We start from the raw sequence: 144179 nt of genomic DNA on the forward strand, positions 1-144179 counted from the left end.
ATGCTAGAGACCATGTTCCACATCATGGATCAAGACACGACATATAACGCTATCGTGGGTCGACCATAGATACACCTCATGAGGGCAGTCTCCTCCAGCCTGTACCAAGTGATCAAGTTCCCAACCCTTTAGGGAATTGTCAGCATACCAGGGGAACAACACACATCACGAGAATGTTATCGGATCGCCCTAGACATCACGACAATCTAACGAAAGCAAGAAAAAATAAGGATAGCAATCGGCAGGGTCGAGGTCTCTGCAGGCCCAAACCAAGGACACCATTATGGACCCAAAAACGATCGAAGCTACAGGATCAACTGCAGAGGACCTCGATCCCATCCAGCTAGATCAAAGCGACCCCAGCAAAAAGGCCTACATCGGCTGCAAACTCAAAATCCAGGTAAATTTAGTCAATTTTTAATAGCTAATGCAGAGACGTCCACGAGCACATACTCCACTTCTTGGTAATGGTCAAAAAGTAGAACGAGAAGTGGAGTATGTGCTTAGACTTCACCAATCTAAACAAGGTCTACCTAAAGGATTTATTCCCATTGCCACATATCGATCAACTCATTGATTCTACAACAGGGCATGAGTTACTGAGTTTTCTGGACGCTTACTCGGGCTACAATCAGATACTCATGGAAGAAGAAGACCAGAAAAAAACTACATTCATCACTCACAGGGGAACATACTGCTACAGAGTCATGCCATTCGAGTTGAAGAACGCGGGAGCTACTTATCAAAGTTTGGTCACGAAGATGTTCAAAAACCAGCTCGGCAAAATCATGGAAGTATACATCGATGACATATTGGTTAAATCCTTAAGGGCCAAGGATCACATCGACCATCTGAAAGAAGCATTCGAAATATTGAGGAAATGCGGGATGAAACTGAACCCCGAAAAATACGCATTTGGCGTAACTTCGGGTAAGGTTTTTGGTTTCTTGGTATCACAGCGCGGAATCGAAGTAAACCCAGACCAGATTAAGGCTATCGACGGGATATTGGAACATCTAACCACCAAGAAACAAGTCCAAAGACTGACGGGTCGAATCGCCACACTATCCAGATTTATCTCAAGGTCATCCGACAGGTGCCACAGGTTCTTCAACGTACTCAAAAAGGATATCGGCCTCTAATAATGGATGCCTGAATATATACAAGCACTAAAGGAATTCAAGGAATACCTGTCATCGCCACCCTTGCTCTCAAAACCTAAGCCTGGACAATCTCCTCGTCTACCTCGGTATTTCAGAAGTAGCAGTAACTGCAGTCCTGGTTCGGGAAGACAAAGTTACCCAATCTCTAATTTATTATATCAGTAAAATACTTATTGACGTAGAGACGAGGTATCATCACCTCGAGAAATTGGCCATGCCCTTGTCGTAGCTTCAAGAAAGCTCAGGCCATACTTTCAGTGCCATCCAATCTCGGTCATCACCACATTTCCTTTAAGAAGTATAATGCACAAACCCGAGCTGTCGGGGAGGCTGGCCAAATGTGCAATCGAATTAAGTGAGCACGACATCACTAATCAGCCTCACACAACAATAAAATCACAAGTGCTCGCCGACCTTATTGCGGACTTTAGTGCGAAGGTAATGCTTGAGGATGAGAAAGAAGCCACTCGAGCTCCTCACCCGACGCAGGACCTCTGAGTCCTGCATACTAACGGTGCATCTAATTCATCCGGTTCCTGATTGGGACTCATGCTCGAAGTTCCCACTAGCGAAGTCGTTGGCCAATCTATAAGGTGCCCGGATATGACTAACAATGAGGTCGAGTATGATACCGTAATTGTAGGACTGAGGTTGGCACTCAAATATGGGGCGAGAAGTCTAAAGCTACGCTGCAACTCTCAACTCGTCGTCAACCAAGTTACTGGAACTTCTCTAAATGGGTAGAAGCAGGCGCATTCGCCCAAATTTGCGAGCAAGAGGTAATCACCTTCATATGGAAAAACATCATTTGCCGATTTGGCTTGCCTAAAGAAATAAGCTGTGACAACGGACCCCAGTTCACGGGAAGAAAAACCACTGAGTTTTTCAAAAAATGGCACATTAAAGGGATACTCTCAACCCCTTACCACCCAGCAGGCAACAGGCAATCAGAATCCTCCACCAAGTCAATCTTGAACATCATGAAGAAAATACTCGAATATGCTAAGGGACTGTGACAAGAGATACTCCCAGGAGTAATGTGGGTGCACAGGACGACCCCAAAAACAAGCACATTAGAAACACCTTACTCCTTAGTCTACAGGACTGAAGCGGTCATACCGGTTGAAGTAGGAGAACCCAGCCTAAGATACACCAACGAGAGCGGCAATGACAATGACAAGAATAGAAGACAAGACCTCGATGAGATCAAGGAGCGAAGAGACATGTCGTATATAATAATGGTCGCATAGAAACAACAAGCAGAATGCTACTAAAACAGAAAGGCCAAAGTATGGTCACTCAAGATCGGGGACTTCGTTCTCAAAGCCACCCAAGCAGGAAGAGATCCCTGAGAAGGTAAATTAGGAGCCAAAGACGGACCGTACAAAATCATAGGCAAGGCAGATAAGGGTTCATTCCAACTAGAAACATTGAAAGGACAACTCTTACCAAACAATTGGAACATCAGCCACCTCAAGTAATTCAACTTTTGAGAAACAAGGGATGCCCCGTAAGTCATGCTCTTATCCCTTGCTTGAGTTTTGTCCTAACTGGGTTTTCTAAGGAGGTTTTTAACGAGGTAACAAACGGGACATTTCAAGTTGGAGTACACGAGAACAAACATATTTCATTTCCCGACTCCTCAAGAATCTCCGAGTTGAACAATGAAGGGACTAGATATACTACGACTGGGACTGGAACGCCAGCTAACACCCAAAACTTGTAACTTTCTCCAAAACGCCTCAAGGCGAAATGATGTAATCAATGAAATGTTGTTGAAATAAATGAGATACCTATTCATTGAAATTCATTCTCCTAAGTCTCTCAACAAAAAGGTATGTTCGACCAGCTTGAACAAAACCCTTTGGCCCTTGGCCCGACTTAATAAAAAGGTACGTTCGACCAACTCGAACAAAACCCTTTGGCCCCGTTGGCCAACAAAAAGGTACGTTCGACCAGCTCGAACAAAACCCTTTGGCCCTTGGCCACGACACAACAAAAAGGTATGTTTGACCAGCTCAAACAAAACCCTTTGGCCCTTGGCCACGACTTAACTAAAAGGTATGTTCGATCATCTCGAACAAAACCCTTTGGCCCTTGGCCACAACTTAATTAAAAGGTATGTTCGACCAGCTCGAACAACACCCATTGACCCTTGGCCACAAATTAACTAAAAGGTACGTTCGACCAGCTCGAACAGCACCATCGGCCCTTGGCCACGACTTAACAAAAAGGTGTGTTCGACCATCTTCAACAAAACCCTTTGGCCCTTGGCCACGACTCAACTAAGAGGCATGTCCGACTAGCTAGAGCAAAACCTCCTCGGCTTATGGCCACTCAACCTCACGATTATCGCAACCTAGAGGATAACAACGAAGGAAGGAAGTACAAAAGCAGAACACAGAAGCACAGAAACAAATCATACAAAGGTAAGAAAGGTACGTATATGTCACGTCCCAAAATCCCACCACAGGCGTCGTGATAGCACTTAGTCTATAAAACTAGGTAAGCCAATTACAATTACAATTAAATAATATATTTTTTTAAAAATATATTATTTAATACACGTGTTGATACCAACAGCGAAAATAATTATAACACTATCCCAAGACTGGTAATACTGAGTCACGAACTCTAACTGAATACATGCAATGAATCTCAAAGATCGAATATACAATACTGTTCGAATAAGAGTTGGCAGTACAATAAAATGGAAAAACTCCAAGGGACTGCGACGATCAAGCAGCTTTACCTTGAATCCTTGCGATCAACACACTAACTCTGCCCGAGTCTGATACCTCTAATACCTGGATCTGCACAAAAATATGCAGAAGTGTAGTATGAGTACATCACACTCGGTACCCAGTAAGTATCAAGACTAACGTCGGTGGAGTAGTGACGAGGTACAGTCAAGACACTCACTAGTCAAATAACCTGTGCAATATAGCAGTATACAATAGTACTGAAAAATAACTAGCAATGATAACAACAAAATCGACCAGTGATATAACAACAAGGCAACAAGAACATCATAATTATTGCTCAGACGAATAAGGAACACAAGTACAACCAATTAAACATGTCCTTCAAATATAAATCTTTCACATATAATTCTTTCGAATAAATACCTTCCGAATATAATTCTTTGAAATAATATTTTGAATATAATTCTTTAAAATAAAAGTCACCTTGTGATACCTCATTTCAAAATCATAAACATACGGGTCTCAACCCACTTTCATATTTTCACGGCTCCTCGTGCCTATATTTCTATCACAACTGCACGGACAACTCACGTGCCAATAATATCAATGTATATAAGATCCACATGATTAATTTATTTCACACTAAAGTAAGTTTACAATTTTTAAAATAAGTAAGAAATCAACAAAGAAATGAATTTATTTTAGAAATCATTTGGGTGAATAAAATAACATTTCACTTAATTTAAAGTATCAGATAAACTACTGACTTGGATGTAAGACTATTTAATTTAAAACATAATAATAATATTTTTTATTTAAATCAATTCAATCATCAAAAATCGGTAAGAAAAACTAGAAATATACTTCTTCAAAGTCTCGTGCTAAAAAGCCAAAGCCAATACAATACAACTAGGAGCACAAAATACATAATAATAAAGTCAACTAGTACATCACGAAAGAAGACAAGAATTTACATATTAAATGAAACAAAATCACCCAAGACAAAAACATAAATAAAGAAATATCAACAGGGCACTCCCGAGGTACCGCCTTATAGTCCCAAATCATAAATAAATTCACAATATCTTATTTTCCTTATATCACCGCGGGAGCCTTCACATTTCATTATTTTTTAAAGAAATCATTTTCCTAGAAATAACATCCCGCGTTTTAGCCACCCTTATCACACCACATGACTTCTAGTAGTTCCCCTACTAGCCACGTATTTCAAGCCACCCTTATCTCACCGCATGCGTTTCAATACCCTGACCTTATATCACCGCATGCGTATTAATATTACAATATTTCACAAATCGCACCTCAAGTGCCCAAATATTATAGCATAATACAATTTACACCTCAAGTGCTCACATATCACAACATATCACAAATTGCACATCAAGTGCTCAAATATTACAGCATATCACAAATTGTACATCAAGTACTCAAATATTACAACATATCACAAATTGCACATCAAGTACTCAAATATTACAACATTTCACAAATTGCACATCAAGTGCTCAAATATTACAACTTTTCACAGAAATCAACAATACTTTATTTTTCCACAATAAGGAGCTCACGACTCGATCATAATGTGTACAATGTTTTAACAATATGTTCGGGAGTGAACAACTCAACTGAATAATATTTCACAATTTGGCACTTTGCCTCAACATGATTCACGGCCTTTATAATTCAATTCCAAATTTTCAACAACGTGAACCGAAAAGTAATTCATCCAGAAATAACACCTCTTTTAAATCACAACTTCAAGAAATAAATAGATTTATTCATCTTATTAACTAAAGTTTTTTCCATTTAAATTATCTGTAGGTAAAAATCAATAATGAAAGTGTTTTCCATAAAAATGGCAACTCAAACAAGCACAGAGTTCACATAAAAGTCAAGTGGCAATCACACTAAATTATCATATAAAAACAACCTCGGCAAACAAGGAATGAGGCATGACAAATAAGGGATTTAATAAGTTACAACAATTTTTCAATTTAATACTTAAGAGCGTCTACGAATTTCAACCGATATAATATGCACATATAAACCAAGTACGTACTCGTCATCTCGCGTACATGGTTTCAATTACACAATTTTCACATAAGACTCAATGCCTAAGGGGTAATTTCCCCACTCAAGGTTAGGCAAGACACTTACCTTTTTGAAGTTAGGCCGATATTCCAAAATCTCATTCTTGCTTGAATTGACCTCCGGACAGCTCAAATCTAACCAAATTAATTCAATTCAGTGAATACTAATTATAGGAATTAATTCCATATGAAAATACTAATTTTCCAATAAAATTCGAAATTTAACTCAAAATTCCCACGTCTCGGAATCCGATGAAACTCACAAAATCCGAAAATCCATTAAATTATGAGTCAAACCATAGCAGTTTCACTCAAATCTGACTCCGAATCGACACCGAAATCTCAAAAATTCATTTCTATGAGATTTCTAAAATTTTTCCAAATTTCAATCTCAAAACACTAATTAAATGGTGAAAACAAATGATGTATTAGGGTAATCTAACCATAATTGAGTTAAGAACACTTATCCTGATATTTTATCTGAAAATCTCTCAAAAAGCCTCTCCCCAAGCTCTAATTTGTCAAAAATAAAAAATGGGACGAAGTCCCCTGCTTTATAACTCACAGTTCTGTCAGGCCGCCCTCGGTCCTCGGCGTTCGACCCTGGTCCTCGACCTTCGACCCTGGCCCTCCATCATCGGCCTCGATCCTGGGCCTTCGATCCTCGGCCTCGATCCTCAACTTTTGACCCTGGCCCTCGATCATCGGCCTCGATCCTCGGCCTCGGTCCTGGGCCTCGATCCTTGGCCTTCGACCCTGGCCCTCTATCATCGGCCTCGATCCTCGGCCTCGGTCCTCGGCCTTCGACCCTGCCCCTGAATTTCCGGCAGAATAAAAATTGCAGCAGCTGTTTAAGTCCAACTTTTGATCCGTTAACCATACGAAACTCACCCGAGGTCCTCGGGACCTCAACCAAATACACCAATAAGTCCTAAAACATCATACAAACTTATTTGAAACCTCAAATCAGATAAAATGACGCTAAAACCACGAATCATACACCAATTCAACCTTAATGAAACTAAGAAATTCCAACTTCTACTTTCGACGCCGAAACCTATCAAATCAAGTCTGATTGACCTCAAATTTTGCACACAAGTCATAAATGACATAACGGACCTATGAAAATTTTCAGAACTGGATTCCGACCCCGATATCAAAAAGTCAACTCCCCGGCCATTTCAAACCTAATTTAACTACGGACTTCCAAATAAAATTCCGAACACGCTCCTAAGTCTAAAATCACCATACGGAGCTGTTGGAATCATCAAAATTCCATTACGGATTTTCTCGGCTCCTTCTTCCTAGATTCTCCAAATTTTACAACTATGTCTAACTTGCCTTCTCATGTTAGTGGCAGGGAAGTTTTCGATATGAATAAAGAGATTCAAGCTACTTTGCTAGTTGTTGTGGCTTCCGTTCGCGGAGGAGACGCCATCTATGCCATTAAAGTGGAGGTTCTTCCCTCAGTGGAAGAAATTATTCCCCACAACCCTGACGCGAAACCGGATTTGTAACGGCAGCCGGAGTCGGTGGTTGAGGTTTTCCGATCCTCTCTAACAGCCAAGCGTTTAGCGGAGTTCAAGGCTAAGTACGGCCTTCTTAATCAAGTGGATCTTGTACCTACCAATGACGATGAAGTGTACACTCACCGCCTTGGGTATTGCGCTCTTTTTGCTTATCCCTTCACTATTGGCTATTCATTCCTTCTTCCCCCTTTAGTGGAAGAATTTTGCCATTTTTACCGGGTTTGTCCGGTTGAGCTCGCACCCTTGGTATACAAAGTGATCAAGATGTTATTTAAGTTCGCCGAGCTAGCGGACGTCGAGATCACCCTGCAACATCTAGTGCACATGTTCATGCCCAATTTCTATTGGGGTATGATGTTGAACATTCGACCTTATGGAAGCAAATCCCTGGTTGCCAGGATGGACGACAAGGGTAGTCGACAATTTTGGCTCGACTTCTTTTTTGTCAAGACCGAGGCCGTCGTGGACGATGCCACTGATTTTCCTGAAGCTTGCAACTGCACTCGAAAGTACTCGCACTTACTTTTTCCCTTTCGCATAGTCATGTACTTTTGAGTTTCTGAGTTAATACTTCTCGTTTTGCAGCTACTGTTCAACCTCTTCAATTGGTGGCGCACCTCACCGACTGGGTTAGGCAAGTCCTCTCTTACACTGCGGGGATCCGTGACTGGTCGAGCTTTTGGCAAAAGTACAAGTTGACTCCTCCTCTGAACAGTAACGTCGTTCTTCGAATGGTGTTGTGTTTGTAACCGTTCATTTTATTTTGCCTATCTTTATATTTCTTTCTAGGTCCCGCCAAGAAGGTTGCTAAAAGGAATCTGGCGCCGACGCCTTCTTTTAGGAGAAGGAGGGGAGTTGCTTCCTCTACTCCTACCCCTGTTTCAACCGCTATGCCCGTTCTTCCCTTGGCTCCTCCCCGCATTGAGGATGAGGAAGTTTCTCCACCCGACGCGGACCTGAGGCCCAAGAAGAGGAAAGTCGTAGATGGGGGAGACGGTGTACTAGTGGCAGTTGGTTGAGGGAAGTATAGGAGGTCACATGGGAAATGGAGTGTAACTCTGTAGCTGGCTGAATTGTTAATTTTTGTTAACTTGCCGTAAAAATAGCATGGCTAGCCAGTTTTCGGATTGGTAAATAAAAAATAGCCAGCGTTTGCAAAGTCATAGAAAATTAGCCACTATTTTGCTGCAACACAGTAAGTTCCAGCATAATATACTGGAGATTGGTGCACCTGTGTATGAACTTCCAGCATAATATGCTGGAACTCTAGCACACGGAAAGTTCCAGCATAATATACTGGAGATTTGAGCACTTGTGTATGAACTTCCAGCATATTATGCTGGACCAGTATATTATGCTGGAAGTTCACATGTAAAAAATTCGAACTCCAGTATATTATGCTGGAATATTTTCCAGATTTTGAGCAGTATTTTCGTTCAGATTTATCTTTACATGAAAAATGGCTAAATTTCGATTACTTTTGAAACTGTGGCTATTTTTCAATTACCACTTGTAAATCTGCTATTTTTTAATTTCACCCTAACCTGCCGGGTGGTTGCATTGCACTAGATATAGCCCATTTTCTTGGATATATTTGGTATGAAAAGATAATATTTTTCAATTTTTTATTTGATTGGCTTATATATTTTAAAAAATATTTTTCTTTAGAGCACATTTTCTCCTAATTTCTGAGTCGCGGAGTAATTTTCCAATGCTCTCCCATGCCATAGCCAACTTATGGTTTCCGCTCTCTCAACCCCATGCATTCTCCGCCCAACTCGGCAACTCCCTCCCCCCACCCGCTCCAACCCCACCCCTCCCACTTCATCCACCCCACCCCACCCCACCCCACCCCAACCCAAACCCCCACCAACCTCGCTCCCACCCGCCCAGAGTTAGTTAATTTATCACATTATATTTTCCCTTCACACCAAACACACCCATAATAATCTTTTTTGCATTGTCTGTGGAAAAGGATTCAGAGAGAATTTTATTCTCATCCAAGCTAAAGAAGTATATTCCTCAGTTATTACGTGCATATTCGGTTATATACTAAATATAAACTTGAAAATGAATCAACCAATGAGGGAATGACAGTAGATTTAAGCTTAACCAATTGATTCATTTTACTACTGATGAAAAGTCTTGCTTTTACCCCTTAAATCAATATTCTTGATTAACATGAAAAGTCACATCGCTTCTACATTAATTTTGCACGCAAACTCATATTGTAATCTCTTCAAATGCAGAATTGTTGAATGTCAAATACAGCTCTTTAAATGGTAAAGAAATTAAGAAACGGAAGTACTATATAATTAATGATCTCTTCAAAACTACTCCTATTTAGGTTTCTTGTACAGTTAAAGTTTAACTTCAAGATTATTCCTGCATTTTTGCTTTTAGTTTCAAAATTCATAAAGCCTAAGGAAAATATCCCTTACACCTTTAATGATGAAAAAAACAGAGAGCAGAGTTGTAAATCAAATCTCAACCGTCACATCAAATTAAAAAGATCAAAATCTTCTTTCTCTATATCTAGTCTCTAGTTATAAAATGGAAGAAGATAAACAAAAATGCATGCGATGGGTACAAGTGATGTGATGTGAGAAATTAGAGTTAAAAGTTTAAGAATCTGGCACAGTTAAAGTCTTTCTATTTTCCTCAACTTCTCAATAAATAAGTTTCAGATTGAGTCTAATTAAAGTCTTTTTTCACTTCTCCTCTAGTTGGTTGAGATTAGATAAAATGAGACAGGTTTGTTACTTTTTCTACTGCCTACAAAACGAGCTAACGTCCAACAATTGAACCACTGTTACACTTTAATTTTATGTGACGCCCCGTAATCCAAAACAAATACTCCCTCCGTTTCAAATTAGATGAGATACTTTCCTTTTTAGTTTGTTCCAAAATAAATAACACATTTATAAATTTAGAAATAATTCAACTTTAAACTCTTCATTTTACCAATTTTACCCTTAATGAGAAGCTTTTATAACCACACAAATATCATGGCCCCACAAAACTTTTACCCTTAAGCTTTTAAGATCACAAGTTTCAAAATCTTTTTTTTTTCTTAAACTCCGTGCCGAATCAAACTACATCATCTAAATTGAAACGGAATAGTATGTAGAACATGCCTAAAGCTCGAGATAATGATTGAATGAAAATGGTTAGAAGAAAAACCATAAAATTAAGATTGTTACCAGCAAGGATTAATTAAGCTAGGAGTTAAGGTTTAAGTATGGGTTTTCATTAAACCTAATGATATGGAAATTATGTTAATCTCTCTTGTTTTCCACTAGATTACTCACACAAGTGATATAGTTGATTGAGCAGAAATAAGTTCCAAGAAGCAATCATGTTAATCCCTCTCCAAACGGCTTCTCTACATAATTTCTGTGGCATAGTAGATCATAAAACCAAGTTTGGAAAGCTCTAATACCAAATGATCACTTGTCACAAATGGAAGGAAAAAGCTTCAAGAGATGGCTAAAGTTTATGTTTTATTCATTGCGAAAATATAAATTGCACATCAGTGTCCCTTTTAATCATTTTTTGGCACCAACCAACAATCAACCCCATAACTGCCTGCTAACTGACTTGCTACCACTAGTTCCAACTATTTCCCAACAAACAAATCCCTTACTACTGTAATCAAAATCGCCGCAAATACTCTCCTTTTTTTGATATACTTTCATTTTGTTCAAAAATATCTTAGTTTTCAAACTAGCAGAGTACACTCTTTTTAAGATAAAATACGTTAATTTGAATTTAAAGTGACAAATATATTACATTTAAGAAAGAAAAACAAATATTATATAAGTAAAACCAGTTCTTTTAATGGGAAAGGGTAAAAGGAGTAAAAGACAATTGTTGGGTAGCAAGTAGCCCGTTTTCCTGCCTAACAAAAATGCTGCACATGGGCATTAAAAGAAAAAAAGGGAAAACACAATAGATTTGTGAAACCGTAAGAAATAAATAAGAGGGCCATTAGAAAGATCTACCTTTTACATTTCAGCAAGTCCATCCCTATTTTCTAGTGAATTTCCAATAATGCATGAAATGGAAGCTATGCCCTCTTGATATGCAAGAATTGGATTGTTATTAACTCCCAATTAGCAAATATACATATATAGCACTAAGAGGTAGATAAGACGTAAAATGCTATATAAGATAAGTTGTACGCGTTAGTGCAAGAATGACAATTCATTGATTACCAATTATGACTTTTCCCCGTCGTTCAAGCTCATACAGCATGAGAAGTGCAGCCGAATCTTGTGAACTTTTCTTATCAGCTCTTTCATCCCCAGTAAGCTCTATCAAACCATAGTCGGGTATGGTCAACGAGATTTGAGATGCAAAAGTGTTGTAAACCTTCCTTTTATCAGAGCCTTCACCGCATTCAATCAGTGACCTGTGCATACCCGAATTTACACTCAATACGCGAAAAACTAGGAAATAGTTTGATAAAAACAAGAGGGAAAAGAACTGGTTGGCGGATAAGCTGGTTTTACTTACTTGGATTTACGCTCTGTTGACTCTAAACTAGGCATAGGCCACTGCAGTTTTTTGCACAGTTCATAAAGTGATTGGCGTGGTCCACCCTTTTTCATGTTGATTGGCCCAATTTCTGCCAAGTACAGCGGAGAAAAGCATTAATCCAAGGGTTTAAGGAGATGAGCATCAGTAACTGATTTTCTTCAATCATCTAACTTTGAGAAAGATTTTGTCAAACCAAAGGGTGGGGAGCTCGGTTACAATGGTTTATAAAGATACGTGAGTTTTCATGTTAAAAAAGCTACATACTTTGTTAATGTAAAGAGACTGAGTTGAGGAGGCAAAGCAATGTCTGGATAGTCCAGGGTTAAGAGACTCAAAAGCCCCCATTATGTGTTATTGAAACTTACTAAACTATTAGAGCATAAGTTAACCACCAGCTATTTTACTACTTTGACCCATTCTTTAGCTAGTAGTTAGGATTTTGTTAGTCCTTTATTTTCTCAAATAAATCTCCTTATTCAAGGAGTTTGTTTAGCAAGTAGTTTAGTCCTCCTCTTCCAGAGGAGTTAGTTTAGGGAATTGGTTTTTCACTCGTGTATTTAAAGGTTGGCATTGCACACCGCATATGCTAACAAGTCCCAAACCAGAATTTTCAGTCTTCGCGATCGACTTGCGCGATTCACAAAAGACTCCCAACCAGTCACTGAATATTTGTCTTGTCTTGATTAGGCAACACTTCCTGGTGTGACTGATTATTTTATCAAAGAGTGACATAAAACAAAGAAAAGAAGGAAAAAAGAACATTACAAAGAAATGCAAGGGTACCATTAAAACTCAAATCTCTAAGGTAGATAACCATTATTTTCACACGAGAGTAATTTTCAGAAATTCTGGAAAATGCCAAAAGACAAATTTCAATCCAAGTGCTGTAACTTCTGTTGGATTCACAAAGAGACAGGTGCTAATTCACCAAGGAGGCAGGAGGATGCTGGGGCTTTTCACATTGTAATAGAAAGCAATCGATAGAATATGCAGGATATTATCTTTTCAATCAACCAATCTTAATACCTTATAAATAAAAGTAATGCATAGTTAGCAACTTAGCATATTCAGAAAAAGTTACTTTTCAGCATATAATGAGTTAAACCGAAATGTAGCAAATTGTAATAGAAAAAAAAGGAATTTACACTTGACTTCTATCTGCTGAGCTATAAATCTTCAACACTTTAATATATATTCAGTAGTGACACAGAATGGAAAAGAAAGCATAATCACCCTACACAATGCTTTCTCCACTATGCACCTAAAAAGGATTTCCTCTCCTAAATTCTGTTATATCACTTCTTCTGGGAGGGGGTATTGGCCCGTGAATAGTGGAAGGTGTAGGAGCAAGGCGCAACCTTTGGTAGGATTTGAACACAACACCTAAATATGCAGGCAGAGCTGCGACTATTAGGCTGCAACGCCTATACAATGCTACATCATTACTAAATTTCAAATCTGATGGACTTTTCAGGGATATCAATTGAAGTTTGTGAGTATCACCTGGCCACCACAATGCTATTCCCTTTCAAACGGGCATAATAAACTAAGTCTAATTATAGAATATTATGTACATTCCAATCCTAAGAATATTTGACTTAATTATGTACAGCCCTTTCCAAAATGTTTGACCCCTTCTCCTCAAATAGAAGCCTTCAGCTTTTACTTCAATATTTAATCTTAATGAGACTGTTGAGACATACTTCAACTAACAATACTTTTAATATTTGTCTGTTATCTGAAATACTCTCAATCTCGCTCCAGTTAACAATGTACATAATCCTTCTTCTTTAATCTTGCTGAGGAATCAAACAAAGTCATCTCTCTTGAAATAGAGGGATATGTATCTAATTAGACATAAGGTAAAACAATATTTAGTCTGATTGAACTTTAGCTTCTTTATACTACACTACAAAATAGATATGGCCCAGAAAATCAAATGAAGTGATAAGCGTTGGATGGGTATGTTGGTACTGAAGAGGATGGCAAGTTTACCATTTTCATAAAACTGGCATAAGAAGATCAATTGTCCTGAAAAGCTTCCCAAGACTTGGGCTGAATTCAATATTTAAAGGAAGAAATTGCAAGAATATACCAATTGCTTCAGTGTGCATACCTTGGATGTCCTTATTTGAATTACAAGCACTGCTAGGTTGAGCTTTGGCCGTCTCTAAATTCGAAAGTATTGTCTTTTGCTTTTTGCATGGAGCCATAGCAGGACATGTATTATTCGCTTGGCTGCAGATGTCACCATCAGAGCCTAAAGAATGTGGCACATCAACAAGGCTGGTCTCTTGTTTCTTTTTCTTGGATGAAATTCCTTTATACTGTTGTAAGAATATGAGGGTAAAATAATGTCAGAAATAACTTAATCTAGAGCTTGGATAATCGGCAATCCATAACTGAAGAATTTGATTAATCCATCCAGATGGAAACTGTCATCTAGCTCAACATTAATTGCAACAGCAATGCCAGAGAATAATGTCGTCTTATCGAGTAATGTTTTTGTTCCAATTTATTAAACCATGTAATGGTCAGTTTGAAATTGATCTTTATGCAACGTAAATGCATGCAGGCACGTAAAAACTTTATCAACACAATTCTTTAGCATCTTTACAGATTTCATAAACATCAGAAAGTTCTCTTTCCAAATTTGGAAAAGTTGCAAAGCTTGACTCAAATAAGCTAATTCTGATAAAAAATAAACACCTAGTTAACTATGCATTCTCTTTTCAGTTATAGTACTTCGATAGACATGAGGCAACTCGGAAAGCAACCAACTCATTGGTCTCCACTTGAACCCAAGAAACGAAAAAAAATTCAGAAACAAAACAAAAGAACAAGAAGAATGCCTCACTGACAAAAGAGTTAAACATTGCAACATCAGTAGTTGCAATGGTAACTTTCACGAACAAAAGTACAACAAAGCCTAGCATGAGTTTCTTTCTTCTTATCTTTCTTTCCACATTACCTAAGGCTGTTTCTACCATGTGAATAATGGCCCATTAATTAAACGGACCAAACATAGGACAGGAATCATCTTCCTGGCTAAGACATACCTCTAAGTCCTTCAATAATTTCAGAGCTGCTTGCCCCTTTGCATTTTTTCTAGTTTGTCCACATCCCTCAGCAACCAGCAACTCATCTTTCAGCTGTAACCTAAGCTCTGCATGCACGGTATCCCCCTTCACCATGCAATGGTCTTTCAAGAAGTAGCCAAGCGAGTCACACAATTCTATGAGCTCACGCAACGGAGGTAGTTCGAGCTTATCAGGAGTCACGATGGGAGATAATAGTGGCTTGACGATCTTCCAAACTTCATCCAGGTTAAGCTTAGTATCAATAAGTATTGCTCCAGCAATACTCTCCACCAAGTCTCCAAGTACCTATAACAAATTAATATCCCATGAATATAAGCAGCCTGCTATAAATACTTTCATATATAGCAATGGATTAATGTAACATATGCTGAACAATGTTGTATCCTAGGATGACATTCAAGACTACAGTTGGCATTGAGGTTAATAACATATGGTTACAGTGAAATGTCCGTCAAGAAACAGTAATAGAACCTTTGGGGCTTTGTTTCCTTGGAGTGAACAAGAATCAGAGACTGACTTCACAAATGCTGATATTTCACTTTCAAGATATCCAGAGTGATGTTGAAGATGGACATGAAGCTCCCTCTTCACAGCAGCATAAGCAAAATTATCATTATTGACAGAAGCAGCGCGCAAATCTGTCAGTTCCCCAGGATCAATATCCTTATGCTTCTGGTAAAGGTACCAGGTAATGAGAATGTCCAGTACTGAGTCGCCGAGAAATTCAAGTCTCTGCCACATACAAGAAAATAAGTCTAAAGCTAAAAACAGGCAATATCTTAAGAAACAACTGTCTATTGAGATATATAATCAGCATTAATTCATATTTATATCTAAATTAGGGACTATTCTTTAACCAACCTGATAATTGTAACTAACGTCCACTTCTAGCACAGTAGCATGTGTTATAGCTTCTAGTAGCAATCCCTTGACAGAAAATTTATAGGTAAGCTTCAACTCAAGGTCTTCAATATCTTTAGCTTTAGGGGTATAGGAGTAAAGAGATGCAGTTTTGATCGCATCCTCTACTAATGAAGGTTCAAGTTCAGCTTCAACACCAAGCCATTTCATCAATTTCAGGGCAGCAATAAACCCACCACCAACGTAGTATGCACCTATCAGCGCTTCGACACAGTCAGATATTGTTTTTGAGACCATCCATCTATGCCCTCTATCACAGTGCTTCCCAACTACTACTTTGGGATCTTCAGTCAAAAATTTCTTGTCCAAAGGCACTTCTGACGTCTCAACCCCATGGTCACAAGGACAAAGCCGAAGGGAAAGCTGTCCAGGAGCAGTCCATCGGCGTGGATCAAATGCTCCATCCCTTATATAGCCCTGTAATTAGACATGTAAAGCGTGATTAGAAATGGAAGTGAGAGTATAACTAATACAGATGTCAAATATTTGAGGCATACAGGAAAAAAGGGCAATTTAAAATTGCCAGGTGGAAAGGATATAGCATCCACATTTCTTTGAGGATTAACAAAACAAGATGGATTTCAATATGCCATGACGAAAGTGCTTAAAAACCAGAAGACAGCAACCCATGGGGATTGTGAACAGGTTGATATATAAAAACGGCTTAGCCTGTAGCAAGTTCCCACCATCTAGCACCATGTCTGTCTTTTTTAAGTTAAAATGACTAGCAAACTTTTGATGCTATCAGCATCTTTGTTGTGTAAGCAAGTCTACATAAGATCAATTGATACCACTGAATATTTGCCCATGAATTCTCTTAGCACCAAAATAGGATGAAAATTCCTGGTGAGTTCAATAATATTACAACCCCTGACTTAGAACGGTGCTTAGTTAGTTCAAGCTCTTCTACCAACTCCCAAATTTCAGCTTTGCATAATTTCACTACTTAGCTAATCCCAAATTGGCTTCAACTTTGGAGGTTTTCAACAAAAGCAACTACAAACCAAAGAGACACAGACAAAGGATCAAACTGCAAGAGAGTCCCTTTTTGTGATTATTGTGGAATATCCCAATTTCGGTGATTAGATCCTCCAGCAAGGCCTAACTTTTACAATCCTCGCTGAAACCAAGTAATTGGCATATTATTCAAGTAAACACTAAGAAAGTCAAGCTATTTACTGCTTATTTTCTACGATAAGCTTCAAACGGTTCGTAAAAGCTATTAACGACATTTTTGCCTTGATTTATGTGCCATAGACTCTCTTATGAATCCTAATTCATCCATCCCAAGTAATCAATCTCTTATTCATGCTAATAATAAGCAAAATTTGTTATTTACTCCCGATTTTCACTGGCAAACTTTTAATGCTTCGTATTGACTTCTTCAATTGTAGAACATTGGACTCCCCAGGGATGGTTCATTCCCTTTGGAAGAAATCTCCAATGATTGGGAAATTGGAGAATTCTTGATTCTGAAGGGTCTTCTTAACTCTCTACCCCCACTGACTTCTCTTCCAGATTCCTTATCCTGGAAATCCAAAAACAGAACCTTCTCTGTGAAAAGTTATTATACAACCTAGACAAGCAGTACTCCCTCTTAACATAGCCATGGAAGTCTATTTGGAAGAACAAAACACCTTTAAAAATTAAATGTTTTTCTTAGATTGTGGCATATAGAAAATGTCTCACTCTTGATAATCTTCAAAAGAGAGACATTACTCTTTGCAACAGATGTGCTCCTTGTGAAGAGGCGGAAGAAATTAGCCATTCATTCCTCCATTGCAACTCCTCCCAACAGATTTGGCATCTCTTTTTTGCTGTTGCGGGAATCCAATGGTGTATGCCAAATAATACCGTGGAATTTTTGCTATCCTGGCATAGATTGGACCTTCAAAAATCTTCAAAAGAAGCCTGGAAAAGCATTCCTAAGGTGGTATGGTGGGTCATATGGAGAGAAAGAAATGCGAGAGTTTTTGAAGACAAGAGGGACAATGTTATTAATCTTAAGCTCAGGTGTATGTTTGTGCTTAGTCTTTGGTGCACCAAAACTACGACATACGTTTTAGAGCCGGAAGCTATAGTTGACTTTCTTAGTTTACACATATTGTAAGGTTCTCTTTTGGATGCACATTTGCCCCAACATTTCCTTAGTGCTAGTTGTTTATAATCACTAATATTCCTTTATTACTCACAAAAAAAATGCTTCATATTGACTTCTGACTTCGATGGACATAGTTCGGGATCACTGTAATTGATGCAGCTAGGTAAAGGATTGGAAAATGTGGGACCGGCCAAAGGTGGCTCTATATAGTTCTTACGCTTTTACAACTTCTATTTTATTTGGAACACTGAAATCGTTGGCTAAAAGAATTTCGCTCTAGCTCTCTAGTTCTTTTAGCTACCATTACATATTTTTACATGTGGAAAGTGAAAAGACATATGTGTCGGCGTTGTCCCAATCAAGCACTCTCTTTTGATCCAGTTAACGGGTGAAAACACACTCTTTTTTTGATAAAGTAATAAATTCTATTATGGAGACAAAGCTTTACATACCTGCAAATGGCGACTAGTTCCCACTTTATGGAGGGTTGAGTTACAAACAGCCCATGAACGCTGATCAGATAGCTGCCCTTCATGCTTCTTGGGGTATTTAAGAAAGAGGTGACAACTAACAGCATACTTCAGAACTGAGTCTCCAAGCAACTCCAGACGTTCCATGGAGAAACTCTCATTGCATCTTAGACTAGTAAGAGCTTCCAGAATCTGACCAAGAAGGATATTTAGTTAGACAAATGTCTAAGAGTTGTTCAGATAGTTGAGCAAATGATAGGACGAACCAATGAGCTTGATATATGTAAATCGCCTGAATGACTTGTTATCTCTTTCCTCAACTCGCTAGCCAACATCAGGGTCTCCAGACGGTGCATTAATGAGGGTAGCAAGTAGAAGGATTTCAAGATGTCTATCCGAATGTCTATACCCACCAGAAGTTCTGGTGGAATGTGAACATTATTCAGCGGCTTTTGGACCACCATTTTACTATCTTTTGAATTTGTTCCACAGGAAATGCCTGCTCAAAGAATCTCTGAACATCAACTTTATGTAATCTGAAACACTGAGCTCAATGCACCTATTAGGTACAGTGACAAGTTCAATGTATATCAATTCTTTCTAAAGAACCCAGGTAAAACTTTACCAACTTTGAACTACAAAGGTTATCTTCATTGTCAAACTTTACTTCCAATTTAAAATAAAAAAGAGTATGATTGTAGAAATGTTGCCAGAACAAGTTCAGTTTCAATTATGTGCATCTACAGATATGGTGTCAGATCAGATTTTTGTAGCATGTGTTTACAAATTGTTAGAGTAATGTATATAGTAATATACTGGTGTCCCACATTAGAGAGTAGGTATTAGTGTTATGTAATATCTATATATAAATAGGGATCAGTGTAAGACAATATAATATCAATAAAATATTTCTTCTGTGCCGGGAAGAAACAGTCAGTGCAAATATTCCAGTGACTGTTGCGTCAAAACCAATTTTTACCGGTGTTATGCATAAACCAACACCACCACAAGGCCCACCGTAGTCCCGTGACCAAACCCAACGAACCCCACCGGAAAAATCTTCCCCACGCACTTTCATGCGCCGAAAAGGAGATCTGTACATGCGCCGGCGCATGTACCACTTTTCGGCCAGTTTCTTGCAAAGATTCTTCAGGACAGCTTACTCAAGAGGTGATTTCGAGCCTACCTATCCAGATTACACCAAATTCCGACCATTTTTCTATTTTCTGGCGGAGATTTCCATATACCGACGATTGTTCCTATTTTTCTCCTCAAACCGAGCCTACTCACTCAGCTTTTGTCACTTTCAGAAGACAACTTTATTTTTCCGGCAACAGATCTAAGTTCCGGCAGCAACAATGATTTTTCCGGAAGCTTTTCCTTCGCCTGTTTCAGCAAGTTACAGTTGATTATTTCGATATTTAGTGATAATTTACTAAACCTCTCTTCAATCCAAAGATCTTCGCCTGTTTCAGCAAGTTACAGTTGATTATTTCGATATTTGGTGATAATTTACTAAACCTCTCTTCAATCCAAAGATTTCTTTGGGATTTGATGTTTTTGGTTCTAAAAATACGGGTTCTGGAAGTTCAAGTGGTATCATTACTTCGAAATATGGAAAGCTCAAACTACTTAGCTTGGGCTTCTTCGGTTGAGTTGTGGTGCAAGGGTGAAAGTATTCAAGATCACTTAACCAAAAAGTCTAGAGAGGGAGATGAAAAGGTCAAAGCACTTTTTGAGAAGATCGATGTTCAGGTATGTAGTATCATGTGACGATCTATTGATTCCAAGTTGATGCTCTTGTTTCGTCCATTCCAAAAATGTCATTTAGTTTAGGAAAAGACTCGCACTTTATACACTAGTGACATATCTCGCTTCTATGATGTGATATCGTATTATCGTGGATGACAAACTTGAAAAAACAAGAATGTCTACTTACTTGAGACAAGTACAGGCAAGTAGGCAGTCATGAACGAATTTGAGAAGTTGATGTCAGTTTCTACTAGTGTTGAAAAGCAACAGAAGATGTTTCTAGTTCTTAAACTCGCTGAACTTTCTAATGACCTTGATTAAGTACGCGACCAGATTTTGACTAGTCCGACTGTCCCTACAATTGATGAATTATTCTCTCGATTACTTCGCCTTGCTGCAGTGCCCAATCACACAGTGATCTCATCACAAACAACTGACTTCTCTGTTGTCGCATCCACAGAAAATTGAGCATCTCCGACTACAGAGAATAGACGAGTAGGAGGTCGCTTTGGAAGGTCTCAACCCAAGTGGTTCTTATTGTACTAAGCTTGGACACACCACTGAGGTATGTTACTCTTTGCATGGTCGACCACCTAAAACTGCTCATGTTGCTCAAAACCGAGACTGCAAGTAACTAGGGGTTTTCTTTATCTGAAGGGGAATAGAATGAGTTCCTTCAGTATCGAGCAAGTAAGCAGACACCTCCACAAGTAGCCTCTGTAGCTCAGATAGATACTCATGTTGCTGGTAATTTCTTTGCTTGTGTTTTCCAGTCTAGTACTCTAGGACTGGGTCATGGACTCAGGCGCCTCTGATCATATTTCTGGTAATAGGTTACTTTTGTCAAATATTGCTTATCCACAGTCTCTTCCTAATGTTACTTTAGCTCATGGAATCCAAACAAAAGCAAAAGAAATTGGACAAACTAATCCCTTATACTTTCACTTTAGATTTTGTTCTTTATGTCCCTGGCTGTCCTTTTAATCTTGCATCTGTTAGTCGGTTGACTCGTGCACTCCATTGTAGTATATATTTTATGGATGATTCTTTTGTTATGCAGGACCGCAGTACGAGAAAGACGATTTGCACAGGGCGTGAATCACAAGACCTTTACTACCTTGACTCACTCAATTCCTCCATAGCATGTCCAGTTACAAATCCTCCGGGCCTAATTCACAGACGTTTAGGACATCCGAGTTTATCCAAGTTTCAAAAGATGGTGCCTAGTTTGTCTATATTAGACTGTGAGTCGTGTCAACTTGGGAAACATGCCCGAGCCACTTTTTCGCGTAGTGTTGAGAGTCGTGCAAAGTCTATTTTTTCTTCAGTTCATTCTGATATATGGGTTCCAAGTAGAGTCGTTATTTTGTTAGTTTCATTGATGATTACTCAAGATATACTTGGATTTTTCTAATGAAAGATCGTTCTGAGTTGTTTTCTGTATTCCAAAGTTTTTGTGCTGAAATAAAAAATCAGTTAGGCGTCTCTATCGCATCTTTCGCAATGATAATGCCTTAGAAAAATCATCCTCCAATTTCAGCAGTTTATGACTTCTCAGGAAATTATTCATCAAACATCTTGTCTGTATACCCCTCAGCAGAATGAGGTAACAAAATAGGAACTTCATTGAGACTGCTAGCACATTTCCCAAGAGTTCCATGTTCCGCTGCGTTTTTGGGGCGATGCAATTCTCACGACTTGTTATTTGATTAATCGGATGCCTTTATCTTCCATCCAGAGATAAGATTCTACATTCAGTATTGTTTCCTCAGTCACTCTTATACTCTCTCCCCCCTCGTGTTTTTGGGAACACATGCTTTGTTCATAACTTAGCTCCAAAAAAAAGAAGATAAGTTAGCTCCTCGTGCTCTCAAGTGTGTCTTCCTTGGTTATTCTCGAGTTCAAAAGGTATATCGTTGCTACTCACCTGATCTTCGTAGGTACCTTATACCCTATATCAGTTGATGTCATTTTTTGTGAGTCTCGGCCTTACTTTACCTCTTCTAACCACCTTGATATATCTGAGGTCTTACATATACCGACTCTTGAGGAGTTTACTATAGCTCCTCCTACATCCCCGGCCACAGAAGTCTAACCCATACCGATATTTAAGGAATCTAGTGTTACTCCTCCTAGATCTCCAACCACAGGAACACCACTCTTGACTTATCGTCGTCATCCGCGTCCAGCATCAGACCTAGTTGATTCACTAACTGCACCTGGCCCTGTTCCTACTGCGGACTTGTCTCCTTCTAGTCCACCGATTGCACTTCGCAAAGGTATGTAGTCCACGCTTAATCCTAATCCATATTATGTCAGTTTAAGTTATCATTGTCTGTCATCACCCTATTATGCTTTTGTATCTTCTTTGTCTTCTGTTTCCATCCCTAAGCCCACAGGTGAAACATTGTCTCATCCAGGATGGCGATAGGCTATGACTGACGAGATGTATGTTTTACAAGCGAGTGGTACCTGGGAACTTGTTCCTCTTCCTTCGGGTAAATTTATTGTCGGTTGTTGTTGAGTTTATGCAGCCAAAGTTGGTCCAGATGACCAGATTGATCAGCTTAAGGCTCGGTTATTGCCATAAGGTATACTCAGATATTAGGACTTGATAATAGTGATACTTTCTCTCCCGTGGCTAAAATAGCATCAGTCCATCTCTTTCTATCCATGGATGTTGTTCGCCATTGTCCTCTCTCTATCAGTTCGACATTAAGAATGTTTTTCTTCATGGTGATCAAGAGGATGAAGTTTATATGGAGCAACCACTTGATTTTGTTGCTCATGGGGAGTCTAGTGGCCTTGTATGTCAATTGCATCGGTCACTCTATGGTATAAAACAATCTCCTCGAGCCTGGTTTTGTAATTCAGTACAATTATTCAGGAGTTTGGCATGACTCGTAGTAAAGCTAATCACTGTATTTTACCGGCATTCTGCTTCAAATCTGTATATTTATTTGGTAGTTTATGTTGATAATACCATTATTACGGGCAATGATCAGGATAGTATCATTAGTTTGAAGCAACACCTCTTTCAGCACTTCCAGACTAAGGATCTGGGCAGATTGAAGTATTTTCTAGGTATTGAGGTCGCTCAGTCTAGCTCGAGTATTGTTATTTCACAGCGGAAATATGCCTTAGACATTTTTGAGGAGACAGAAATGACGGATTGTAGACCCATTGACACTTCTATGGATCCAAATGCCAAACTTCTGCCAGGACAGGTGGCCAGTTGGTAAGTGGAATTACCTCACAGTGACTAGACCTGATATTTTCTTTCTTGCGAGTGTTGTAAGTCTGTTTATGGACTGTCCTTATGATAGTCATTGAGATGCAGTTGTCCAAATTCTTTGTTATACAAAATCAGCCCTATGCAAGGGACTGTTGTTCGAGGATCGAGGCTATCTGCAGATTGTTGGATACACATATGCTGATTGGGCAGGATCACTTTCTGATAGACCTTTCTACGTCTAAATATTGCGTTTTAGTATGAGGTAATTTGGTGTCTTGGAAGAGGAAGAAACAGAATGTGATTGCCCGCTCTAGTGCAGAAGTAGAGTATCGAGCAATGGTTGTGGCAACGTAAAAGCTAATTTGGGTCAAACAAGTTGCTTAGAGAACTTAAGTTTGGAGAGATTAGTCAGATGGAACTTGTGTGTGACAATCAAGTTGCCATTCATATGGCATCAAATCTGGTGTTCAATGGAGAGGACTAAAGACATTGAGGTTGACTGTCACTTCGTCAGAGAAAAGATACTCTCAGGAGATGTTACAAGTTCATGAAGTCAAATGATCAGCTTGCAGATATTTTTACCAAGCGTCACTGGTCCTCGTATTAATTACATCTGTAACAAACTCGGTACATATGACTCATATGCACCAGCTTAAGGCGGAATGTTAGATAGTAATATATTAGTGTCCCACGTTGGAGAATAAGTATTAGTGTTATGTAATGTCTGTATATAGATAGGGCTCGGTGTAAGACAATATAATATCAATAAAATATTTCTCCAGTGCCTTTATTTCTCATACAAATTACTAATCACACAGCACTTTCCAGAAGAAAGTCCACAGCCGCCTAAAATAACTTCAGTTGGATATACTACAAGAACTATCTTAATTCAAGCAATTAAAACTTTACTTATGTCAATGGATAAAAAATAGAAATAGCTAATACATTTTAAAGAGGTTATGAAGGGCGCATGCTAATGTCTTTCTGCAATTGCTGACATAAATTAGCCTATTTACCAAAAAAAAATATTTAGCCTATTTACAGATTAAGTGCGCATGGGGTTTAATGTGAACCAAAGGCCATGCTATGATCTATAATCGGGAGAAGGCAAACTGCTATTGGATTCAGTTAAGAGAACACAACTACTTTGGCGCTTGCATTTCTCAAAACAATATCATCCATCTCCAACGAAGTTCACACAATCTCTGCACATGGTTTGTCACTGGTAATAAGTAGAACCACCTCCCACAAATTTCCATGCTCTGCGACCTATAGCAAACATGTTTAGAACCTAACTAGGGGTAAAGATGTGGATCACTCCATTAATGGGGATGTACCGAGAATATATTTTAAGAAAACCATTGTTAGAAATTAAATTAGAACTAAAAATCTATCAAAAAGAAAAACTTAAATGGCACAAAGCTAATATATTTAAATCTGTTTGCTACTTTCTTTCCTTGTTTACAAGAAGGAAACTCCTAGGCACGCTGTAATAGAAATGTTCAACACATGCTAGTGTGTCTCACTGTCTTGTACTTCTAAAAATGATGTAAATTCCAAAAGAGATGGCCTACTTATAATAACCAAGAATCAGCAAAAACTTGACAAACCTTCTTTTTGAAAATCCACAAGAAGATTGTATGCATTATGGCTTTGCTTTAGCAGCAACAAAGGCTGTCCAGGATACACTAAAACAATTCCATACCTAATAAACAGAAAAAGAAAAAAGAACATTGCTAATTTAACATACTCAGGTCTTTTCAAACAGTAAATAAGAAATAGTAATTTAGGTAGAAGTTTCCTACTTTTTATGGAAGTAGTCAGCAAATGATGAAAAGGGTGACTGGGTAGCTTCTGAATTTACTTCGAAGGGGCTCTCTGCAGAAGTATTGGCAACAGCAACCAGAACAGAATAGATTCTTCCGGTATGAATGGCCACAACAACCATGTCCGTAAGGTTGCTTCTACAGACTGACATATTGGCGAAGTGAATCAAATCTGTCTGATCGAGATCTACCATAAACGATGCAGTCCTATCAACTAAGGAATTCTTCCGGGTAGTTTCAGATTGTTCAGCATTTAACCAAGCATTTCTTTTCAAAAATTTCACAACTGACACAGATGATTCAATTCCTCCCCAATCTATTCTACAAGGTACACAACTTGAATCTAAAGGATCCAGTGGTAGTAGCAAGTACATGTTCGATGGCTCCCATAAAGACTCATCTGTCTCAAGTAGAAATTTCCTTCCACCCGATGATTTAACAAACAATTTACCAAACACCCCATTAAAGAATAGTTCTTGGAAGAGTTTTGCTTTTGCCACCTGACAATGAAATTGTTTAATGCTTGTTAGATATGAAACGCCAACATGATAGAATTATATAAACTCAAATTCTGTGGCTTGGTTCCAACCTGTTGGGCATCCAAATGGAGTTTCCCACAATGCGACACAGATGATTGGACAAACTTGGAGACTAAGAAAAGTTCAACTTCCACATTTCCCACATCATCATCTAGTTCTGATTGAAGCAAAAGGACAAAGCTGGAATAATTCACTTCCGGTATGTTGCAAGAGAAGTTCATTTTATACGCCTGAAATACTTCTCCATTAGGGTCATATCCCCACGTCCCGGATAATGCACTAATATGAGCTGTGCCGTGTAATTCTTTCAACTTTGTTGTTCCTAAAAACATATTAATGAGAATATAAACCTTCAATCACAATAAGCAAATAAACAAGGTTGAGCATCTACCAGGCATGAAAACAGGTGCAGCTTAACTGTGGTCTAGATTTTAGAGTCACCTTAAGAATAAAAACTTACTTTCTTGTTCTTAGATTCTTCCATGAATTGCTATTTATTCAGAAAGAAGAATAGATCAAATATTTTCACCGGGAATTCATAAGAGTCTCCAATGATATGTGAACTTTAATCGGTAGAGGGCATGAAAGTGGCTGGATGAATTTTCTAGAGCAACATTTGTGTTGACTTCACATCAACAGAAACTTTCATAACACCCTTGAGATTCATGGAGTTGAAAGTTTATTTATCATAGAAGCTTCCAGTTGATAATTACACTGAGTTTCTTGGCTGCAAAAGCTTCGAAGGATTTATCATATTAATATATTTACCTATAGCACATGCAACCTAAACATAAGCAGTTGGTTATTTGAAAGATTTTTGCTCTGTTCAACTGCACAAAAAAAATTGAAACTGTCTCTTCCACCATATTGACTTCCTCCTTTTCCTTTATTTTGTTTTACTTTTTTACTTAGAGTTCTTCTCTACTGTCTTGACATGTGTTATTTGATGTACAACGAGCTAATTCTACATCCTGACGACATGCATTAAATATTGTAATAATACTAGATGGTAATAGTGTTGATTGACTTAATTATTAGGAAAGATTTGATTCTGTTGATTGGCTTAATTATTAGGAAAGAATTGATTCTGATTGAGATTTTATTTCATTCTGATTGATGTAATTGATTACAAATTGATTGTAATTTATTTCCCTTCCTAAAATAGTCATAGGACCTGGTGTATAAATACATTTGCTTCGGGATGTAAGAAACACACAGAAATACAAGAAGCCTTTTATTCTTCTCAAAATCTACATGGTATCAGAGTCACTGCTGCCTTTTATAGGTGAGTTATCTCCCTCGCAGCACTAGAGTTCCGTTTTTATCAAAGAGGCCAAGAACCACTGCAACATAAACTCTGGTCAGTTTTGTTTTTTTGGAATTTACTTTTTTGTTGGGGTCGCTGGAACATTCCGAGCCTATCCCTACCAGTTTTGATTTTTCCGTTCACCGGAGTTAAGATTCCGTCCAGACAGATTATTTTTGAGCAATTTTCTTTTGATTAGGCAGAAAATATGAAGGCATTCAAGGAAACGGTTTCCGGAGAAATCTTGTCTTCAGATAAAATTCAGCTTCTCTGTCACCTCCTAGCCAAACTTGACTCCGCTAATGTTGCCACATCCAATTATGTGCAATCAGGTATTACCTTTGCAGTTCACCTTAATTCTTGGATTGTTAAATCTGGTGCAAATAAACACATGACAAGCTCTTCTAAAGTCATTCAAAACTATTTTTCGTGTCTCAAATGAGATAATGTTAAAATAGCCAACGGTTCTTTAACACCTATCTCTGGAATAGGTTTTGTCGTTTGTACTCTTAATATTAAACCATCATCCGTATTCCATGTCCCGGAGTTCCCTGTCAATCGTTTATCTGTTAGTGCCATCACCAAAGCTCTAAACTGTAAAATCGAGTTCTTTCCCGAACATTTTATTTTTCAGGATCTTCAAACAGGGAAAAGGATTGGCAATGGTAGATTGCGTGATGACTTTTATATACGACAACAGCATACCTAGTATAATCCCACAAGTGATGTCTGGGAGGATAGAGTATACGCAGTTCTTACCCCTACCTTTAAGAAGGCAGGGAGGTTATTTCCGATAGACACTCGGCTCAGGAAAGATAAATGCAAGGGGCAATAATAAGCAAACCAAATCTGACAACCGAAGCGAAAATACAAAACTAAGTGGTGTATCAAGTAATAACAGAAGATACGAAAATACACAAAGGACACTAAGTGGTGTATCAAAGCTACTGCTACAAACACGGACACCGCTCGGCTACCTAACCCTTTACCTTTATTCTCAACCTCCACACTTTTTTATCCATGGTCATGTCCTCAGTAAGTTAGAGCGACGTCATATCTCGCCTCATCACCTCTCTCCAATACTTATTCGGCCTACCTCTACCTCTTCGTGGCCCTCCAATGCCAGCCTCTCACATTTCCGCACCGGTGCATCTGTGCATCTCCTCTTCACATGGCTGAACCATCTAAGTCTCGCCTCCCGCATCTTGTCCTCCACTTGAGTCACGCCGACCTTGTCCCGAATAACTTCATTTCTAATTCTATCTAACCTGGTATGCCTGCACATCCATCTCAACATCCTCATTTCAGCCACCTTCATCTTTTGGATATGGGGAGTTCTTGATTGGCCAACACTCCACCCCATACAGCATAGTCGGTCTAACCACCGCTCTATAGAACTTTCCTTTTAAGTTTTGATGGCACATTCTTATCACACAGAACACCGGAAGCGAGCCTCAAAACTCTGGTCAAGCCTTTTTTGGGGAAAGTAAGAATGTCAACCAAGAAATAATACGGCGGCATAGACAATTAAGACACCCATCATTCTTTGTTTTGAAGAAGTTATATCCCGATTTCAAGGACTAAATTTGAATCTTTGTTCTGTGATGCGTGTGAATATGCCAAACATACTAGAAACTCTTATTCTGTGAGTGATAATAGAAGCACAACTATGTTTATGACTATTCGTTCTGATGTATGGAGTCCTACTCAAACTGTTTCTTTGTCTGGTAATCGATGGTTTGTTACTTTCATTGATTGCTGCACTAGGATGACTTGGGGCATATTTGTTAAAAGCCAAAACTGAAGTTCTCTAGTTTTCAGTCCGTCCATAAGATGATTTGTACTCAGTTTGATGCCATAATAAAAATCTTGAGAACTGACAATGGCAGCGAATACATGGATAAAAAATTTGGTGCTTATTTGGAGTCCAATGGGATAGTCCATGAGACTAGTTGTCCTTACACTAATGCACAAAATGGAGCCGCTAAAAGAAAAAATAGGCATTTGTTAGAAGAAGCAAGATCTCTTATGTTCACCATGCATCTACCAAAACCTTACTGGGGGATGCTATTCTAGTGGCTTCCTATCTTATTACAGAATGTCACTTAAACCCCTCAATTTTCAAAGTCCTCTGAAAACTTCAAAGGGTAAGATTTTTTTTTTTGATGAAGTAAGGTGTTGTATTGTTTGCATCAAGAAGATGCAATAAGTACAAAAGAAGGGATGTTAGCTCCAGTACATCATGTGCTATTGTAGTCATAGGGAGCTAACCACAAACAAATGGGCCATCGGGCTAGGCCCATGAGCCAATAAAGTCTAGAAAGGGAATAACATTATTTACAGGGGAAGTATTACTCCAACTAAAAAGATACACTAGACATCTAGCTTTCAAAAAGTGAATAGAAGTTGAAATGCCATCAAAACATCTTCGATTCCTTTCTGTCCAAAGACACCAAAATATGCAACCAGGGACCATTTTCCAGATACTTTTGATGGCCTTGCTGACTTTCTAAAAGCTCCAGCTTTCAACTGCTTCCTTAATGTTCTGAGGTATTGTCCAGCTGATACCAAATATTGAGAAGAACATGTGCCAAAGATCAGTAGTCATTGTGCAATGCAAAAATAAGTGATTGGTTGATTCTAAGTTTAGCTTACACATGTGGCATCTATTCACAATCTGGAAGCTCCTCTTACAGAGATTGTCTTGTGTCAAAATAGCACCTTTAAGAGTTGTCCATACAAAACAACTGACCTTTGTAGGCAGTTTGGTTTTCCAAATTAGCTTCCAAGGCCACATGTCAATAACTTCATTCAAAGCACAAAGTTTATTGTAACCTGCCTTCACTGTATATGCCCCTTCCTTAGAAGTGCCCCATCTTAGCTTATCCGTGTGTTGGATACTCGTTGTACAATTTGCTAACCTTCCAAGTAGATCAAGCACTTCTTCTATCTCCCAGTCTTGGGTGTTTCTCCTGAAAAGAACCTCCCAGGTGTTGTTGGATCTATTCTGTGCAACTGTTGAGTTAGGATCAGTAGCTAGGTGGAAAAGAGTGGGGTAGGTTTCTTGAACTGTGAAGTTCCCAAGCCACTTATCCTTCCAAAATTTCACATGTGCTCCATTACCAACTTTGAAGGATACTTCTTGTTTGAAGACTTCCTTTAGACTGTTAATGTGCTCCAAGGGCCCAACCCCATGAGGAGCTCTTGTGGTTCTGGTACTCCAATTATTCTGGCTTTCACTGTTTCCTTCCATAAGCTTGTGCCTTCTTGCCCATATCTCCAATGCCACTTCATTAGCAAACTCTTGTTGTGTTTTGAAAGATCTCTAATGCCCAGACCACCTAGTGACTTTGGTTGAGTTACAGTTGCCCACTTCACCAAATGGAATTTGTTACCTTCACTGTTACCTTCCCATAAAAAGGATCATCTCAATTTGTCCAGCTGCTTTTGGACTTTACTTGGCATAGGGAAGAGGGACATGATGTAGGTTGGTATGCTGTCCAAGACACTGTTGATCAGAGTCACCCTTCCACCCATTGAGAGATATTGCATCTGCCAAGTTACTAACCTTTTCTCCACTTTCTCAATCACACCATTCCACACCTCCACTGACTTATGTTTTGCTCCCAAGGGTAGTCCAAGGTAGGTAGTAGGAAATGAGCCAATGCCACAACTCATTATACTTGCCAGCTCATCTAAGTCAGGTACCACATTGACAAGATATATCATGCTTTTCAGCATGTTTATGTGTAGACCTTAAATAGATTCAAAAATAAGAAGGGTTAGATTAAGGTACTGCAACTGCAGTCTTTCAGCCCCACAGAAGATTAATGAATATATTGTTCTTCCAAAGATGTTTTGGGTGTGTTTGCTTTGTCCATACTAGGAATTCTGAGAAACTTGATCCTAGAGCTATAAAATATTTTTTCATTGGGTATTCTCCGACATTGAAAAGTTACAAATGTTATCATCCTCCCTCTACGAGATCTTTTGTTAGCATAGATGTTACCTTTCGAGAATCTGAGCCCTATTTCAGTATTACCTCATCACCTTTTCAGGGGAGAGCAGTAAGGAGGAAGATGTGATTCTACCTAGTTCCATTACTGGACCTCTTGATGACATTGTCACAGGGGAAAGTGAAATTGGAGAAAGAATTCAGGGGGAGACTATTGGGCGTTTGGATAGGCCTGATTTGAAAACGTACTCAAGGAGAAATAGAGTAGTATAAGCCATCATGTAATCTACCAAAGCTGGACTTTCTTCTACCGGTGAGTTATCTACATTTACTAATGAGTTAGATGTGCCTATCGCTCACAGAAAAGGAGTCAGATCTTGCACCTCCAAACAGCCTTTATCTAATTTTGTCTCCCTCCTATAGAGTCTTTGCCTTGTCTATTTCTTCTGTGTCAATTCCCTAAAACTGGAGGGAAGCTTTTGCAGATCCTAAATGGAAGCAAGCTATGATTGAAGAAATGGAGGCCTTGTCAAAAAATGAAACTTGGGAACTTGTCACTTCACCACCATACTAGAGTTAGTTGGTTGCAAATGGGTCTTCACTGTGAAACGCAAAGTTGATGGCTCGATTGAAAGATTCAAAGCAAGACTGGTGGCCAAGGGATTCCCTCAGACTTATGGAGTGGATTATCAAGAGACATTTGCCCCTTTTGCAAAAATGAACACTATCAGGATTCTTTTGTCTTGTGCGGCTAATCTTGATTGAGACTTACAACAGTTTGATGTGAAGAATGCGTTCCTTCATGGAGACTTAGAAGAAGAGGTGTATAAGGAGATTCCTCCTAGATTTGATACTGAACAAAGTCAAGGAAAGGTGTGCAAACTGAAGAAAGCCCTGTATGGACTGAAGCAATCCCCTAGAGCTTGGTTTGACAGATTCTGCAACGCGATGATCTCCTTTGGCTACCAACAAAGCAATGTTGATCATACCTTCTTCATAAGACATCAAAAAGGTAAACTCACTCTTCTCATAGTTTATGTTGATGACATATTAATGACAGGAGATGAAAAAGAGGAGATGAATCGAATGAAGAAGCTATTGGCACAGGAATTTGAGATCAAGGATCTAGGAAAACTGTAGTACTTCTTGGGAATTGAGGTTGCTAGATCAAAACGAGGAATCTTTATTTCTCAAAGAAATTATATTTTGGATCTCTTGAAAGAAGCTGGTATGACAGGTTGCAAACCAACAGAATCGCCCATTGAAAGTAATCACAAGTTACAAATAGGAGTTGGAGAGCCGGTTGGTAAGGAGAGGTATCAGAGGTTGGTTGGAAGACTCATTTATCTCTCTCGTACTAGACCTGACATAGCCTATTCTGTCAACTTGGTGAGTCGGTTCATGCATGATCCCCGAGATCCTCATATGCAAGCTGACTTTCACATTTTGCAGTATCTGAAATCTGTTCCTGGCAAAGGTTTGTTTTTCTCCAAACATGGTCACCTTCAGGCAGAAGCCTATTCAGATGCGGATTGGGCTGGATCTTTAGATGACAGAAGATCTACATTCGGTTATTGTACACTCATAGGAGGGAATTTGGTTACTTGGAGAAGCAAAAAGCAAAGTGTAATTGCTAGATCAAGTGTGGAAGCAAAATATAGAGTTATGGCCCAGGGTGTCTGTGAACTTCTTTGGTTACTAAAATTACTAGAGGGATTGAGACTCTCTGAAAAGCGAAAACTTTCCCTATATTGTGACAACAAGGCTGCCATCAGCATAGCTCATAATCCAGTCCAGCATGACCAAACAAAGCATGTTGAAATTGATCGACACTTTATCAAAGAAAAAGTTACGAGTGGTGTCTTGAGCTTGTTTCAAGCTAAGTTGCTCGGACACGGGTGCGGATCTAGAGGTCGGATCTTTCAAGATGTAAATTTTAAGATTCAGGGATACGGATACGGGTGCGGGGATCCGACTAAAAATAATTTTTAAAAAAAATCTCTCTAATTTATGAGAAATTTTATGGAATACTTACGTATAGCTTGTAAAGTGTGGATTTCCTTTTTATTCTCAAGTTGTAGATAAGTAAAAGATTGATTTCCTAGATATGTTATTTTCTTCAAATTTACCCTAGTTTTAGTTCTGATTTCGGTAATCAAATTGTATCTCGTCTCGAATTTTTCTGTCTGTCGTGGTCAAAGTACCCAAAATTGTTTGACAAGATCCGGTACAGATCCCATACCCACACCCATACTAGTGTCGTGTCGACACGGGTGTGGCACCTAAACTGCCATGTCGGAGCAACTTAGGTTTCAAGTGTAGTTAGAAAAACAGCTAGTTGATGTGTTTACCAAGGGTCTCAACAAACGGACTTTTCATACACTGGTTTGCAAGTTGGGCATGTGCGACATCTTTGCACCATCTTGAGCGGGAGTGTTGATTGGCTTAATTATTAGGAAATATTTGATTCTGTTGATTTGATTCTAATTGAGATTTTATGTTATTCTGATTGATTGTAATTTATCTACCTTCCTAAAATAGTCATAGGACCTAGTGTATAAATACCTTTGCTTAGGGATGTAAGAAACACACAGAAATAGAAGAAGCCTTTTCTTCTTCTCAAAATCTACAAATAGAACTCTAGAGTATTAAAAAGAAGAGCTAATCTTTAGATAAATATTGCCCCACACTGGAGAAGAGTTATGTGTACTGTGTTTGACACCTATAAGATTTATCATGTATTCCACACCATCATCAAATCATCAATACATCTTTGCTTTTAACGTGGTACCAAAGCTTCAATGGTCTGAGCAAAGTAGGCGGCATTGCCTCCTTGCCAAAGTTTTCTTTCCTTTCACAGTGTTAATATTCTTGTCTCTTACAGAAACCGTCTGATGACACCATTCCTTTTTCTGGTGATCGTTCTAGCTACACCAAGCCTATTTTTTGTTGATCATTCCAGCATCAACACGCCTCTACACGGTAACCACCACTTGTGGTGAACTTCTTTCCAGTGATCATTTCGGTTGCACTTCTTTCTGGCCATTCTTGTCGTTACTTTTCCAACAACTTTTTCATCACAATTTCGATGACCAAAATTTTGCCGGCAAGATTCCATGGACTTTCAAAGGCACCATTTTTCCGATAGTTGCTCCTACAGCACTATCCCGACGACCGTTTACTGCTGCTTTTCTATGTTCAAAGTGAACAAATTCAAGTTGGATTACTCACCTATCAGTTGTCGCGCTTCTTTCCACTAATTGTTTCGATGGCGCCATTTCTTTCTGGCCATTCTTGTCATCACGATTCAGACGATCAAAATTTTCCCCGCAAGATTCTATGGATTTTCAAAGGCATGTTTTCCCATAGTTTGTCCTATAGCACTATTCTGACGACTGCTTACCTCTGGTTTTCTATGTTCAAAGTAAAGAAATTCAAGTTGATTTACTCACCTTGAGTTTGAAGAGACATTTGGAATATTAAGGGGTCGTTTGGTACACGGACTAAATTATCCCGGGATTGTAATCCCAGGACTAATTTATACCATATGAGAGATGGGATAAAATAATCCCACATTTGATGGGATAAAATGGGATATCCTGGATTAAGTCTGGGATTAAATTTATACCTTGTTTGGTTGGAGGTATAAATTTATCCCAGGATTAAGTCCAAGATAAATTTATACCGCCAACCAAACAGAGTACAAATTTAATCCTACATCTTATCCCACCTTATACCTCATACCAAACGACCCCAAGTGTTAGTGCTATAAAGTTAGAGTTAGAATAATAGAAGAGTTCATTCTCAACAAATAAATATATATCATTTTTGCTAATAAAAAAGATAATATAGAAATATTAAGTTCTTGTTTCAAATATTATCCCACAATTGGGGAAATATCATGGCCATTGTTTTTGACACCTAAAAAAAGGCATGTCTTGTATTATTTTATCATCAAGTCATCAATACATCTTACCTTTTTACAAATATTATAAGAACCCAAGAGCTGTCATCATCGAAAATATTGTTCTATGATAATAGGTCTCCCAACAAATTGGGAGCAACTTCGCACACATTTCAACAAGGAATGGATTTGTCATTTATGTTTAACTACTTGATAAAGGAAGGATTAATAAAAGAATCATGTCAAGTGCATCTTAAGATAGCCCATGGTCCCATTAAATGTTGCTAGAGTGTAATTTGATGAACTCAAAAGCAGAGAAGACAGAGGTCAAAAGTTAAAAGCTTATTCCTGTTTACCTGCCCCTACATGTTTGTCCTGCACATGCAAATCACTTTTGGAAGGCTTTTCATTGAGAGGAAGAAGATGACCATTCAGAGCACCTATCTGATGCAGCTTCTTACATGCATCCAAGCAGACGAGCTGTCTTGACAATTGAATATTCCTGCATTCTGGACCAACCATTGTTTGGAAAGCTGCATTTGTAGGTAATGTCAATTTACACTGGTACAAGTCCCCAGACAAGATGTACTCAAAATTGGGCTTTGGAGAGAAGAACCTGTGAGAAAAAATTTTATCATATTTTTAGACAATAAACAGATAGGATTCCATCTTTTTGTTCTATGTATACTCTTAATCTGGAATATGAGAGTTAAATCGGGACGTATCGAAAAGCATCAAATTTGTTAAATGTAAGAGGAGAACTTAAAGCCAAGAGCAACATTTTCATACAGAACGGAAAATTTAAAACTGATAACTCCCATGACATAATAATTTATTGAAAGCAAGAATTGCCCCTTGCACATTCAAATGTGAAACATATTTGTGGTGTATGCAGAACTTGTTGAAGAAGTGAGCCACCCATCACTTGAAAATATAACACCTCGTTGTTGAAGAAGTGTCTACATAATGTACACCAAAAAGTTTCTTTGGAGAGGATCCAGTAATTGAAGTTTGAAGTGGTAAGGGGGGAAAATCAGCACAATGGAGAGGAGACGACACTGGAAGCTAGATTCACTGGACTTGTGTTGCATTTTGTATACGGATGACTCAAGGTGTCTGATTCACCTTGACCCGTAAGTTCAGGAAATGTATACACCACAAAAAGGTAGGGACAAGTAACAAAAATCTGATAAATAGTTTAGCATATCAAATATGAGGATCAAAATTTATTGTGATTGAACATAAGTGGTAGTACGTCATCAGTGCACAGTGGTCTTAGGCTACAACCCGAAAGAAACTTATCATTTCTCTTCTTTCAACCACCACGGACTTTAAAAAGCCTAATGGTTGTAGAGAATGAAGAGAAGGAAAAGTGTGTTTTGCACAAAAGCTGTCTTTTTCAGTATCACTTAGCCACTGATTTACTGTTACATTTTCTTTTTTCTTTTTAGTTTCCCATTTCTTTTCTTTTTTTTTTTGTTTTTGGATTAGTAGTAGGCATCTTAAAGAAGCCTAATGGTTGTAGATTATGAAGAGCAGAAAACGTGCTTTTTGCACACAAGCTGTCTTTCATTTGTGCAACAGCCAAGACTTACGCTATTTTCTTTGTCTCTTTTCCTCCAGTTATTTTCTTGTTCCATTCTTTTTTTCTTGTCTTTTTGGATTAGTACCTTGAATTTCGGAAGTCTTGTAACAAATGAAAACACTAATATCGATGATGGTCCAATATGAGATGTAAATAGACTGTATCCCACTTAAAGTCCCATACACAAACCTCCTATACTCTCATGCAAGTACACTGGCTAAGTTAAAAGGATTTTGCATACCACAGGCCTATCCATAAGTTACTGAGCTTAGGGTTCATGCATGAGGCAGAGAGCAGTGGGCCAGTTATTGGAAGCCAACAGGTGTCAACTACAAAATTTTGAAGCAAACAATAGAATGAGGAAATTGAAGGTTTGATAGTAATTGATGATAGTAGTGTTCCAGTCTAGATCCTTCTTGTGCTCAAGTATATCGAAACAATAACATCATGTAACCAACTGTTTCAAGATTTCTATATCCTTCCAAGAAAAAGTTACGCGTTCCCAAGCGGCTCTAAGCAGGAAACACATCAAAACTCGTTATAATCTAATCTGGGGTCCTGGATTCTGGTTTTAACCATAAATTTGTGTGCGCTTATAAATAAAAATTCATTATTTGAGTTGAAGATATGAGAATCCATACTTATCTCCGGGCAGCATTTCACAGTATTTATTCAAGAGACTGACACTAGAATCTGCAGTTACTGAAGCTCCAGTTGCCTCCACATAATATACATTAGTTTCCTTCACTAGACAAGGTTTCACAACACAAACATCAGGGTCTCTTTTTATAGCTGTATCTGTCACAGAATATTCACTCCTAATGATATCAAACATCTGTTCTCTGTGCTTCATGTTTCCCCTGAAATCAAAATCAAGGTTAGACACTTGAAATCAATAGATTTATGAAAGCCAAAAGCGGGTCAGGTATGCAGTTCCTTCACCTCTCAAGCATTAGTATATACAGAGATTCAGTCTGACGAGCTCGTCCCCTAGACTGGACATAACTTCGAACTGTTTTTGGTAAATCAAACCGTATCACAGAAGAACAGTGCGGAACATCAATTCCCTCCTCAACCACATCAGTGGCAAATAATAAATTGACCTGTAATGATAAAAAGAATAGGGAAAATATAAGATAAGAACAAACTAGTTAAAGGGACTCACCAGAAAGTATTTATTTCAAATCTAATGGGATGTATACATGTAAGTACCTTTCCAGAGCGAAAACATTCCAAGGTTTCTTTTTGCACTTTTGGTGTCAGTGCATCAACTGATGTGTTTGTTCCAGTCAAATATGCTATTGTGAAATCTGAAAACCAGGTCATTTTCTTCATAACTCTTTCAATTACTTTAGCTGTGATAATTCTTTCAACAAAAACGAGACAGCGTACTTGTGTAGCTTTCCTGCATGCACGGATTGGAGCTTTAAGCTTGTGCATCTAAAGATAGTAATATGTTTGGTAACAGAACCAGATGTCGAGTTCATTACCTAAGGGATTTAAAAATTTCAAGAAGCACATGCAGTTTTGAAGATATATGGCCCATTGACAGTGTTGCTGACGAGTCATATCCAACATCTAGAAGACTCTCACAGTCTGGGGAATTGAAATAAATCAAAACTTGCCAAGAACTCAAAACTCAAAATCTGGAATTTTTAAAGTGTTAATATGGTAAAAGCCAAATCAGCAGGATTACGGGAAAATTCAATTATTATCTACTGCAGAACAGACAAGAACCAAAAAGATGGAGCAGAAGCTATCTAGCAGTGTTTACACTAATTGACCCATAAAAAACATAACCAATCAGCAGAAAACAACTCTTTACAGGAAACAAACCAAGTTACAATTTTGTCAAAGCTCAGAAGAAATTGTAACACAATGATACTTTTTTTTATAAGGGAAAAAAACAAGAACAAAAGGATATAGAAAGAATGAATGTGATATATATAGCTGTCCTGGTTGATGGATTAGTTGACATGGGAGAAGGTTCTATGGAAAAATATAATGATCTTGATTCAATAATGTCCACAGGTCTAGAAAACAAGTAGCATGTAGTGAAAAAAGATATGCATGTAAATGAAAGGATCATGCCTAATTTATGACATAGTAAAATAGAGTGAGCAAGAAATGATCTCCGAAAAGGTGGTTTTATTTGAAAAAAAAGGGAGAAAGAAAAAGAGATCAATTACAATACAATCAATAAAAAAACCTTTTTTGATAAGGACAGTCAATAGAAGAACCTTATGAGCTCCTGGTACACTAAAAGTAATGTGTAACATTTGCAAAGAAACTGAGGAAGCAACAAGGAGCTGAATGAATACTCCCACTGTTTCAGATCAAAAGAAAAACAGATTCTTAACAAGAAATCTATGTCAGAAATGCTGGAACTATGGCAAACCCTCCACCGGAAAGAATCATAAGTCAAGTTCCGTTACCAGGATGATAGAATATACTTGTTTGCAATCGAAGAAGAACCCAAAAAAGAACCCTAAAAATAATAGTGATAACGTTGACAACAAAGAGGTCTGCAAACATATCTGCATAAACAATAGATAGAACAAACTCAATTACCTTGTGGCATTGATTCCTGAATAATTGACAATGCCTCTTCCAAGAAGTATCTCTGTTGGAGAGAACTTTTCCTAAGAATCTCATTTTCCTCTTTGTCATCAGGGACATTTTCCAAACAGACCGTAACAGCCTACAATATGAGAGATGAAAAAACTATCAGAGCCAGATTTAAGAAATTCCAAAACAATAGTAGATAGATTTGAAAGGAATGTCAGACAAGGGATGCAGAACTCTTGAAGAAAACATAGAAGCTGGTAGAGATAGCCAGAGTTTAGAAAAAAGTCCTGATAGTCCAGTATAGACCCAAGCTTCTACCAACTAAATGTGTCTTCTTCCCACTATAGTGAAGGATCTTCCATCTCACCATGGCAGGAACCTCGCTAACCTTCTCGGCCAGTAAGTCTAACCACAGGGATCAAAGGGCGAGCAGCCTCCAGGTTTAATGATTTGATGGGATCTACAGATGTGTAGTGGCTGGTAAACCGATTCTTCTTCTTGCATGAAGATTCAGACAATACCGAGCCATAGGCAGCCACAAAATGCAGGGATGCTGAGTTCATCAATTGGATAGAGGCCAAGAAAGCACATTGAAGCAACAGAGAAAAAAGAATTCAAGTACACTAGTCAGAGGAAAAGAACACCTTTCATAAGGTCACTGTTGACCACATTACAATTCATTCAGTGAGGACTCAATTCTTTTAAGTTTTCCTAATTCTTACTTTGATTTGCTATATTGGAAGATGAGACGTCCAATAGATTTCCTCATTTCTTTTGGAACGAGAGAAATAGGAGGGCTTTGAATGGGATAGAGAAGGACTTTGTACACTTGAGGAATAGCCTCTTATCCCTCATTTCATTTTGATGCACCCACGAGGTTCCTATTTGTATAGAAGATTGGTTGTTGTTCGTTAAAAAGAAAGACACATCTTTTTGTAAGGTTTTCTACTCTTTGGTATACTACTTGTCTACGGATGCTTGTTCGCCCTTCATTAATAAACTTTTATTATCCTATTAAAAAAGTCCAACAGGTTTCCTTAACTTTCTAGGAAAAGAACTCCACTTTTTGCTTTTGGACAGAAGAAGATATTTTGTTAGTAATAGATGATTAATGAGAGAACAAGGATACTCATTGATACAAGCCGATGAATAAATCAAAACCACCAGCTTTTTTAAAAAAAATAGTACATCAAAAGCAGTTTTATATGAGCTTAGATTCCATGAAGTAACTCTTTGCAGCAACCATATCCCATAGACCTTCAGGAATAAAGTGATCTTCACGCAAACAAGACAAGCATTCAAGAAGGGCAAGCAAGCACAATCCGGAAGAACAAAAAGTATTTCCTTAATTTGGATAAGTAAATTTTAGTCATAAATGAGCATTAAGCTAGTGCCGCATAGATGTACAACTGGCAATAGCTCCAAGGACCTCAAAAAAATTATACGAAGCTACCTGAAACAAAAGGTTACGTCAACTAACCTAATCCATGGTGCGTATGAAAACCTTCGTCTTTAAGGGATCTCTTAGATTACACCGGACAGAAATCTTTTTTTGGCTCGTTGCCTGATTTTATTAGGTAAAACACCCTTATTTACGTCTTGTTTAGCTTGACTAAGAACTAAAGGAAAATTGTGCAGAAACTTTTGGAAGCCGACTTGAATAAAAAGAGAATCCTGCACTTTTACATTTTCTTTTTAAAAAATATATAATTTTCATTAGTATTTACTCCAATAGATCTTACATATCACGCATGCAATGGTATTGGAATATGTAAAATGGCATCTGCAGTCCTTGTAATGACTTCTTTTTTTGCTTCTTTTTCTTTACTTTTGTGTGTGTGGGTGTGGGAGTTTGGGGGGGGGGGCCTCCATTTTGTTCCTGCCATATGCACCAATAAAGGCATTCAGGAAAGAATTCTGAAAACTCTTATGAAGCTGCCCACACAGAATCCATGGCAAGAGGACTTCTAACAGAAGTTAGCAGAGCCATGGAATACCTCCAATGACATAGATTAGTGTGCAACAAGAGCAGCCATTCACAATGCATGGAACATGATTGACTGTTTGTTCAACTTTCATACAGAAATACATCCATTAACAAGGACTTATTTTCCCTTTTTTTCCCAGGCTATCCCCTGTTAAGGGAGTCTAGAAACCAGAATTTTAACACAGAAGAGAAGGTTTTCTAAGACCTTTGCTTTGCCGAATAATTCTCCAAGTTTAAGAATAAAAAGATGTCATATAACGCATGCTCCAGCTATAAACATAGATTCTATTGAGTTGTGTAAATTGCCTCATTTAAAAGCTTAAATAATTAGAGAGGTGGCAAATTTCTTTATTTTAAGTCTATATTGTGTCCCCCATATGCTGGCCTTTTACATGAGCCAAATTCTTTCATGGCCAAACACGCGGAATTGTGTGACCGCTTCCTCTAAAGTTTAAGCTAGTAGAAGATGTGATATATGTCAGTATGTATGAATGAATGTGTATGCTTCCTTAAACAGAAAGAGAAGATGAAAGTTAGTTCCATCATTGGAGTAGCTAGATGCATGCATGCCCTTCAATTAGTGTGTATATTACCAAGAAATGAAAGCAAATAACAGAACGTAAAACTACAATCATACCTCATACGCACATATGATGCCTAGATTTTCAAGGCAACACAATATCTTTGCATAAAAATTGGATAATCTCTTCCAAAGATTCATATAGTTGTCATCTGTATCTTTGTACTGACTTGATACTGACAGCTGCAAGTCAACTAATGCAGCATCAAACTGTTCATGAAAATTAGGAGAATTAAGTATAAGGGACTTGAGCTTTGAAAAAAAGTTAGCTCCTTAGATTCCCAAGAAGCATATTATTCATTCGGGGAAATGTGTCAACAAGCACTTCATAATCAACATCCAGAAAAGCACCAAGGATTACTGAATAAACAATGTATCTTTCCCAATATCTAAGTACACAAGCAAGCGCACGGCTACATCCACTTCCCTACCCACTCCAGAAAACGGGTAGAGGAAGAGTTAGGGCAAAATTTGAAGGTTATGGATGAGCTTAACATTCCTGGAGTTCAGCAGAACATTAATCATTTAAGTTTTTGGAAACACCACCATTGAAACCTATTGAAAGTGTAGATTGAACTGTGCCCTTTCATAGGAAAACATCAAGACAGTGAGGATCCTTATAGATCAGTAAAACTCACACACCCAAAACCATCTAGTAGGTCTGCAATAAGACCACATAAGGGGAAGTAAAGATAAAACCTACAGGCACCCTCTTAAAGTTTTAACCCAACTCACAAAAACTTTATGTTCTTTTTTCTTTTTCTTTCCTTGTAAGTAGTCATTGTCTGACCAATCGTCTCGGACACCAGAGTGCCCGTCCCCGCCCATTTTGTCTCGCCCTAAATGGAATGGCTCTCTTAGTTACGCTGCGCCCCGACCCGAGTCCCCACGTCACTCAACAATTTCTGCTTCTCCCAATGGGAGCCTTTATTAGTAAGGGCGCGTGGAACAGGGGAGGCGGATCACAACAGTCCCTACTGTTTATTATCTCTACTAATTTAGTTTCTGTTAGATAGTTGCTTAGATATGTAAATATATCATAATGCATATACCGAAGTCTAACATCAGTCAAATGTACAATATACATTGTAAAGTAGTCTAATAAAAGCCTAGGTGCAAGACGATTGTATTCACATATATTCTCAATCTTTTCTCTCGTATCTCTTAATTCTCATGGTATGTTGTATATTTACAAGTGATATCCTGAGGAGGAAACATGGTCGTCATAGATTTGCCAGTGATACTGGATGTAAACATTGTAAAATGTGCTTATAAATGCTATAGGGCGGTTGTCTTTATGCTCTCTCTCAATTATCTTTTCCCTTTCTCTTATTTCTCACAATTCTAAACGTTCATTTATTTATTTTTAAATATCGTTAATGAACAATGGTCAGAGATCACCCTTGATTTCAAAATCTAAAGATTGCAGACACGAAAGAAAAGAAAATAAACATAAAGAACTAAATGGATATAGATTACAATGTACGGACCATATCATTTATTTAATATGGTATAGTCATTTGGGCGTTTACCTTTGACCATGAAGCTTCCAATTTTGCCTTTATTTCTAAAGTCGAAGACACTATTGGATCATAGAATTTACAAGTCTCCTTTGCAGAAGGAACAAATTCGTCCAGCCCCACCCTCTCCTCTGTTGCATATATCTATACAAGACGAAACCATATATTCATGCATTAGAAACCATTACACTGGCTACGATTAACAAAACCATTCACAAGCTGCAACAAGGTGACAGGATTTGCCAGAAGATTACCTGGGAATCAAGAAGACTTTCAAGTTCTGATATTTGCTCCTCGCAGTCTGTTGAAGATGAAACACCTGATCGAGAGGGTATGTTAAGTAAATCCACGAAAGATCTAAAACCATATATATCAAATTCATATTGGCTAAGACAGCTGCAAATAAAAAGTATTAGCATATATCCAAAATAAAAGTTGGAAGGAAGATTGACCAACTGCAAAGGAAAGGAAAGTGTAAGCCTAGTCCAGTTGAAAAGATAGTATAGCAGAAAAACTATGTCGAGGAAGAAAAAGGTCAATAAAAGAAACTCTTAAACCCATTAAATGAAAATGGGTCCCAGATAGCCTTTCAAAATCATTTTGTTACTCTATCTATTTCTGTTCCAATTAAACTAACTTTGGACCAAGGAGTATAGATATTTGTCACTATCAGTCATCATGTGACACATTGATAAACAAGCAAACAGTGAATTTAAAAGGTCTCATTCACAGGAAAGAAGAAAATATTTGGGGGTGGGGGTTACTATTCCCTTTCGTCATAAGCGATGCTAGAGTTTCCTCTTTTGCCTGAAAAATCCCTTTTCTATGTTTCATTTATTTATTTATTTATTTATTGATGAGAGGGATGATTTGGGCAACGAGAAGCAGGCAGAGCACGAGGAGCACGAGAAACTGAGGAAGATCAAAAGTTACCTTTTCTAGTCACAGGGGTAGCAGTCATCCCAAAAACCTTTGATGTTCTTGTGGATTGATGATAGAACTCCTTTGTTGGTTATAGAGGATGCACAGGAGCATGTCCAACAGGATAACGAGAAGACGAGAAAAGTTTAAGAAGGGAATTAAGAAAAAGTCACATGAAAGAAGTGAGGCTTACCGTCATAATCATTTTATAGGGATGTTTACCACTGGCACGATGGCACTCGTCTAGTATCAGAAAGCACACTCTACCAAATTTTATGTAACCCTTTCTCAATGCATCCAAGAAAATTTGGGGTGTCATAACCAAAACCTGTGAGATCAAAAGTAATTGCAGTTATATCAAGTAATATTTAAAGCACATTCATAAATGGAGAATTTAAATGATTTATATATATTAAACTCTTTAGAAAAGTTATTTAAAAGAACATGTGGTAGCATTACTCAGCAAGAAGTCAATATAAAGAAATCAAAACCGCAAAAGTTTCAAGTCAAAATAGTATGACCGAGTCCAATGTGGGATCTGATAGACTCAACGAACTTTTTTTTTTTTGATAAGGTAAATTGTATTAATCAAAAGGGAGAAAAAACTCCCGCATACAGGAAGTATACAAAAAGTAGAGAATTTACGTCAGAACATGATTCTCTACAAATGATGCCCAATCTTCTACACAAGTAGGGGCTACATGTGTGCACCAAAAAGCGATCAAAGATAAAAGACTATTTTTAAGGTGTGGAAACGGAGACTCAATCCCCTCAAAAACTCTCTTATTTCTCTCTCCCCAGACTAACCACATGAGAGCTAACGGGGCGAACTTCCACGCCTTTTGCTTGCTTCTTCTACGGAAACCGGCCCAGCTATATAGCATTTCCTTTACAGTGTTTGGCATCACCCATTGAACACCAAAAAGATTCAGAATTGCCCTCCATAAACCCCAGGACACAGGGCAATGCAGCATAAGATGATCAACTTCTTCCCCTGAGCTTTTACACATGTAGCACCAACTAACATGTGTAATTCCTCTCTTCAAAATCACTCCCCTCGCTGCTAGCCATGCAAAGAAGCACACCTTCGTGGGCGCCTTAGGAATCCAGATCGATGAGTATGGGAAAGTAGTCTCCTGTCTCACCAACATACGCTGGTAGAAGGACTTTACGGTGAACAAACCATCGCCACGCAACCCCCATCTCCAAGAATCATAAGATGGATGGGGCATATCTTGCCCGTATAGCAGTGCCAACAAATTTTGGAGCTCCGCAATCTCCCAATCTTGCATGTTCCTTCTAAAAGAGAGGTCCCATACTATCCCCCTTCATGCTTCTTGCGAATTTGTTGGACCATCAATTCCTTCTGGTTTGAAACTCTGAAGACGTGGGGGAAAGAGACCCTCAGAGTAGCCTCTCCACACCACCTGTGATTCCAAAAGCTGATTCTCCTTCCATCTCCCACCTTGTAAGTGATGTTGCCATAAAAAGCTTCCCAGTTCTTCATGATGTTCCTCCGCATGCCACACCCGAACGGTGCTGTGATTGCCTTGGTCCTCCAACCCCCTCCCGTGGAATCGTACTTTTCTACTATGACCTCCCTCCATAGAGCATGCTCTTCTACCCCGAATCTCCACAGCCACTTCCCCAGCAAAGCTCTGTTGAATACCCTGAGATCTTTTACTCCAAGTCCACCCCACTGCTTTGGCACTTAAAGCCCTAATAGACCTGGAGCACTTTCTAAAGGTTTTCGCCTTTGACAACACTGGCGTGGATTGATTTTCCATCGGACTAAGATCACAATTAGCATGCACAGAATATTAAGTGCGGCACTATCTTTGCAATGCTTGGAAGACGAATCATATATATTAGGATCAACAACCAGAAAGCGACATGCTTGGCACAGAGCCTACGAGTTTAAAATATATTCAACTAGAAATTAAGCACTACAACAACAACATACCCAATATATTCCCACAGTGTGGGGTCTGGTAAGGGTAATGTGTATGCAGACCTTACTCTTATCTTGTGGAGGTAGAGACATTAAGCACTACAATCATAAAATCAAAAGGTTGATGATTTGAATTTTTTTTTTCTTTCAAAATGTTTGTGCAGTGTCCATATCCTCAGCAGGGCAATCAAATAACTTTACATACAAATCTGCTAGTCAATGATATGAAGCTTTGTGCATGGTGGGACTTGACCTGTTTAAGAGTTTTACTTCAGTGAACAAGGAATGCTCTTTGATTATTACATATGACTATCTATCAAATAATAATATCTTGACTACAGAACCACAAAGCTAGTCGTGTCTTGAGATAGGAAAAGTAACCTTCACCTTGGCACAGATTGTGTTACCTTAGATATCAGCTTCATCGATTATCATACAATTATTTCAGCACAAACACACTTTAGCGCAGAAAACCAAGAAAGGGAACAACTTACGTCATTATCATCAGTTTCGGTTTTCCATTTTTCTACATTCCAGTCATCAACTCCTTTGGCCCCATAGTATTCTTGAACCGCAAGCTGCGTATGATGTCGTATAACCTCGTATTGCTGCAACAATGTTGTAAATAAACAAGGATTAGTATCATCAAAATTGAGCACATTCCAAAGTACCAAATTTGATAAAAGCTCAAACTCAAACTTTTCAGTTGATTGCAAATCCTTATCAAAAAAATTAAGTTGATTGCAGATAATTTAATGCTCAAAGCCCCTCTATAGTCATAATTTTGGAATGAAACATGCGTTCAGGACTTCTAATGAATAGAGCACAGTGGAAGCTCTAAAAGTTTGAGTGGCATTGTTTGAAAATCAAGTACTTCCCCTTGGAAGACAAATTTGATTTCTATTTTTCTTTTTCTTTTTCTTTTTGGTCCTTTCATTTAGAGATTTCTATTGTATAAGTCTGTCAGAGTACATCTATCCCACTGCTTCATGCTTGGGCTTGTGACCTCAATAAATTTCTGAGAAGAATATAGCTCTCCTCTTCAGTAATCACTCTTCCCTCTTTTAGTCAAGTATCATACTCCAATACAATGGGCATGGTTTAATTAAGTCATTTTGACAGCAGAGGGACGGGCACCATTATCCACCGAGCTTTGAACCGTGAGTCACTAGCCCTCGAGGATTTCTCAGTTATCAAACATCAATAAATAATAATAAAAATAAAGAGATAAAGACAGTGAACTTCAGTTATATGTAGATACTAGCATGCTTTCTACAGAAAGAGATAGTTTCATAAAACAACAAAATGCCACTTTTTTGCAAAAACTTTATATTGGAAGAGTGATACTTAAACTAATATTTGTCATTCAAACTCATAAAACAAAAGTAATTGTATATTCGGAAATGTATCATTCAAAGATTTCACAATGACTAAGGAAAACAAAATCATCAAAGTGCAAAATAACAAACATACTAAACAAATAAACAAGAATATAATCTTGGTACTCCATACAAAAATCACAAACAATTCCAATAGATATTCACATTATCTTCACCACAAGTCACATAATTCCAAATCAAACATTTAATACTCATTAGTTGCATAAGTGAGTAGAAAAAGACTGAAACTTCCAAAGAAGCCCACAGGCCTAAGTAATGCTGTGAAAGGCAAATTCTCTGAAAACATAAGATACTTAAATACTAAATAAAAGTATAAGAACATATATTGTAAGCAACTTATCAGCAAAAGAAAGAAAAATGCATACAATCAGTAATTCTTTTTTTGGATTTATTTCACGATCCGAGTTTGAACCAAAAACCAAAAGAAAAAAATTAAACTCTTCATCCGAAACCAAACCAAAAAACCAAAAAATTTTCTTAACCAAAGACAAAAAAAGAAAAAAAAAAAAGGAAAAAAATTCAAAACCATCAAGATGAAGAAAGTATATCATTTACCAGATGAATAGTAAATTGGTCAAGTTTTATGGGAAGGGAACATAGCAATATCAAGTGCAATAACAAAACAGAAAAAAAGGGACCTAAAAAAGAGGACCATAGTTTTTTTGTGATAACCATGTTAGCCGGGTCAGCTTGCACATACCTCCACTAATTACAGGGGTACCTGCTACCAACGAATGGGAAGAAATCACCCAATATTTCTGCCTAAGATTTGAACCTCAAACCTAAAAAAAAGATCATAATTGGACTTTTCTTTCACCATTTTTTTCCAACAGTGGTGCTGGTTATACTTAGTCCAAAACCTTAACTTTACCCAGCATAATCAAGACTTTCTAAACCACATTCTCTTACTCAACCAAAATTCTGGCCAAAAAAAAGGAACAAGTATGAAAAAGATAAAGAAAAAAAAAGGAGACATGCCTGATGAACAAGATGAACAGTGGGTGCCAAGAATACAATAAACTTCTTCTCATCACCAGTCCTCAATGTTTTACTAATTTCTCTGATCATCATCACTGCTATATATGTCTTGCCAGCCCCAGTTTCCAATACACATATAGTGTTCCTCCTCATTGCCACTTCATATACCTCCAACTGGTAACTGAAAAGTAAAAAGCCCCAAACATGCAATTTCATCAAATTTCAACAACTTGTTTTAAAAATATATATATACGAACCCAAAAAATCTTGCATACTCTCTTGGAATAAAATCTTCCTTCTGCTTCTTCTCTACAGCCATTTGTTCAGCTTCATTACATAAGTCTTCAAAGTTTCTCTTCAATGGATTTTCTTTCTTCTTCTCCATTGTTTCCCTTTTGAGTTTTCTCCTCAAATAGAAACTGGAAAGTTACCAATGCCAAGGGCGTGAAGAATCAAGGAGTGAAATTTGTACTCATATTCTGCATTAGAGGAGACTCGGCCCAATAAAACAATTTTTTAAGTTTTTTTGGTTTAAAACTTTTTGAGTTGAGTAAATATGAGTCAATTAATTTATATTCTATATTTTGGAAAAATATACCCTATACTTTACATTATTTAAATTAGTGGCTGGCTGATAATTTAACTTGAACAATTAATATTCTCAAAAATTATAGTACTACTTTTTTTGTTTCATCTTATAAATGATTGTATTTTATAATGCAATATCGAAATATCTTAGTACAATAATAACAATTTAACTGAAAAATGCTAGTATATCATTACTTTTTTACTAAATAAATAAACTTGAATTTTAAAACTGGTATAATTTTATGTAAAATATTTACTACTACTATTAGAATATTGGCTTCTTCTTCTTCTTTTTTTTTTTGTCTAGAATATTGGGGTTAAATATTTGGATCGTTCCGAGTTGCAAAGAATTATAAATTGGGGTAAAGTACACGTGCTTATCATGCTCCAAGCTTTGAAGAAAGGGACCCTTTGGGCTTTGGGAATAATGTGACAGTGTTAAACAATTCCAGTCAAGAGTCAAAACGTGGAAACCACGGACCAATAGAAAATTGCTAGGTAAAGTGAGAGACTCTTTTTCTTTTTTTTCTTTTTTTTTGGGTACTAATATATTGACGTGTAACGGAAAAAAGTAGTTTCTCTCTCGAAGCAAAAGCAGAAGCAGTTTTAACTTTTTTTCTTGTAAAAAATATCCTTAGTAAAATATAATATATAGTAAAATAACCTTACTTATTTTAAACCTAATACTTACAATTAGACATTATATTATTGAACTCTCCTAATGTATTAATATTTCTTTTTATTTTAGGATAGTTTTTTAATATATAGTGACATTTGGGATGAATGTTTTTATATTTTTTAAATAATTTTTTTGATATATTTAAATCATCTTAAAATAATTAAAGTACTTTTTAATTTTATTTTCATGTTTTACTTAAATAAAATAAAAAAATTTAATTATTATCTTTAATAATAAATATTTGAGATTATTTATTTATTCATATAATATTAACTATTAAGTAAATTTTTTCATGTTCTTATTCGTAATTTGATACTTAAAAGTACTTTTTGAAAAACTTGATCAAACATAAATTATTGATAAAAAGTGCTCAGATTGAAAAAGAACTTTTGGAAAAAGATTTTTTCACCTTGGCCAACAGGCTATTTGTTTTGAAGTACAGTACATAGTGAAAAGTGAACAGTTTGAGATTTTTCCGTTTGGTTTTAAATAGTACGAAAATCCTTCTACTTCTCTGTTACTATAGAAATACCCTCATTCTGTTTGAAATTTACACCCTACTCCTTCTTATCTTTTGTGTTAGGGACATGGAGTATATAGGGGAAATATAGGTAAAGACAAATATAATCGTGTTTATATGAAATTTTGCTTAAATTTTAAATTCAAAACATAAAATTATTGGTTAATTGAGTTTAATTCATTTTTAACCATAATACAAGTCTGAAATCTTCTTTATGATTAAAGTCAAGGAACTTAATTTTCTCTATTATCTATTCCCCTAATCAAAAAGATGATAATCCCTCTTCCCTCCAACTGAAAAGACAAAAGCTCTCATTGCTAAATCGTCTCTAGCTTTTATTCTAGGCAATTCTATTATTTGACATAAATATATATATATATATATATATATATATATATATATATATAAAAGGATGGAAAAAGAGTGCTGACTTAGCACTTTGGCCAAAAAAGCTAATTATTTTCTCCTTTTTTTGACTTTTTTCCCTTTATTTCTCCATTTACCTCATCTCATTTTTAATAGCCAAAAGTGGTAGGAGTAACTATTAAAAATGAAACGACACATTTCCAATTCTTATAATGCAATCTTTCTGTTTTCCTTTAAAGCAGTAATTGTTACATGTACCGTTTCATCTACTAATGTGCTACTTTAAAAGAAGAAAAAAACTTAAAAGGACATTTTTTATTATTATGATAACACTTTTTCCTGCTAAATACCTTTCCCTCGGCCCAGCAAATATTTAACGGCAAGATAACTTACTATGACAAGCACCAAATTCACTTATCTTCTCTATCTTTTTGGAGGATTAGGATTATACCAGTTAGCCTAAGATGGTGATCTAGGTGTATCTTTCTTTCAAATGTTGCTCGTAAATCTGTGAAATTCTTCATTATGGTCAGATTTTAATTTCTGGATACGGAATGAACTTTTCTAGCATCTTTTTTTTTCACTTTTTATATGAGTTTATTTTTGGTTGATAAGTTTTGTACTCAATTAATTTCTAAGTCCCTCTGATCGGGTGGGCGCCGGCCGATTTTTCGACCAGATCCCCTAAAAGGAGAACTCTTGAATAGGAAAGAGGGGGAAAACAAGTCCGAGCACTCTTCTCGAATTTTTGGATGTCGTCCCCTATCTTCTAAAGGGGCCCGTCACTTCGTTCGTACCTTCTTGGCTTAGGCTTCCGAAACCGATCGATCTAGCCATGAGCAGGTTGAGCAAGCTCTTAGCTTTCATCATGAGTGAGAGAGGAATTCATGAATAAATCACCCGCCGGAAAGGAATAACCGGAATAACCCTGAACAAATAGGAGGCGTGGGCCAAGTTTCATTCTTTTAGTAGTATGTTATTTCTTTTTCCATTAAATCGCCATCCATCTTTATCTATTGGCAATTGTAATTGATGACTTGCGCTAAAATATGTTCACCTGTAGTAGTTGGAGTCTTGGAAGAAAGGAGAACCGTTAATCATCTTTAAATTGGAAGACAATCAGTATTCAACAAGGAAATTAGTGACGAAGAAGATGATGCATACAAGAAACCATAAAAAGGGTTATTTTTAGACTGTTGAATTCAAGGTAATCCTCTTCATGTCTGTGTAGCAGGACCGTAAGAGTATGTTTTATGAGAGGTCACGTACTTAGAATAAGTAATTGTCTTTTTTGTTTTCTTTTTTCTTTTATTTTCATTTTATTTTATGAGAAATTTCCTTTTTGTTTGGTTACTTATCTTTGTCTGTGGGTTTGCAAAATTCTGACTACTCCATTGAGTAGATAATTTGTTTGGTTCTATGAATCTATTTGGGGGAGGGGTGGCGGTAATTTTTTTATTTTCTTCCTCAAGTAGGTTTTCTAAAAAATATATACTTTTCTTAACTAGGTTTAATTTAATTTTGTTTCGTTCACTTTTATTAGAGAAGAAAATGGAAATGATTACTTATTTTTGCCTAAAATGATTTTTATTTTAATTTTAGTGTGTTTAAGCAAATCTATTAGATTGGTGAAGTACTTGTGAAGAAAATGGACATGAGAAAATATTCCCAAGTTTAGTGAGGTTAAATTATTTACCATTTTTTAAAATTTCTTCTCTTTTCTTCAATTCTTTTTGCTTTTTGGGTTGAAATGAAATGGGAATTGTGTTTGGGAATTAGTTAATATAAAAACATCAAATTATTTTGTCATCTTAGAAATCAAGAAATGAGGTGGAGTTACATATATAGTTTTGAGATGAAATTTAAAGTAATTTGAGAATAATTTTTTTCCCTGGATAGTTCATCTTCGAAAAATGAAAAATATCTCGACAGATTTTGCTGAATATAAGGTACCTTAATTTAGATGGAAATTAAGTTTGCTTCATACTGACTGTTTATATGCCCTTGGCTTTGGTTCCTTCTTCGTCCATTCTCTTAGACGAGAATTAATTTGATTGGTGGTTAGTGGGAATATAATAAGTTATCAAAGATAGAAATGATAAAGAATATTGCCTCAATAGTATAGAAATTAGTTGATTATTACTTCATTTCCATTATTTCACTAACATCTACATAAGAGAAGGTTTGTTTATAGTTTTTGAGAAATAACGTCATTATGTCCGTATATATATTTGGTCGAGACATAATCACTTTAGAGGGAAAAAATTAAACCTTAATAGTTTGGCTTGTGTTAGAGGTGAAATTCGCAAATACTAATATGGATATAGTTTTCTAAAATGGTTTTAGAGAACTTAATTTGTAATAAATGGTTATAGAAATTAAAATTAACTAAGAATGCGGCTAATGATAACAAGGACAAAATTATTCCAAGACATATGCTAATAACTATGAAAAAGAGTGATGAACCGAAAAAGCTTTTTGCTATTATATTGTTACGGTTGCATATCGTACTATTCATCCAAATATCAATCCCATTTGATGCCCAAGAAGACTTTCTTGTGACAATCAAAATATTAGTAATATTTATTATGAATGAATTAACCGAAATGTAGGCTGCTTACAAGTATTTTGTTTTTCAATATCAAAGATACTGGATTGCTTATCATTTCATAGATTGATATTTTTTTACAATCGCGCGAAGTGCATACATATTCACTAGTTGGGGGATAATCTTAGTTTAGAGATGATGACCAAGCTTAAATCAAAAGTTTGCTTGATTCATTTGATATCAATAGAGTGCATACTACATTTCAATTTAATTTACTTTTCAACAATAAATAAGAAAAATAAAATTTAAATTGGACTTGCCATGAATTTGCGTTCATTACATTGACCTTCGAGAGAATTAGAAAATTACCATTTAAACTGAATCACAAGGGATGTGATTCTCCTATTGACAAGAGTGTTAGCCTGCGGAGTTGGTAGTTTGCTAGTGTTGGTGATAAAATGGCATGTGTTTTCTTTTCAAATAATGATAAACAGAATAAATAAATTATTACAAATAACATAAAATAACGGAGGTAAAATTAATATCGTAAATCACGTAAAAAGTTAGTGTTACGAAGTAACTCTAAAATTATCCCTAGAATAAAATAATAGGCATGAACATTAAACATTTGCATCCCACAAAACTTGAACAGCTTAGTAGAGTTGGGACACCATACGTTTCGCAACAGAGAGAATTTGCACCAATTTCAACCATCCATATGGAACTATCTCCGTTGTTGTAAAAGGCAAAGTTTCAACACAAGCTTCCAAGAACATTGAATGTGAAAAGCAACGAATCAGGGGCATTCATTGGCACAATATGCCGTAATAGTGATGCAATATCTCTGTACTTGCACATTTCATAAAACTAACTTTTCTTGGAACATGGGATTATGAAAGAATGGCCATTGAAAGCTCAATTTATGAAGCAGTGAAAAAGGGTCGTTGCATCTTGTTAGTCTTTGGCCAAATTCATGTACAGTTTGATGATCGACGGAGATCTTTTCCTCTAAAGCATAACTACAATCTGCACATAAACCAAAGATGACTCTAGCTAACGAGTATTGACTTTCCATACTAAAGTGCCAAACAAATGAATGCCCGCATAGCATGATATACGATCTTTAATTTTGAGGTTCTAATGTCATTGTTCCACCGCGCAACACATGCTTTTGTAAAGTATAGTCTTAGACATTAAAACTTGCGGCTAATGAAATATAATTTCATACTAGTAAGCAATATTGGAAAACATTTCATCGGTGGTCATTTTAGTGAAAGATCATTGCATAAAGGTCACTTAAAAATCATTTCACTTTTGCCCGATTAACTGAAGAATAGAACTAGCCGAAAGGTAACTTTTCTCTCACCTAAAAGCTTGCCGAGTCAAATGTAAATTAACCTATTTTAAAAAACGGGTCACAAGGTCAGGTCTATAATATGGATATGAAATAGGTTAATTACATTAGAGTTGTTTTATTAAACATATTACGTGATTTGGAGAGTCACACCAGCTTTTAGGTGAAGAAAAGTTACCTTCCAATCAACTTTATTTTTAACTACGTGACGGAAAATAGAAAAGTCTCTTTTGTGCAAATTTGCATCTGAATAACCACTTCCCCAACAAAATTAATAATTTTGTAAGCACGGATAGGCAGAAGGCAAATCTCTTCCTAATCACCTCATCCACTAGAATTTTTCTATGCTACAGTTTCCATCACTAGGTAGGAGTTTACCTTTCCATGAACTAGTACGTGTTCGAATTTTTTCGGTCGTATCATACACAATGAGTTCTCTTCTTCCATGGTAGATTAGATAACTTATTAATTGAAAGGTAAACCTTCAACCTCATTGCAATATAAACTTTATGATGAATGTATTTTGGTTCTTTCATTACAATTCACTAAGTGACTCGAAGCTAATTCATAGGAGTGACTCAAGGCGACTCAATATAATTGTGTCATAAGCATAGGCAAAGTTCGTATTATAAAAGGGCGTCTTTTAAATGTAGACTTTCACATATTTCTTATCAGCACCCTCTTTGTAATGCTCGTGAAAGGGACTCCGACACCTTTCTCTTACGCATTGTGACACTCTCTCTCCAGATGGTATCACAATATGGAAGATCAGAAGAACTTTATCTTCTCTCTAGCATCATTTGGATGTTCATTCTGGTCTACTTTCTCTCAAGTCATACATATTCCCCTTCTACACTCCATAAAATACTTCAACATATAGAAGGTATTTTGAGGCTATCCGATCCACTCCCACAACTCTCCAAGCTCTTCTTCAGGCTTTCAGCACCTATCTTCACAATAATGGTGCCTTTCATCTATGGTAACCCTACAATTACTACTGCTAAGTTATTTATCTGGGTTCAGGATAAATCTCTGCACGCCAATGGTGTCAAATGATTTTATCATGTTGATGAGGTGATAAGTCTGAAGATCTCAACTTTCAACATGGCTCAAAGTCTTATGACGTATTTAATATCTGATATCCTACTATATTGCTAATCCTGTAGAACAATCTGTACAAAGAGAGAAGATCTTACACAACATAAGAAAAGTTGGAAAAGGTTCTTACCCTAGACAATCTCTTCAGGACGCTTCTTTAGATCTCTATCTCCCGATCAGTGATTGTGGACATCTAGTTCAACACCCCCGAGTAATCATTTAGCCTTAGCCTTTTCGGCCTCGCAAACGGGCCAACAAAATCATGGTAATCTTCCAACAATCATACTCAAAAGTGTTGGTACACTCTAACTGGTATAGCATGGCCATCTAGCGCTAATGTTACTCAACCACCATCAACAACAAAAATGTGCCTCAATCTGATATTGGAGGATAGTGACGATACACTTGCCCAGAAATTTGAGGCGTTTCTAATATTGCAATCGGAAAGCCACCACATCCATGATATCTTCACTGCCTTTATATGATTATATCACAATCAATGTCCACATGGGTGTTCCATTAGAAATTTAGAATGCTTCTCATGGTGCATGAATGAAGCTGTAAAAAAGCATGTATGAGGTGGTCGAACACGGATTTGCCAGCTGCCTGTGATAGGAAAAAGAAAACTTAATTAGATAGCTCTTGCAAAGCAACTCCCACTAGATTAAGAAAACTTTTCTCCTTTTGATCTAGTTGTCTTACTCGTGGGCCCTGTAAATGGAAGGGAACCTCCTGGATTCAATAGGAAAGGCAAAAAGCATCGGAGGCAAACTCATCATGCATAAGGATAGTCCTTATCAGGTAACTCTGAACTCTTCTGTTGCCCCCATTTTGATCTCTAAGAGCATTGGGAGGTATTATGCTTTTTTTTGTAGAGCAAGGAGATAAATGTCCAATACTCATGATGGGGAAGGGTTATTCCCAACAAAAATAAATAAATAAAATTGTCTTTTCTTGTATAACAACTGAAGAGCAACACCTAGGTGTTACACTAACTTCCAGCTATGCTATTGTCTCTCAGTTTTTTCAGTTAAGCACGGAATATAGATGATTTTCTTTTCTCTAGTTTCAGTCAAACGAAATTGTTTAGCTAATGTTCCTTGTTCTTAAAACCAAGCATACTCTTTCGGAATTGAAGAAAACCGCAAACTCTCGATTAACCTACATAGTACAAGGTAGAACGTCGTATTCATCTCAGCTTATTTTTCCTTCTGTTAGCACACTTCTCTTCCAATTAATACGATGACTTTCAAATCGTCAATTCATGCTGACAGCAAGAGTTTTGGTTCCAAATACATGAAGTTACAAAATTATCCTGTTGATACATGCTTTAACCAATAGACCCCGGAATCGTTGTTCGATCTAGTGAACAATTCTGTATCAAGAGCTAAAGTCTACTCTTATAAGTAGCTGCAAGGAGGCAAATAATCACTCACCAAGGGCATATTTACGTAAAATACTGGTTCTTAGCAACAATATTGAAGAGGATCTTCAATATCAGAGCTTTCAAGAGCAGTGATGTGTTTCCTAAATGAATAAGCTGCTTCTTCCTTGTGGTCCAGCTTCCCCAGCTTGTCATATACAATGGCCATCAAGTAAAAAGCTTCTGCTGCCAATTTGTGATACTGCATAAGAAAATTCATTGTCATGTCAGAAATTTATCTTTGCTTTTATTGGGGGGCAGTGGAGGGACAGGCTTGCTGAAATTGTGAGCCAAGCGAAGGCATGTCCCCCTTTACCAGAAAACAGAAACAGTTCAGTGCTCACAAGTGGGAATTGAATTCATTGTGGAGATAGTTATGTTCCTCTATTATGGTAGTCTTTTTTTTTAATTGAAAGCCATCAGCCAGGGAAAGGATCCGGAGGTGTTGGGGGTTTGGCTTGACCCCTACCATGTATATAGAAGGTAAAGATGACAAAAGAGAAGGGGGCCCATATACCTGACCTTCCATATGCACTGGACTGCAGCTGAAACAGCCTTCAAAAAACTCATGAAAGAGCTAATCATATGCAGCTTCTCTTCCATGAGGAAAGAAAATACATTAACTTACAAAAAAGTGGCTTTGTCAAATCTACTTCTTATGCTAGGCAACTGTCATTTATCCACGTGAAAAGGACCCTTAGCTTCTCTAGGCAATTGCTGGAATGTGTAGTAGTATGAGGCTATGAGCTATTGCCACTGTTTGCAGCTTTTTTGGCAAGAAGATCAGCCACCTGATTGGCTTCTCTATAGTAATGAGTAATTTGAACTTCTGCCTGGTCTAGAATCTATTATGGTAGCCAATCAAACTTAAGTATGCCGAGAACTAGATTCTTCAAGCACTAAAGTAGGCTGGGAACTAGTTCTTCAAGCATGATTTACAATTCTGACCTGACGTGTTGACCTTAAAATGATAAAATTAAAAAAAAATGTTGCAACGTCACCTATTTGAATCACAAAGAAAGTTCAGTTGAGCTGATCATGTGCCAATTCCAAATTGTTTTCGCTATTTCTCAAAAAATCAAGTCAAAGCTAAGATGAATAGGTTAAAAAAATATGTAAAACATGCTCAAAAACATTGCTCTACAAGATTGCCTTCGGGCGAGCATGAAGTTAGGAGCTCACCACAACAAAGCTTTTAACCTAATCTTTCTTTTATTGTTAGGCGAGGCTGATCATATTCAAATATGATAGCAGAAAAGCCAAGGAACTCCTATTGTTTACTATCTGGTGAGAATTAACAGTACAGAAATCCAGAATATAGCCAAGACAAATATGCCCAAATGACGCACTAGTTCATCTAGACTGGCAATACCTATTAAGGCAAAAAAATTAGAACCTGGCGCGGCATTAAAACTGGAAGCAATCACGTGATTAGCAATCTCGTAGCACTCATCATTTCAGCCACCTATTTTAATTCTATGTATTACAAAATTAAGCTTGGATATCTCAACTGTATACATTTAGGCACAATAATCACCTCTAATTCCGTTTCACCCTCATCTTTCTCATGTAACTACACTGGTAGTGCTTATACTATGTCTTACTTCTACTTATCTTAAAATCTTTTATTCTCTAGAGTATCTCTCCATGGTTCCTACTTCTGGTTGACGCCTAGAGAATTAATGGAAGAAAATATGATAATTTACAATGGAACTGGATGCAAAATGCCAAATCTAGTGCTACACAAACAACATTAGCTACTCTACGTTCACGAGAATTGATGAAATAAGAGTAAATTTTGCAGATTAAACATCTCCGGAGACCATTATTTTATCGAATTCAGCTAACAAATAGAAGCTGGAGTCCGAAAAGTATTCTGCAAGGCCCAGAATGGAACACGGATATTACTTTTCTAAGATTTGGAACAACAAAACAAGTATGATGGAAAAGAAAATAAGGTGGATCGGGGAGGGAAAAACTTAGTATACAACAACAAAAAACCCAGTAGTTTCCCACAAGTGGGGTTTGGGAAGGGTAAGATGTACGCAGCCTTACCCCTATCCCTGGAAGGGCAGAGAGGCTGTTTCCAATAGACCCTCGGCTAGAGAACGACTGAAAAAGAAAAGATAATTGCAAGAAGTAGGAATAATAGCAAGATGAAATAAGATCGAATCCAAGAATGCAGTCAAACTCTAGGTAGTAATAGCCATCTATGAATAAAAGATATCATACTAACACTAATGCTAGCGAACTGAGTAAGACAAAGAGAAACAATCGACTACCTACGAACCTTCTACCCTAATCTTTGACCTCCACACCCTCCTGTCTAGGGACATGTCCTCAGTCAGCTCCAACTGCGCCATGTCCCGCCTAATAACCTCCCCCCAAGACTTCTTAGGCCTACCTCTACCCCTCCTGCTGCCCACCGAGGCTAACCGCTCACACCTTCTAACTGGGGCTTCTATACTTCTCCTCTTAACATGCCTGAACCATCTCAATCTCGCCTCCCGCATCTTATCCTCCACAGGGGCCACTCCTACCTTTTCCCGAATAACTTCATTTCTAATCTTATCCAACCGGGTATGCCCACACATCCACCTCAACATCCTCATCTCAGCTACTTTTAGCTTCTGGGTATGAGAGTTCTTGACCGGCCAACACTCTGCTCCATACAACATAGTCGGTCTAACTATAACCTTGTAGAACTTACCTTTAAGTCTCAGCGGCACATTCTTATCATACAAGACACCGGATGCAAGCCTCCACTTCATCCATCCTGCTCCGAAACGATTTGTGACATCTTCATTAATCTCCATGTTACCTTGTATTATAGATCCGAGATACTTGAAACTACCTCTCTTGGGGATGACTTGCGTATCAAGCTTCACTTCCATATCTCTTTCCTGGGTACCGTTGCTAAACTTGCACTCCATGTATTCCGTCTCGGTCCTGCTCAACTTGAAACCCTTAGAGTCTAAAGTCTGCCTCCAAATCTCCAGCCTCTTGTTAACACCACCCCGCGTCTCGTCAATTAAAACTATGTCATCAGCAAATAACATACACCATGGCACCTCACCTTGAATGTGTCTCGTCAATGCGTCCATCGCCAAGGAAAATAAGAATGGACTAAGAGCTGATCCCTGGTGCAACCCCATCATAATCGGAAAGTGTTCCGAGTCTCCTCACGCTGCTCTAACCCGAGGCTTAGCTTTATTATACATGTCTTTAATCACCCTAATGTAGGCTACTGGGACCCTTTTAGCCTCCAAGCATCACCAGAGCACCTCTCTCGGGACTTTGTCATATGCTTTCTCTAGGTCAATGAACATCATGTGCAAGTCCTTCTTCATCTCCCTATACCGCTCCACCAATCTCCTCACAATGTGAATGGCTTCCATAGTCGAACGCCTCGGCATGAAACCGAACTGGTTCTCAGAAATGGACACACTGGTCCTCACCCTCACTTCAACCACCCTCTCCCAAACTTTCATAGTATGGCTTAGCAGCTTAATCCCCCTATAATTATTGCAACTTTGGATATCGCCCTTGTTTTTATACAGAGGAATCATCGTACTCCACCTCCATTCATCGGGTCTTTTTCGTCCTAAAAATGACGTTGAACAGCCTAGTGAGCCATTCCAAACCTGCCCTACCCGCATTCTTCCAAAATTCCACAGGTATTTCATCTGGCCCGGTAGCTCTACCCCTGTGCATCTTACGCATAGCCCCCTCAACCTCCTCTACTCTTATGCGCCTATAATACCCGAAATCCCGGCGCATCTCGGAGTGCTCCAAGTCGCCCAGCACAATGTCCCTGTCACCCTCTTCGTTCAGGAGTTTATGGAAATATGCCTGCCATTTTCGTCTAATCTGAGCCTCTTCCATCAAAACTCTACCTTCCTCATCTTTGATACACTTAACTTGATCCAGATCACGGGCCTTCCTCTCTCTCACCTTGGCTAGCCTGTATAGCTTCTTGTCCCCACCTTTGGCCTCAAGCTCTTCATACAAACGCCCAAACGCCGCCGTTTTAGCCGCAGGGAAAAACTCAGTATATTTTAAGGAAAATACTTTCTTTGAAGAGTGTCGGGAAAATGGAGAAAGTTAATTCACATACTTTAATCTTTTTCTCTTTTACTTCACCTGACTCAATTGGTTCTCAATTCTGAAGAGCATTTAGTTCACCTAATTGAACCCTAATCTTATAGAATTGCTTCTTTTCGGCCTCAACCCTTTCATTTCTTTCCATTAATCTCACGTAATTGGTAATTACAGTTTACAGAATTGTACCTTTCTTTACTTTCCCTTTTTAATTCTCCTTCACCTCACTCAAATGATAATTTTAGATAGTTATGCCTTCGTGTTTCTCATTTACATTCTACTTTTAACATGTTTTTATTTCGTATAGCAGGCTTACACCTATTTGTCCATATATACGAACACAAAAAAACCTCACCCACACACACTTGCTTAGAGTTAAGGCTTTTTGACAGGGTAAAGAGGAAGAACATAGAATTTAAGAAAGAAAGATGAATTTCATGGAATACAACTTTTGTATTTTCTAGATATTATTTCACTTAGCTATTGATGTATATCATTTCCCACAACGTAATCCAATGTACTTTTAGCATATTAATACACAATGAAGAATTTCAAATTTCTTGGAACTAAAACTGAAGTCTTTTAACTAGAGTATAAATGTCATTGATTTGAATACTAAATTGTCCATATTGACTAACCTCTAGAAGTTCCAGGTCTTCGGAAGCCTGCCTCAACGGTTCAAGTACCATCTCTGGTTCTTCAGATACTGAGAACAATAAGTAACACTAAGCACAGGTTGAAAGCTCAAGAATTTAAGAAGACAGCGCAACAAGAAAATTCAGCAGTTAGTTAATTTTCAATTTCTAAATGACTTGTATGTCTCTGTGTGTGCATTAATGGGAGGTAGAGTCTCAAGTGAGGTACAGGGCAGGATGATGTAAATCTTGCAAGGAAGGCCACATAAGACTTCATAAGACTTTATTGATACACTTATACCAGCTAAATCCCAAAAGATATTATTTTCAATTTAGGTTATAATTGTTCTCAAGTGGAACTAGTTTGTCCTTGTCATTTATATTTGACTCAAATATGGTAAATCATACTCAAAGAGCGACAAATTAATCATAAAAAATCTCAAGGTCAAAGGATATATGAACCATGGGAGGTGGGAATGGAGGGCAGCTTGATTGGGAAAGGTAGATGGCAAGTCATGGCTGGAGATGAGGCGAACTATTGGAGTGATGGGCAGGTTCTCCAGTTCCATTTTGATTCATAAAATCGTAGGCATTCACAAGAGCTATAAGCCTATAATAGCTAAAAAAGAGTCCTTACGCAAAAAAACTGCCCAAATTTCTCTTAATCCTCTGATTCTCACTTATGATGGACCATGTAATCCATTGCTTAAAAACGTAGTTTGCAAAATGTGGAGGCATTTGCATCATTTGGGTGACATGGACAAGAATTATATATGAGGTTGAAAACACAGGATGTAGTTAAAACTCAAAAATGAGATCTGATTAGAGCACAAGCTAATGAAAAATCATGTTTACAGTAAGTATAGCAAACAGGTGGAGCATTAAAATTCCGATAAGGCACCTGAAAAGCTCGAGTCAGCAAGATAGCATTTTGCTTCAGTGATAAAGGCCCGAGCACGAAGCTCCAAACCACCGTGACCAAGAAGTACAGGAAATGCCCCATGTATGAGAGCCAAAGCTCTTTTTGCATGACTTGATCCAAGTGAGAGCCAAAGCTCCGCCAGCGTCAGCGTAGCAGATGCTTTGAGAAGGTCTAAGTTGAATGATTTACAAAAGGAAAGGCTTGCCAACGCGTACGGAATACCTAAAACAGCATTTCCTGATCTCTGAAATGGATGAACATAGTTATATTACATCTTGATCATGTCAGAGAAAGAAAAGAGTGTGGGGCTCAGTAGTTCAAATTTTAGAAATCCAATGGTGAAGATGTATAAGCGGTAAAAGAAGTTCCATTTCTTCTGACGAGGTGATATTTTTTATAAGAAAGTACTTGCCTGTGAGCAAAAATATCGATTAACATTAAATCAATACCTTGTGTATCTCTGCAAGTAAAAGAAGAACAGTGGCATTCTCGACTTGTAAACTGAATTTGTAGCACATACAGAAGAGAGAGTGTGCGATAGCTGCTGCCTGGAAGAATCATATGCACAAGAATGGAAATTAAGAAATTCTTTAGATGCTTATTGCTTTTGGCCTCTGTCACTGTTCAAACTAGAGCAAATTATTGCCTATAGCTTAGAAAATCAGAAAAGGATGAAAAATACTTTAGCACCACAGCACAATATCAAGTTATCAGATGTAAGAGAAACAAAATTTGTGAGAACTTGGGGAAAAGAGATTCAGAGTGGTAAACAAATTTGATATTCAAATATTTTCTTTTTGGTAGGTGATATTCCAATATCTTAAGGTAACAGCTCATTCAGAATAGTCTTGCAGAATGATCATTATCACCACATTGGCTGCAAGACCAAAGAGTAGAGTCGATGTGGTTAAAATCCTCGGCATCACAAGCACAGGCAAACCTGTAAGTGAACTATTCATACTCAGTTTGCAAGTATGCTTTGCACAGAATCAAGCATGATCAAATATTACTAGACTTTAGAACCAGGACCAGACTTGCTGGTGCTGCCACTTTGAACCAGACCATAGCCTCGTGATTTTCATGTCCATTATCATGAGAAAAAACTGCTCATTCCAGAAAACCATGCAAGTTTTCGAGAAAATTGAAGGCCTTGAGGACAATGAAAATGATCTATCAGTACTAATACAAGCAATGAACTAAAGAAAAAACATGATCATCAGCACAACAGTATAATGATTCACTTAGAAGAACAGCCAAAGCCTTAAAAGTGAATATATTTATGCAAATAGAAGAGGGAAAAGCAGAAAGAAAAACAAGAAAACTTAAATCTTTTCCTGACCAAAGAGCAAGCAACAAAGGTATCCAATTTTCTATCACAAGTGTATTTGAAAATCACCAGTTTAGGATGTAATTGACCATATTCCTTTCCATTATTCATTCACCTTTTCTTGGGAGCAAGTGGGCACATTCTTCTTTTGATTAGAAATGATAGTACATGAGCAAAAAAATAATCAATTACATTCTTGCATCATATCATTTGTTCAAAGTTCAAAAAGAGAAGTAGAAACTATTAAGTTAGCAGGTCATGTAGTTATAAGCACAAGTTCACCACCCAACATATACCTTACTGAATCAACTCGAAAGAGATCTAACTAAAGGAAAGCAGACTACCTGGCTAAATTGGTTCGCTGCAATTAGTATTCGTGCATGGCGGAGGCTAGCTTCAACTTTTATCTCTATATCTACACCAGTTACTGAAGAGGCTAAAACACCTAGCTCATCACACAACTGTTGAGCAAGTTTTAAATTTCCCCTGAGAGGCAACTAATATCCAATCAGACAAGCAAAGGGAAGTTTAAAACCAAGTAAGAATAATTTTATGCAACTTGATTAGGATTAGAGAAGTCTCCTTACGTATGTAAAGCATGATCATGGAGCAACTGTAGTTTTACAAGCTGAATTTGTGACTTTGAAACAGATAAAAACTTCTCCTCCGCAAGTTTCATTGCAGCAAAAGCTTCTGAAGGCGCACAAAAGAAGCCATTATTGAGTATAAGCAAAAAACAAAAATAAATTAAAACTATAATATCAAGTCACTTTTCCACTTTGCTTTCCTTGTATTTTCTGAGGGACGTAGGGGAAGAGAATAAGTTTTTTTTAACAGAGAAAGGAAAGAAATAGATCTGCCTTCCTAAGAAATAGATCTGCCCTCCTACTCTCACATATGTATAAATGAAGTATGAAGGATTATATACTAATTTGGGCACGGTAAACTAAAACCTGGCATAAGACTGAAGACAATTATGGATCCCTACCAACTGATGAGATTGTCTAGAATTTACCGGCAAACACTTTGGCCATAACTCAGTAGCCTATCATGATCTATTCAAGTTCATCTGTTTCTACCTTCTCCCGACCGGATTGCACAGCAATGTTCTTCTCTACAAGAAAAGGCTAATTAGTTCTGAAGCTTTTTCCCGCACTACTGCCAAAATGCTTATTGTAACATGAACTGGTATGAGGTAGCCTAGTATTTACCGGAGACCACTTTGGCCACAACTCATTAGCCTATCACAATCATATTTCCATTTGACCTACTTCTATCTTTCTTTTTTTGAAAAAGAAAGATTAACCTACTTCTATCTTTCTTCCGACTAAATTACACGTAAATGTTATTCATCTCTAGAAGAGAAGGCTAATCAGTTCTGCACTTTCCTGCATTTCTGCCAAAACACCATTTTTTAGTTTTTTACTTGAACAGACATGTTTGTCAGAAGGCTGTGTTCAGTTCTTACCAAGTCCTCCGGTAAGTCTTCAAAGATTTGTGTCCCACATTGGTTGAGGGAATAGGCTCAAGGCCCACAGTCATTACCATGTCTCCTTGTATGATTTTAGGCAGTCTTCACCACATGAGCTAACTTTTGGGATTGAGTTAGGCCCAAGGTCCATTTTCTTAACATGGTATCATATTCAAGCTCATACCTATTCTAGGTTTACCCAATGTTGGGCTCCTATTATATGCTTGTTCACAGTACACATGTCTAGTTGTAGTCGTGTTGGGGGAGGGATTGTTAGAGTGTCCAAAATTGGTTGAGGGAATGGTTTGCTATGTTACTCGGACTCTTCAAAAATGTTGTTGGGTGCGTGTCGGATCCTCCAAATTTAGTGCATTTTTGGAGGATCCGACACGGGTGCGGCAACACTTTTGGAGAGTCCGAGCAACATAGATGGTTTGTGGTCTTCTTATATGGTCTTGGGTCTAATGAGCTAGCTTTTGGAGTTAAGTTAGGCCTGGTCCATTTTCTTGACAGCTACTTTAGGACCAAAGAAAAATCTCCGGGGCACACAGAAAAATTGCACAGGGTCAAAAGTCAAAACACAGTAGTGATACCAAATGGAAATTATGTCTAAAAGCAAGCAACATTTCAATCAGTATGGGTTTACCTTATGGGTGATCAAGAAAAGAATGTAATTCCATTGAATAAGCAAAAGAAATCAAGTAAACAATGCATCAGCAAATAACTTAAGTATAGCATCGCTCTACTACTATCATCTATGCACCATAATGACATGAGCCAACAGATACATGCACAACTACTGTGTAGCTATGCCAATTCAAGAATACTTATGAAGTACTAAAATATTTTGAGCAAACCTTTGTATCCTTTAAATACTGCTAGATGCTGGATAAGTTTTCCATATGCTAATGCCACATCATCCAAACTGCATGCAGAAAAGAAAGCAAATTTCAGTCGACAAATATTGAGGCACAGTTTCAAACAGCTCAACTACTTAAAAATTCATACAAGTATTACCTCAATGAGTCAGCAAAGCATGTCGCATAAAGCAGCGCATTCATTCGAGCAAGAGGTGCACTAAATTAGCATACAAAAAGAGAAGAAAATCAGTAATGATATCTGAACTAGAATTGAGTGCTTTGCGATGTACATATTATATATGTGAGAAAGCACGGGAGAAAATATATTATTGATGTTAGTTTATAGATATGTATAGTGTAGTCTTGTCCCACATTGGAAGAGGAGTAATATCTCCTTGTAGTGTATAGCTATAAATAGGGACCTCTTGTATTGTATTTATCATCCAATATCAATAACATATTTTCTCCCGTGCCTTCTCACATGGTATCAGAGAATTAGTGAGAAAAGATCGTTGTGCGTCATTCCAGCGTTAACCGGGAAGAAAGAACTTAGTCATCGTGTAATTTTTCCGGTGACCTAAGGCTACGTGCACTTTCTGTCGGTGTTGTGCTAAAACCAACACCACCATGAGGTAGATCACCCTCCGATGACCAACCCCTGAAAATTTATCTAGCAGAAAAGCTGCCACGCGCCGGCAACAACTTTTCTGGCGAGGGTTCCAGCAACTTTCCGGCCATTTTTTCGCGAAGCTTCTTCAGGACAGTCAGCTCTCCTCACAATTCCGAGCCTACCCATCTAATTCAAATCAAATTCCGACCACTTTTATATTTTTCCGCTGTGAACAGTGACCTTCCGGTCATTTTTTTAAGTTAACCCTACTACTACAAATTGTAGCGACATGGGAACCGATGCTTTGAATAGTCGGATGGTTTCTTTAGCAGAGTATATTGAGTTCCTTTAGTATAAAGCATGTAAGCAGACATCTTCTGAGATAGCTTCTGTTGTTCAAACAGGTAATAGCGTGACTTGTTTCTCCCAATCTTCATCCTCTGAGTCTTGGGTCATTGATTCAGGTGCATCAGATCATATTTCTGGTAACAAATCTCTTTTCACTACTATTTCGTATTCTCAATCTCTTCCAAAAGTCACAATGGCCAATGGGTCTCAAACCATGGCAACTGCAATAGGTCGAGCAAGCCCACTTTCTTCCTTACCTTTAGATTCAGTCTTTTATGTTCCCAATAGTCCTTTTAATCTCATAGTTGTTAGTCCCTTAACCAAATCACATAAATGCGCTGTTTTATTTCTTGATGACCATGTTTTTATACAGGAACGCAGTACGGGGGGGATCATTGGTACCGGGCGTGAATCAAACGGACTTTATTACCTTATCCTTGCTAAATCACATGAGCTCACATCTTGTCTTCCTTCTACAACTTGTCCTGTTACTGATTCACCAGATTTATTACATAAACGGTTGGGACATCCTAGTTTGTCAAAACTTCAGAAAATGGTATCTGGTTTATCTCACTTGTCAGCTCTAGAGTGTGAGTCATGTCAGCTCGGTAAGCATACCCGCTCCCATTTCCCTCGGCGTCTTGATAATCGAGCAGAGTCACCTTTTACTTTAGTCCATTCAGATGTTTGGGGTCCTAGTCGGGTCAGTTCTACCTTAGGATTCCGCTACTTTGTCAGTTTCATTGATGATTATTCCAGGTGCGCTTGGATAAATTTGATAAAAAAATCGATCTGAGCTGTTTTCTATTTTCCAGACCTTCCACGCTGAAATTCAAAATCAATTTGGGGTTTCTATTCGCACATTTCGTAGTGATAATGCCCGAGAGTATTTGTCTTCACCATTTCAGCAGTTTATGAAATCTCATGAGATTATTCATCAAACATATTGTCCGTACACATCTCAACAAAATGGGGTAGCTGAAAGAAAGAATAGACATCTTATTGAAACTGCTCGTACCGTACTCATACAATCTCATGCTCCGTTGCGTTTTTGGGGGATGCCGTTCTTACATCTTGCTATCTTATTAATCGTATGCCATCTTCAGCTATCCAGAACTAAGTTCCATTCTCTGTCATGTTTCCCCACTTACCTTTGTTCTCTCTTCCACCCCGTATCTTTGGAAGCACTTGTTTTGTCCATAACCTTATTCCAGGAACAGATAAGTTAGCTCCTCGTGCGTATTTCTGGGTTTCTCGAGAACACAAAAGGGGTATCGATGCTACTCTCCTGACCTCCAGCGGTACCTTATGTCCGCTGATGTTACCTTCTTTGAAACCCAATCATACTTCACAGGTTCAGGTCATCACTTAGATATTTCTGAGGTACTACCAGTTTCATCTTTTGGAGATTCAGTCACTATCTCCCTTTCATCTTCCTTTACATCTCCAGCTCCACCACCTATAGCTCCAGTTCCACCACCTACAACTCCAGTTGTAGCTCCACCACCTATAGCTCCAGTTGTAGCTCGCCGGAAAATTGTAAAGTTGTCGGAATTTGTCGTAACCAGGATGGATAGATACGGTATTCCCTTGCGAGCAAGCTGTAGTGAAGAAATGTTTTCAAAAAAAAAAAAAATGACCGGAAGGTCACTGTTCACAGCGGAAAAATATAAAAGTGGTCGGAATTTGATTTGAATTAGATGGGTAGGCTCGGAATTGTGAGGAGAGCTGACTGTCCTGAAGAAGCTTCGCGAAAAAATGGCCGGAAAGTTGCTGGAACCCTCGCCAGAAAAGTTGTTGCCGGCGCGTGGCAGCTTTTCTGCTAGATAAATTTTCAGGGGTTGGTCATCGGAGGGTGATCTACCTCATGGTGGTGTTGGTTTTAGCACAACACCGACAGAAAGTGCACGTAGCCTTAGGTCACCGGAAAAATTGCACGATTACTAAGTTCTTTCTTCCCGGTTAACGCTGGAATGACGCACAACGATCTTTTCTCACTAATGCTCTGATACCATGTGAGAAAGCACGGGAGAAAATATATTATTGATATTAGATACTCAATATAACACAAGAGGTCCAATTTATAGCTATGGTCTACAAAGTACATATTACTCCCATTCCAACGTGGGACTACACATAACTAACAATATACATACCTGACAGGTGACAATAAAACACCTAAAAATGTGAACTGCATTGGAAGTTCTATCTAGCTTTCTTTGAACTGACAATGCAGCATATGATCTACAAGCTTATAAGGCAAAACCATCCCTTTACGAGTTGGTGTTCATAATCTCCAACTGGCTTCATACTTTTGTTACTCTGGGTTACGCAAATTGGACACTGCTTTCCTATTTCCTTTGCAAATCCAAAACTTTTAAGAGAGCGAGTTAGTCCTTTTATAATAAATTAAGGTTGTGAAGAAACCATAAATACCATTGTCATTCGGCAAGTCCTAAAACTACAGAAGAGCACACTCCCCTAATTAGGTGCTGTGTTTTATGCTGTTTAGTACATGGAACTAATGATAAACTATTAAGCTTTCTGTTTAGTACTGGAGCTAACTGTGATGATCATCTTCGGCACTGCACAGGAAAACAGCAGCCATCATCCTCTTCTATAGCTTACATAGCTCTATAGCTGATATAGCTCACCTTGGTAACTCTGCCTATGTGACATAGTATTCATCCTTTGGATTCCGACCGCATCTCTGGTCTGTTTCTAACCTCAAATCTCCTTTAGTCTCTTCTACTGTCGTTTTAACTAAAGGATCTAAAACTATAGATAAAGGGACAAGAAAAGCTTACAATCTTCCTTTATGAGCTTTAGTTTCAGTTCATTTTGCAACTAAACGTCCATAAAATATGTTATTTAATAGTAAACTGACCAAAAACTTCAATTTTTTTAAATGTCCTGTTTTGTTCTTGTGCAGGACTGAAATATAGGGCAGATATAGCATCATTAACTGCTCACACTAAGGATTTACTTGTCTGCCTAAATTAAATGCCCTAAATTCCATTTTGGTTACCCAAAGGACTGTCCATTTCTCGAGAAGATAAGCTTTTCCCTTACTTAAATACTTTTCCGATATTCTCCTATCAAGAGAGCACCATGCCCATGGTGCCACATTTTGTACTTAAGTTCTTCAAATTATTCAGAAGTCAAATTCAATTTTCAAAATCTAAAAGACTTGAACTATTAAGGCCTTATTACCTGCCCAGACAAGGTGAAACCCTTAAATCGGGAAGCGAGGGAGTAATACTTATTATTTGCATTTGAAAGTAATGACACTTGGGGATCTTTCTAATTCTGCAGCGAAGCAGATTTGTTGCTCCTTCTTAATAACCCTTTCCCAAACATTTATCATAAGTAATGGCATAGACTGACTAACCATGCATTTAGCAAATTTTAAAATTGGCAGTGGTCACCTAGGCAGAATATTTTCATGCTTCTGAAACATCAATTAATCGTTAATTGCACAAGGAACATATCTCACATAGATAACAATACCGTACTGTATGCAGAACAAGCATGAGAACAAAGATCATCACGTCACCTGCCGTAGATCTCCCAAGCAGTAGCGCGGAACAAATACGAAGAGCCTAAAAGTTGCAGCACAGATCCAGGGATGGAACATGGCTGCCCACAGAACTGGAGAGCATAAGTATTACTCCTACATTCATTCTCCTGGGAAAAGATAACGGAACCTTTTGGCTTCTTTAAGTTCTTAATCCATTGAGTACAAAATGCCCCGTCTGAGATCATTAGTGAAGCCTCATCACCATAATCATTAATCAGATGAGAACTCAACCTCAGTTCCTGCAAAAATGAATACAATCAGGACAAAGAAATCGACAACACAAAAAGAAACTTTATACTTTTAAGATTAAGCAACGTCTATGAGTGAATATAACCTTGCAGACATTAATTGGGCATGTTGCAAGTTTCATGGAAGCCTTTGGACCAAATGAAAGCAAAGGTCTTTGCACTTGCTGCACATTAAATGTCACAAGTTAAGTTTCCTTATAAAGTACACATATACATCAACCATATGAAGAAAGTGAAAAGCCCTCTAACAATACAATGTTCAGCAATGACTCTCCATGATGAGAGGAATTAATGTTCCTTGAGTTAATTAACAATAAATACAGAGAAAATATCTGGCTCAATATCCCAGATGAAACTAAGCATCTACAGCTGGCAAAAGGAACTATATATGTGCAGAGCATTGCAAGCGAACTTATAAGAATGTAGCAGATGACATTTAAGCCCATCTCTGGCCAGGCCTTCCGATGGTAAGTGAAGTAGTGACACTTCAACCTGCTTCAAATGCATTTCACAGAATTACTTAATCCCAAGAAAGCAGTAAATGGAAGAGAAATATTATCTCAGCTATCCACTCTCACTTTGTTTTTATAAAATTAAACAGAAGTTTGATTTGTGGTGATCTGGAAACTCTTGTTTCAGGACAAAATTCCGTTCCTGGTATTAAGCCAGTCTTGCTCATGTGAAGTTCAAAGCAATCTCCTAGTACAACTCTGTTCACAGTGGTTGTGTAAAGGTGACTTTCGTGTTTGAACTGAAGGGAAGTGCAAGAATAAGCTGAGAAATGAACACATTCATAAGGACCAAACCATGAACAAATTTTGGCTCTTGGAAGATGTTGACTTCTTAAAAATTAAGCATGAGCCAGGCATAAGTTCAATCACTTACAGACCTAAAATGTGAAACACGGGCAATATGACCCTGGTAGTTTGACCATACTGGGATAGCTTACATTTTCATTTAGAAAAATTGACCTTTTCAAAGATGAATTGGAAGAACTGCATACTATGCCTACAGTTTATATATGTCATTAAAAACAATAAAATAATAATCTATATATAATTTCAATTCCTTTTGGTCATTTGGGTTGTGTTATATGCATGATTAGAATAAGTACGAAAATGGATGGTCATATTTTTCCTTTATTTTCAAAATTAGAAGACATACTCACAGGAGTTTAAGAAAAAATGATGATACCACAAAAAATTAATACATACAGTTTATTGTTTCTATTATGGTACCGATTTTTCATACACCTGCAGTTCAACTATAGAACCCAACAGTTGATCTGAAATTCGCTACTTGATCAAATTACTCGCCATGTCAGGTTCATAAACTATGAAAAGAATTTTTTACTCGTAAGTATTTGTTTTAGAAATGGAAATAATTTGCCTTTTCTGATAAGATTATTATATGAAGAATCCAACTAAAATAACTGTGAGAAAGCACGGGAGAAAATATAATATTGATATTAGATACTAAATATAATACAAGAGGTCCTATTTATAGCTATAGTCTACAAAGTACATATTACTCTCATTCCAATGTGGGACTACACATAACTAACACTCCCCCTCAAGCCGGTGCATACACATCATATGTACCGAACTTGTTACACATGTAACTAATACGAGAACCAGTAAGAGACTTAGTGAAAATATCTGCTAGTTGATCATTCGACTTTACAAACTTTGTAACAATATCTCCTGAAAGTATTTTTTCTCTGTCGATCTCAATGTGTTTAGTCCTCTCATGGAACACCGGAAATGATGCAATATGAAGAGCAGCTTGGTTATCACACACCAGTTCCATCTTGCTGATTTCTCCGAACTTTAACTCCTTGAGCAATTGCTTGACCCAAACTAACTCACACGTTACCATAGCCATGGCACGATATTCGGTTTCAGCGCTAGATCGAGCAACTACATTCTGTTTCTTGCTCTTCCACGAGACCAAATTACCTCCTGCTAGAACACAATATCCAGACGTAAACGTCTATCAAAAGGTGATCCTGCCCAATCAGCATCTGTGTACCCAACAATCTGCTCATGGCCTCGATCCTCGAATAGTAATCCTTTGCCTGGAGCTGACTTTATATACGGAAGAATGCGAACAACTGCATCTCAGTGACTATCACAGGGAGAATCCATAAACTGACTTACAACACTCACCGGAAAAGAAATACCAGGTCTAGTCACTGTGAGGTAATTCAATTTGCCAATCAACCTCTTATATCTCGCAGGGTCTCTAAGAGGCTTCCCCTGTCCAGGCAGAAGCTTAGCATTCGGATCCATAGGAGACTAGGAGAGTCAATAGGTCTACAACTCATCATTCCAGTCTCCTCAAGAATGTCTAAGGCATACTTCGGCTGTGAAATAACAATACCTGAGCTAGACTGAGCGACCTCAATACCTAGAAAATAATTCAATCTGCCCAGATCCTTAGTCTGGAAGTGCTGAAAGAGATGCTGCTTCATATTAAAACACAGAGTGATCAACCTCACTACGAGTCATGCCGAACTCCTGAATAATTATGCTGAACTTACCAAACCAAACTCGAGGGGACTGTTTCAAACCATATAGTGACCTGCGCAATCTACACACACAACCATTAAACTCCCCCTGAGGAACAAAACCAGGTGGTTGCTCCATATAAACTTATTCCTCAAGATCACCGTGAAAAAAAGCATTCTTAATGTCTAACTGATAAAGAGGCCAATGACGTACAGCAGCCATGGACAAAAAGAGACGAACAGATGCTACTTTAGTCACGGGAGAGAAAGTATCACTATAATCAAGCCTAAAAATCTGAGTATATCCTTTTGCAACAAGACGAGCCTTAAGCCGATCAACCTGGCCATCCGGGCCGACTTTGACTGCATAAACCCAACGACAACCCACAGTAGACTTACCTGCAAGAAGAGGAACAAGCTTCCAAGTGCCACTCGCATGTAAAGCAGACATCTCGTCAATCATAGCCTGTCGCCATCCTGGATGAGATAGTGCCTCACCTGTAGACTTAGGGATAGAAACAGTGGACAAAGAAGATATAAAAGCATAAGGAGGTGACAACAGACAATGATAACTTAAACCGACATAGTGGGGATTAGGATTAAGTGTGGATCGTACACCTTTGCGGAGTGCAATTGGTTGATTAAGAGGAGACAAGTCTGCAGTAGGTGCAAAATCTGATACAGAGCGTGAATCACCTGGGCCTGATGTTGGATGGGGACGACGATGATAAGTCAAGAGTAGTGGAGCTGCAGAAGGTTGAACTGGATTACGTGGAGGAGCTGGAGCTATAGGTGGTGGGGCTACAACTGGAGTTGTAGGTGGTGGAGCTGGAGATGTAGAGGAAGATGAATGGGAGATAGTGACTGAATCTCCAAAAGATGAAACTGGTAGTACCTCAGAAATATCTAAGAGATGACCTGAACCTGTGAAGTATGATTGGGTTTCAAAAAAGGTAACATCAGCGGACATAAGGTACCGCTGGAGGTCAGAAAAGTAGCATCGATACCCCTTTTGTGTTCTCGAGAAACCTAGAAATACGCACGAGTAGCTAACTTATCTGTTCCTGGAATAAGGTTATGGACAAAACAAGTGCTTCCAAAGATACGGGGTGGAAGAGAGAACAAAGGTAAGTGGGGAAACATGACAGAGAATGGAACTTGGTTCTGGATAGTTGAAGATGGCATACGATTAATAATATAGCAAGATGTAAGAACTGCATCCCCCAAAAATGCAACGGAGCATGAGATTGTATGAGTAGGGTACGAGCAGTTTCAATAAGATGTCTATTCTTTCCTTCAGCTACCCCATTTTGTTGAGATGTGTACGGACAAGATGTTTGATGAATAATATCATGAGATTTCATAAACTGCTGAAATGGGGAAGACAAATACTCTCGGGCATTATCACTACGAAATGTGCGAATAGAAACCACAAATTGATTTTGAATTTCAGCGTGGAAGGTCTGGAAAATAGAAAACAGCTCAGATCGATTTTTTATCAAAAATATCCAAGTACACCTGGAATAATCATCAATGAAACTGACAAAGTAGCGGAATCCCAAGGCGGAACTGACCCGACTAGGACCCCAAACATCTGAATGGACTAAAGTAAAAGGTGACTGCTCGATTATCAAGGCGCCGAGGGAAATGGGAGCGAGTATGCTTACCGAGCTGACATGACTCACACTCTACAGCCGACAAGTTTGATAAACCAGATACAATTTTCTGAAGTTTTGACAAACTAGGATATCCCAACCGTTTATGTAATAAATCTGGTGAATCAGTAACATGACAAGTTGTTGAAGGAAGACAAGATGTGAGTCCATGTGATTTAGCAAGGATAAGGTAATAAAGTCCGTTTAATTCACGCCCGGTACCAATGATCCGCCCCGTACTACGTTCCTGTATAAAAACATGGTTATCAAGAAATAAAACAGCGCATTTAAGTGATTTGACTAAGCGACTAACAGCTATGAGATTAAAAGGACTATTGGAAACATAAAGGACTGAATCTAAAGGTAAGGAAAGAAGTGGGCTTGCTTGACCTATTGCAGTTGCCATGGTTTGAGACCCATTGGCCATTGTGACTCTTGGAAGAGATTGAGAATACGAAATAGTAGTGAAAAGAGATTTGTCACCAGAAATATGATATGATGCACCTGAATCAATGACCCAAAACTCAGAGGATGAAGATTGGGAGAAACAAGTCACGCTATTACATGTTTGAACAACAGAAGCTATCTCAGAAGATGTCTGCTTACATCCTTTGTACTAGGAACTCAATATAATCTACTAAAGAAACCATCCGACTATTCAAAGTATCGGTTCCCATTTCGCTACAATTTGTAGTAGTAGGGTTAACTTGAAATAGTGGAAATAAGTAACTCCTGTGGGAAAACTGAAGAAATAGATGGGAAAACACTACTTACAACAGAAAATAGAAAACTATTTTACGTCGGAAACACTGTACACGCCGGAAACACTGTAGCTCGCCGGAAAATTGTAAAGTTGTCGGAATTTGTCGTAACCAGGATGGATAGAATCGGAATTCCCTTGCGAGCAAGCTGTCCTGAAGAAATGTTTTCAAAAAAATGGCCAAAAAGGTCACTGTTCAGGCCGGAAAAATATAAAAGTTGTCGGAATTTGATTTGAATTAGATGGGTAGGCTCGGAATTGTGAGGAGAGCAGACTGTCTTGAAAAAGCTTCGCGAAAAAATGGCCGGAAAGTGGTCGGAACCCTCGCCGGAAAAGTTGTTGCTGGCGCGTGAAGGCGCGTGGCAGCTTTTCTGCCAGATAAATTTTCAGGGGTTGGTCGTCGGAGGGTGATCTACCTCGTGGTGGTGTTGGTTTTAGCACAACACCGACAGAAAGTGACTTTCACATAGACAGGCCTTGGGTCACCGGAAAAATTGTACGATGACTAAGTTCTTTCTTCCCGATTAACGCTGGAATGACGCACAACGATCTTTTCTCACTAATGTGAAAAAGCACGGGAGAAAATATATTATTGATATTAGATACTCAATATAATACAAGAGGTCCTATTTATAGCTATAGTCTACAAAGTACATATTACTCCCATTCCAATGTGGGACTACACATAACTAACGGTAACAAAGGCTAGTTTTATCCTAAAAGTTCTAATAATTCTATGTGCATTTGCTGCAGCGTTGAAGCACTCCAAGTAAAAGTTCAATAAGCATCAAATAGAAATCAAAAGTCGGGCTAATCGTCAGCTAAGGGTCTGATACTGATCTTAAGTTTAAGGGCTCTACAGTGGCTGTTTTAAACCTATAACAGGGATAATGGGACAGGTTGAGAACTAGTTTATGGAGACATATAGTTCATTTGCTCTAAGAAATTAGTGGTTATAGCTTTTCCTTGAAGTTTTGCTTTCCCAACTATGCTTTCCTTTCTGTTTCTCTGGCGCATCACAGCACAGGGGGCTATTAATGGCTTCTAAGATACAACAAGTGGACCTAAGGATGTGGTCGATGACTCCCTGGTTGTTTACCGTGATACTTTAGTTGTGATGCTAATCAAGCCAACTAAGCACGTAATAGGAGTTTTGTTGTGCTCCCAATCAATGTCAGAACTTAAGATCAATTTAAGGATGATTCCAATAGTAATATCACGAACCTAGAAAAGTCGAATCAGGTTTATAGGTGTAAAATCAGCAATCCTTATGTATTTGTGGTTGCCTTTAGTTGCTAATCACAATTCATATCAGATCGAGCTCGGAGGAGAGAAGAAACAATACCTCTCTAAGGGGTGTAAGTTGGAGCAGGTAGTATATCAACCTGTCTACTTACGACCTGTCTCTCGTAGAAATGCCTGGAGCAAGGACTAAGAAAATTGAGCAGCTGTATAGGTATTTTTTCTCAGATGAAAATGGAAGTAAGAAAAAAATTTCACCTACTGACAGGGGTAACATCAATTTTCCTATTAAGGATGGTCTGTTGGGGATGAGGGATGTAACAGTAATAGAGCTTTGCTTGGAAATGGTTATGAAGGATTGATGAGGAAGCACAAAAAAGCGACATGGTCCATAGGACTTGAAGCGAAAAGCGAGAAGTGAAGCGCACGCTTCTTTGAAGTTGAGCGCACAATTCATGACATTAAAAAGATCCATATATATATATATATATATATATATATATATATATATATATATGAATTTAGTACTTATAATGAACAAATTGCAATTAAAAATAACTAATTTAATTGTTCAATGTACAATAATGTCAATAATCCAACTCCTCAAAGTTAAGATTCACCGGCTGCTTGTTGTTGAGCTCACTTTGCGCACCATAGTTTGAAGCGCACACTTCTATAAAGTGCATGGCTTCATCCATGAAACAATAACTTCTCGCTTCGGATCGCTAAGCGAGGAAACAATGGATTTTAATAACATCGCTTAGGGATAAGTACTTGGAGTGTAAGTTTAGTGTTGAGGCTCATGAAGCAGAAGTGGACGTGTAGCTGGATACACAAGTCATCCCCAGGAGAGATAGTTTCAAATGTCTTGGGTCTGTGGTACAGGGTAACGGGGAGATCGACGAGGATGTCGCACATCGTATTTGAGCGGGATGGATGAAATGGAGGCTCGCTTCTGGTGTTTTGTGTGACAAGAATGTGCCACCTAGACTTAAGGGCAAGTTCTATAAAGTGTTAGTTAGACCGGCCATGTTGTATGGAGCCGAGTGCTGGCCATAAGAAATCTCATGTCCAGAAGTTGAAAGTAGCGGAAATGAGGATGTTGAGATGGATGTGTGGGCATACCAGGAAAGATAAGATTAGGAACGAGCATATTAGGGACATGGTGGGTGTGGCTCCTGTAGAAGATAAGTTGCGGAAATTGAGACTGAGATGATTCGGATATGTGAAGAGAAGAGACCCTGATGCCCCGGTTAGGAGGTGTGAGAGGTTGAACATGGAGGATCAAAGGAGGGGTAGAGGGAGGCCTAAGAAGTACTAGAGTGAGGTGATTAGGCAGGACATGGTGCTACTTCAGCTCACCGAGGACATGACCCTCGATAGGAGGGTGTGGAGGTCAAAGATTAGGGTTGTAGGTTGGCAGGCGGTCTAGAGTTTCGTCTAGGCTTCCCAGTAGTATTACTGTATTAATACTAGTCCTGTATTTTCCTATTCCTAACCCCTTGCTATTTCACATTGTGTCATTATTTCCAGCGAGATTGACTCTATTCTTATAGTGTCGTATTCTTAGATCTCTGTTATTGCACGTATCTCCATTTGTGCCTATGTCTAATTACCTTGTTGTTGCTATTGTCTGTTTATTGCTTCATTTTCACTTCTGTTGAGCCGAGGGTCTTTCGGAAACAGTCTCTCTACTGTCATAAAGTAGGGGCAAGGTCTACGTACACTTTACCCTCCCAAACCCCACTTGTTGGATTTCACTGGGTTTGTTGTTGTTGTTGTTGCTGCTTAGGGATAAGTACGGGGAGTACAGAGGGGAATGGAGCACGCCAGAATTATCAAGCCCATAGATAAAAGGCTTGTGGATGTGAATGTGAATGTTAAGCAACTGGGAAGAATTTGCTATACTATATTGTAGCATTTCGTAAGCCCCAATAATTTGGGATTGGAATTTAGTTGATTGATTGATGGATTGAGTAGCATTTCTGCAAAAACATTTAATTCAAGGAAAAACACATACAACAGTTTAGATTCCACTTAGTTTATAGATTTGAACCTTTTTTCCAACTGACGTGAAATGAATTTTATTTTTTTAATAATAATAAATCCACTAATTCCAGCTCTGAAATTCCAAGGTCAATGGGTTTGCCCCTCTATTCTAACCTGAGGCATAATGTATCTAACACCTTTAAGATATCTCAAATAGGAGACAGATAAATGGAATGATGAAATTAAAAGTATCCACAGTCTGATTAAATAAAGTAAGAAATGCTAATATTACATTAAGTTCATGAATAATACCTCGCACTGGCTATTTCACATACTCTCCAAATCTCAAAAGTTCACCAAATCTCAAAAGATGTTATGTTAGACTTTAATTGTCTTATCTGAGTGAATGAACAGTGAACACCCAAAAGCAACAAATTCAATTGAGTAATTCGTGCGACATATTCAAGGACACAAAATGAGTAACACCTTGCAACATGAATGAGCGAGAATGGGTACTGCTTCTGTTTCTTACTGCCTTTACATTTTTTCACTTTACACATACACATTTTTTTCTTTAAAAGAAGGTGCCCTTACATAAACACACTTTACTCATGCAAATGGGTCTACCTTGGTGTATGCTATGATTAAAAATCACCATTAATTATTTGGTCACTGCAATGCATAAACAAGAGAGTGATTAAAGTGCTTACAGTCAGGTCGAATTTAGCCATGGCAAGATGATTAGATGCAACCAGTCGTTTCAGCTTTAGACTTTCCGCTCGCTTTAAGGATCTTCTCAAGAGAACATATAAGAGTTGTTGAGTGGATAATGAAGTTCCTATACTGGTTACAGGTGAATAGGATGATCCGATAAGCCCCCTCATATTTGAGACTCCAAATTCAGACAATAGCTTGCAAATTGCTGCTAACGTGTAAGCAAGACAACTATCATTATTTTGCTGCATATGAAGAGAGGAGAAATATTAGATCTCCTAGTAAGGGATGTTATAAATTAAATAAAGAGGCAACTCTACAGGGAAAAAGTTATTACAGGCACATCAAGCCTGTTTATGGTTGAAACAAACTGATATCTGGGAGGACCGGATAACCATATTTATTGCTGTCTTCTGGAAAAGAAGTTAAAAACTTTCTACCAGAGTTTTGATTAATACAATGAAAGATAGGCCGTAGACATTGACACTTCAACCGAGTTCCACTTGTGCCTTTTCATCAGCGGGATTCACATTTTTAGCATTTAAAAACAATTCTGAATGGATTCAGCTGATAGTGAAGAGAGGTCTCCATTTTCTTGGAGCTCCTTCGCCACTTACTGTTAATGCATTGGTCACAAGGGTATAATGTAACAGAGATGGATGCCGTTTTGGAGATTTGTAATTTCAGTATCTTTTCAATTTTCTCTATTCAGAGTTTGCACGTTTGGCCGTCAGCTAAGCATGTTATGCAATTTGATAAAAAATGTTAAAGCTCCTCCCCAGATGGAGCCTTTTGTTCTGATTTAGATGATTGTTCAAACAACGGTTGAAGTTTGTAGTTTATACATTGGGAAAAACGCAACTGCTAAAAGTTATTTTCAGATATTTAAGAAAATAAAAATGAGGAGTTGCATTGGAAAGTGTAGAGACAGGATCTATGTAACTTTTGTTACAATATAAGATGTGATGGAAATTTCTAGGATACTGAAATAAGTTGCAGAGAGGCCAAGGATGAAAATAGACGTAGTATTTTTTATGTATAGTATATGTAGATCTTGATTTTTTATTTTGGCAAACAATAATTGCGCTAATTTCCCCGGTATCCAATTATGAAAAGGTTCAATGGGCATCAATTAAATAGCAGTGTTCATTCATCATCTTGTGCAGACACCCCAGGCAAGGAAATATTGCAAAACCAATCATTTGCCAACTAGTTGGTGACAAGAAAAAGTATTTGCTCATAATCCTATAACACAATATAATGAAAAACGCCTAAAGAAGGAATGCAGGAAATTCAATGGTCTCCAAACTACTCATCAAAAGATTGCAAGATAATTGGGACTGCTATGATGATATACTTCTTTAACATAGGAAAGGTGGTATACATCAATTGCATTTTTAACTCCTTGTTAGGATAAACTCTTTGAGACAAAATAGACAATACAACTAAACTAGACCAAGATTAGGGACTTGCTTTAACTGAGTTAACTTCAAGTTCATCTGCCACTAAGTCAGGTCACTCAATATCATGTTTCCTTACAGCAGGAAATGCCCTACCCAGCAATTGTACAAGCCTTCACTTTTGACTTCACTTTTGACTTGCTAAGTATTGGTCAATCAATCATAAAATGCCACTATAAGTGATCAACAAAGCAATGTTTTTAAGCATTTTATCAACATTAGCTGTATCATCGTAAATGCATATGTTGATGGCCATTAAGATCCCGTGGTTTTAATCTTGGTTGCCTTTCATCTGAAAATTTTCTCAATATGACACATTTGTATCAACGCAAGTGAACAAACAATATTATATGCCACTTTAGTGCACAAAGGAATAAAAAATAATATATAAGAGAAGGGAAGCCATAGTCGAAAAAAGGGAAGGAACAAATATGGCCACCTGTTGAGACACACGAACAGCTTCTGTCAACACCTGAAAATATCAAGCAAATAGTTGTTATGCCAAAGTGCAACAGCAAAGATCCTAAGACCACTCCTACGCCCACCCTCACCTTCAGCACACCAATAAGGGGGGCATGGCCTACATCAAAATCAATGAAGTATGAAAAACAGAACATGGACAATGAAGGTAGGAAATGACGTTGAATATGCCTACCTCCAAAGCTTGCTTTGGGTGCCCAAAATGAAAATGCATCATTCCCAAGCATAATAAAGCAACTTCATATCTCCCAAAGCTACTGCAACCGGTTGAAGAAGAAGGTATAAAATCACATCCTTCCGTCCCTGCACTTTGGTAAAAATATTTCTCAGATATATTTACAAAGTGTTAGAGTCAAGTGAATATGTGTCTAGATTTATATCTGTCTGAATTCATCGTACTTGAGTAAGGATAATCTTATAATATTGTAGTGTATTATGTATTTTATTAAGGAATATTTACTTATCTTACTAGTATGGAGATCGATTATTTACCATATTGTACGTAGCATAAGACTCCTTTATTAGGAGCACTTCTTTGCAAACTGTTTTAGAAAATCGAGTTAATGAGAAGTTTTTCTTATTTTCACATAGTACCATAGCCTCTACAATCTTGGTAGAGATTCAAATAACTTAAGCTACTGGCGGGCTGCGCTGGACAATATGTGTTGCCCCCCGGCCATTGTTCTTCTTCTCTTCTTCCTTGTATCCAACACCACCCCTCTCTTCGACAACCGGCACTGTTACTCTCCGGATGACCGTCCAGGCAATGCTCTTCTCTATGACAACTATTGAGGTGATGCTCCTCTCTTTAGGATCATTCATGGCGATCATTCTGATGGCATGAACGATCACACCGATAGATGCTACTAACTTCTATGCTATCAGTGGCTCAGTGCCCTCCTATAAACCTTGAATTATTTGTCATTGTTCTGCAATTTAAGTTAAGGTTGATAATGTCTTGGAAATTTACAACACCATATCCTTTTTACATGATTGAGAATAAATTCCTATTTCTGTGGCGGGTGGATTCACTGCGTACTCTCAAACTCTTCAATTACATAGTAGTGCAAGAAGCACTTTCTTTCATTATGTACTTACCAATGACTTTTCGGAGGAAAGGACTCTAGCACCGCTTGTGATTGTGCACTATCCCAGCGAGATTTCAACGTCAAATTTCTATTATTCCAATATAAGCAAACTCAAGTTGGTCTCTCCACTTTGACTTTGAGTTTAAGGCGGTCCTTTAGAAACTTAGAATGTCAAGTCTAAATTCATACATGTCCTCATTGTGCTTGAACAAAGAAAATCTTATAGAATACCGTAGGATAATCTTTATTTTGATTACGGAATATTTACTTACCTTATTAGCATAGAGAAGTATGTAGCCTAAGACTCCGATATAAGGAACATCTCTTGTAAATTGTTAAAAACATTTAAGTTAATTTCACACTAGTAATAATGATCATGACACATTTAACCCACCCCCACGCCCCGCAATTCTCTCTCTATTCCTTTATTTTTTTGAAACCATGGTTTCCGGGCTAGCTTATGCGCACCTCGACTAATTTCATGGAATACCTGCCACCTCCCACCAACAACAGGTACCAGATAACTCTATCCACCAAGGCTTGGACAAATGGGAAAATATCACATCGGTTTTTTCTCCTTTGCTGGGATTTGAACCTGAGACCTCATGGTTCTCACCCACTTCACTGATCACTAGGCCAACCGTCCTTAAATTAGCATTGCTTCAATGAGCTATGGGACAATTCTTATTTTTCAATAGATTTAGGACACAACAACATCTACAAAAACCTTCTAGAATTTTATGCATTGCTTAATTATACCTCAAACTTTATGTTTGTCAACATAACTTCTAGTCATTGCTTTTACAAAAAACTTATTGATCCTAGGAATCGACCATTTAACTTGAAGATAGAACCAAATCCTCATTGCCCCAAGGCCTAATTAGTCCAGGTTCATAAGCACGATAAGATCATCATAGATGATAAGATTGTCAAGTAGAAATTAGCTTGCTGGTCATAGTCTAATCAAAGGGATGCCCATAGAATTGCAAGGGTAAGCCCCAAGCTCACATTATGGTTGCCTAGAATAAGTAAACAGAATATCATTCTTCAAACATCTAGTATTTCCTGGCAGATTGCTGGTGTCTTTGAGTAAACTTTTACCGGCTAACTACTGCTAGTATACTACACTGAGCATCATCCAAAGATTCTGCGAGTTGTTATTAATGCACACATGAAGGACATTTGAAATGTTGATACAACATAATAGACGACATAAGTATACCTGTAATCAAAATACCGGTGGATATTTTCTAGAGCAGTATGATAGTCCTGATGATAAAGGCTATTCAAGTAACGCAAGAAGTGAACCTTCATAAAATGCAGAAAAAGTTACTTTAGAGACAGATAATACAAATTCAACTCAAATCCCCAAAACACATCACTCCATAGTATCTTACGCGATGTAACTCTGGAGCTAATTTAAGAAGGTCCTTCAATACAGACTCAAAAGCATTGAGAGTGAAGGAGCTTCCCTGCCTGAAAGAGAAGATAAATTATTTACTTAAGAATCTAGACAAACATGATATGCTGACACAAGTATTCGATAAAACTTCAGTCACCTTTCAATTGTATCAGCTTGCTCCAAGAGATATCCTTGTATTTGCCAATTTGTACGTAAGAACGCTCCAGTCTGAGAATCAACACAATCCGATGCATCACAAGAAGAAGATGCGCATGTGCTAACTTCTCTTGGCTTAGTGATTCTTTTAATTTGTGGCCCGGGAGAAGAATAACGACCTGCAACCCATGGCTAACTAACATTAAGCACTAAAAAAGCATAAGTATCATTTATATTGGCTTATTCATTTCCAAGTATTTCAGTAAGCAAGAACCAAAGACAGTTCAAAGCTGAATAAGATACCCGGATTACGGAGCAGACATCAACACATCACATCTTAGGAAGGTAAATAAGACCACTACAGCAATCAGTAAAGGTCGGTATAGTCGCTACAGCTTCTGTTAATTTTACTTTCTGGAATTTCCTTAATATTTTCTACTGCATAAGAGGAAAATGCCCGTATATCCTTTATACTTCTATTGATAGTCTTCAAAATAAGTTATTCGTCTACAAAATCATCATGTCTTAGGCAGGTAAGCAAGTCTACTACAGCAATCAGTAAGGGTCTATAATAGCTGCTGCAGCTTTTGTTCGTGTTATTTTTCAGAATTTCCCTTAATGGGAAACTCCCGTAAATTTGTATGCCTACTGACCAAGCTTCTGAATAAGTTACTCATCTACACAGAAAAAGTACGAGATCCCATGAAGCTTTGTATCCAACTGGATCTGGATTTCATAGAATGTGAACTAAATTCAACATGAGAATACCATCTGAAATTAGAATCCTGGTTTTGTTCATCGTTCACACAGTAAATCTGAATAGTGCTTAAAGTTGCGTACTACCTATATGATGCACTAAAATCCTTGTTAATGTTGGAATAACTACAAGGAATGATTATCCTTGCTACAAATAGCTAGAAAATACTGTTGGAAGAAGCATAACTCTACTCTTTCTTTTGGAACACAAAGCCCTTTTTCATGAAGTGATAATAGCAGTATCCTCAACTGAATGATTGCACGTAAATTTTGCACCATAAAGGAATCAATCTTTCCCAATGCATACAGATATGATTTTACTTCTACAAATATACCAAAGAAAAATACCTTCAATTGATCTAACTAGAGCTTTAGGTGCATGATTGTGGAAGGAAAGCTTTTCATCAACCACATTTCTCGCTTCGATTTCTTTGTTGACTTTCTCAACAACAAAATTCTCCAAATCCATGTTCTCATAGTGCTTTGGTGCTTCAGTATAGCTATCAGAATCGTTAAAATGTGATAACTCATAAGGAGGATAAGCCGAGAGAGATTCCTTGCAATATGTTGCTACATTTGTCAAAAGATGACAGACAGCCTACACAGCAAACAATCCAGAGATATATGTTTATCAACCTTTTATTGAGTGGATTTACCCTATGCATGATCCAAGCAAAAATAAATCGCAATAGCAAGTCAAATTGGAAAAGTAAAATCAAAATTCAAATTGTTCATAAATAGCAATGACTGCACAAGAAGAATAACACTTAAGACGCATGCATTGAACTTTATGCTTCATTGTGCCATTGTCTTGACAGAGCCAAGTCCTTCTAACAAGATAATGAATAGTTCAATAGTACCTCAAAGGACAACAGATTAAACGCAAGTAAGCAACGACGAACAAAGACTCCAAGATTGCTGCTAGGATCCAAAATGATTTGATCGTCATCCATGGCATTTGAATCAGAACCCCCAAGTATGCCTATTCATAATAATAACATAAATGATAAAACTTCGTAAATAAAAAGCTAAGCAGGTTAAAAACTCAGATTAATAATAAGTCCCATTACCTCGCAAGTCATTAAAAAAGTTAAACAAATCGTCTGGTGAGGCTAAAGATGATAGCTTTCCAGCTAAATGGTCGCTCAACCAATGCTTCAGTACGCCTCCAATTTCATTCAGCTGTGAGATGAGTTCATCCAGCTTTGGCTCAAAAATATCCTCAGAAGACTGTTCCAAGAAAAAAGACAAATTTACTCTGTTCAAACAGCATTCTCTACACTGCGCTTGGAGATTTTGACCGCCAACCATTTTACCCACAAAATCATTGATATATAGTCCTAAATGACTAATAAAATACAAATCAGCATAATGCATACCAAACACCATGGTGAAAGTTTCAGGTACCCTTTTTTTTCTAGAAATGAAGAAAATTAAGTTCAAATCAGAAATGCTAACCCTATCAACATACATCTAGTTCTAATACAATAAAAAGCAGCAAAAAACGCTGACCTCTAGAGGCTGTTTGATTTGGTTCTTTTATCTGATTAAATCACTAACTCGATAAAATCAGTTTTCATTAATGAAAATCAGCGTTTAATTATCATATAAACAAAACCACTTTTTTCATATACATTTAAACTGCTTGCTGCTAAATAATTATTAAACATGATATATTATCTAAAGTAGTAAGAAATAACTAAATATTTATTATTTCAGAAGCTCCTTTTACCGGATATAACCAGCGTCAATTTTCACCGAAGCAGTTTCAAAGTCAAAAGTGCTTAGTGTTGTACAGAAAAAAAATCATTTTCATAAAAAAATTAACTACGATTGAAACTGAAAAATTTCTAATCGACTATCTGATAATCACTGGGAATTTGAAAGCTAGGGAGAGATAAAAGAAAAAATTACCTTAGTGAGAGATAATAAGAAGGAGGCAAGGAGATTGTGTTGAGAGACGGAAGAGAAAGGGAAAGGGACAGAGGTTTGGGAGGGAGGAGCATAGACTTGAATGAGAATGCAAATTGAGAGCTTGTGTGGTGTTATCGTGAATGCTCCCGGCGCCGCCTTCGATATCCCTGCCATTGCGGTTGCGGCGGACGTGGTGTGAGCGCGCCGATGGAGGGCTATTCTGATTCTAATTTTGAAATTTGAACTTTTGGTGGTTCTTCAAACAAACAAAAAAGAAGAAAGATGTACGCTCGTTATAATGTGTATTGTACATGATTGTACGTTCATTATCGCAATCTTAGCAAGAGGGAATTTTGTAGTTTCTCACTAATTTTTGATTCATAACATTCTCACATTATATAACTCTAACAATCGCATAAAACAAATAGCTGTTATTTGATAGTTTAGTAATCATCACGAGATGAACTCATTTTATCTTTGTATTAGTTGAATGATAGTATGCTTACTAATTGTGACTATAGTAGTCAGATCGAAAACTTTGAATATGGTTCTACTTCGATTATCGAATTTTTGTTCTAGTGTTAGACGCATGCGATGAAGATACATGATTTGAAGAATTTTACCATAAAATTCAGCGAAAATATGCACTTTAATAAGTATGTCAATTGATTATGACGTACATTTTACACAAGTCTAACACATCGCGAGGTAAAATATTTGGCTGATGAACCTTTTATTTTAAAATAATACTATAGTTACTCGTTTAAATTCCTTTAACTCATAGAGTCATACATTAAGGAGTTATATATGTAGACTATGTGTTTGCTAATAAGTTAATGTAAAACTAAATTTTAGGACGTCATTCCAATAAATCTTTCATAAATACATTTGAAAACTCTCTTACTATCAAAATAATCTCCATAGGTGGCGTTCGGTGGTTGAGGAGGTCATTCGAGTGCAATTTCACATCTTATCCAGCTTACAAATATGTGACATTTTAAATTTGAGAATAGAAGTAGAAGAGAAATGTAATACCCCTTAATTTGCTGGGGTTTTCTTCTATTTTATCCATTTTCATAACACCTTTTTCTTGTTTTTCACCCATTTCAATTACCCCCCACCCCCACCCACCCACACTAATGAGCTACAAGATCCACTATGGATTTGAGAAAATAAATAATATTAAACCCTTATTAATACACACTATAACTTGTTTTTCATTCATTTGATACTTAAAGTAAAAATCAGAGGAAGATTTGACATGCTTGCTTGAAATCTTAAGATTGTTTTATGAAAAGCTAATCTTCTTCCTTGACTAAAGGGTGAAAGTTTGAGTTTTGAAAATGATGTTGCCTTTGGTATGAAGCATTTTATTTTCAAAGTGAAACTTTATGGTGCGAATCCAGATTAGTCGAGCCAAAAAACAGATACCGTATATTGACAGAAAAAAATAAACATAACTCTATTGTGCTTCCGAAATATATTTTTAAAGTTTCTACCTTGGGGTAGTTTGAAATTTGAAGAGAAAATGAAACATTAAACCGTGTTATCAATAAATTGAGTCAAAAGACTATAAAAGTGTAATTCAATAAAATTCTCTTTGTTCTCTCTCCTCATAGTTCTTCTCCTATCAAGAATATTTTTCCCCACTCCTTACGCCTAATTCAATCCTGTCATGTCTAATCAATCATCAACCACTAACCCCCATCCCTCAATCCCCCTCCTGACTTTATTTTGATGTAAATAGATAGCAACACTCCAAGTCCAAGAATCCCTTTTTCCTGCATGAGCTAATAAACCGTGCACATATATCCACTAAAACTTCAATAACGCCTACTAACAAAGATTCACTAGACCTCAGTGATGAAATCCATGCAAACGCAGACACTGGCCCCTTTATTCCCCTCACATCTACCGAGAAAAGCTGATTATATTCTCCTTGGAAATACTCAACTATTATTAAAGTATTTGGTCGCAAAGTTGGACACCAACTGCTGCGGCAAAAGATCTTTTCACAATGGAAACCAACTGAAGAGCTTCCACTAATAGACCTGGGAGATGACTTTTTCCTCAATAAATTTCAACAGGAAGAAAATATGAAAAAAGCTCTTCATGACAGCACATGGTTCATCCTAAACCATTTCCTATATGTTCGCAGTTGAGAACCAAAGTTTATCGCCTCTAAGACACAACTTAACATACCCAGCAATATAGATTCGACTACCCGAACTACCCACAATATTTTATGATCTAGATATTCTTCAACGCGTGGGTAGCAAGATTGAAAAATTACTTAAAGTTGACACATGCACATCGACCACCTCTCGTGGCAAATACGCCAAAATTTGCATAGAAGTACCCCTAGAACAATCTCTACGAACCCATATCTACATCGGAACAAACAAACAAGTTATCCACTATGAGTAATTGCATTTATTCTACCTTTATTGTGGCAGACTTGGTCACAACACTCAAAGCTACACTCATCTCATTAGTACCATTAAACATACATCCTCATAATCAACAACTGACCCCACAAATCCATCCTCTACTCCTCAAATCACACATCACCCACAAGAACTCAATGAATGGAAGACAATAATCTTGCATAGGAGAAAACCTCAAAAATATTTGCACCAAATACATGCTCCTGGCAACCAAATAGTATGCCCTTCTACACAATGTTTAGCAATGAGAGAGGCATCCACGTCACCTACAGATAAGTTCACTAACCTAAATCCACCAAAGGTGTAAACCATTGGTTTTACAGGTAATGCAAAAGTGGCTTCTCATAAATTCTTTAATGACTCAATTTTATCGCATTTAATCGATAATGACTTGTCAGACAATAATGTAAATTCTCCTAATCCGGTCGCACATGCGTCAAGTTCCCCCCTAAGCGGGCCAGTCCACTAAAAAGATACATCAAAAATCCTAGAAAGTCCCTTAGACCAACCCAACAATGCAGACTCAGGTTTATACTTCACTGACAATGTTATGCCATGAAACGTGCCCCTCTCTCACACGTGGCACACTATGCCACTGAGCAACTACCCTCTTCTTCCACCATTGTTGAGTCATTCATAGAGACATAAATTTAGGCCTATTTTCACAAACCTATAACCCATCATTATACTACCGACCAGCCCACCTTAAAACACTTTAATACCACCGCCTCAATTTCATTGGGCCTTACTTCTTCTACATGTCCACCACCACAGCCCACATCCTCTCTTCCTCATAAGCAGACCCCAACTTTTTCTCCTCTACTTATACGGACACACAGATACAACTTCCCACTACCCCTATTACCTAGGACTCTCCTCCTATATCTCATGCTTCATCACTTTTGATCCATCGCTCTCCCACAGTCACACCTCTTCCCTACCAAAACACCCATCATCATCTGATGAATAATATTGTCCCAAATATGAACCCTTGCCAACGTATATTCACTGCCCAAATATCACATGAAATCACAGAGGTTATGATCCTGCTACACAAACCCTCTGACCTCGCTCAAATAGTAACAGATGGGATGAGGTTGGTGATGGACCTCTATGGCCAAAACCATTAGTCTACGACATTGGCCCACACCACCTCTTCTCCCCATCCAGAACCACTCACCAGACCCACCATATTAACCTTCACACTCTAGACGAACCAGGGGAGCCTAACCCCCAGGAAATCATGGCGATCATGCAACATTACCGGGAAACCAAAACATAGGTGATATATCTAAAAGAAAAGGAATACAATCATATGTCCTCAAAGAACAATACACAAAAAAAATTATTTCTCATATTCCCCCCGAATCCACTTTGTTTCTCAATCATCCTCCGCCCAACTACCAACCTAGAAATGGGGAAATATGCAGTGGTGTTCAACTCTACATTGTATGCAGAGGAACCTCCACACCCCATTCCCCCTAGCATGAACTTCATCATCTAGAATTGTAGATGCTCTCAATCCCCTGACTTCCGCCGTAACTTTCGATATCTCTTGGACTATCACCGCCCAACACTTGTAGTTCTGATAGAAACATACCTAATATATCACCTTATACTTAGGGACGATTTCCAATTCACAAATATTGCACAAGTGTCTGCTGAGGGCAACTCAGGAGGTGTAGTTGTGCTTTGGAATATTGGCCTACTCACCGTGGAGGAAGTAGCTATGACACGTCAGGAAATACACTATATGATTCAGGTATTACCCCTTTCATACTAAATGGATTATTTCAACTATATACGCTAGCAATACTTATAAGAATAGATGTATCATGTGAAATAATCTTAAATGTATCTTGGACAATTATAAGGGACCTTGGATAGTAGGGGTGATTTTAATAAAATTCTACGAACAAATGAGAAATTTGGTGGCAACGGGGTCAACTTAACGCTTGCAAATACCTTCCTCAATTGCATAAACTATTGTAACCTCTCTGACCTAAGCTTCTGTCATGACCCAAAATCACATATGTCGTGATGGCGCCTATCGCGATACTAGGCAAGCCGACAACTCACAAATAACATGCATCTTTAATTTAAAACATACAAAAATAGGATTAATGATCACGTCCAACTATGCCTACTAAGAGATCTAGCGGTCGTTGCAAATATAATCCGATTTACAAGTCTGGAGTCGAATCTCACAGGGAATTAACCTACTAATCACAACCACTAATTTCGCAAAAATTCAAGTAATCAACCTTCAGAAATATTGAATAATGAGTTGATTGTTACTAACTAAAAATAAAGTATTTAAAAAGCTATAATTTTAATACTAACAAAGCAAATGTTGTAGACAAGATTGGAAAGGTCTAGGATTACGATTTCTCCTCTCGTCGGAATCCTCCCTGCCACGTCTCATATAAATTCACCTAGATCTTCTCTACCGATCTTGAGTACTTTAGGTGTCGTAACTCTCTTCCGAGCAGATACAATAATTTACTAGATATATTCTTCCGAACTACGCTAGCTGGCACTAGTTTACCGCTCACTAAGATCACACCAAGGTTTCGTTATTCCTAATCCCACCTTTAAACCATCTGTATTGATCCCTCATATACGTTAGGAGTGATGTTATTCAACAACTACCTAAATATGTACTCTTTTCCAAGTAATACACACTAAATAGGTACAGTCAATTGAGGACCCTTCAATCAACCACTATAATCATATAGTTGAACAAGTAGAGAAAAATAAATGACAAATTCATATTAAACGCAATAGAAAAGTCATCCTTCAAGAGGTTCAATAAAACCCTAGATGAGAATTTAGCTACTCATAGGTATTTGCACAAATACAAGATTAGAATTCATAACAATGGAAAATTAGGAAGAAAGAGGAAAAAACGTGAAGTTGAATCCTTCTCCTTGCTCCAAGCGTGTTCTTGCCTATACAAAGTCTTCTCTTCCTTCAAAAAGTGGCTAACTCTCATATTTATATGGTTCAGGGTTGGGTTGGGCCGAAATTCCTTTTCCTAATTTGGATTGGAAAAGTTCTGCCCCGGTCCCGGTCTGGCGAAGTGACCCTCACTTTGCTGTCCGGGACTTCCCTGATTTCTTCTGCTTCGGTCTCGGTCTGGTGAAGTGAACCTCGCTTCATTGTTTGGGACTTTTCTCTTCAGCTCTTTTTAATCAATTTTTTCTTCCATTTGATCCTTTTCCATGCAAGTTTGTTCCCACACATAAGAAACACGTAATGAGTATATTTTCACTTCAAAAGTGATGTGAACTCCCGTAACTCACATGAAATAACACACAAACACACTCAAAATATGCACTTTTCATCCTTTATCACCACCCCACACTTAAACTTTTGCTCGTCCTCGAGCAACTTAAAAGTAAGCACATAAGTAAGAAACACCTTTCAAAGCATACTCAAGCATCATATCAATGACAATATTTTATATCAACACTTAGAACCCAGCATATGAACTCTTCATACCTTTCCTCAAGTTTTAAATTCATGCCAAGATCATTTTAAATATTCATGTGGTCCTTTCTCACATCCTTGCCTCAAAATTTGACTCTAATGTATTCCACACTATGACTCGCTCCTTGTGCCAACTCAAAAATCAAGGTCTCTACCAATCCTTTGCAAATTATGTGCCCTCACTAACAAACCACAGAGAGAAAGTAGTCCACACACTTAATATACGTTCAAGTATAGTTTAAGGACTCAAATATGGAAAGAATTCGCTCACTCTCACAAAGAAACTCTTATGCAACCCACGTTAGTACCATAGGCTTGCCCGTAGTGTAAGTCTCTACTAATTTAAGCTCATAAAGTCTAGGATCAAGTAGGACTTTATAGGTTGTAATGTAGGTTAAGGGACGAGTAGGATATATTTGAGAAAATACTGACTAGCCCTCCTAAGCACTTTAATACACTACAATTCACTTTTAAGTACCTTCTTGTCTTGACCAATTCGATGTCTTGCTATGAAACCATACACATTTAGGCCCTTCTTAATTAAGCACATCAACATATAGATACTTACTAACCCAGACAAAGATATGAGAGGTGTTATTCTTTTATTATCTTTTTCTTTTTTTTACTCTCTTCAATTTGGTATTTCTGGCTAGTAATTTTTTTTAATACACAAGTGCACCTTTTCGGCCCTTTTATGGTTCCACTCAAAATCTACCCACTCTTTTTCTTTACTCTTCTAGCTACTTAAGTGCTTTCGAAGGTAAATGTCCAACAATATTTGATTAAGAATAAAAGGGGTTCGGCTTGTAATGTGGTTGCCATATAAAAGGTCTACATTCTCAAAAGGGTTGACTACAGAATATTAGCACTGGTAGGGAAATAGGCTAAATGTTCAATCAAAGAAAGCCTCTATCACTTCCCAAACTTACAAGATTTAATCATTTCGCTTTGACTCACACACGGGGCAAGTTCTTAGGCTAGCAAGGATGGCACGGAGTACACTAAAGTCTCTCCTCACACAATGCACATGACTCACTTAGGACGGCTCGTACCTGACACTAGAGTTAAAGCAACTAGCATAGTCATCAAAGAATTTTAGCGCACGAATATTAATCACAAGAGTCAAAAATGAGCCTCGGTGTCAAAAGAAAGCCACACATATTGTCAAGGCATGTAATTATAGAGATTATGAAGAAAGTACTTAGTTCAAATGCTCCAGACCTAAGCCTCGATATAAAACGTATCAAAAGCACAAATTACTCAACCTTCTTCTAATTCCATTTTCAGTTCAACCAGAAAATAAAATAAAATGGAAACAAAAAAAATCTTTTTGTATTTTTCTTTAAACTTTAATCCCTCAAGAAAACTGTCTAGGTAATCCATCTTCGGGAAAAGTCCATAATTCTTTACAAAGTTTGAAAAAAAAATAAAAAAATCTACCTGATTCAAGAAAATGGCATCCTCGGGAAAGAACCATGGTTTGAAGAAAACCCGAGATTAAGCCACTACCAAAAAACTACTACAATTATACAATTACAATGGCTATAAGAGTGATCATGCAGTTCAAAATGTATCACTAGAAATTAAGCACGTGCCACAAAAATTAAAGCCTGACACCCCACCCCACACATAAGAATGTGCAGTGTCCTCAGTTGCACAATATCACATAAATACACATAAGCAAGATCAAAAGTAGAGTGGGTGTTAGAAACTCCCTCAAAATCATTCGGGTCGTGGTGAGGACCGGGTGTGGATATCGGTCCCCAGAAGTGCTGGATCCTCTAAGGAGACGCTAGACATATCAACTGTATCAATCATCTCACCCTCCGCCATTGGGGGAACCTCAGTCTCAGCAATCCCCACGCCCGATACAGTCACATGCCAGTTTTGGCTCTTCCGCAATAGTTCTATCAGTAGTACTCAACTCAGCGATGTGGGGGCCCTCTGCATCAGTCTGCACCCCAATAGAATGGGTTAGCAGGATACCTTTAAAGACAGTAATCAAGTGTGCAAAGTGAGACTGCATCCTCTGCTCCCTGGACTCTGCTACATCAGCCAGTGCGCGATCTCGAGCCTCTAACTCCAGTCTCAACTGGTGTATCTCACTCTCTATTGCTGTGAACCATATATCCTTACTGATCATCTGGAGCCGCTCTTCATTTGGGTCCGACACATCACAAATATCATGCAATGCTCCTTCAGTGCCAACTCTAATATCATCTCCAGGTCTGGCTAACTTATATTTGGACAAGAGTGCGGTCAAGGTGTGCACAAAGAAAAGGCTGAGTTGCTGGTTACCTCGTGTTCGGTGCATCCGACTCGGCATCACCTCCCCAAGATTCACGGGTATATTCACCATCAATGCGTATACCAAGAACACACACTCCCAATATATAATCGATTTATGCGTCGCTGGCATTAACCCATTACTCACCCAGTTCAACCAAGTCCTAGTCTCCTTAGTCATGTATCCCTTTCCCAAACTTCTGGTTTTGGTCCACGACGGCTCCATCATTGGATCACACATTAGCTGCAACATGCGGTGCTGGACTAGATTCTTAAATTGCTACAAATACTCATCATTAGATTGGAATGGAATACTGTAATGCTTATTGAATGCGTTGGGAGAGATGTTAACCTTATGACCGCGAACCCAGACGATATCATCACCCTTTTCTGGATCCCAATTAGCATATAATTCCTGTACAAGTGTCACATTTGCCTTACCCTTGGGTCCCTGAGCAAAACGTGTCCAACCGTTCCTTTCAATCTATTGCACAATCGGCAAGAAATCTTTCCTGATAGCCTTAAAATTCAACGGCCTCTCGAACAAAGCTGGGTTGATTTGCTTTCCTTTAAGTGTTTGCCAATGTAGCCATGCCTTCTTGCTAATAAAGTTCTTATTCCACATTGAGTCATCCACTGGTTCACGAGGTTCACCATCACCCTTGGGTAAAGCAACTTCTACATACTCCTCGTCATCGGACTGGTCCTCCTTAGACTCAGGTTCCGTATCGACTACAGCTTTGCCTCGCCCTTGCACATCAACCAACTCGCGCTTCTTAGCCTTGGGTAGCCTCGACGCTCCTTGACGAATTAGGAGTGGTACTTCTCTAGACCTAGACGACCGTATGTGCTGCACTTCCTGTGGTATTGCTTCAGAATTTTCCCGTGCATCCCTATCGTTCCTTGTCTTTGTTCGAAGCTCAGTAGCACGCTTAGCCTGTGCCCCAGTTTTATTGGAAGGCTTTTCTGAGGGTAGCTTACCCTTACCATGGTTACTTGTAGGTGTCTTGGAGGTGGTCATAGTACCTGGAAAGAGCCAAGAAACAACATTAGTTCACTATATGCCTATGTTGGCCGCGGATGACACTTGTCTTAGAAAGAGCACAATTTAGTTCATAGGACACCCAACGGCTACCCCACACTCAGAATTCACGAAACCTCACCAAAACTTTCTTCGGGCAATTCATCGAACACTTTATGTGCACAACTTTTGTTAAGCTTCATTTGTTCAATTTGTCAACCGTGTACCCTCCCAATTAGATTGAGGTGGTGGTAATTGTAGTTTTCCACTATTCCAAAAAAAATCATTAATCATCCTACTACCTAATCAACAACACAACTAGAGAGAGAGAAAGAAACAAAGAAAACAAAAACTAACTAACCTAATGAAAACACTACTGGAATCGTCCGAGAAATAAAAGAAGACAGAAAAAAAAAACGAAAAAAAACAATTGAGAGGAGGGTGGGGCTTACGTGGCGGGGGAATTGCTGGGGAAAACGGGGAAATAGAAAGGTGGGAGGGGTAGGGTGGGCGTTGGTGAAAGGTGTAAAAAGAAAGGGAATGGTTATTTATTTATTAAGACAGAACAAATACAAAATACTAATAATAATTAAAAAAAATACCCGGGGTCGCGCCAGGACCGAGCGACGTGCGACCTCAAGATGCTCCCTTTTACCTGGTTAGTGATGCCTGGTCCCGGTCTCGCGAAGCGATGCACACTTCGCTGCCCCTCTTCTCTTTTGGTCCTAGTCTCGCGAAGCGAGCTTCGCTTCGCTTCGCTGCCCCCCGCTCTCTCTCTCTCTCTATCTCTCTATCTCTCTCTTTTTGTGACTAAATGACAACTAGACAAAAATAAGAAAATTGGGTTGTCTCCCAACAATCACTTGATTTAATGTCGTGACATGACAAATTTTACGATATTACAATGGGTTGCCTCCCACGAAGCGCCTGATTTAACGTCGCGATACGACTCAGCTATCCTTTATCAATGATACTTCAAGTACATGGTTGAGATCACTTTATCTTCCTCAACCATGCTTTGATAATGTTTTAGCCTTTGCCCGTTAAGTTTGAACTTGTAGGAGCCATCTTCTGATGCAATGCTTTAATACGGAATGCTTTAAATCCCATGTTTAAAGATGAATGCTTTAATATGGAATATTAGGTTAGTAAACACAAAAAAAGCCTTTGAAAGGCTTGCCAATATGAACAGGTAACATAGGTTTCAATTTATAGGTTTGATGGAGCCAATGCAAAAGAGGAAAAAATTGGAAAGATATAGGAGGAAACTGGGAACCTTACAAGCTTTTGTTAATGTTTCAAATAAGATATGGGTATTTGTAGATGAGGATCATGAAGTTGAGGTGATTATTGATATGCAGCAGCAACTAACACTAGAGATGACAAACATAGATACCTACAGATCAGTTATGGTGACATTTGTATATGCAAAATGTGATGCAATTGAGAGAATCGAACTTTGGGACTCACTGTATGCGGTATCTAAGGATATGTCTACACCTTGGCTCACAGGGGGAGATTTCAATATTATTTGGGATCAGGAAGAAAAGTTTGGTGGATTGCCTGTGTCATTGAATGAATTCAATGATTTTAGACACTGTGTGAATACTTGCAATGTCACTGATCTTGGTTTCAAGGGGAGTATTTATACTTGGTGGAATGGGAGAGCTGAAGAAGACTGTATATTCAAAACATTAGACAGATGCTTCGCTAATATAGAGTTTCAACAATTTTGGCATGCTTTAGAGATTACACACCTATCTAAGATAGGATCTGATCACAGTCCTATGTTAATATCATGTAATCCTAAATCTACTTCGATCAAGAAGACTTTCTGATTCTTGCACTTCTGGATCAAACATCCAACCTTTAAAGATGTTAAAGAAAACCGGCATGCAGACTTTGAGGCTAATCTATTCATTTTGTTCAACCATAAGTTGAAGAAGTTAAAGAAGGCTCTATCAATCTGGATCAAAGCAACATATGGGGATATCTTCCAAAATATTGCAATCTTAGAGGAGGTGGTGTTAGTGCATGAAGCACAGTTTGAAAAAAATCCTACGAAACAGAATCGTGAGAGGCTGCAAAAAGTTCAGGCAGAACTGATCAAATATCTAGCACTAGAGGAGCAATTTTGGCAACAGAAATCTGGAATGAATTGGTTCCAAGATGGTGATTGTAATACCATATTATTTCATGCACAAGTGAATCGAAGAAAGAGAAGATTCCAACTTGGTAGAATTCAAAACAATGATGGATAATGGCTTGAAGGAAATGAGCAAATGGCTGGGGAGGCAGTCAAGTTCTTCAAGACTTAGTTCAAGGAGGAAAATATACCTACAGATTTTAGGATCATTGATCATGTTCCTCCTATGGTGACTCAGGAGCAGAACCAAGAACTAATGAAGCAAACTACGAGAGTGGAGGTTAAGCAGGCTGTATTTAGGCTAAATGGGGAAAGCGCAAGAGGACCTGATGGTTTTGCTGACATCTTCTTTCACTCATGTTGGGACATAATTGGAGATGATATATTAGACATGGTGAAGGCATTTTTCAATGGCCAAGAATTACCTAAATTTGTGACTCACACAAATTTGGTATTATTGCCAAAGAAGAAGGAAGTCAATACATTTTGAGACATGAGACCAATAAGCCTCAGCAACTTCATCAACAAAGTTTTTTCCAGAGTTATTCACGAAAGGTTAGTAGGCTATTTTCCTAATCTTATCTCAGATAAACAAGCTGGCTTTGTAAAAGGATAGAGTATTATGGAGAATGTATTGCTGACGCAGGAGATAATTACAGATATTGGATTGAGAATAAGGGCAGGGCCAAATGTAGTGATAAAACTCGATATGACAAAACCATATGATAGATTATCTTGGTTATTTTTGACTAAGGTATTGAGAAAAATGGGCTTTGGAGAGAGATTTATTGGCATTGTGTATGGGATCATATCGAGCAACTGGTACTCTGTACTACTGAATGGACAACCTTATAGTTTCTTCAAATCAACACGAGGGGTGAAGCAAGGAGATCCTCTATATCCTACTCTGTTCATATTAGCAGCTGAAGCATTATCGAAGGGATTAAATGCACTGCACATAAACTTGTATTTCTGTGGTTTTGGTTTACCAAAGTGGAGTCCAAAGATAAACCATTTAGCATATGCAGACGTTATCATTATTTTTTCATATTCAGATGCAACTTCATTACAATTAGTAATGGAAGTTCTGACTACATATGAAACAACATCGGGCTAATTGATCAACAAGACAAAGTCTGCCATATCTTGGTGAACAAAGTAGAAAGGATCACTGGTATATCCAAACAAGACTTCCCTTTTACCTATCTTGGATGTCCAATCTTCTATGCTAGGAGAAGGATTAACTACTACCAAGGTCTTATCATTAAAGTAATGGACAAACTACAAGCGTGGAAGAGCAAGCTATTATCCATTGGAGGCATGGCAGTTCTCATCTCACATGTCCTCCAAAGTATGCCAATTCATCTCCTCTCAGCTGTCAATCCTCCTTCATATGTGATAAATAGAATACACAAGATATTTGCCCAGTTCTTTTTGGTGTAATACAGTGGGAAATAAAAGTAGGCATTGGGCATCCTGGAATACTTTGTGCATGCCTTGTGAGGAAGGAAGTGCTGGTTTTCGATTATTGCATGATATGTCAAAAGCACTGTTTTGTAAGTTGTGGTGGAATTTCATAACCAAACCTAGCATATGGAGCTCATTTATGAGTCAGAAATATTGCAAGAAGCTTAATCTGATGATAGTTCCTTGGTGGGGTGGGTCACATGTTTGGAAGAAAATGTTTGAGTGTCGAGATCTTATAGAGCATCAAATCCTGTGGCATCCAAAAATGGGGTCATCATTGTTATGGTTTGAGAACTGGACAGGATTGGGTGCTCTTTATTTTGTTACACCCCCAGATTTTGATTGTGATGAATCAATTCATAACATTCATGATGTAGTACTGGATGGACAGTGGGATGAGCAGAAGATCAAAGAAAATTTGCTTGGGGATTTAGTAGATCATATATTGGAAAATATCAAACAACTTGTGCTTTATGATGTACTTGATAAACCTTCATGGATGATTGAAACAAGAGGGAAGTTTAGTGTGAAATCAGTTTGGGAACCTGAGGAACAGGAAAGAACCTCGCAATGCATATAGGATGATTTGGGTAAACGGATTACCTTTTAAAATATTATTTTTTATGTGGAAGGTATGGAGAAATAAACTGCCACTTGATGATTTTTTTTAGGAGACTAGGATATTTGATGGCATCTAGGTGCTGGTGCTGTGTTAATCCAAGGGAGGAAACTACACAGCATGTTTTCTTCACTTCATATGCTGCTGTGAGAGTGTGGTCGTACTTCCTAAGTAATGCTGGTATATCAATAGAAGGGATCATATTGCATCAGGCTGTGATCAAATGCTGGAATGCCAGAGTAATACCTCGACTGCAACCTATAATGCAAGCATTACCATCTATAATTATTTGGGAACTTTGAAAAAGAAGAAACAACTACAAGTATGGGGATACAGTCACTGTAAATAGAGTGATTTACCAGATTTCATCCACTCTTCAATCACTTATTAAATACAAAAAACCTGTTATTCAGCAAGTCCCTCATAAATGGCCAAACCAGATTGAGTTGCTGGAGAAATACACTCCAAATTTGCAGATTACTAATGTTATATGGGAATACCCAAGCCCAGGTTGGGTGAAGGTTAACACGGATGGGGCTTCTAGGGGCAATCCTAGGAGAAGTGCTATTCGTTTTGTGTTGAGAAATGAGGAGGGAGATGTGATATATGCATATGGCAAGGAAGTGCAGGAGGGGACAAATACAGAAGCAGAGGCAAGGGAAATATTGGAGGCTATGAGGTATTGTGTAGAACATGATTACATTCTTATTGAGTTGCACACAGATTCAATGTTGATCAAAAATGCCGTGAACGGAGAGTGGTCTGTCCCTTGGTGTGTGGATGAATATGTGGAGGAAATTAAGGAACTCATGACACGATGCAATGTAACTGTGGCCCATACACTAAGTGAGGTAAATAACTTGGCTGACCATCTAGCTAACTATTCATTAGATGTTGGAGATATTGAGGCACACTGTTTTTGGGAGCTAGATATTCAGGGGAGGAGGATAGTAAATAATGACAAACTACAATGCCCGTATCTAAGAATAAGAGTTGTAAGAAATTAGGAGGAGAGGAGGTAAGAAGGTGGAGTAGCAGGCTGGAGGCAACTGGAATAAAATCCTGTGAATATCATACTCAAATCTTAGAGAAGGAGAGTATGATGGAATGTTGTTTTTCTATTGAAATAGGGGTGATGAAGCTGGGAATCAAAATGAGAATAGGAGGTCATATGGAATGCTGTGATCGAATCCTTTGGGAGTAGGTCATAGTGCACTGTTTTTTACTAACATGGTGTTCTTTTTTGTAGGAAACTTTACTGTCACCATGCCTCACCAAGTGAAAAACTTCAATGGGTGATATTAGCACTATGTGCTCATTCCTAGGAAGGGAGGTCACTGGTGAGCATAAGCATGGAAGCACGGTCACTGCCTCACAATGTAAGCAGCAACAGTTAGATGATAGACATGAATAAAATGCAGCTTAATTTTCACAAAAGAAGAAACTCACAGGAGGAACACTTACTGCCTTGGTGCTCATTTATCAGATATGATGTGGGATTTTGGTGCTCAAAAATGGGATCGATGAGTGCAATGTGGGAAATCTCAGTGCACTTCATAAACTCTATATCACAGGAATGCTACCCAACAAATATTTCTTTCCTGGAGCTCATACGACGTCTTCACCAAACAAGACAAGGTCATCTATGTGCCAAACTGCTGGACCATAAAAGAACATGAAGATGCGTGGGACTGTGTTATGTTTTATTATACTATAGGTGTTCTACTAGATCCTAAACATCATGAGGAGGGACTAAGGACAGAGGATTAGAGTGGCAGAAGCAAAGATAGACAATAGATGAAGCTTAAAAATAAAAGGCATGGCAAAACAGTACACTATGCAATAAAAAAACGACTTGTTATGTAGATGATCATAGGAGTTACACACGTAAGGAAGATGAAGATACAGGCTGGGACATGAAGTTTGGAGCTTCACAACTGGATTCATTACGTGCATATTTGATACAACAAATGGAAATTGGCCAACTTTACAACAAAAGAAGACTACATATGGGCCTCAATTGTGAAGACTTAACTTGGCTAGTTTTTACTCGCTTTATTAGTTTGTATATTGTGATATCAGTGTTAGGTACACCGCTCAACATTGATAATAGGAACTATGTACTCGTCAAAATTTATTTCTTTCATTTTGTAAGACCTCCTGACACATTATTTTATTTTTGAGTTTTATATATATAAAAACTAGCCCTAGGCACCTCGCCTAGTGGATTTGCTAAAAAAAAAAAAAAGGATCGCACGATGCGCGACCTAGAGACGCGCCCCTTTACCTGGTTCAGTGATACCCAGTCCCGGTCTCACAAAACGATGCACATTTCGCTGCCCCTCTTCTCTTTTCCTTTCTCGTTTGGTCCTAGTCTCGCGAAGTGAGCTTCGCTTCGCGAAGCTAGCTTTGCTTCGCTGCCTCCCCACGTTTTTTTTTTTTTGTGACTAAATGACAACTAGACGAAAACAAGAAAATTGGGTTGCCTCCCAACAATCGCTTGATTTAACGTCGTGGCACGACATATTTTACAATATTATAATGAGTTGCCTCCCACGAAGCGCCTGATTTAACGTTGCAGCATGACTCGGTTATCCCTTATCAAGTATCCTTAAAGTACATGGTTGAGATCACTTTATCTTCCTTAACCATGCCTTGATAATGTTTTAGCCTTTTCCCGTTAACTTTGAACTTTTGGGAGCCATCTTTTGATGTAATTTCTACTGCTCCGACGGGATGCATCTCTACCACACGCAATGGTCTTGACCATCTTGACTTTAACTTGCCCAGAAACAACTTAAATCTTGAATTGTATAGCAATACCACATCTCCAGGTTTAAAATTTCGCTCAAGAATATTTTTGTCATACATCATCTTCATTCTCTCCTTATATATCCTTGTAATCTTAAAAGTATGATAGCGGAACTCATCAAGCTCGTGCAACTCTATGATTCTACGTGTACCCGCTATTTCCATGTCAAGATTCAACTGCCTTAATTCCCATAAAGCTCTATGGTCCAACTCCACGGGTAAGTGACATGCTTTCCCAAACACCAGTTTATATGGAGACATGCCAATTGGGGTTTTAAAAGCCGTACGATAGGCCCAGAGTGCATCATCTAGCTTTCTTGCCCAATCTGTTCTTGTAGCATTCACGGTCTTTGTCAAAACACTCTTTATCTCTCTGTTCGACAACTCCACTTGCCCACTTGTTTGTGGGTGATATGGGGTGGCAACCTTGTGGAGAACACCGTATTTTTCTAATAACTTTGCGAAAGCTAGGTTGCAGAAGTGAGTGCCTCCATTGCTGATTATTGCCCTTGGAATGCCAAATCGGGTGAATATATTCTTTCTCAAAAAACCAATGACTCCCTTTGCATCATTTTTAGGGAGTGCCACAGCTTCCACCCATTTTGACACATAGTCTAAATCTACAAGTATGTACTTATTTTCATATGAGCTGATGAAAGGCCCCATGAAATCGATTTCCCATACATCAAACACTTCCACTTCCTGAATTGGGTTCATGGGCATCTCATGTCGGTGAGAAATATTCCAGGTCCGTTAGCATTCATCATAACCCTTCACCCAGAGGTGTGCATCTTTGAACAATGACGTCCAGTAGAAGCCCGACTCTAGCACTTTTGCGGCTGTCCTTACTCCTCCGAAATGGCCACCATATGGGGGTGCATGACAAGCCTGCAAAACAAAAGATTGGTCTGTCTCGAGGATACATCTCTGGATCATGTTATCAACACAAATCCTGAATAGATAAGGCTCATCCCAATAATATATGCGACAGTCATGAAAGAACTTTTTCTTTTGGACAAAGGAAAGGTCATAGGGGATAATATTGCTTGCCAGGTAGTTTGCAATGTCTGCATACCATTTTGTTACCTCAAGGCTCGTGGCCAACAATTGTTCATCCGGGAAAGTCTCCACAATCTCTTCCACCTCAACCTTCTTCTCTGCTCCTTCCAGCCTAAACAAGTGATCAACCACTTGGTTCTCCGTTCCCTTTCGGTCATAGATTTCCAAGTCAAATTCCTGCAGCAATAGCACCCATCGAATCAGGTGCGGCTTTGACTCCTTCTTCTTAATTAGGTACCTGAGAGCAGCATGGTCAATATAAACAATTACCTTTGAGCCTACCAGGTATGACCTAAATTTGTCAAATGCTAACACCACTGCTAGCATCTCCTTCTCGGTCACTGTGTAATTTAGTTGGGCACCACTCAAGGTTCTACTTGCGTAGTAGATTGGATGCATAACTTTATCCTTTCGCTGCCCAAGAACAGCTCCCACAGCATAGTCGCTTACATCACACATCAGCTCAAAAAGTTGCTCCCAGTGAGGTGCCACTATAATTGGTGCAGTCGCCAACCTCTTCTTCAACTCCTCAAAGGCTACCCGAAGTCATCTGAAAACACAAAGGGGTGGTCTTTTTCAAGCAATTTACATAAAAGGGTTAGCAATCTTTATCTCCACACAAAGGGGTGGTCTTTAAACCGCCTGTAAAAGCCGGCGTGACCAAGGAAACTTCTTATGGCTTTTACGGAAGTGGGTGGAGGTAGCTTTTCAATTACATCAACCTTAGATCGGTACAACTCAATGCCCTTACTTGACACTAGGTGTCCCAAGACTATACCTTCCTGTACCATGAAATGGCACTTTTCCCATTTCAGTACCAGATTAGTCTCCCTACACCTCTTCAATACTCATTTCAAGTTCATTAGGCGCTCATCAAATGAGTTTCCCACCACTGAGAAGTCATCCATGAAAACCTCCATTATTTCCTCTACCACATCTGTGAGGATGGCCATCATGTACCTTTGGAATGTGGCAGGTGCATTGCATAGGCCGAACGACATTCTTCGAAAGGCATAGATGCCATACGGACAGGTAAACGACATTTTCTCTCTATCCTACGGGGCAATAGAGATCTGGTTATACCCCGAGTATCCATTCAGGAAGTAAAAGTGGGACCTCCCCGCCAATCTATCTAACATCTGATCAATGAAAGGTAGTGGGAAATGGTCTTTTCGGGTGGCCTTGTTCAACCTTCTGTAATCCATACAGATTCGCCATCCTGTGACTGTTCTTGTTGAGATCAACTCGTTTTTCTCATTTTGCACTACAGTCATTCCACCCTTCTTTGGCACACATTGAACTGGGCTGACCCAGTTACTGTCAGAGATGGGGAAAATGATTCCCGCATCTAACCACTTGATCACTTCTTTCTTCGCCACTTCTTTCATGTTGGGGTTCATCCTTCTTTGATGTTCTCTGGAATGTTTGTGCCCATCTTCCAGTAGAATCTTATGCATACAAAATGTTGGGCTGATACCCTTTCTGTCTGCAATGGTCCACCCAATTGCAGTCTTACACTCCTTCAGAACCTGTAAAAGTTGTTCTACCTGCACATCTAACAAACCAGATGAGATAATAATAGGTAATGTCGAACTAGGTCCTAAGAAAGCATACTTGAGGTGAGACGGTAACGGTTTTAGCTCCAACTGTGGTGGCTCTACAATTGATGGCTTAGTTGGAGGAGTCTTTCTTTCTTATAAGTGTAAAGGCTCGAATTCGAGATCTCTTTTCCAGTATCCTTGGCCTTCAAGAGCCAACACCCACTCTGCCAAGTCCTCACCATCTACCTCTTCTAAGTTCATCAGGCAGGCTGCTAGAGGGTCTTTTGCATTCAGAGCCTCATCTTCATCCTTCAAAATCATATCCACAACTTCTATTAGAGAGCACTTAGCAAATTCACTTGGTCGCCGCATAGACTTTTGCACATTGAACGTTATCTCTTCATTGTTCAGTCTTATCTTTATCTCTCGAGTTTCACAATCAATTAGAGCTCTCCCAGTGTCCAAGAATAGCCTTCCCAAAATTATAGGAATCTCCTCGTCAACCTGGTAGTCAAGAATGACAAAATCTGCCGGAAACACAAACTTTCAAACCTGCACCAGTATATAATCAAGTATACTTGATGGTCTCTTCACCGTTCGGTCGGCTAGCTGTAGTAACATGGATATGGGTATTGTTCTTCCAATTCCTAATCTTTTATATATAGCCAAGGGCATCAAGTTTATGCTCGCCCCAAATCACACAATGCTTTAGCAAAAGCATAGCTGCCTATTGTGCACGGGATTATGAAACTCCATGGGTTGGACAACTTCTCAGCTATGGGTCTCGTCATGACAGTACTGCATGTCCGAGTTAGTGTAACAATGGCCAAGTCTTGAGAGTCGAACTTGCAAGACATCAAGTCCATTATTTTTGCATACCCAAGCATCTCCCTCAAGGCGTCAATCAGTGGAATGTTCACTTGGATTTGCTTCAACATCTCCATGAATTTTTTATACTGTTCATCCTTCTGATATTTGGCCAACCTCTGCGGGAAGGGTGCTGGCGGTCGCTTCTTTCCTGTGACTTGAGTTAGATCATGCTCAGACACTTTTCTATTGCCTTTTCTTGCACTCCCCAACCTCCTTTTCAACCTCTGTTTCCTTGTTTATTTCCTCCTGGGCTTGCTGGATTCTTACTTTGGTTAGCTCAGTTGACTCATCTACCTCAAATGGTACTGGCACAAGTATCTCAGTTGGTCGGCTTTCACGAGCAATTTCTTGCTCTGGATCAAGATCTCTACCATTTCTCAGGCTCACAGCCATCAGCTGCTTCAGACCCTACACTTTTGGATTAATATGTGTGTCCGTAGGTAATGTCCCTTGAGGACGACTGTTAAGGGCCATGGATATTTGCCCTAGTTTAATTTCAATTCTCTTGATAGCCGAGTCGTGTGATACTACCTTTTCGTGCATCTGGTATACCTTTTCTTGCATCTGGTTGACTTTTTCTTCCATTTTTCCGCTGGACCCAATGAGTTGTTGCAACATTCCTTTTATTTCAAACAACCCATCATCTTGTCACACTATATGTTGCTGTTGAGGTTGTTGATAAGCTAGTTGTTGATTCTGCTGATTGTACTCTTGTTGCCTTTGATAAGGCACAACCTGACCCTGTGGTCGTGCAACTCCAGGATTATTATTATTGTTGTACTGCTGCTGTGGTGGCCTATATTGTTGATTCTGCTATCCCTAAGTCTGACCGCCTTGTCTCTGGCCTCCATAGTTGCCCACATAGTTCATATTCTCTTGATAGTTCTGATTGTCACTTTCACCACTCCATGAGCACACATATGGTTGATTAATACATGGTGTGCATAATCCTCCATTTGTCATGTCAACTATGTACACCTGCTTCTGGCCTGACTCATCAATCTTTTTGGTTAAGATACTCAATTGCGTCATCATCGTAGCCATATTCTCAGCCATTGAGTTGTTTGGGTCTAAAGCTACTAAGTGGACTACATGAGTGATAGTAGAATCTCTTGTCATCCATCCTGTGTTTTGAGCTATTTTATCAAGTAAGGCCTTGCATTCCCTGAATGATTTGCTAAAAAATGCTCCACCTGCTGAAGCATTAACAATGGCCTTCAAGTTGTCTGCCAATCCCATGTAGAACCTTTGCCCCAATATCGGATCTAGAATGCCATGATGTGGACACTTAACCAGCATACCTTTGAACCTCTCCCACGTTTCTTGCAATGTTTCAGCTGGTTTCTGCCTGAAGCTGAATATCTCATCAACTTTCTTGGCAGTCTTATTGGATGGGTAGAACTTGTTCAAAAATTGCTTGACTAATTCCTACCAAGTGGTTATGGAGTTTATGGGGAAGGAATTGAGCCAAGTCTGTGCCTCTCCCGTCATTGAGAATGGAAACAACAACAGCCTTATCTCTTCCAGTGTCATATTTGGTTGCCTTTGTGTGACACAAATTGACAAGAAATTTTTCAGATGCTGCTGAGGATCTTCAATGTAAGACCCGGAGAACAGTCCCTTGTTCTGTAGTAGATGTAGCATATTGTTTGTGATTTGAAATGACTCCGCTTGTATCTAAGGGACTGCAATAGCGGTTGCTAGATTTTTAGCAATGTGTTGTGCCCAATCATACAAAGTTGCTTCTGTCACAAGAGGTGCCACACCCTAATTGTTCGGGTCATTCACATTGTTTTGGTTGTTTATTACATCAACCATGTCTAGTTCGATTCGTTCCATTGAGTGTTGTTGACATTTATCTTTCTTGTTTGCTCAATTTAGTGCCTTGAAAGCTTTCTCAGGGTCTGGTAATGCCTCGTATAATTCACCAGTTCTTGAGGAGTTTCTAGGCAAGCACCTGTAAAACACAAGACTACAAACGTTAGACATTCAATATAATGAATTTCAAGTCGAGAAACAGATATAATTACGAATTCTAGCTATTCTTCTAGCCGTAATTAATAACATCGTTAATTTCCTGGCAACGACGCCAAAATTTGATCACGACCAAATATGCCTCCTAAGAGGTCTAGCGGTCGTTGCAAATATAATCTGGTTTACAAGTCCAGAGTCGAATCCCACAGGGAATTAACCTACTAATCACAACCACAAATTTCACAAGAATTCAAGTAATCAACCTTAAGAAATTTTGAATAATGAGTTGATTGTTATTAACTAAAAATAAAGTATTTTAAAAAGGTATAATTTTAATACTAACAAAGCAAATGTTGTAGACAAGATTGGAAAGGTCTAGGGTTACGATTTCCCCTCTCATCGGAATCCTCCTCGCCACGTCTCATATAAATTCGCCTAGATATTCTCTACCGATCGTGAGTACTTTAGGTGTCGTAACTCTCTTCCGAGCAGATACAATAATTTACTAGACGTATTCTTCCGAACTACGCTAGCTGACACTAGCTTACCGCTCACTAAGATCACACCAATGTTTCGTTATTCCTAATCCCGCCTTTAAACTCTCCGTATTGATCCCTCATATATGTTAGGAGTGATATTATTTAACAACTACCTAAATATGTACCTTTTCCAAGTAATATACGCTAAATAGGCACAGTCAATTAATGGCCCTTCAATCAACCACTATAATCATATAGTTAAACAAATAGAGAAAAATAAATGGTAATTTCATATTAAACGCAGTAGAAAAGTCATCCTTCAAGAGGTTCCATCAAACCCTAGATGAGAATTTAGCTACTCATAGGTGTTTGCACAAATACAATATTAGAATTCATAACAATGGAAAATTAGGAAGAAAGAGGAAAAAATGTGAAGTTGAATCCTTCTCCTTTCTCCAAGCGTGTTCTTGCCTCTCCAAAGTCTTCTCTCCCTTCAAAAAGTGGCTAAATCTCATATTTATATGGTTTAGGGTTGGGTTGGGCCGAAATTCCTTTTCCTAATTCGTATTGGAAAAGTTCTGCCCCGGTCCCGGTCTGGTGAAGTGACCCTCACTTTGCTGTCCGGGACTTTCCTGATTTCTTCTGCTTTGGTCCCGGTCTGGCAAAGTTTAACCTCGCTTCGCTGTCCGAGTCTTTTCTCTTCATCTCTTTTTCACCAATTTTTTCCCATTTGATCCTTTTCCATGCAAGTTTGTTCCTACACATAAGAAACACGTAATGGATATATTTTTACTTCAAAAGTGATGTGAATTGTTACACCATGTGCGTCCCAAGGTGACGTATAATGAATATGAGACTTTTTAATCATGATTTAAATGGGTTTAAAATCATAATATGACTATATATGATGTTTGGATAAAACATATAAAGTTTGGGAAAAATCGGATTAAAGTTGCGGAAAAACCAACTAAGGATTTGCCTTGTAATAGAGCTTTTTGAGAAATAAATTTCGTATTCTATATGAGGTCTTTTGGGACATATTATATACCAAATTGAAGATCTTGGAATGTAGTTTCCAACACTCTTAACCGTTTATTCATACGACATCCAGATAAAAAGATATAAGCATCGGAAGATGGGCGAATGAAAGGGTGCCAAGCTAGCACCTTTTGACTTTTCAAAAGTTGATATATATATATATATATATATATATATATATATATATATATATATATATATTAAATCGTCTCTCTATCTTCATTTCTACATAGAACCTGATCAGAGAACACCATAAAAATAGTCCTTGAGCTCTCTAATAGTACTTCAAATAATACTAACATCCTGGGTACGAAATCGAGAAGCGATAATATCAGAACGATCCCTACGACGTAAGCATCGCTATATCGCCTCTCTTTTTCTTTGTAGTTTGAGTTTTGGAATGTATTTAATAGTTAATAAAAATTTCTAATTTCTGTATTTAAGCTTTAAAATATTAAGAAGAGTTGATAAATTCGTTTCCTAATAGTTAGACCTCACGGGACGGTGATCGAAAGCCGTGTGTTCGAGTTATTTGACTTGTAGTGGACTTTTTTGTGGGCTGTTTTGTGTTGCTTTTGGGCTGTCTATTGTGCTGCTAATTTATTAAGTTTGGAATGATAAAAAGGGCATGGAGAAACACCACATGTGGTAGGGTAGTAGGTTGGTCGCTCATAGTTGTAGTTACAGGATAATTGATAACTTGTTGATTGGCTGTATTATTGTATATTTGGGGGTTTGTTGTATTGAAGGTCCCAAATTGTAATTAAGTTGGTTTTGAGTTGCTGATTGTATTATGTTTGTATCTCGCCTATAGTAGGCTTGAGGGAGCAGTAAAATCAGGAAAAATGCTGCCCGTTTTATTTTAGAATCGAGTTATCGTTTGAGATACGTAATATACTACCGCCATCTAAATTGTACACGTATTTCTTTGTTATAGGGTTGGAACGCTAGTTGTCATAAGCTTGTTGTTGATTTGCATTGATGACTTAAGGTATGTTAAGGCTATTCCTTCTTTCTTTTTGGCATGATCCAGATGATACAAACGAAACAAGCAAAATACGCAAACTTTCATAAACAACTCTATTCATAGGAAATACTAGGGGTGTCTATATTCTTGATTCCCCATGTGAATTATTATTATATCCTATGTTCATGGGTCTCAGAAAAATACGTATTTGATAAAGTTTGTTCGAAAGGCATATTAATTTTATGATATTCGAGAAATCTTATTAACGTATTTCTTATGCATTTCATGCATTTATACATGTACATTGACCCATGACCAGAAGGCATTATATACACGTATATTATATGTATATGGTATGAGAATAGGTTACAACATTATATACGCACCATCACCTGATCAGCTGGTATACGTTGATGATTTGCCCATAGTGGCCGAGATGATATGATGTGATGCACTCAGAGACTTGATAATGTTATGTACACCTATACCTATGCATGATACAACACGTGCATGGCATTATAAATGTTTCAGGATTCACAAAGTTATTTAGACTCACAGGTGGAATTCTTTACTCCATGTTTCATCTATGTCTTTTATGTAGTGATTTTCATGCCTTACATACTCAGTACATTATTCGTACTGGCGTCCCTTTTGCATGGGGACGCTGCATTTCATGCCCGCAGGTACAGGTAGACAGGCTGACAGTCCCCCTTCTTAGGATCCTTGATCAGCGAGAGTTGGTGTGCTCCATTTGATCCGGAGCTGCTTTGAGTTTTGGTACGATGTGTTTGCATACATATATGGGTACGACGGGGCCCAGTCCCGTCCTTTATATAGTTGTACACTCTATTAGAGGTATGTAGACAGTCATATATAGTTATATAGTATGTGGCCTTGTCGGCTCGCCCTATCGTATTTCGTATATATATATATATATATATATATATATATATAAATAAATCTGTATATATGTCTTTTGGGCATGTTTTCTCACGTAGGTTGTTCATATGAATTAGTGTTTATTTCCAGATGTTATGCTTGCCCTTATATCTTAGACGAATGCTTAAAGGTGTTCGATAGGTAGAACTCGGGCACTCGTCATGGCCCATCGGTTTGGGTCGTGACATGAACTCCCGCAACTCACACAAGAAATAACACACAAACACACTCAAAACATGCACTTTTCATCCTTTATCAATTATGTAAATAAAATCTCATAATAACTAGAAGTAAATATCGCAACTCAATACAGAATTCCCCAAAATCCGAGTGTCACTGATCACATGAGAATATATACAATAATATGGTCTGACTGCGGAAACACTGTCTAGGAAGGTAGAAAAGTATAAATGAAACTAAAAGAAATAGGAGGAGAGTCAAGTTCTGCGGACGCCAAGGAAACTACCTCGATAGTCTCTGAACTGAATAAGCTCCAACACTAGTAACCTCTATGCCCGGAAGTACCTAGATCTGCACACGAAGTGCAGAGTGTAGTGTGAGTACAACCGACCTAATGTACTCAATATGTATTGTAAATAAACACAACAAGGTAAGAGAAGCATAAATTATTAATTATACTAGCTATCACCTATGTAGCTCTGTCATTTAAACCGACACAAAATAATATTGAAAACTAACTCATCAAGTTTCGTGATAAAACATCCGTGTGAGCATGTGTACAGTTTCTCAAATACTCGGCGCAGACAATATCATGGCATTTAGAGGTGATAAGCAGTTAAATCAGATAAATGATCGAGGAAATGCAAAATCCACACAACATTGGCTGGATTCTCTCAACTTTCCATATCCGTTTCAAACCACTGATCAACATTCTCAATAACTGTGTGTACACCATCAAGAGAGAAATATGAGAGGGTGACCCTAGGGGATGGTTCAGTATCCACATGCTGCACGGACAACCCACGTGCTAATAATAAAACCTGGACGGACAACTCACGTGCCAATAACATTAATAAATGGATCCGCATAGACAACTCACGTGCTGCACTGACAACTTACGTGCCAATAACACAATCTGCCCGGTATGGTCACAGACCTCCAGTCCAAACATATCATACATGAGCAATTAAACAAGTATACATGTATGTGATGAATGAATAATAATTCTCATACTCCTGGATTGGTATAAATGACATGCTAACATGTAGGCATATGCAAAGTGTGATATCATAGCTCAAATCAAAGCATTTATCAAGTTCGTTCAGGGATTAAACCTCTATGTAGCCTCAACATGGTTCAAATAGATCACACAAACTTTTACAAATATGACAAAATATCATAGCTTTAAGCTTAACGGTCAATTCTAGGCTTATAAGAGCACGAGCATAACCCAAACATGAATAAATGATCCCGGTGTCCGCACATGGGTTCATCCCCATGCAAGTGCGCACCCGATAGCACGTAGCTATCTCAACAATAACTAGTGCCTCAACCGAGTTTAAATAAGATACTTACCTCAAGCAAATCAAATCACTCCACTAGCAAGCCCTTCCAGCGCGTAGCGACCTCCGGAAGGATCGAATCTTGCCAAAAATAACGTAATACTATCAACAAAAGCTATATGAATTGATTACAATTAATAAAGCTACGATCTTTAACTAAGGTAAAAAAAATATAACTCAAAAGGTCAACCCCGGACTCATATCTCGGAATCTGGCAAAATTAACAAAATCCGAACACCCATTCAATCACGAGTCCAACCATACCAATATTACTCAATTCCGATCACTACTCGACCTTCAAATCTTCAAATTTAAGCCTATGAAGTTTCTATAATTTTTCCTAGTTTTTCTAACCCAAATCACTAATTAAATGATGAAAACAATGATATATTCATGTATATTAACCAAATCCGAGTTAGAATCACTTACCCCAATTAATCCCTTGAAAATCCCTCCAAGAATCGCCTCAATCCGAACTCCCAAAATCAAATTATGAAATATAACTCAAACCCTCATTTTGAATTCTTAATATTCTACCCAGATGCCCCTTCATCACGATCGGGGGGAAATGTTTTGCGATCGCGAACCACAAATCACCAAGATGCAAAAATTGACCTACGCGATCGCGAACCTCTTCACGCGATCGCGAAGAACAACTCGCGTGAACCCAGTCTCCTTCTTTACTTCTTCGCGGACGTGACCCCCTTCTTGCGTTCGCGATGCACTGCCTTCCCAAGATATGCGATCACAAAAACCTTCATGCGAACGCATAGCACAAAAATCCCAGCTGCCCAAAATACTCTTCGCGATCGCGATCCTCCACTCACGATCGCATATAAGGAAGCCAGAAGCACATGCATCAACAAACTTCATCAATTCTTCAAGTCAAATTTTAATTTGTTAACCATATGAAATCCACTCGAGGCCCCTGGGACCCCAACCAATCATACCAACAAGTCCAAAAATATCATACGAATTCGCTCGAAGAGTCAAATCACATCAAACAATACTAAAACCACGAATCGCATATCGATTCAAGCCTAATGAACTTATGAACTTCTAACTTTCAAAACTATTATGAAACATACCAAACCAACTCCGATTAACCATAAATTTTGCACACAAGTCATAATTGAAATACCGGACCTATTCCAACTTTCGGAACCAAAATCTGAGCCCGATAACCATAAAGTCAACTCTCGGTCAAACTTCTCAACTCTCCAAACTTCCATATTTTTCAAATTTTGATAATTCAAGCCAAAATCTCCTAGAACCTCCAAATCAATATTCGAACACACTACTAAGTCCAAAATTATGCTACGGAGCTTTCAGAACCATCAAAACTCCATTCCGAATCCATTTACTCAATAGTCAATATCCGGTCAACTCTTTCAACTTAGGCTTCCAACCTTGGGACTAAGTGTCCCAATTAATTCCAAAACATCCCTGAAACCAAACCAACCATCTCAGCAAGTCACATAACAACAAGGGAGCACAGAATAAGCAATAAATGGGGGAACAAGGCTATAACATTCAAAACTACCGGCCGGGTCGTTACATCCTTCCCCTCTTAAACAAACGTTCGTCCTCGAGCTGGTCTAGAATCATACTTGGAGTCTCAAATAGGCATGGATATCTTCTCCTTATCTCTTGATCGGTCTCCCAATTAAACTTCTCGACTGTCTGACCTTTCCACTGCACCTTCACTAGCTATGTTCTTCTACCTCAACTTTCGAACTTGTTGATCCAAGAATCAACTCATGTAGCCCATCTACACTGGGCACAGTAATCCAACCCTACATCCGCAACACCCTATCATCTCCAATAGTAACCTTCTTGGCATCACCGTGCAAATGGGGGTCATTATACTGACGCTCTCTGATGCGATCATATAAGGAAGACCGAGAAACCACACAAGCTAGAACCCGGTTAGGCTCCGAAACATCTAACCTCATGAACTGATTGGCTGAGGCTTGAACATCTGATGCAAGCGGTCTCTCACCAACAGGAATAAATGCAAGGCTACCCATACTCACCACTTTTCTACTCAAGGCATCAGCCACCACATTGGCCTTCCCGGGATGATACAGAATGGTAATATTATAGTCCCTTAGATCCTTTTTTTTGAACAAGTGTTGGTGACTCCACTGATCCGTAAATACCTCACAAGATACACTGTAGAGATAATTCCTCCAAATATTCATTGCATGAACGATGGCTGCCAACTCCAAAACATGAACATGATAATTTTTCTCATGGGTATTCAACTGGCGCGAAGCATAACAAATCACTCTACCCTCCTACATCAAGACACACCCAATACCAATTTGAGAAGCATCACAATACACATTATAAGAACCCGATGCCGAAGGCAAAAGTAGAAATAGAGTTGTGATCAAGACAGTCTTGAGCTTCTAAAGGCTCTCCTCACACTCATCCGACCACTTGAATAGAGCATCTTTCTAGGTCAACCTGGTCAAAGGTGCTGCAATGGATGAGAAACCCTCCACGAAGTGGCGATAATATTTGGCCAAGCCATGAAAACGCCGAATCTCCATAGTTGAAGACGGTCTGGGCCAACTCTGAACCGCCTCTATTTTCTTTGGATCCACCTTAATCCCCTCACTGGATACCACGTGCCCCAAGAACGCCACCGAACTGAGCCAAAACTCACACTTTGAGAACTTCGCATAAAGCTTCTCCTCCCTTAACCTATGTAGTACAATCCTCAAATGTTGTGCATGCCCCCTGGCTACGTGAGTACACCAGGATATCAATCAATAAATACTATGATAAACGAATCAAGATATGGTTGAAATATACTGTTCATCAGATGCATGAATGCTACTGGGATGTTGGTCAGCCCACAAGACTTCACAAAGAACTCATAGTGACCATAGCGGGTCCTAAATGCCGTCTTTATAATATCCGAGCCCCGAATCTTCAATTGGGGATACCAGACCTCAAATCAATATTAGAGAATACTCTCGCTCCCTAAAGCTTGTCAAATAAATCATCAATGCGCGGCAAATGATACTTGTTCTTAATTGTAACTTTGTTCAACTGCCTATAATCGATGCACATCCGCATAGTACCATCCTTCTTCTTCACAAATAGAACCGGTGCATCCCAAGGCGACACACTAGGCCTAATGAACCCCTTATCAAGAAGCTCATGAAGCTACTCCTTTAATTCCTTCAACTCTGTTGGTTCTATATGATACGGAGGAATGGAAATGGGTTGAGTGCTTGACACCAAGTCAATACCAAAATCAATACCCCTGTCGGATGGCATGCCTAACAGGTTTGCAGGAAACACATTCGGAAAGTCTGGCACTACCGGAACAAAATCAATAGTAGGAGTATCAACATCAACGTCCCTCACAAAACCCAAATATGACAGACACCCCTTCCCAGCCATCCGTTGGGCCTTCAGATATGAAATCACCCTATCGGGAACATAATCTAGAGAACCTCTCCACTCGATCCTCGGCAACCCCGGCATCGCCAACGTCACGGTCTTAGCATGACAATCCAGAATAGAATGACATGGGAACAACTAATCCATGCCCAAAATCACATCGAAATCAACCATACGAAGCAATAAGAGATCAACTCTAGTCTCCAACCCTACAATGATCACCACAGACGACCGATACATATGTTCCACAATAATAGTATCACCCACCAACGTAGATACATGAACATTTAATACTAAGGACTCACGGGGCATATCCAAATAATTAGTAAAATAGGATAATACATAGGAATAAGTAGAACCAGAGTCAAATAATGTGGAAGCATCCCTATGGCATACTGAAACAATACCTGTGATCACCGCGTCTGAAGCAACGGCCTCTGGACTGGCAGGGATAGCATAAAATTGGGCCTCCCCCTCTGGGGCAACCTCTAGCTGCCTGAGCTCCCACGAGAAGGCTAAACGGGTGGTGTAGCTGTTGGGGCTGGTATCATCGGCCAAGAACTCTGATGTGGAATCCCACTCAACAGTCTAGGGCAATCCTTCTTGAGATGATTCAAGTCCTCGCACTTGAAACAACCCCTCATCCGACGGAGTTGCTGCTCCTGATAACCCAGGAACTTCTTGTAGAAGCCTGGGAAGACGAAGCATGGTAAGAACTTTGTGTTGGTAACACACTGAATAATAACTGACCTGAACGGGCACTGTATGAATCATGGCTAGCTGATGTACCACGATGAATCGGACAAGCCATCTGAGCGGGCCTGTAAGGACGACCCCTGTTATGGTGGGACTGACCCCAGAAGAAACACCGCTGAAACCACCCGAACCACGAGGACTCTTGGCCTCCCTCTCCTCATGCTCCTGACTACGGACAAGCTCTAGTCGCCGAGCAATATCAACCACCTCATCGAACCTAGCACCTGATGTATTCTCTTGAGTCACAATAAAACGCAGCCCATAGTTGAGGCCATTAATGAACCTTCTAATCCTCTCCTTCTCTATGGGAACCAACCAGATCGCGTGACGAGCCAACTCTGAAAATCTCATCTTGTACTGGGTGACGGACATACCCTCATGCCGTAGCTACTCAAACTACCTATGCAACTCCTCCCTGCGGGTCGGTGGCACAAACCTCTCTAAGAAGAGAACGAAGAACTCATGCCATGAAAGTGGTGCAACACCGATTGGCCTGCTCCGCTCATAGGCCTCCCATCATCTGAAGGCTGCCCCCGTCAACTGAAAAGTAGTAAATGAGACCCTACTAGTCTCCGGAATACCCGCCGTGCAAAGAATTAGCTGGCACCTATCCAAGAAGCCCTGAGCATCCTCTGACTCTGCCTCTCTAGTCTCTTTTGCTCCTCATCATTCATAATGGGACCTATCTGGGCCTGAGCAACTGCAACTGGCTGGGCTGGTAATACATCCGGTGTCTGAAGTCCCTGCACCACCTGCTTTGGAGTACGAGCGGTGGGAGTCTGAGCACCTCCCCCGGCCTGAGAAGTGCATGGTGTGGCCTGAACTGAAAACTCCTGAGCGAGGCTAGTGCAAACAGTCAATATCTGGGTTAGAGCCTCCTGAAGGCCTAGGATCACAATGGACACATGTGGTGCCTGAGCTGGTTTCACCGGCTCAACTACGTATGGAATCTGCTCCTGAGGATCTACAGGTTCTGCTCTAGCTACTGTAGGAGCTACACATCGGCCTCTATCGTGGCCCCGACCATTCATGGCCCTAGCTGGTGGTACTGATGTCCATATGACCCGTGCGGTAGCACGTATCCTCACCATCTGTAAGAGAATAGAATAGTAGAAGTTTAGTTTCCAGAATCAACAAATTCGCACGACAAGAACATAAGAAAGTGAAGGTTTCCTAATGGTTTGGCAACCTCTCGAAGATAAGTACAGACGTCTCCGTACCGATCTGTAAGACTCAACTAAACCTGCTCATGACTCGTGAGACCTATGTAACCTAGTCTTTGATACTAACTTGTCACGACCCAAAATCACATGTTCCATGATGGCGCGTAGCGCGATACTAGGCAAGCCCACAACTTACAAATTACATGCATCTTTAATTTAAAACATACAAAAATAGGCTTAAGTAAATAAAATCTCATAATAATTGGAAGAAAACACAGCAACTCAATACATAATTTCCCAAAATCCGGGTGTCACTGAGTACATGAGCATCTATAAAATAACATGGTCTGATTGCGGAAACATTGTCTAGGAAAGTAGAAAAGTATGAAATTAAAATAAAGAGGAGGAGAGTCAAGGTCTGCGGACGCCAAGGCAACTACCTCGATAGTCTCCGAACTGAATAAGCTCTAACACTAGCAACCTCCGTGCCCGAAAGTACCTGGATCTGTACACTAAGTGCAGAGTGTAGTATGAGTACAACCGACCCAATGTACTCAATAAGTATCGTAAATAAACACGGTAAGGTAAAAGAAGCATAAATTATTAATGATACTAGCTATCACCTATGTAGTTCTGTCTTTTAAATCGGCACAGAACAATATTGAAAAGTAACTCATCAAGTTTCGTGACAAAACATCTGTGTGTGCATGTGTACAGTTTCTCAAATACTCGGCTCAGAAAATATCATGGCATGTAGAGGTGATAAGCAGTTAAATAAGATAAATGATCAAGGAAATGCAAAATCCACACAACACTGGCCGGATTCTCTCAACTTTCCATATCCGTTCCAAACCATTAATCAGTATCAATAACCGCGTGTACACCATCAAGAGAGAAATATGAGAGGGTGACCCTAGGGGACGAATCCGTATCCACACGCTGCACGGACAACTCACGTTCTACACAGACAACTCACATGCTAATAAAAGAACCCACACGGAGAACAAATGTGCCAATAACATCAATAAATGGATCCGCATGGACAATTCACGTGCCAATAACATCAATAAATAGATCTGCACGGACTATTCACGTGCCAATAACACAATCCACCCGGTATGGTCACAGACCTTCAGTCCAAACATATCATACAAGAGCAATTAAACAAGTATACATGTATGTGATGAATGAATAACAATTCTCATACTCCTGGACTGGTATAAATGACATGCTAATGTGTAGGCATGTGCAAAGTGTGCTATCATAGCTCAAATCGGAAATTTCATCACTGAAAAGCATTTATAAAGTTCGTTCAGGGATTAAACCTCCATGTAGCCTCAACATGGCTCAAATAGATCACACAAACTGTTACAAACATGAGAAATATCATATCTTAAAGCTTAACGGTCTATTCTAGGCTTATAATAGCCCGAGCACAACCCGAATAGGAATAAATGACCCCGGTGCTCGCACATGGGTTCATCCCCACGCATGTGTGCACCCAATAGCATATAGCTATCACAACAATTTAGGCAACTAGTGCCTCAGCTGCGTTTAAATAAGTTACTTACCTTAAGCAAATCAAATCACTCAACTTGCAAGCCCTTCCCACGCGTATCGACCTCTAGAAGGATCGAATCCTGTAAAAACTAATGTAATACTATCAACAAAATCTATAGGATTTGATTCCAATTAATAAAGCTACGATCTTTAACTAAGATAAAAAGTCAACTCAAAAAGTCAACCCCGAGCCCATGTCTTGGAATCCAGCAAAATTAACAAAATCCTAATCCCCATTCAACCACGAGTCCAACTATACCAAAATTACTCTATTTCGATCACAACTCGACTTTCAAATCTTCAAATTTAAGCCTATGAAGTTTCTACAATTTTTCCTAGTTTTTCCAACCCAAAATACTAATTAAATAATAAAAACAATGATATATTCATGTATATTAACCAAATCCGAGTTATAATCACTTACCTCAATCAATCCCTTGAAAATTCCTCCAAGAATCGCCTCAATCCTAGCTCCCAAAATTAAATTATACTCATACCCTCGTTTTGAATTCTTATAATCTGCCCAGATGCCCCTTCATCGCGATCGTGGGAAATGCTTTGCGATCGCAAAGCACAAATCCACAAGCTGACAAAATTTACTCTCCGCGAATGCGAATAACCCCACGCGAACGCGGCTCACAGACTCCTAGAACTACGCAATAGCAAACCTCTTCAGGCGATCGTGAAGAACAACTCGCGTGAACCCAGTCTCCTCTTTTCCTTCTTTGCGGACGTGACCCCCTTCACGCGTTCGTGATGCACTGCCTTCCTAAGCTACGCGATCGCAAACACCTTCACGTGAATGTATAGAAAAAAAATCCCAGCTGCCCAAAATACTCTTCACGATCGCTATCGCGATCCTCCACTCGCGATCGCATATAAGGAAACGAGAAGCACACGCATCATCAAACTTCAATAATTCTTCAAGTCAAATTTCAAAAAGTTAACCATCCGAAATCCACCTTAGGCCTCAACCAAACATACTAACAAGTCCTAAAATATCATACAAACTCGCTCGTTGTATCAAATCACATCAAACAATAATAAAATCACGAATCGCATACTGATCCAAGCCTAATGAACTTATGAACTTCTAACTTTCAAAACTAATGCCAAAACATAACAAACCAACTCCGATTAACCTCAAATTTTGCGCAAAAGTCATAATTGACACAACAGACCTATTCCAACTTTCGAAACTAAAATCCGAGTTTGGTAACCATAAGGAAACTCTCGGTCATCAAACTTCTCAACTTTCTAAACTTCTAATTTTTTCAACTTTCGCCAATTCAAGCCAAAATCACCTACGGACCTCCAAATCAATATCCAAACACACTCCTAAGTCAAAAATCACCCTACTGAATTATAGGAACCATCAAAACTCCATTCCGAATCCATTTACTCAATAGTGAATATCCGGTCTACTCTTTCAACTTAGGCTTCCAACCTTGGGACTAAGTGTCCCAATTTATTCCGAAACATCCGCAGAATCAAACCAACCACCCCGAAAAGTCACATAATAACAATTAAGCATAGAATAAGTAGTAAATGAGGAACATGGCTATAACACTCAAAATGACCGGCCGGATCGTTACAGCTTCAAGGGCTGCAAATACACGTGGTCCAATAAACACACGTATGGGCATATTATTTTAGAGAGGTAGATAGAATATTTGCCAATTATGAATGGGTTAACCTATTTCCCAATTGCTTAGTCACTCACATACCCCACACTTACTCACATCATTGACCACTTCTGCTTACCCTTCAAGGATTCACTTCCCCATCTAACATGGTGTTTAGGTTTGAATATCTGGACATCCCCCCAGATTTTCAACCTATGGTGTCTATAATATGGAAGAATAACCCTAATATTCTTCAATCCATTCATCACTTCACAGACACAGTAAAGATTTGGAATACCAACACTTTTGTAACATCTTTAAAAAGAGACGTATCTTACTCTCCAGACTTTCTGGAATTTAAGCATCTTATCACTATCCTGCTAGTTCATTTCTCCAAAACCTTGAACACGAACTCTTGCTAGAATATAACCATTTTCTCAAACTAGAAGAAGAATTTTGGACCCTAAAATCTCGTATAAATTGGCTCAACTAGGGTGATGCAAATATAAAAATTTTTCACCTCTCTACCCTCCAACGTCGTAGGAGAAATCGTATCAATGTGCTCTATGATACAACTGGTAATTGGTTCCATGATATTGCCGTAATTAAAAATACAATCATCTGTCATTTCACCTCCCTATTTACCACTCAGTCCTCATCCTCTCCAAACTTCTTCCCACATGCCTTAAACAACACACTTACCCACGAGGACTGTGCTATCATTTTCAAACCTTTGGAGGACAACAAAGTACTAATTACTATATGTTCCTTTAAACCGATGAAGGCACCAGGCCCTGCCGACCTATATCCTTACTTCTATAAAAAATATTGGACCGAAATAAGAGATTCAATACTAGCTTTTTGCTATCAAATATTCTTTATTGGATGTGTCCCTGGAGACATCAATTCCACCTATCTATGCCTCGTACCAAAACTTAGAAATGCTGCCACAGTTAACCATTTCCAGCCCATTAGTCTTTGTAACACAATTTATAAAATTATTATCAAGTTTATTGTTAATCGTAGCAAGCCCTTCTTGGATAAACTAATTCATCCTACTCAAACCAGCTTTTAAAAAAATAAAAGAGCGACAGACAATGCAATTATAGTCTAAGAAATCCTCCTTAAATTTCAAAAATAAGGGGACGCAATAAGGGGACGCAGTAGCAACATGCTATTAAAGCTAGACCTCGAAAGCTTTTGATCGACTTGATTGGTCCTTCATTAAGCTTTCTTTAACTCACCTAAACTTTTCTCCCACTCTCATAAAGCTTATTATGTCCCATGTTTCCACCTCATCAATCTCGATTTTATTCAATGGCTCTCCAACACCCTCCTTCCTTCCATTAAGGGGAATGAGGTAGGGTGACCCTCTCTCACTGTACCTATTCATTTTATGTATGAAAATGCTATCCAGATGCATTGACATTATTGTCGACTATAATTCACGATTATCTATAAAATTGTCACCTTTAGGACCCCCAATTTCACATTTATTCTTTGCGGATGACATTATCCTAACAACACGAATTACTCCACGCTCTTACGAATCTGTTATCGATACCTTAAGACTTTGGTCAGACAATTGTTGCATTTTCTCATTCCGTAGATTATCCAATTCTTTCTTCTTCACATGGTCTAAAATAAAATTAAACTTCTCCAAGTCTAGAATTTTTTTCTTAAAAAATTAAATGCTCACATGCAAGACACCCATTCTCTACTCCTTTAATATGGTAGAAGGCTCCACTATTGGAAAATACTTGTGCTTTCCCATATTTTTAGAAAGACCCAGGAAACGAGATTTTCAATCCCTTCTAAATATCTTTAAAGCAAGACTTGCAGGCTGGAAAACAACTTCCTTACACTAGCGGGTTGCACAACCCTTGTTTGTTCGACCCTAAACACTTTACCAAATTATATAATGCAATACATCATATTACCACCATATATTCTCAAACATATTGACCGATATCAACATAATTTTTAATGGGGTACCACAAAAAATGATTGAATTTAATTAAATTGGACTCAATTAATACTCCACGAGATCACAGTGGTCTTGGGATCAAGAAACTCTCACTCAAGAATAATGCACTTCATGCTGCTTTGGCATGGTGCCTCTTCCATAACCCGTACACACTTTAGGCCTCTATTCTCATAGAAAAATATCAAAAATCAACATTGTTCACCCCCTCAAACCCTTCTTTTATTTGGAGAAACATTTAGAAGGGATAGGGTCACAGTAAAAAGGGTTCACTGTGGAAAATAAGCAATGGATCTTTCATAAATATTTGGCATGACGTATGGATTGCTCTATAATGCCCATTACGCTCTCTAATTGAAGGTCCTCTTAATAAGTTTGACAATTGATGGTACGCTAGAAATACGAGTTTTTAGCTACTTTGCACCTTTTATTTGCTACAATTTAATTATATTTGAGCTAAAATATGGATAATTTATACTCATTACGTGTTTTCTAATGTGTAGGTTGTGATTCCAAGTTAAGGTGTATTTTTAGATCTAAAATAATTATTAAAGGACTTTGAAGTCTGAGTAAAAGTTCAAGGGTTAAATTGGGATTGCGTTCGGAGGTCGAAAACTGAGTATGTACAAGGAAAATGAAAGAAAAAAAAAGTTACATAGAGATGAAATAGTGTTGCCATGTTGGGCAGGCCAATGTAAGTCACCTGGTGACTATGCAATTCAATGTTGTAGCAGAAGGCAACAAAACCAAAGCCTTTGATGATGAGGCTTAATATCACATGCCTAAAGACATGAATGACTAGGAGTTGGACTAAATTCCATCAGGCAATAACTTTGCCAATTTTTCTGAAGACTCCTACTAACGCGACGCGCTGTGCGACACTCACCGCGTCTGTACAAAATATGCATGCATCTTCAAGTGTTGAGTTCTCTAGAAAACTCCACTGCTGCCTCGCATGGCGCATAGCCCCATGCGGTGCGCCTATGCATTTTTATAGAGCTACTTCCTATTTCTGCTAAAAAGGGTAATTTCGTCCGGGGATTATTGGGAGATGGCTTAAATACACGGGAAAATACCATTTTCGGGACTTTTGATAGATTTTCGACCTAAGGAGGCCAAGGAGGCTAAGGAGGAGTTGGAAGACACATGCACAAAGATTTCATCATTCATTCCTCACTCAAGATCCGGGTTTGGATTGAATTTATGTTTTTCTATACTTTAGTTATATTTGTGAAGAACTTCTCCATGTCTATGGAGTAGTTCCTTTTGGGTTTTGATGGATTTGGTGTATTGATGTTTGTTTGTGGATTATAACTCTATTTTTATGTATTTGAATCGTTTTTGGAAGATTTAATTATTGCATCTATATTCACTTGTTCTTGTAATCGAAAGAGGCATAACTTATGATATCTTTGCATTATATTGTTGGTTGAGTTCATAGATTCTTCTAAGTAATCGAAAGAGGTTGGTTGAATCATTGATTAAATCTAGTTAGGAGAATAATCGAAAGAGGTTTTTCTAAAGACCGATCCACTACACAATTCTTGCATATCTTCACAGTGCTTAAATTGGGTCATCTCGTGAGGTTAAGACTTAATCGAGAAAGGAGTTTTTCCTGAATGTTTGACTAATAATAGAGTGAATTCGAGAGACTCACTTGAACATTGGAAGTGAATTACCTAGAGTTAGATCCCGAACAATTATCTTGCACTTATTCTGTCAAAACCCTATCCTCTTGAACATTGGAAGTGAATTACCTAGAGACTCACTTAAACATTGGAAGTGAATTACCTAGAGTTAGATCCCAAATAATTATCTTGCACTTATTCTATCAAAACCCTATCCTCTTCCACTGATAACCTTAATTGCTTATTCTTTGTTTTGATAGTCACTAGTCAATCGATGTAGATTTTAGATTCTTAGTTAAATTTTATTATTAATCATATAAATCTCAACTGTTGATCCTACTGGATAGCAATCAAGCTAGAGACTACGACAATACTATTTAAATCCAATCCCTGTGGACATGATATTATACTATACTATTTTTTACTAGCAATCACAATTTAAGTGTGTGTTTTGTGCTCATTAAATTTTGGCGCCATTGTCGGGGATTGAAACCAATAGTATTTGAATAGTTTGTAGTGCTAATTCATAAATTAGCTTCTAATTTTTTCTTTTATTTTTAGTTTTATTTGGTGAACTTCTCTTCAAGATTTATTTTGTTGAAGAAATCCTAAAGAGCATATTCTTGATATTGAACTCTAAAAGATGTGAAGATGGAGTACAACTATCGTGAGAAAACGGTTGAAGAGTTAGCAGCTAAATATTATCAGCGGTGTGCTATGTGTTTTAAATGCGGTGAAAATCATCTATTTGATTGTCAAGCAGGTAGGTATTCTTCCTATGGTTCATCTTTTGAACGCTCTCACTTTTTCTCTAGTTCGTACAGGTATGGGAATTTTTATGGGCACAATTCTGACTCCGGTTGGGATATGCCACAATTTAAAGTGTGGGGTGGGGATGTAAATAACTATTTATTTTTATTTCTTGTGTGTTTTCTCATTTCTTTTGATTGAAAATTTTAAAGTCCAAGAAAAAAAATATTATTTTCTTTAAGTAGTATAATAATTCCCCCTTAGTGTTTCTTTGTGTCGCGGTTCTTTTTCAAGGGTTTTGTTTGAACCGGGTGTAGTAAGTTTTTTTTAGGAGTGGGAAACCTCGTGTTGTGATTTGAAATGAAAGCAATATTTCTTGACTGTATTATACCTTGAGAATAGTAAGTGCTTTAGTTGTGACGCTTAGGCTCAATTTTTGACTCTTATATAAGCACCTTAAATTGTATGATCTTAACTTTTAACTAGTTTAATTAGAGTGTCTTGATAAGCCCGATCCTGAGTGAGTTTTGTGCCATGTGTGTGTGAGGTTTTGTGTATTTTGTGCATTGCATTTGATGTCTGGAACTTGCCCCGTGTGTTTGCAAAGTGAAATAGAAGTTTTATTCAGTCTTGGAAGTGATATAGACATTTATTTGTTGAGCTAGTTATATGTTGTTAACCACCTAATTGTTATGTATTCTAGTTGACCCCTTTGAGCATGTAATCCCATTACTTTGGCAACCACATTACAAGCCTTACCCAATTATTTGAATTGACTATCTATTTGAACCTTTTGATCTCTCACAAGCACTTGAAATTGTTATAAACTTTGTAAATGTTAAAGTGTGGGGTATTGGTTTGGCTTTTGAGTAGAGCTATTGAATTAAGGAGAAATGTGCATTGTGTTAAAAAAAAAAGATCCACTTGAAATTTTGTGGTAATTCTTAATGTATTTGTGCCTAAAGAAGTGGGGAGTTGACATATACTGATGTGAAGGTGGAATTATGGTTTGACATAAGTATGGAGATTTAAATGGTTAAACTGTTTGTATTAAAGTGCTTAAGGAGGTGTAGTCAATATATCCAAATGTATCTTACCCATCTCGCAGCCTACATTACAACCAAATAAAGTCCTACTTGATCCTTGACTCAATGATCTCAAGTAGTAGAGTAATACATTACGGACAAGCTTATGGTACGTCTTTTGTAGCACATGAATATTACTTCTGAGAGTGAGTGAATTCTTTCTATCTTGAGTTCCTGATTGTTGTTAAATTTGATGGTGTATGGAACTACTCTCTATTGTTGTGAGGGCACTTGATTCATGAAGGAGAGGTAATGTCATTGACCTCTATGTTAGAGTAAGTGAACGGGTTGTGAAAAATGTGTGGTACTTGTGAGACAATTCTTGAGGCAAGGATGTTACGGGATTGTGCTTAATCTATTTTAAATATTCTTGGTATGATGAGTTAGGAGAGTTGTTTAAAAAGGTCGAGTCTTTATAAAGTGTAGTTTGATTGCTCGAGGACGAGCAATGGTCTAAGTGTGGAGCGTTGATGGTACGCTAGAAATACGAGTTTTTGGCTACTTTGCACCTTTTATTTGCTACACTTTAATTGTATTTGAGCTAAAATATGGATAATTTATACTCATTACGTGTTTTCTAATGTGTAGGTTGTGATTCCAAGTTAAGGTATATTTTTGGAGCTAAAATAATTATTAAAGGACTTTGAAGTCTAAGTAAAAGTTCTAAGGTTAAATTGGGATTACGTTCGGAGGTCGAAAACTGAGTATGTACAAAGAAAATGAAAGAAAAAAAAAGTTACATAGAGATGAATTAGTGCTGCCACGTTGGGCAGGCCAATGTAAGTCAGCTGGTGACTATACAATTCAAGTTGTAGCAGAAGGAAACAAAATCAAAGCCTTTGATGATGAGGCTTAATATCACATGCCTAATGACGTGAATGACTAGGAGTTGCACTAAATTCCATCACGCAATAACTTTGCCAATTTTTCTGAAGACTCCTACTAACGCGACGTACTGTGCGACACTCACCACGCCGCGTCTGTACAAAATATTCATGCATCTTCAAGTGTTGAGTTCTCTGGAAATCTCCACTGCTACCTCGCATGGCGCGTCGCTCCATGCGGCGCGCATGTGCATTTTTTACAAAGCCACTTCCTATTTCTGCTAAAAAAGGGTAATTTCATCGAGGGATTATTGTGGGATGGCTTAAATATACGGGAAAATACCATTTTTGGGACTTTTGATAGATTTTCGACCTAAGGAGGCCAAGGAGGCTAAGGAGGAGTTGGAAGAACACAATCACAAGGATTTCATCATTCCTTCCTCACTCAAGATCCGGGTTTGGATTGAATTTATATTTTTCTATACTTTAGTTATATTTGTGAAGAACTTCTCCATGTCTATGGAGTAGTTCCTTTTAGGTTATGATGGATTTGGTGTATTGATAATTGTTTGTGGATTATAACTCTATTTTTATGTATTTGAATCGTTTTTAGAAGATTTAATTATTGCATCTATATTCACTTGTTCTTATAATCGAAAGAGGCATAACTTGTGATATATTTGCATTGTATTGTTGGTTGAGTTCATAAATTATTCTAAGTAATCGAAAGAGGCTGGTTGAATCATTGATTAAATCTAGTTAGGAGAATAATCGAAAGAGATTTTCCTAAAGACCGATCCACTACGCATTCTTGCATATCTTCATAGTGCTTAAATTGGTTCATCTCGTGAGGTTAAGACTTAATCGAGAGAGGAGTTTTTGCTGAACGTTTGACTAATAATAGAGTGAATTCAAGAGACTCACTTGAACATTGAAAGTGAATTACCTAGAGTTAGATCCCGAACAATTGTCTTGCACTTATTCTGTCGAAACCCTATCCCCTTCTACTGATAACCTTAATTGCTTATTTCTTATTTTTATAGTCACTAGTCAATAGTTGTAGATTTTAGATTCTTAGTTAAGTTTTATTACTAATCATATAAATCTCAATTGTTGATCCTCCTGGATAGAACTCAAGGTAAAAACTATTTAAATCCCATCCATGTGGACGCTATATTATGCTATACTATCTTTGACTAGCGAGCACAATTTAAGTGTGTGTTTTTCGTTTGTCAACAATAATACATATGTTGCAAACTTCATACACAATAAAACATGTAACCTCCACAATACCTCTTTTGTACTTCCCAATACTTTGATTCAATGCATACACAACATACACCTACCTCAATATCCACTGGGACACGATAACATCGTTTGGGCACCCAACTCAAATGCATAGTTCACTGCAAAGTCGAGCTACCTATCATTTCTACAACCAAAAATAAGTATGTCATATAAGTGGATTTGGAAGCTTCACCTTCCCCCAAAAATTGTACAGCAGCAAAGCCTATTCGCACATGATAGAATACCCACTAAGGCCTATTCGCACAAATTAAAAATTACACCAAACATCTTCTACCATATTTCGCAATGACAATGAATCGATCTCACACATATTTATTGACTGCCCAAATGTAATGCACTTTTGGAATCAACTAAATCTGCTCCATATTGTTAAACATCTTCGGATCCACTAACATAGTACACTCCAATGGCTATTTCATATTATACACCTCCAACAACACCTTCTCTAATAAATTACCTGCTTCCACGTTCATTCCCTACTTCCTCTGGCACCTTTGTTTAATGCGCAAATAACTCTTTCAACAATCTATCACAAACAACTGACTGCCAATTAATAACCATACGAGCTTCTGAATTTTTTTTACCTTACCTTTCCTACACATACCACTAAACATAACACCCCTCTGTACATTAAATGAAAACCCCCCAAAGTGGGGCACTATAAGCTAAACACTGACGGTGCCTCAACAAATAGACATGAAGCAAACGGTATTGGAGGTGTTTTTCATGATTCATCAGGCAACTGGGTACTAGGTTTTGCAGGATATGTTTTCCAAGGTTCTATCCTTGAATTGGAACTCAAAGCTTTGCTTAGAGGCTTGAAGCTAGCTTTACACAATCAATTATTTTATTTGTTATTTGGAAATAAGTTTGGATGCTGCTGAACTAATTAATCTCCTATAGAACTCAAATGCCCATCTATCTTCTCTTGTTGATGACTGTAGGTTCATGCTCAAGCAGCTGGCTGACCGACTCATCAAACATGTTTACAAGGAGCAGAATATAGTAGCTGATAAATTAGCAAAGTATTGAACTACCTTAATGGATAGCAGCAATGTGTGCCTCCTTCACTCACCGTCACCTTTTGCCATGGATGCTTTCAAACATACTTTCTTGGAGTGCCCACACATCGCCTAGTCAATGTTTGTTTTTTTGCCTTAAACTCCCACCCTTTCTGTAAATTCATCATAAGCACTAACATCTAGACAACATCGTTTTGTTACTGACCCAGCTAGGGATCAACTTAATAGGGGTTCTTCTGTGAACCCAACCCTAGTAGCTAATTGTACTATTGTAAACTCGGTGCAAGACCTGCCAAATGCACCTAGCTCCCTGCAATCGTCATGTTTTATTATTAATATAGGTATTTTATCTTTCTGACAAAAAAAAAAACAATACATTGACCATTCAAAATGTACCTAAAGATGTATGTTAGCTAACTAAGTTTATATCTCAGCTGAATCTATAAAGAACTTTCCCAAACATAATACAAAAGTGATCACCTCTTAGGTCATTTATGTGGCACTAAATTTAGATAGTAACCATTTATTTTCAAAATCAGACCAGTGGTTAGGAGTTCTAAGGTGGTCACTCGCCACTTAATCTAAAATTCAAACTCCGGTCTAATTTTGAAAAATATTGGCAGACCTTTTTTGGTGTAATAATTTTGTATCCAAAATTCACTGAAAGACTTGTTTACATGTAAAATGGTACAGTTGAATTTGTAACGTGATTTATAGACACGTGAATTAATTTGATCCAGGAATATAAAATAACTAAGAGGAGAAATAAATTGATTAAATTAACTTGAATAAAAACAAGCTTGACTGTGGGATGAGCTTCTCTGGAAGCAATAATAAGAACAAACTCTAGAATAGAAAGAGAGAATATTGTTAATAGAATAAGAGCAGGTTTTTTTTTTTTTTGCGTACAGATGTTTTGTGTCCTACAATGAATACAAGTTCTTCTATTTATAGCTCAATTCAGGGAGACAAGATTCCCGAATCAAGCTCTTCTTTAATATGAATAATACATCTCTTGATGGTTATATAACGACTGGGTATTAATTCAAAGATATTTTTGTTACGGCTGCTCATTGAATGCTATCTTTTCCACCCGATATTTTCCTTTCAGATCTTCGTCCCTGGTTCCAATTCCTTCGAAACTTATTTAACACCGGTCACATGCTCGTTACCGGTGCCAGCTATTTACTGACTCATATCTTACTTGTCTTTACTTCCACCTATCGTTCATCAAGTTTACTCCATACAGATAGTCTCCCTACTTTTCGGCGACAAAATTTTATGTTACCGGGAAGCAGATAAGACATCTTTTCCACGTAGAAAAATTCTTGAACAGTTTCTGACACTTGAAAAGACACACATCTCCTTGCATTTAATGAGTCGAACACATGTTATCCTCTGATTCGGTAAATATTTTTGCCAATTTTCTAGATAATAGTGACCATGAATTCTGCCACCTCTCATCATTTTTACCTTTCACTTTTACAAACTCTTCTTCTTCGAATTTCCTTGAAATATTTCTGCAAACCTTTCTTTCCCAATAAAATTTCTTTACTAAGATTTTCTATCATCATGTCTTCTACTACCTATTTCCCCGGAAACTCAGGCATTTACATCGGTGATGGCCCTTCTAAGAAGAACAAAACTAAGAAAGTCGATGTCGGTCCTCCTACTACCAACACAATCATACCCTCTCAACTAAACTCTTAGACAAATCTTCAAGTACAAAAGGAACCTCTCAACCCCAAAAATGACAGAAATTGGCGTGTCTGCAGATATCTTTCTTCCATTCGTCCTGCTAGTATTTCTGTTGTGAAGAAAGATTGTGACTGGAAAAATATTTAAATCTTAGCCCCCAATAAAGTGGAAAGGGTCAACTTTAGCAAACCAAGGTTCATGTATGTTTACACATGCCTTTTTTCTTTAAGAATGGGCCAAGAAATTGATTCCATTATTTTAGAGTTTTGCCACAACTACCAAATATGCTTGGCTCAGATAATTCTGTCAATGTGGAGTACGGTGGCTCTCTTCTGGGTATTGTGCTCCTGGGTCGTAGAAACCCTCACTCTTGCTCATTTGATCAAACTTTACTTTCCAAAGAATTTCTGTGGAGGCATGATCAAATTCAGCAAACGCGGTCACTATGCTATCATTACCAGTGTCGATAATGATAGTGACCGTGGTTGGATGGAAAGGTTCATTGTCATTGCCACCAGGGACATTCTTCCGGCGACATCACCTTATATCCCTGAATCTTTGAACTTTACTCGTAAGTTTTTCAGATATCCCTTTACTACCGTGTTAAGAAAATCTCCTCTTTTGCTAATTTTTATTTCTCTTATTTCAGCTACCCGTTAGGTTCCACCATCAGTTTGAAACCTAACCCACTGGGTACAGAAGATTTTAGATGTTTCCACACTGGATTCTCATAGGTGGAAAGAAATTTCACCCAAATTCAATTGGAAGGTCAAGAGCCATGGTAAATAAAACTTCTCTTTTCCCTTTTCAATCTTCAACATGACGTAGTGCAAATTTGCTTATTCAATGTCATAATACGCACGCCTTCTGAAGGGGTCTTCTATATGTTTCGTTGTTGAGTTTTCCCATGACCCAACAGTGGCCCAAAAACAAATTCAAGCAATCATTGACTGGAAGAGGGCTCGTGATGCCGCTCTTGCTTTTGGTAAAGGCCCATCCCCCTGAGTCCCAGTCTAAGGAGAAAAAACCAAAAAGAAAACATACCTTCAAAGGTGAGACTCGGGAGAAGCCTTCAAAAAAAGAAGCTCAAACTGGACCAACCACAATAGTCCTTGATGAAGATAAAACCGAGGGTGACGACGAGGCAGTGTTTCTTCAAAGGAGAAGAAGAAGGTCTCCCCCTGCTCAACCGGGAGAAATTCAAGAACTCTTTGTGAAAATCGAAACAGTTGAAAATGCTTAGTCTCATTTCTAGGCTCCCATTATTGCTTTCGGTCAGAGGAGTTTTATCTCTGATACTCCTCCACCTCCTACTTCAACACCAGCTGCAGCACCAACAACTCTTTCCTCACCACCGGCCCCAACTGAACAAATGGAAGATGTTCTTAACCGATCATGGGAATATTGAGAACACTTTTCCAACAACTGTTCAAAACCATGATGGTAAACGCGTAATCACTCTTTCGATTTCGAAATGCCACTTACTCTCCAAGTCAGTGGGATTTGCCAACTACTTGAAGGCTTTTGCTTTGAACAAGGACCAGTGGAAGATGGAAGCCTTTTCTGCAGAATGCCTGATTAATAATAACATGCATTTCTCTACTCAGTTATCATCTTATACTTCTTTATTCCCTTTTCTATTGCTAGACATAATCCTTAATAACTTCAATCTTTAACCTTTTAGGCTAACCTCCTTGCCTCTAAGGGCTTGCAAAGATAATCCAAGCTAAATAAGAACTTGCTGCTGAACGGGATCGAATCGCTGCTGAACGAGATCAACTTGCTGAGCGTCTCCCGACTTTAGAAGTAACACTCACTACAATGGGAAAACTTGAAGCTCGATTAGAGCAATATGAGCAAGAAAATATAGTTCACAGTCGAGAGGCCACTTAACTACATAAAGAGCTTGAATAGTTGAAGTCCAAGCGGGCTGAGCTACAGGATACCGTGACTGTGGCAGCGGAACGTGAGTCTACTTCCATGGAACAAATTAATAAATAGAAGCAAGCTTACGTTTTAAAACTGATGAGGCTACTGTTGCCGAGGAAAAGAAAGCTAGAATGGAGTAAAGGTTCAAAAAGGTCATGGAGCAGAACCGCGAACACGCGAGGACAAATACTAACCTTTGCTGGACCTATGGCATCGTGAGTTGAAAACGAACATCTGCATTCCAAAATCAAGAAGCTTCAAGCCAAACTCTAAGATCAAGAAGATTTTTTCCTCATTGAGAAAACCTAAGTTATTTATCACATGAGAAGGAAGACTTTGGATGAGGCCAAAGAAGGCATTGAAAATATGGATGGCTGCATCGCTGAAGCACTTGAATTGGAGACAACTGTCTTTGATAACATTTCTGCTCGGCCCACAACTTCAAGCTCCTCAAGCACAAGTTCTGAGTCCTCAAGAACCGGAGAGGAATCTGAAGAAGAAGATAGGGACAATAATGAAAGTACTGAACCAAATGTGTTACAATCTTCATCTTTAAAAGATGTAGCAAAGTCTTCTCTTCTTTTGGATTCCGACAGCAAAACCAATTACTGTATAATATATATATATATATATATATATATATATATATATATATATAGTGTAACTATGCCGAAACTTCTATTGAGTTTGGCTTTTTAAGAAATAAAAGACATTTTTTGCTTAGTTTCTATGCAAAAAATATATTTTTTTATTTGATAAAGTTTGAGAATGTTTTACATCCGATAATTTTAATCTTGAGCATTCATACTTCCGGTATTTTCCCCTTAACTATGAGAGTTTTATAAGAGAGGACCCTTATGTTTACGATGCTCTTGAAGAGGACATCTCCTGTTCATTCCGACACAAACATTTGAAGTTTAACTAACTTTCAAATGAAAAACGATCTTAACATATCACTTGGACATTAAATAAGATAAAAATAAAAAGACTTTGATTTATTCCTTACATTTCTAAAAGTACATTTACATGAGCAATAATTCACTTAAGTAAATAAAGCTGCCAATACATGTAGCTAATTTGTACTACTTATTTCTACGGGGCTGATCATGAAGTTCCCGGTCCTGATAAGATACATCTTCTAGCTTTAAGAGTCTCCGATCTTCATGACACTTTTAGTGCTCTGATACACAATAGTTCCCCCCAGTGTTCGGATTCTCATACTGGATTTCTTCATATCATCAATGATCTTTTTTTCTAGTATGTTTTACATTGCTGCCTCATTAAAAACCTTACCAGAAAAACTCAATTGGGACAAAAACTAGACGAAGAGAAAAAGAGCGCAGCACATACTTTTAGTATCAACAAGGATCTTCAACAGTAATACCTTTTGAGGTAAGTCATGTTCTAATTGCTTGGTTTTCTAACTGATATGAACCTTTACCAGTTATAGCTGAAATCTAGTAAGGTCCTACCCACGTTGGTCATATCTTCATAGCCTTAACATCTCGGGTACTTTGAGTCACTTTCTGCAAAACCAAATCTCTGACTTTGAAGTATCAAAGATTTGCTCTACGATTATAATATCTTTCCATCCTTTGCTTTTATATCTCCATCCTCACATATGCTAAATTCCGACGTTCTTCAAGAAAATCCAGCGTAATCAACATTGCTTCTTTATTCGCCTCCTCGTTTTCCAAAGAATACCTTATGGTTGGTTCCTTGATCTCCGCCTGAATCAAAGCTTCTTCGCCGTACACAAGGGAAAAGGGTTTTTCTCCTGTGCTTGACTTCGTCGTTGTTCGATACGCCCATAGCACTCCCGATAACTCTTCGGCCAATTGCCTTTAGTATCCTCTAATTTCTTTTTGAGGTTTTGAATTATCACCTTATTGGTTGACTCTGCTTATCCGTTAGCACTTAGATGATATGAGGAAGATGCGATCATTTTGATCTTTAATCCTTCCATAAACTTTCTAACTTTGGAACCTATAAATTGTGGCCTATTGTCACAAGCAATTTTTTTTAATACTCCAAACTAACAAATGATATGATCTCAAATGAAATCAATCGCTACTCGCTCTCCAATCTTTTTGTAAGCACCTGCTTTAATCCATTTAGTGAAATAGTCAGTTAAAACCAAAAGGAATTTTACCTGCCCGGGCCTTTGAGGCAAAGGATCAACTATGTCCATCTCCAATTTCATTAATGGCCATAGTGACACTACCGAATGTAGAAAATCTACCGGATGATGCACTAATTTGGCATGATGCTGACACTTATCACATTTTTGTACAAATGCCTTCGCGTCTTGTTCTATCCGGGGCCAATAGTAACTAGCCCTTATTAATTTAAGAACCAACGAGTCCGCAAACTTCTTCATGAACTTCTCTCATCACATAATCAGCCACTAACATTCTTAAACATCGAGCCAATGGTCCTTAAAAAGATCTTCAGTATATTTGACCATCAACAATGCAATAACGAGCAACTTTAGTTCGTAGCGCCCGGGAGGCTTTAGAATCTTCAGGCAATTTTCCATGTCTTAAATATTCTTTGAACTCATCTCTCCAATCCAGATTTAGTTGGTTGAGTTAACTTCGCAATACCCATTCACGTCCAATAATGAGTGCAATAGCTGAACAACCTTCTTTCATTTTTGTGGACGGCCCTAAATTGGCCAACGCGTCTGCCTCCACGTTCTTCTCCCCCGAGATGTGAATTACCGACCATTTTCTAAATCAGGAAAGCAAGACTTGAACAAAGTACTGCTACATGCACTCCTCTTTGGTGTCAAAGACTCTGTATGCCTGATTCACTACCAGTTGTGAGTCGCACTTTATCTTAATCACCATGGAGCCTAGTCCCCTAGCTAATTCAAGTCCTGCAACCAAAGCCTCATGTTCGACTTCATTGCTAGTAAAAGGAAGAGTTCTAGTGGCCTGTTTCAAGGTCTCTCCCGAAGGAGTGATTAATACTATCCCAAGACCGGACCTTTTTACGTTAGAGGCTCCATACATAAAAAGAGTTTATACACCTGAGGCGGTTCGCGACACCAGAACTGCTTTTTTTACAACTAAAGGAATCATTCCCGGACTAAAGTCAGCTACAAAATCGGTCAAAACTTGTAACTTAATGGCAGTTCGAGGTTTATATTTGATATAAAATTCACTTATTTTAACTGCTCATTTATCCAATCGACCCGATAATTCAGGTTTATGAAGGACGTTCCTCAAGGGAAAAGTCGTCACAACGGCTATTGGGTGGCACTAAAAGTAGGGTCTAAGCTTTCCAGAAGCAACTACAAGAGCTAGAGCAAACTTTTTCAGGTGCGGATAATGTGTCTTTGCTCCTGACAGTATTTTACTAATGTAATAAATAGGTAATTGCATACCTTCTTTCTCCCGAACCAAGATTGCACTCACTGCAACTTTCAAAACAACTAAATAAATTAATAATTGTTCACCCTCCTTCTGTTTGGACATTAGTGGAGGTACCTTTTTAGGTCTCTCAACGCTTGCTGACATTCCGGAGTCCGCATGAAATCATTCTTCTTTTTCAAAATTGAAAAGATATAATGATAATTTTTTGATGACCTTGATATGAATCTGCCAAGGGCTGCCAACCTGCCAGTCAATCTTTGCACTTCCTTCACACTTGTCAATTGGTCAAGTATATCCTTTATGACCTTAATCTTGTCGGAATTTACTTCAGTTCCTCTTTGAAAATCAAGAAGCCAAGAAACTTTCCGGACCCAACTCCAAAAGCGCGTTTCTCCGGGTTGAGTTTCATATTGTATTTTCTCAAAAAATCGAATGTCTCTTATAAATAAGTCAAATGACTTCCTGCACTAAGAGACTTAATCAAAATATCATCAATATAAACTTCCATAGTTTTACCGATTTGACGTTCAAACATCTTATTAACGAGCCTCTGATAAGTGACTCCAACATTTTTAAGCTCGATAGGCATCACATTATAGGAATAAATGCCAAAATTTGTGATGAATGGGGTTTTTTCTTGATCCTTTGTGTGGATCCTCATTTTATTATACCCGAAATATGCATCAAAAAAACTCATCAATTCATGCCCGACTGTAGCATCGATCATTTATTCAATGTTTGGCAATGTGAATGAATCTTTAGGGCATGCCTTATTTATATATTTATAATCTATACACATTCTAAATTTATTATTCTTTTTAGGAACAAAACACTACATTAGCAAGCCAAATCAGGATAATTCACCTCATGAACTGAACCTATATTTAATAACCGGGTTACCTCCCCTTTAACAAACCCATTCCTGACCTCAGCTGTCAGTCATTTCTTTTGCTTCACAGGAAGGAAATTGGGTCCAAACTTAACTTGTAGATCCACATCTAGTGGAATAACTGTCATATCAGAATGATACCATGCAAACAAGTCAAGTTAGCTTTTAAAAACTCAACAATTTTAAGCATGAGTTCGGGACTCAATCCCGTTCCCAGGTAAACCTTTTTATCCGGGAACTCTGCGAACAAAGCGATTTCTTCTAGTTCCTCTGCGATCGACTTTGTGGCATATGCTTCTTTCGGTACCTGAAAGGATCTAGGCACTGATAATAATATGATATCTCTTCCTCTCCAACACCTTCTTTCAGATCTTGAAGGGCAGCAAACATCGGTTCCTGTAGTTTCTATTTGCTCGTTCCTTCCGCTTTGCTGCTGGATAAGGTGACTACATTCATTTCCCTCACAACTGGTTGATCACCTCTAATCTGCTTCATCCTATCCGGTGTAGGGAACTTCAGCAGTTGATGGTAAGTCTATGGAACAACCTTCATTTCATGAATCCATGGCCTTCCAAGGATCACGTTGTATCCCATATTGCCATCCACCACCTCGACAAAGTATTCTTCGTCACGCCTTCGGCATGTATGGGCAATAAAATCTCCCCTCGAGTTGTAACACTTGTTAGGTTGAACCCGGCCAGAAGCTTTATTGTCGAAACTATATTTCTGATTAACTTTTTCTTGTTCCAGAACTCTCAGTAGGATAATATTGGCTGAACTACCTGGATCAACCAACACATATTTAATTTTAAAAATCTAAAACGTTAATTAATATTACCATAGCATCGTTGTGCGGTAAAATAAGGCCATCAACGTCTTCATCCACGAAGGTAATTTCATCATCTTCTGATGCTTATCAGACTCTTTTGCCATGAGTTACTGATATCTTTGTCTTTTTTGCTGACGAAAACGTCACCCCATTTACTTCAACTCTTCCAAAAAAACATGTTTATTGTTAGACGAGGTGATCTTGCAGCCAGTTTGGCTGGTTTTGTAGCATCTTGATTCCTCCTATAATTGTTCTTGGTTCGATCGCTTAGAAATTCTCTAAAATGATCATTCTTCAATAACGTTGCATCCTCTTCACAAAGATTTTGGCAGTCCCCAGTCTTGCGGCCATGCGTTCCGTGGAATTCACACCATAGATTAGGATCCCTTTGACTACGATCTAACCGAATTGATTTTAAAATTCTTGCCTCCTTGATATTTCTCATAGTTGAAACTAGTTCTACCAAGCTAAGATTAAAGTTGTAATCAGATAACAGGGGATATGCTAAATCCGAGACCCTGATGGTTCTTTCTCCTACAAAGGCCTGCTACTCTGACCTCGATCCGTCCTTCTATCCGCTACAAATCTTTCCAAAGACTGCGAACCCTTAAATCCTCGCACATAAGCTCTTTCATAAGGCTGGAAACGATTCTTGGAAGACCTTCGGTCTGCATCGAAATCACTTCTTGTAAGGTCCCATAAAATTTTACCTAAAACCTGGGTTTTTGTGGTGCCGAAGTAGACTTATGTGTTGACAAAGCTCAACGCGGTTCAGACTTTTTGGGTTGAATAATGCGTTGGGGAGTTGAAGAAATATTTTGGAAGTGCAGGGCATTTTCTGCGGCCCATTCTGCCGACCGCAGATCTGCCACAGACTGAGGCAGAAATCTGGGCATTTTTTTTGGATCATTATGCGGCAGCATAATCATTTTGGGGGCCGCATAACCCATCACAGACCTAGCACAAAAAATTTTGGAGGCCAGTTCTACGGCGCATTATGCGACCGCGGAATAGGTCTGCTGATCGCAGACCTGTCGCAGAGTGAGGCAGGGGTGCCCAGTTCCGGAGGGCTATTATGCGGACCGCAGAAGCATTATGCGGTTGCTTATGCGACCACAAATCTGTGTCGGGGTTCATATTTCTAATTTAATAACCCGACCCCATTTCGTTTTATCTAGCCATAGGGGTCATTTTTGAGGGGTTATGTGATATTTTAGAGTGATGAGAGAGCTATCCTAGAGAGAGAAAGGGGAGGATTCAAGGATTTCACTACTCAAATTGGATCAAGCCTTGGAATTTCATCAAGAGGAACTTGCTAGGATTTCTAAAAGGTAAGAATTTCTTCCCCCAATTCTCCAATTTCGAATTTGGGTAGAAGATGGGTAAATGGGGAGTGTGATTCTTGGGTGTGAGAGTAGTATTTATACATGTATGTACCAATAAGGTTTGTGGAAAGATTGTTGAACTCAAATGGGTAAAGATTGAGTTGTGGAATAAAGGAAATCTTGTGGTAGAACCTTGTAATCAAATTTGCACATCTAGTATTTGATAAAATGCTCAAATGAGCTGAAACTATGAATATCTTCCTAATTTGTGTTCAATTTTTGTTATGTCTCAAAATAGATTAAAGTTGCTAGAATTTTCGGAACATTGTAGTAATTTAAGGAAAGCTCAAAGCGAGGTATGAAGGCTAAAATCTTCTTCTAGTATCGGAATTCCCGAATCCTTGTAAACTTCTATCACGTATAGTTGAACTTGAAACGCTATTGATGTGGGGTATTCAAACTAGTAAAAATGATTCCCGATTGGCATAACGTGTTAGAGCCTCCGTGTGTTAATGATTCTCTATTATTGATTTAATTATGTTATACCCCCTTTTTGGGAGGAGATCTTGTATGAAATCAATGTGATTAAACACTTATTTCTCATATGATGAGACCTTGTGAACTTATACTTGCTTAGGCCAAAAGTGCCAAATAGTTGATTTAAAAGGGAACTCTCTTGTACAAACTATTATCGTTTTGGAAATTCGAAGTGTGGCATTGTGAATACACCTCCACCAGCATACATTGGGGTAAGGCGGCAAAGCTGCTTTGTGTAGAGTTGTTGTATTGTGAATACACCTCCACCCGCATACATTAGGGTGAGGTGGCAGGGCCGTTTTATGTAGAGTTTATGGCATGGTGAATGAACATCCACCTGCATACATTGGGGTGAGGCGGCAAAGCCGCTTTGTATAGAGTTTCCGATAGTGTGACTGCACCTCCACCCGCATATGTTGAGGTGAGGCGGCAGGGCCACTTTATGTAAAGGTAGTTGTAGAGGATCCTCGACTGATGAATTTATAAATGATATTGAAAGCTCTTAATAAATATGCTATGGCTTTAACGACTAACTAAGCCTTTTATTGTTACCATGATTCATCATAGTCATGTTGTATTTCCAAGTCCTTGCATATGTGTTTGGTTTTCGTACTAGTACTATTCGACATGTACTAACGTCCCTTTTTTCGGGGGGGAGGGGGGCTGCATCTTTAACGGATGCAGGTGATTCCATAGCAGGTGGTATTGATCATAGATAGCAGCACACCCTCTCCTCAGCTGACTTGGTGAGCCCCACTTCATTCCGGGGTCATGTATCTCTTGTTCCATGTACATAGTGTTTTGAGGTATAGCCGGAGCCTTGTTGCTGACACTGTCGTAGTACTCTTTTGTTTTTGTTAGAGGCTCCATAGACATAATGTGGGTTGTATTCTGGCCCCTTCAATACCGACGGTGCTTCCGGGATCTAATCTATCAGGTCGTGGAATTCTTTAGCATTGTTATCCATCCGATCATTCATTTCCCTCATGAATCTCATGAGCTAGGTTTTAAAGGGATCATTTATGTTGTTGTTGTTCTCGGATCCACTACCTACACCACTTTCTTGATTTTTATTAAAACCGAACTCCTCCCGCAAAGCAACGTTACCAGTTCTTAGCGTTATTTGATTTATAGGCACACTGGGAGGGGCCCGAACTCCTCCATTAGAATTATTGGAGGCAACCGAAAGTGCTTGCTGAAGCTCCGTCATTATCCGATCTTGTCTTGTCTTGAGAGATAGTTCATGATTTCTCTTTGATGCGCTCTCAAATTTTTTATTATTTCAACAATAGGTACACCGTCCATATCATCAAGATTTGGACTTCCCACATGCCAAGGATTTCGTTCTTCGCAAACCAGAGTTGTCTCATCTCCTTCGATGCGAGTTTCACTAGTTAAATCATCATGCTGGAACATATCCTCACACTCATTATTTGTTCCAACATTGAATGAGTTATTCACATCGTTAGCTGCCATATCTGATTTTATTTGACTAAAGAAAAGCGTCAAAATGCATTAGTAACAGATGAATAGATCAAAGTAATAACACAATTGTCTATGCCCAACGGCGGGCGCCAAACTATGTACCGGTAAAATGATACAGTTAAATTTGTAACGTGGTTTATAGACACGTGAATTAATTTGATCCTCTTGATGGCTGCATAACGGTTGGGTATTAATGTAAAGATTGTTTGTAATGACTGCTCATTGAATGGTGTCTTTTTCAACCGATATCTTCCTTAGCCACTCAAAACGTTTTACATAATACACCCATGCGGTCCAAAATATTTACCCTGACTTTCTACTGACATTTCCCTTTTTCCATTAATTGCTTTTTGTCTCTTTGTATTTTCTCTCTCATGTTTTTTTTCTATTTATCCTAACTTTTCCTTGCCATTCCCTTTCTCCCATTGATTACTTTCTCCCTTTTTCTCATTAATTACTTTATATCTTTTTGTGTTTTTCTTCTCCTATTTTTTCTACATTGCACGTTATTAATCTTTTCAACGTATGTGCTTTTGTTTGAAAGCTTCAAGAGTTTCTTTGTATTTTTTCCATGCATTCATAGATCAAGATACCCTGATCCAAAACGTTTCATTAATGAACTCCATGGATAAGTTAACTCTTCAATCACATACAGAGGTGGTTCCAAGATTTAAGTTTAATGGGTTCAACTTATAAGGTTTTAGCATTGAACTTATTATAGTGTTAAAATTTTGGGTTCAATCTAATACTTGTTGAGATTTTAATAGGTTTTACATATAAATCTATACTTTGTGTCGGAAGTTATGGGTTCAGTTGAACTCGTATCCGAAATACTACATCCTCTCTTAACCAC

General features: G+C 38.3%; 5 protein-coding genes and 1 non-coding gene across 9 annotated transcripts; 3 read left to right on the forward strand and 3 right to left on the reverse strand.

Annotated features, from left to right (window-relative positions):
• Nucleotides 1-3759: 3759 nt before the first annotated feature.
• On the reverse strand, nucleotides 3760-49141 carry LOC104086376 (endoribonuclease Dicer homolog 3a). 3 transcript variants are annotated; one of them, XM_070182491.1, is made up of 27 exons: nucleotides 48923-49141; nucleotides 48648-48828; nucleotides 46764-46877; nucleotides 44512-44646; nucleotides 44331-44400; nucleotides 43652-43716; nucleotides 43410-43541; nucleotides 41935-42087; nucleotides 39314-39443; nucleotides 38233-38338; nucleotides 37955-38147; nucleotides 37685-37845; nucleotides 37384-37602; nucleotides 35514-35773; nucleotides 26043-26314; nucleotides 25433-25953; nucleotides 25238-25332; nucleotides 18907-19139; nucleotides 18623-18832; nucleotides 16010-16486; nucleotides 15620-15880; nucleotides 15107-15433; nucleotides 14164-14374; nucleotides 12024-12135; nucleotides 11723-11919; nucleotides 6044-6111; nucleotides 3760-3976 (listed from the first exon to the last, which is right to left on the reverse strand). In XM_070182491.1, the coding sequence occupies exons 1-27, from the start codon at nucleotides 49030-49032 to the stop codon at nucleotides 3902-3904; spliced, it is 5088 nt and encodes a 1695-aa protein (XP_070038592.1). In that variant the 5' UTR covers nucleotides 49033-49141; the 3' UTR covers nucleotides 3760-3901. The 3 variants fall into 3 exon arrangements, with proteins under 3 accessions (XP_070038592.1, XP_070038593.1, XP_009588925.1); XM_070182492.1 differs by lacking the exon at nucleotides 6044-6111 and having other exon boundaries at nucleotides 3767-3976; XM_009590630.4 differs by lacking the exons at nucleotides 3760-3976; nucleotides 6044-6111 and having other exon boundaries at nucleotides 11462-11919.
• A 4660-nt stretch (nucleotides 49142-53801) lies between these two features.
• Nucleotides 53802-87827, reverse strand: LOC104086393 (anaphase-promoting complex subunit 5). Of its 2 annotated transcripts, XR_011410443.1 has the most exons (22): nucleotides 87451-87827; nucleotides 86607-86766; nucleotides 86397-86518; nucleotides 85885-86134; nucleotides 84782-84959; nucleotides 84620-84698; nucleotides 84445-84530; nucleotides 82310-82442; nucleotides 82094-82126; nucleotides 80191-80439; nucleotides 71412-71489; nucleotides 71054-71316; nucleotides 66697-66756; nucleotides 66537-66604; nucleotides 64796-64901; nucleotides 64553-64694; nucleotides 63331-63429; nucleotides 62861-63125; nucleotides 61963-62030; nucleotides 57237-57425; nucleotides 55931-56406; nucleotides 53802-54374 (listed from the first exon to the last, which is right to left on the reverse strand). XR_011410443.1 is itself a non-coding variant. In XM_009590639.4 (21 exons), the coding sequence occupies exons 1-20, from the start codon at nucleotides 87622-87624 to the stop codon at nucleotides 57267-57269; spliced, it is 2772 nt and encodes a 923-aa protein (XP_009588934.1). In that variant the 5' UTR covers nucleotides 87625-87827; the 3' UTR covers nucleotides 55224-56406; nucleotides 57237-57266. The 2 variants fall into 2 exon arrangements, 1 of the variants encoding a protein (XP_009588934.1); XM_009590639.4 differs by lacking the exon at nucleotides 53802-54374 and having other exon boundaries at nucleotides 55224-56406.
• A 10089-nt stretch (nucleotides 87828-97916) lies between these two features.
• On the forward strand, nucleotides 97917-99959 carry LOC108943378 (uncharacterized). The gene is made up of 4 exons (XM_070183793.1): nucleotides 97917-98376; nucleotides 98572-98874; nucleotides 99040-99293; nucleotides 99489-99959. The coding sequence occupies exons 1-4, from the start codon at nucleotides 97917-97919 to the stop codon at nucleotides 99957-99959; spliced, it is 1488 nt and encodes a 495-aa protein (XP_070039894.1).
• A 155-nt stretch (nucleotides 99960-100114) lies between these two features.
• Nucleotides 100115-100889, forward strand: LOC104086423 (uncharacterized). The gene is made up of 2 exons (XM_009590671.1): nucleotides 100115-100193; nucleotides 100291-100889. The coding sequence occupies exons 1-2, from the start codon at nucleotides 100115-100117 to the stop codon at nucleotides 100887-100889; spliced, it is 678 nt and encodes a 225-aa protein (XP_009588966.1).
• Nucleotides 100890-103529: 2640 nt separating this feature from the next.
• LOC138897782 (uncharacterized) lies at nucleotides 103530-104462 on the reverse strand. The gene has a single exon (XM_070183794.1). It carries the CDS (start codon nucleotides 104460-104462, stop codon nucleotides 103530-103532), a length of 933 nt encoding a protein of 310 aa, XP_070039895.1.
• Nucleotides 104463-108479: 4017 nt separating this feature from the next.
• LOC117274249 (small nucleolar RNA R71) lies at nucleotides 108480-108586 on the forward strand. The gene has a single exon (XR_004504351.1). It is a non-coding gene; the product is annotated as a small nucleolar RNA R71 (small nucleolar RNA).
• The last annotated feature ends 35593 nt before the right edge of the window (nucleotides 108587-144179 follow it).

Source organism: Nicotiana tomentosiformis, chromosome 8 (assembly GCF_000390325.3).
Source record: "Nicotiana tomentosiformis chromosome 8, ASM39032v3, whole genome shotgun sequence".
NCBI lineage: Eukaryota > Viridiplantae > Streptophyta > Magnoliopsida > Solanales > Solanaceae > Nicotiana > Nicotiana tomentosiformis.

Excerpts from the sequence above, each read along its gene's own strand:
- LOC138897782 (XM_070183794.1), bottom strand. The coding sequence starts at position 104,462 with ATGCCCATGAACCCAATTCAGGAAGTGGAAGTGTTTGATGTATGGGAA.
- LOC104086376 (XM_070182491.1), bottom strand. The coding sequence starts at position 49,032 with ATGGAGAAGAAGAAAGAAAATCCATTGAAGAGAAACTTTGAAGACTTA. Across the intron at positions 48,829-48,922 it reads GAAGATTTTATTCCAAGAGA|TTACCAGTTGGAGGTATATG; the intron begins GTATGCAAGATT and ends TTTACTTTTCAG. Across the intron at positions 44,401-44,511 it reads CCTATAAAATGATTATGACG|GAGTTCTATCATCAATCCAC; the intron begins GTAAGCCTCACT and ends TAACCAACAAAG.
- LOC104086423 (XM_009590671.1), top strand. The coding sequence starts at position 100,115 with ATGGACAAACTACAAGCGTGGAAGAGCAAGCTATTATCCATTGGAGGC. Across the intron at positions 100,194-100,290 it reads CATCTCACATGTCCTCCAAA|TGGGAAATAAAAGTAGGCAT; the intron begins GTATGCCAATTC and ends GGTGTAATACAG.
- LOC108943378 (XM_070183793.1), top strand. The coding sequence starts at position 97,917 with ATGGAGCCAATGCAAAAGAGGAAAAAATTGGAAAGATATAGGAGGAAA. Across the intron at positions 98,377-98,571 it reads TGGGAGAGCTGAAGAAGACT|ATGTTAAAGAAAACCGGCAT; the intron begins GTATATTCAAAA and ends CAACCTTTAAAG. Across the intron at positions 98,875-99,039 it reads TTGGTTCCAAGATGGTGATT|ATTTTAGGATCATTGATCAT; the intron begins GTAATACCATAT and ends ATATACCTACAG.
- LOC104086393 (XM_009590639.4), bottom strand. The coding sequence starts at position 87,624 with ATGGCAGGGATATCGAAGGCGGCGCCGGGAGCATTCACGATAACACCA. Across the intron at positions 82,443-84,444 it reads CACCGGTATTTTGATTACAG|TGCAGGGACGGAAGGATGTG; the intron begins GTATACTTATGT and ends TTTTTACCAAAG. Across the intron at positions 80,440-82,093 it reads CTGTTCGTGTGTCTCAACAG|CAAAATAATGATAGTTGTCT; the intron begins GTGGCCATATTT and ends CTTCATATGCAG.